Source organism: Diceros bicornis, chromosome 7 (assembly GCF_020826845.1).
Source record: "Diceros bicornis minor isolate mBicDic1 chromosome 7, mDicBic1.mat.cur, whole genome shotgun sequence".
Lineage (NCBI taxonomy): Eukaryota > Metazoa > Chordata > Mammalia > Perissodactyla > Rhinocerotidae > Diceros > Diceros bicornis.
The window spans coordinates 25,736,562-25,858,457 of record NC_080746.1 but is presented as its reverse complement, the minus strand read 5'-3'; the positions used below and the strand labels follow the sequence as shown (position 1 = coordinate 25,858,457).

Genomic DNA, 121,896 nt, shown 5'->3' with positions numbered 1-121,896 from the left:
CCACTGCTCAGTAGGGCAATTCCTCGAGAAAGTGGAAAGTAATGCCCCAGGCTGATGTTAGAATATATTTATTGCTACAATTATATACAATTATACAAACAGCCCTGACAGGAAAGGGAATGTTGCATCAGTTTCTGCAGATTCCACAGATGTGCACAAGTAAACAGAGCAGTACACCACTGAGTTCGCTCTCAGTTCGAAGCCAAAACTAAGTCACATACATTTTTTGAAAAAGTGGAAAATTCCTGTAAATTCTCTCCATATAGCCCTCCTTACAAGCTAGTCATGCAGAAAACAAGTGGGTTCTCAGAAGCTGATGCTTGCAGGCATCTGTTTGGGGATGGTGCCATGAAGACGGGATGCAGAGGGTGCTGGCCTGGGACTGCAGGGCGCAATGTAGAATTCCCAAGTCCTGGCCCGTCTTTCTAAGGTCTGTCCTGAGGAAAGGCAATCAAGAGGGGTTTGGTGAGAGAGAATAGCAAGAAAGGGAAACCCAACAGTAAACTCAGATGTGGAGAAAACCGTCAGCAAGAGCCCTGGTGGAAGGAACGCTCGTCCATCCGGTTCAGCTGAGATTCTGGACTTGGGGGGATCTACACATTCAGAACATCAGGTGTGTCTTGATACGTTTTTATCCTAAAGCTCGCCATATGTCAGATGCCAGGGACCTGAATGAAGACACAGAGAGTGAACAGGAAAGTTAGGCAAGAAAGAAGAAAACTAAACTTAAATATTACTGTAATAGGGTTGAAAAGGGTATGACCCTGAACATCTTTCCACATTCTGTAAGTAACATTTAGCTGTGGTTGAGTTTACTCTTGAATTATACATAGATTGCACCAAAACAAAGGTGGTTCCACAGACTACACTCTGACCTCAGCCCAGCTAGAATTATTTTTTGGTCTCAAAGGGAATCTAACATAGTAGATCTTGCAACGTTCAGATCCAGAATTATGATGTGGATATGAGATCCTGGTATAAACACACTCTCTTTCATGTCACAATCATATAAACCTTTGTGTTATGAATCACAAGAGTTGAGCAGCCTGTGGGGCACGTGTGCCCGAGGGATGCGTCACCTTATGGACACCAGTTCCTTCTTACCCACTTCCCACTCTGGGGATCCAGGAGCAAGAGTCTTCAGATCAGGTCTAACACTGCCTCCCAAGCTAAAATTGGTCTGGTGCCTCAGAGAAAGGACAAGACCTGAAGGTTAAGAGCAAAGCCGGGGCTCTGAACACACCAGACTGCCAGAGGCCTTCGGGGCTGATTAGTAATTGGGCTACAGCCTGGTACCTGAGGCTGTAGGGCCTTCTATCCCTGAAGAAACCAACCAGCTACAGCTGGTCCATGGTTGCAGATGTCACCTCTAATTCCTCACCACCATAATCCCATTGGAAGACAGGATGAGAGTTCTGATGTAGAAACCCTAAAGACAGTGGGACAAGGGCCAGAAAACCACTCAGAAGTCCCTGTCCTTTTTCTTGGGTCACTAACACTATAATCAACTGTGGAGGGGCCCAGTAGTTCTTCCAAGGCTGCCAACTATGTGACATTTGAAGCTGAAGGCTGTGATGACTGCCAATTCCCTTGATTCTTTAATAAATGCCTCTCTGGATAATTGAGAATCTCTGTCATTTGCTCCTGACTTTTCCGGTGAGTCATGCAGAAACTTTCTTTTCCTATTTCTGACGACAATAGCACAGAGTCAAACTCACTCAAAGGAATCGCTCTAAAAAGCAGAAACATTAACAGGTAAAAATCAATGCGGAAAAACTGCAAATCAGGCAAATTTTAACTTAGGGGATTTTACCAATCAGCAAATAAAATGGAAAGAGTTACATAAATTCCTGCAGTGGAAAAAATGGTTTAAAGATGAAGAGCTAAGAAGAGTGTTGTTTGTGGCAATCTATGGAACATTGAGAATGGGTTTTAACCAAGGATTTTAGCTCAAATATCAAGAATAAGACTAACTGTGTTCTATGAATTCACAATCAGCTACACCCCTTTCAAAATGAGTGAGAGCAAATGATGATGGATGTGTCACAGCCTTTCAGGTGGATTTTGAAGGAATGAAAAGGTTTTGGTGATGTCAAGGAATGTCAGAGATTCTTGCATGACCTTAAACTCATTTCAGAGCAATCCCAATTCAAGGCCAAAGAAGCAAGTCATTTTTTTTTTTTTCCTGTGAGGAGGATCAGCCCTGAGCTAACATCCAATGCCAATCCTCTTCTTTTTTTTTGCTGAGGAAGATTGGCCCTGGGCTAATATCCGTGCGCATCTTCCTCTACTTTATATGGGACGCCGCCACAGCATGGCTTGACAAGCGGTGTGTTGGTGCGCACCCAGGATCCGAACTTTCGAACCCCAGGCCACCGAAGTGGAGCGTGCACACTTAACCACTTGTGCCACCGGGCTGGCCCCTACAATTTTTAAAAATTCTCCACTCAAAGTGAACATATATGACAATTTTTTTATGTCATAAGAAAAAAAACTCTAAAAAATAATATTGTTATTGGGGCCAGCACAGTGGTGCAAGCGGTTAAGTGCACGTGCTCTGCTGCGGCAGCCCGGGGTTCGCCGGTTCGGATCCCGGGTGCACAGCGATGCACCGCTTGGGAAGCCATGCTGTGGCGGCATCCCATATAAAGTGGAGGAAGATGGGCACGGATGTTAGCCCAGGGCCAGTCTTCCTTGGCAAAAAAAAAAAAAAAAAAAAGGAGGATTGGCAGATGTTAGCACAGGGCTGATCATCTTCACAAAATAATAAGAATAATAATAATATTGTCATAAAGGCCATTTACTCCACACCGAAAGTATTATCTCAAGTATATTCACAGATAGCTAGAGTTAGGTTTACAGGAACTTGGGAGGCTTAATCAGCAAGCTGGGCGAGCTCAAACGTACCATTCAAGATCTACAAGATAAACTGTATTGCTGTGGTTTTATTTAGAAATGGGATGGGTCAAAACGGTCTCTGCCAAAGAAATTAATGAATTCTAAAGCAACCTGTTACCATGGTAATCATGTTGATTAATGATTTTTAAATATTTCCAAATTGAGATCAATGCATAATACTAACCTGGCTTATGAACCAATTCTGGAATTCTTCTACTGAATATGTATTATGGAACTCCATTTTGAAGTATATCTGAATATTTTTTTTAAATAGGAAAAAATCTTCCCCAGCACATGAGTGTCAGATGTGTGAGCTTGCACCATAACACTCACTCCACATCAAGAGGGTTCTTTCACAAAGGTAAGAGAACAGTCTAAAGTAGCATGTCCAATCGGTTCACCAAGATTACAGGTCAAATCTCCTTTTAATAAACTCTATCTTACCTCAAAATTATTAAATTGGAGGAAGATATTCTTGATCTGCAAAGAGCCCAAGAGATGCAAACAATTGAGAAAGAACCTGGAGGGGATGGAATTAGAAGCAGCAATGGTAGCAGTTGCTCTGGGTCAGCTCCTTTGACTGGGAATTCACTAGACTAAAGGCTCTGGGCTGTGGATGAACAGATTCAGGTCTTAGGGGGTCCCGCCGGCATCCGGGCAGTGGAGAGGTGTGGCAGGTCTAATGGGAAGGTGGGTTGGCCCTGGCCGCGTCTGCCAGTTGTACTTACCTAGTGAGGGAGGGAGCCTTCTTCCTAACTGTTACATTTGCTTTATACTGCTTTGGCAAGAACGCATCTGGAACAATGCATACAGTTTGGGTCCCCACCTTTCAAAAGAGATATCAAGAGGTTAGAGCATTTAGCAAAAGAACACAGAAGGCAGCTAAACAGTACGGAATGCCAGGAGCGCCCTTGTCACCCTGGGTTATGTAGAGCCTTCTGGGTAACCAAAGTAATCTTCTTAATCTTTAACCTCTTTTTATTTTTAGTCCACTTTTGAATCCCCACTATTGCAATGTGGAAATAAGAATAACTTTAAATCTTCCTTTTAAATAGATGCTAGAATTCTAAGAGTTGCAGCAACTCTACACAAACTAATCAGTTTTACCAGAATAATGGACCTCAAAGCCACACACATCACAGCTTTGTAGATATCAGAGTAATGCTGAAGATCAGATTTTATATTTTATTTGAAGTTCTTTCTTGATTAATCTAGGCGCTGTTAAAATGTCTTTCAGGCATCAGCCACACATATGGACCCAAAATACTTTGTGGTGCCTACTTTGAAATCAATACTTGCTATCTTTGAATAAGCAGACTCTCAATGTACTGTACCTGCCGACTAAAAGACTGGGGTGGGTTAAGACAGACAAACAAACAATAAAAACTACTTCCCATGCAGCCATGTTGGCAGTGCAGTGGTTAAAGAGATCAGTTTCAGCCCTACTTTCTCAGGTCTGTCTTCTTCAGCTGACTCACCTGCCATTCTCAGATACAGCCCTTAGAGACACCAAAAACAAAGTCACCATTAACTCTAAAAAGAAACTGCTAAACCAACCAAGCTTATCCATGTGTCAGTTCTCTGGGGAAAATATTGCTTACAGTATTTCTATGCTTAAGGGTTATGCAATTAGCAATGCAATTACTGGCAATCGCTATCTTATAAATGGGTTGTACACCAAAAGGGCATCTGTGGTGTGCTGTTTCCCATGGAAACTACGTTATAGATGGTTAGTTCGGTTTCCATGCAGTTTAACCCGTAATGAAAAAGGCTTTGCAGTAAAATATGTAGAAACCTCAAATTTGTCAAGGCCAGTAATAAAGGAACACAGAAACAATGAAACTTACAACAGTCTTTAATACCTGAGCTTGATGTTAAACTGGGCAGAATTAATTAGAAGGTGATTAAGTAGTACTTGAAATTTAAGAACATTTTAAAGGGAATGTTAAGAATTTTCAAGGACTCTGAAGGTTAGCAGAGCTGGCACTTTACTGTATCAAATGTCATTTAAAAATGTATTGCTCTCTTTTCCTTAGTCACCAGCAGTACTCTCACCATGATTAAGCATAATTGAGGTAGATTATACTCATGAAGGAACAAAGGGGGAGACAAAGAGAGAAGGAAAAGAGAATGATTTGCATAAGCACACTGAGAAAATTTGGAAGACCAAAAGAAAAGGGGATGGAGGAGCAAAGTGGATAAATATAAGGTGCAAGAAAGAAAACAGAATTAAACGAGAGGTTACATTTCTCTTAGAAAGGAAGTACAGATATCGTCAGACATTTCCAAAAATTTGCCACCAGGTGGCACCATGAGATTAAAATACCTTTGTTGAGGACAGCAATCTTCGAAGAGGAATGAGGGGGAGATGCATACAAATCAGAGGGCAGGACATTCACAATGAAGGTGACTCAGTATTCGTGGAGCACCAAGGTTAGGACATATATCAAGTTATCCCAGGAATGCAAACTTGGTTTAACATGAGAAAAATCTATCTAATTTAGTATGTTAACAAATAAACAAAAAAAGCACGCACATATTATCTCAACGTACACAGAAATTGCATTTGATAAATTTTAAACATTCTTTTTATTAAAAAAAGTCTTAGCAAAATAGGCTTATGTATATAAAAAAAGTTTCATTAACCTGATAAAGGCATGGACCAAAACCTACAGCAAACATATGTAGTGGCAAATGTCAGAAACGTTAGAAGCATTGCTCTTAAATCAGAAATGAGGTGCCACTTATGTTCAACATTGTAGTGAAAGTTTCAGTCAAATCAACTCAGTAAGATAAAGAAATAAAAGTTATATGGATTGAGAAGACAGACTGAGAACAGTCATTATTTGCAGATGACTATTTATGTAGAAAGCCCAAAAGACCACAAATTATGAGAAACAATAAGAATTAACCAAGGTTCCTGAATATAAGGTCAGCAAACAAAAATCAGTTTCATTTCTATACGCCAGCCACAAATAGTTTTAAAATGTAACTCTTAAAAAAAGATAGTAAAAAATAAGATGCTTAATAATAAATCTAACAAAATAAATATATGATCTTAACGCAAAAATTTAAACAACTTTACTAAAAGTCACTAAGGAAGACATCAATAAAGGGAGACGTAACATATTCATGACAGGAATCCTTAATGTTATACAGATGTAATTTCTTTCCAAATTAATCTATTCATACATTTCCAACCAAAAGGTTTTTTCCCATACAATTTAAACTAATTCTAAAATTTATGTTTATAATCATCTAGCTAACACAAAATAAAATCACTCTGATGATAAAAAAAAATTTATGTAGAAGAACAACGGGTCAAACCTAGTCATGAGTTTATTATTAAAAGAAGGTGAAGAAACTTAAAGAAAACAGGCAAAAAACCAAAACAGCCATTTCAAAACACAAGAAAAATTCTCAACCATATTAGTAATCAAGAAAATGCAAGTTAAAAGCATAGTAAGATACCATTTTAAATCTATCAAATTGGCAGAAATTTAAAAATCTAGTGATGTGAAGACATGGCTGTAGCCTTACTTTGGAAAACAATTTGATGGTCACATAGTCAAGTCGCATACCATGTAACTGAAGAGCTCCCCTCCGAGGTCTCAGCTCCATTCACTAGGAGACATGTACGAGAATATTGTTTGTAAGATAAAATCCAAATGCCCATCATTAGGGGAATGGATAAATGGTAGTGCGTTCATAAAATGAATACACTTACAGCAGCGAAAATGAATGAACCACAGCTTATTCATCAAAATGGATGTGTGTGTGCAAGCATGTGCAGTGAAACTATATAAAGTTCATACGCCTGCAAAACAAGACATTATATTGCTGTGGATACAAACGGTAAAATCAAAGAAAAGAATGACGTGATAGAGGAGGAATACAGAATGCCAAAGTTACTGGCAATGTACTATTGCTAAAACTGATACATGAGTATTTATTTTTATATATATTTACATATATAATATATAATGCATTATAACATATACTATATATAATAATATAAATATTCCTTCATTTATATTTCTCCTAGGCACATTTCTTTCCTGAACACTGTTGTAAAACAATCTTTAGTTTTTAAGTGTTTAAAACAGAAACTGATGGAGGAAAAATACTACAATAGATAGGGAAGTTATGAATTTGGTTCTAATTATCTTTGGTCTTTGAGCTGTTAGAATTTTGAAGGTCTCAAAGACATCATCTAGGTGGAAAAGTCAGTAGTTATTCCAAGGACACTGAGGAAAAGCAGCAACCATGTTATTCCCAGTGTTAGGGCATCCTCATCTCTAAATCGGGGATTCTCAGAGGGTGATCGCAGAACAGCAGCATCAGCCTCACCTGTTAAAAATTCAAGTTCTTGGGCCCCACATAGACTTACTGAATCAGAAACTTTGGGGAGGGGGCCTGCAATCTGCATTTTAACAAACTCTCTAGGTGATTCTGATGTATGCTAGTTTGAGAACCACTGGTGGAAGTTTTTCAATTGTGTAAGGAAACCTCTTCATTACAACAAAATAAGACCCCTCTATGACCAAATCAAAAATCTAGACAGCTAAGAAAGCTACACCACCAGCCCTCAGAAGAACATAACTGTTTTCTAAATCCTTTAATACAGAGGTCAGCAAACTATGGCTCATGGACCAAATCCAGCTCCCTACCTGTTTTTGTGGAGACGAAGATTTAAAAATCAAAAGAAGATTTTACGACACATAAAAATTATATGGAATTCAAGTTTCAATGTCCATAAATAACGTTTTATTGGGAGGCAGCCATGCTCACTCACTCACATATGCCTATAGCTACTTTTGCACTATGACAGGAGAGCTGTGCAGTTGTGACAGACTATTTGGACCACAAAGTTGAAAATATTTAATATGTAGACCTTTACAGAAAAAGTTTGCCAACTCCTGTTTTAATTCAATAATTAGAATCCATTAATCTCAAAGCAAAATATAAGCAGAGATTTTTTCTAAAAAATACAATTTTCATTTTAATTCTATAGGCAAAAATCTAATAGTTTAAAGAATCATAAGGAAAGTTAAATCGGATCCATTTTTATCCACAAAGTAAATCAAATAATCCACATAGAGCATCTGGAAAATGTTATTAATTATGCTACTTTCTCTCTCTCTTCAAATATTCTAAGTGACAAAAAACTGACTGGTAAATTTTAATGAAATACTCTATCACATTTAGTTCTGAAAACTAATTTAGCCATCTCCTCCTAGAGACATTTTCCAGGTGGTTCACTTAAACTGCCAGCCTGTCCCGAAGGCTGCACAATGACTTCATTTCTCAGGCCTCACATTGCGGCCACCTTCCCCTCTGGCTCTTGCCCTGGCTGAAACTCTCTAGGCAAGAATGTTCTTCCCTCTGATCCTCAACCTCTTGAATTTTTTCTAGACCGAGTTCAGTTCACTGCTGATCCAGTTAAGTCCTGCTCACTGAGTTCCTGAAATATTTTATTCAACATCTACTGGTGGCCAAAAAAGCCTATTCCTATCCATATCCATCTCCATATCTCGAGTTTCATTTTCCTGTAGATTTTTGAGACCCCTTGAGCACAGACCCTTCTTTTGATTTCGAAGGCTTTAACATTCAAGAAGAAGAAAAGTATGCTTTCTCACCCCCATAAGAGTAAATCATGTATTTCAACTTTAAATCTTTAAGCTATATTCTCCTTTTCTTGACAATGAGAGCTCTGAACTCTCAGCGGGGTGGTGTTACTAGCCCTCACAGAACAGTTGAATAAGCTGGTCTTCAATTTGATGGGGCTTGATCTTCAGGTCACTCTTACTCTGTATTCAACTTAATATTTAAAGCATTCTTCGTTGGCCTTCTAAACTAATGGATTCATCTACTTTGAGTCATGCAGACAAGAAAATCCTCCAAAGGGCACTGTCATGTAAACATGTCTCAGTTAGAAAGGTAGTTTGTGTTTTGTAGTAAAAAAGATATAGGCTTCCATTTCGAAGTAAACCAAAACCCAAATCTGGACGCTGCCGCTACAGCTGCCTTTGGGCAGGTCACTGAACTGTAAAACGGAATAACACACCTACCTTCAAGGACACCTGCAGGGTTTAGGACATCTTTGTGTGGATCAGGAAAAGATGCCCCTTCTTCCAGGCAGATGCAGCCCTGTGTAGCCCGAGGGCACACGCTTGTCGAGTCCACACTACCTCTGTACTCTTGTCCCTACACTTCTGTGAGCTCCTGGTGATCTGGCTCCTTTCCAACCTCATCTCCCACACACTCTCCTCCGGGTTCACTCAGCCCTGGAGATACTGCCCTCCTTTCTGTTCCTTGAACCACTCAGGCCCTTTCTTGCCTCAAGGTCTTTGCATACGCTCTTCCCTCTACCTGAAATGCTTTAAAGCAAAGATTGTAAATTGGTGTCCAGTGGGCCACTTCTGGCAAGCAGAGACATTGTTTGGCTTGCAAAATATTTTCTAAAATTTTTGAAATAGCTAACATGTAAATTTTGGGAGATTTCATGTAAAAATTACATTTCAACTTAAAGATCTTAAAGCATTCTTCTTTGAATGCTTTTTTAAAAAGCCACTTTCTGGCTTATCTTGGGAAATCAGGTCTAGCCACACGGGTGGCTACTGCTTCTGAGGAGCTGCTACCCTCTTGACAGGGCATGAGACTGTCTAACTGGGAACTTACACCCCAGCAGGGCACTCACTTGATCCCCGTGACACTTGCATTTACCATCTTGATTTTTTTTTTTTTTAAAGATTTTTTATTTATTTATTTTTCCCCCAAAGCCCCAGCAGATAGTTGTCTGTCATAGCTGCACATCCTTCTAGTTGCCGTATGTGGGATGCAGCCCCAGCATGGCCAGAGGAGCGGTGCGTCGGTGCGCACCCGGGATCCTAACCCGGGCCGCCGGCAGCACACTGCGCGCACTTAACCGCCAAGCCACGGGGCCGGCCCTACCATCTTGATTTTAAAAAAAGAAGAGGAGAAGCTAGGCTTCTCTCCTTTCAGGTGGCGACTTCTACACCAACTCCTCACAGAGACTTTTTCTGACCTTCCTATCCCCGATTATCCCCATATTTTCCCCAACTCAATTCCTTGTTTCTTTCATAGCATTAAGTTGATATAAATTTGCTGCTTTTATAGGCCAAAGATGGTTGAATATTGGCAATTTCACATGATTCAATCTATTGCAATTTTCAACTTTTTAATTATTCTGCTTGTGTTTCGTGTCTTTCTATAGAAAGGAAGCCCATTAGGCTAAGGTTCTAGTCTTAGTCGTCATTATATTTTCAATGACTGGTATGTACACAGTGCCTGGCAGGTACCAGGCACTAAAATACTTTGATGAATAAATGTAAGGACTCCTCCCACCAAAAGTTCCTTAGCAGCTCCAGAACATAAACAAAATCCATCTTAACCTATCCTGAGGTCTCTAGAAGTAACCCAAGTTATAAGTGGACTTCTTGACACCCAGCCCAAGGCAGTCCTACCACTACCTAGCACTGCCCCTACTCAGCTCTGAGCTGGCTTTACTCCCAGACTTCCTCAGCCTCTGCTCACACAGCTGATGCCCCTGGTTCTAGCACTGGAAATTACTTACAGTGCGATTTCTCCCGGAACCCCTGTGCAAACCAGCATTGAGACCACCACTGGACAGCCACTGAGCTGTTCCCTCAGCCCTACAAGGAAACCAGGGGGCAATGGTACTTGCTCCTGAGGTAGCTGCTGACAGCTACAATAACCTCTACAGCCCTGGAGATGTTTGCAAGAGGTTGGGTGGCCCCCAGATCCTTGTATGTATCTCATTTACTTGTCTCATTGTCACACTATTTCTTAACTCTTCTGTATCCTCCTCTAGACTATAAAAGTTTTTAACCTTTTAAACTATGAATCCTCAGGACCTAACTTCAGGCACTTAATCAATGTTTAATGAATGAATGAAATTACTTGAATGGATTAAGTGCCACATGGAACATCCCTAGAAGATAAACACAGGAATGGATTTTCACTTACTAGGTATAATCTCATGGACTTGAATAGGGTGCAGGTGAGTCCACACTGGAGTGTTGGCTTCAGACATGTGGAGTTGACACAGGGCACTGCTAGAAAGAGCATTTTCCTGCTCTATGCATAGGTTTGTGGAAAACACTTTCCAGAAGGCACTGTACAGTTAAGCTAAGTGAAAAACTATTCTAATTCCAAGGAAATTGCTCTTTTCTACGATATTCTCGTTGCCAAAACGAGTGTACATTTGAAATACTGTGAAAGACCTCTTTTCCACAGGACGCTAGTGGTCACACCTGCTCTTCAACTCTGTCTTGCGGTGTCGTGCAGGTCTCGCTCCTGGTGGTGCCTGACACGCTGTCTCTCCTTACGCGCTGTCTCTCCTGACGCACTCCCATGGCTGCGGCAGTACTTCCGTGCTGCTGCTCACCAAGCCCCTGTGCTAAGCCCGGTTTCTCTCCTTACTCTTTCCCCTTGGGAAATTTCATCTGACATTCCATCAGCATCCAAACTTAAAGTGTCCAAAAAGAAACATCACAGGTCCATCCACACCAGTTTCCCTTCATATTTTCTAGTGTTCCATGACACCACCTTCTGAAGCCCAAACTTGATACTTTTTCAATACAAACGGGCAGTTCCAGCACACTCCAAGTCTTTTTGTGCCTTGATGTATTTGCCTACATAGTTCCTTCTATCTGGATAGCCTATCTTTGCCCCTGATTAAGAATAACTTGTTCGTAAAGACTTGGCTTACAGATCATCTCCTCCAGGAAGCCCTCCCTGGAATGCTCTAGCAAGATTAGGTACCTTCCGAGCTCCCAGAATTCATCCATCCCATTCATTTAACACGTAATATTGAGCGTCTATCTCGAGCCAGGCATTGCTCTAGGCACTGAGCATATATCACTGCACAAAACAGTAAATTTCCTGCCCTCACAGAGCTAACATCCCAGTGGGAGAAGACAATAAACAATACAAATAAGATCTGCTATAGAGAAAAGTAATGAAAAGTAATGGGTAGGGACTACTGGGGAAGGTACAATTTTAAATAGGGTCATCAAGGAAGGCCACATTGAGGTGACATTTAAGCAAAATCCTAGAGGTTACAAGGAAGAGACTCATAAAAATATCTGGGGAAAAAAGGCATTCCAGGCTGAGGTAATAGGAGCACTGGCTACTTTAAATAACAAGAAAGCCAGCTGATTTCAATTTAATGAGAAGGGGAAATCAGCAGATGAGGTCCAAGAGCGACAAGGGACCAGACTGTGTTGGGCTCTGAATGGCCATTGAGAAGGATATGGCTTTTACTTTGAGATGGGAAAGCTCCGGATGATTTTGAGCAGAGACAGGGTCTGACTTACCTTTTTAAGGCTGCTGTCTTCACAGACTGTAGAATAGCAAGAGAAGAATCGAGAAAACCCATCAGAAGGCTCTAGCACTAATCCGAGCACTCCTGGTATATGGAACAGGATGTATGAAGTGGTCATTTTCTGGACATATTATATCTTTTGACTATTGGGCCAACAGGTTTGTGGTTGGATTGGATGTGGATTATGAGAGAGAAGAGTCATATGCAGTCAAGGTTTTGGCCTGATTCACTGAAAGAATGGACTTGCTACTTATTGACTGAGAAGAGGGAGACTGAGGCAGGAGCAAATCTGAAGGGGGAAGGAAGATCTGGAGTTTGGTTTGACACAATAAGTTTGAGATGCTTATTAGATGTCGAAGTAGAAATGTCAGGTAGATAGTTGGATATATACATCTGAAGATCAGGGGAGATGGTTTTGGCTGGAGATTTGAGTTTTCAGCGTACAGATGGTCTTTAAGGCAGTAACAATGGATAAGGTCTCTAAGAGAGCCAACCGTAGACAGAGAAGGCCTGGGCCTTGGGACACTCCACTATTAAGAAGTTGAGGAGGGAACCTCCCTTATTCATAGCACACAAACACACATAAATTCTCTACTGGGAGTAAACTGTAAACTGTTTACTGCTCAGGACAGAGCACGTCTCTTCTTATCTCCACACACCTAGCACAGGGCCTGGCACACCCTCAATAACCATATGCTCAGCAATACCTTCTAAGACAATCTCAAGTAAAATCCTTAAAAGGCAAACAGAAGACATAAAAAATGGAATCCAAATCCAAAGAACTTGGGTACAAATAATTATACCCACAATACTGACAGATGAACAAAAATATCATGAAAAACAAAATGACAGAAGTTACCATTTATTAACACCTTACATACACCAGGCTGTAAACAAGTATTCCATGTATATTATTACAGTCAGTGCTCACAAGATCAGTAGTGTTACTTCCACTTAACAGATGTGGGAACTGGGGCTCAAAACGGCTGAGAGGCTTCCTAAGGTCAGCCAGCAAGTTGCCGGGCCAGAATTCAAACCCGGATGCAATTAACTGTACATTATGCTGCTTCACATCTGTCCCAAAGTATCCCAAAAGTCTGCAAGCCAGTCAGGCTGGCTATGTATCGAATGTGCTCTGAACTGATAAAACCTAAGCGTCTTCTGTGAAAAAACAAAACATTTGCTGAAGCAGCAGGAGATTCTGGGACAGGATGCCTGCACCCCTAGATTGGGGATAACCATGGCTACAGAGTCTGTAATTTGACTACTGACAGTTTCTGGGCATGCCTGAAACACTATGCAGAAACAGACTCCGGGATCAGAACTCAGCAGCGCTGGGCAGCTGAAAGAGCAATGGAACGCCAGTGATTACTACAGACGAAGGACCTAGCCTTTCTGAGCCTCTCTGCTACATCGGCTTAGAATTTAGTGTGGATCTCAGGGAAGAGGGGGTGAGAGGGAGACCGCAAACCACTAAGACCTGTATTTCTTCTGATTAACATGAAATATCATTAGCACTTTTGAAACAAATCTAGGCTGTACCTTTCAAAATATTTCGGGCCCAAGAAAATCATTTAAGAACTAGGCCAAAGTTTATAGGTGCAAGAGCCACATTTGATCTAAAAAGCAAGCTCTAAAATGAAAGGACATTTTCTTCAGAAAGAAAAATCACATTAATAACATGATGAATTAAGTTGATCTACCTCCTTAAAAATCAAAGAAAACTTGCAGAATCAAATTTCTTTGAAATACTTTTGCTGCTGTTTGGTGTCATGGTTAAGTGCCTTATATCATTAAGTGTTTTGCAAAGATCTGAGCTTGTCAATTTCCATTTTAACAAAAGTAGGCAAATGAAAACTCTAAGCATAGAGGAAATGGTGGCAATCAAAGGAAATCAAAATCCAGAAAGCTACCAAAGTGCATTTAGAAAATCCTACCAACAAAAACATTTTTCATACTTATGATCAACTACTTTTAAAAGATGTTAATATTTCTTGGGAAACATAATTTAATCAACATAAAGGTTCTAAGAAACTAAAATGGGCTACTATCATGTACTACATTTGCAAATATTAATGAAGTAATTTTTAAAAGGTAAACAGACCATTGAATTATGATTTCCTTTTGCATACACTGATTTTGTCTTTTGACAGAAAGTACTTTCAAAAGACACTAATTAAAAAGTTGCAAAATTCTACATTTAATCTACATACCAACATTAAGCCAACATATTTTTTTTTCCTCATCAACTCATAATCTTTTTTTTTTTTTCTTTTTTGTGTGTGTGTGTAAGGAAGATCAGCTCTGAGCTAACATCCATGCCAATCCTCCTCGCTTTTGCTGAGGAAGACTGGCCCTGAGCTAACATCCAAGCCCATCTTCCTCCGTGAGCCAACATCCGTGTCCATCTTCCTCCATTTATGTAGGAGGCCGCCACAGCATGGCCTGACAAGCGGTGCGTCAGTGCGCGCCCAGGATCCGAACTCGCCAGCAGCGGAGCGCGCGCACTTAACCGCTATGCCATGGGGCCAGCCCTAAGCCAACATATTTTATCGTTAGTGGAGAGGGAAAACTATCCAATTGTAATTTAGATTACCAAAAGATTACATTTACCTATATTCAAAAACTTTTATAGCCTAAAAATTGAGAAGTATATTTTATTAGGAAATGTTCGGGGAAAACAAGCAGAAAGAAGAAGGAAAAAACCTAACATATCATTTGGGCCTAAGCATATGAATCAAATCATTATTCTAGCAAAAGCTAAGTGGATGAGCATAATCAAATGTGATTCTCAACTTTAAAAAACCTACATAAATTTCCAAAGTAAGTTGTTCAAAGCTGTCACAGCCAGTGAATAATTGTGTGTGTGTACTAAGATAATCTTCACCGAGTTGTGTTTTGGTGAATATAAACCCTTCATAATGATCTGGAAGAACTACTTTTCTAAACCCTTAAAATCTGTTATTAAAAAATCCCTTCAAGTTTCTTCTAGAAACTACATTATTAGGATCATCTGAGAGCAGAAAGGATATAGACAGAATTGTCCTAAACACACTGTGGTAATAGTTCTTCAACTAGAAACAAGTATTAATAACTCAAAGTACTCGGATATCAACCGTTGGTCCGGCATGACACACTTTTGGGAAGACAATGCATCTGGAATCTAAGTTTCTATATGTGATTCCAGAGAAATACTCTGAAATAGACAATCTAATTCAGAACTATGAAACTGCTTATAAAAACTAGAGTACAAGAGAGAATCAGACCTAGAATTAGAACTCAGAATTGAATCCATTTGTTCTTCGAAATCTCTAATTTCTAGTTCTCTTTTTTGTACCACAAAAGAACACATTCCCAAAAGGTCACGAATAAAAGAACCAAAATGGAGGTCCTAACTGTCCCAAAAGAGGTCATTTGGAAAATAGCCAGAAGAAAAAACATTACTACATGTAGCAAACATGAGAGCAAATTATATCTGGATATTTCCTTTAAATTCTCCGAAGGTAGTAATATAATCCATTCCCACGACCACAGCCTTTCTTCAGGCTAATTACAGTATATGTGGTTCCTCTGTTAAGCTTTCTTGATCCTCTGCATTTTCTAGTATACTTTCCATAGCAGCATGAATTTTCCTTTGGAGCAAAGTTTAGTTATTCCTTTCTGTAACTGCATTTCCAAAGGCACCAGATGTCTTCAAATCAAATTAAATCACCTCAGCACAGGATTCAAGTCTCCAGAAATACCTGGCCCAACCCACTCTAGCTTTACCAACCTACAGTCAATTACAATTTCTATTCCAGTCAAGACAGTCTACTTTCCTTGTCTCTAGACTCTAACCACTGTACGTAATATCTCTTCTGCTCTGCCTCTTTTTAGTAATACCTTCTTCACCAAAAATAATTTTTTCTCTTTAAAAAACATGAAAACTAAAAGCACAGGCAACAAAAGAAAAAACAGATAAACTGGATTTCATCAAAATTAAAAACTTTCGTGCATCCAAGGACACTATCAACAGAGTGAAAAGGCAACCCACAGAATAGAATATTTGCAGCTCATATATCTGATAAGAGATTAATATCGAGAACATACAAAGAACTTCTACAACTCAACAAAAAAACAACTCAAAAAATAGACAAAATGTGAACAACACTTTAGCTAAGAAGATATACAAATAGTCAGTAAGCACATGAAAAAATGTTCAACGTCAGAGAGAAAAATGCATCATAGGGAAATGCAAATCAAAACCAGAATGAGATACCATTTCATCCATTAGGGTGGCTATTATCAAAAACAAGCAAACACAAAATAACGATTGTTGGTCAGGATGTGGAGAAACTGGAACCCTTATGCATTATCGGTGGAAATGTAAAATGGTGCAGCTGCTCAGATAGTATTGGCAGTTCCTCAAAAAATTAAACACAGAATTACCACATGATTCAGTAATTCCATTTCTGGGTATGTACCCAAAAGAACTGAAAGCAGGGTCTCAAACAGATATTTGTACACCAGTGTACATAGCAGCATTGTTCACAATAGTCAAAACGTGGAAACAATCCAAATGTCCATTGACCAATGGATGGACAAAATGTGGTACATACATATAATGGAATATTATTCAGCCTTAAAAAAGAATAAAATTCTGATACATGCTGTAATATGGATGAACTTTGAAAACATTATGCCGAGTGAAATAAGTCAGACACAAAAGGACAAATATTATAGAAGTCCACGTATATGAGGTACCTAAAAATAGTCAATTCAAAGAGACAGAAAGTAGGATAGCGGTTACTAGGGACTGGGAAGAGGAAGGAACGGGGAGTTAGTGTTTAATGGGTACAGAGATTCTACTGAGGATGATAAAGTTCTGGAGATGGACAGTGGCGATGGTTGCACTCAGTGTGAATGTAGTTAATGTCACTGAACTGTACACTTGAAAATGGTTAAAATGGTAAATCTTGTTATGTATATTTTAACACAATAAAAAAATGAAGATTCAAATGAAAACTCCTAACTCCATTAAACTTCTCAATACTTAATATATTAATTACTATACTTAACTGGTTTGTCAGTTGTGTAAAATAAAATGAGTCTTCCTATAAAGTTAGAAAAACTGTTAAAATTAGGCACTTTATTCTTTATATCTTTAAATATTGACCAGTATTTAAAATTTGACCTATAAAATAAAAAATTAAGTAATTTATCAAAGAACAAGCATACTTGAAAAACTATACTGTATATTCTTATTCTCTATCAGTCCCTAATTTTCCTCTATTGATCTTATGTTGTAGTAGTTTCTGTCATCATACAATTGTATCTTTTATCCAAATTAGCTAAAATTTAAAAGTAAATAATTATATAAATGGAATGGTGGCATACAGATTTCAAATGTTAGACTTGAATTACATAGATTTTTCAGTAAAAACAAAAGGAAAGGGAGGGAGGGAGATTTATCCTTATGAGTCTAAGACATACATGCATTTCTAGGTCTAAAACAGAAGATAAAACATCTTAAGTTGCAAAAAAACTGATACAGCATACGTTGTAACACAGTGCAAGAAGAATTTCATATAATAAACCCATGTTTTATCAAAAGGAACCTTCCTAAGGATTGTCACACAAATCTCAGCAATTCTGATCCCACATCACCACTAGGAAGATGCACATTTGGCTATGTAGACTTAGTGAAGATAAACCAAAACCAGTATCACTATTTTTAGGAGCAAACTAGATGACATGCATAAATAACAAAGTGAATCTAAATTTTTCAAATAATCATTAAATAAAAGCGAACAATTAGAACAGAGTAACAAAAATAATAAATTACATGGATGGAAGCAACTGACTAGCTATAAGCATGGAGAAATCTGGGCATACAAATAACATGAATCAACAAAATGGTGTTGCCATCCTAAAAGAAATCTAGCATTGCAACAGATTAATGCAAATGATCTAAGAGCTAACATAAATTAATATTTGAAGTTCCACATTTTAAGGTAAGCCAAAATAAAGAGGTCATGGACATTCTAATCTTGCTGCTATATCCTAGAATATAGCAGGTACTTAATAAAAACATAGTGGCTAAATGAAGGTCATTAAATAAGAACCTGGAACCATTTAGTAGCTAGGGAACTCCAGAGCCAAACAAACCTAAATTTACAGGATGTGCCATGGGGTAATTATCTCAGTCATGAACTTTAACCTTAAAATTTCATGTGAAATGATGGCTACTTCAACTCCTAAAGTAGCATATGTAACCTCAAATCAGAAAACTCCTGAATCACAGAGTTTAAGGGAGGTCAAAATATTGAGGTGACAAAGCAAGGAGTTGTGATCTTTCCGGATGGAAAATGGCAACTCTTAAAATCTTGAAAGATGGACATACTAAGAAGCAGGTCCACTAGGAAAAGGTGGGAGTTAAGATTATTTAATTGGAAAAGCCAAGGATGGGAATGTGATAAGCTCATTTGATATATGACACACTACTGTGAAACAATTTTTCCTCGTTACCAGTGTAGAATGTGAGGAGTCAGATTGCCTTGATGTTTTATGAAGTTATCAAAACATCTGTCGAATCCACTGTGCTTTTGAAACGTACTAGAATACTGTCATTCTACATGATAAACCACATTAGAATATTTGATAGATAATCTTCTAGTTAAAAAATGAATGAGTACAGAATAAGAAAAAGCTAAAGTTCTGTTCATTTAGGACAAACTTAAAGAAGAGAGGAAACTGTTTACCAGCGTAGCTCCATATTTAAACATTTTCCCTTATTCTTAATAAAGATATCTAAGCTTTGGTTTATTAATCAGTTCACTAAATTAATGCTAAAGGCAAAAATTCCTTATGTTCACGCTTTAGATTTTAAAAGACTAAATGTTTTCATCATGTATACACAGAAGGAGATGCTTTCGGACCTAAAAAGTTTTTTATCTTATCTTCACTTCTAAAAATATCACCACAATCAACAAGGTAATCAAAATTGAGAAAGTGGTGGGCATTTTTTATTTTTAATCATAATATTAATATTGAAACTCTTTTCTAATGATAATCAGGAGTGAGTTCCAATACAATCTAAGATAATTTTGTAAGTGGTAATTCTAGTTAAGGAAAAACTTATAGTTAAGGCAAAATCTTATATAAAATTCCCTTTACTTTTTTGACAGGATCAGAGTAAAGAAAATACTACCTGCCTTTGGGAATAGAAATAATGAAGTGATAGTTAAATATTACTATAAACTGAGAGGACACCTGGCTTCTACTATTAGAATAGGTTTATCACTTGGTTGTTTAAATAATCATCATCCTCACGTTAAAAATTAGTAAGAAGCTTTTAAAAAGAGAATGAACTTCTAAAATTAATGGTAACTGCTCTGTAACGTTGCTTTCAAGTAAGAATATGTATTTAAGAAAATGCACTTAGTATACAGTTCTTTAAAGAACACTACCATTTTAACAGCAAGATTAATCAATGACAATGAAACTATCTTCCTTACGAAAAAGAAACTAAACACTATAAAATAAAAGCAATGATTGGAAATCTTAAATGATTTTCTTTATCAAGGGAGTAGATTTAATTTAGTGACTTAATTTTTCCACAGAATTAACAATCACTATTACTTCTATACCAAAAGAGGTATAATTTGGGGGAAAAGAGTAAATCTATAAAGATTTTGACATTTTTCCTATCAACTTCTCATTTTTAAGATGTGATGATTCATGAGTCTAATAGAAATTATAATTTTCAGGAAATATACAAGAAATCCATGTTAAATAACAACAGTGGACTTTGAAGGCATGAGCTTTTCTCACTTTATTGTTAACCAATGAATGTTATCCAAAATTATAGATGTAATTGTAACTTAATCGTACAACACAAAATTATGCTAATGGTAAAAGCCTGTTGGAATTTACCAAATACTCATTAACATATTTTTACATTGCTATATGAACATGTGCTCTCAACTGCTAATAATAAAAGTTATAATTGGTTTAATCACTATGAAAACCTATATTGCAAATAGTTGTTCTTGTTTAGAAAAATTCACACAGCTTTAAAAATGGATTAAATCCATTTTAATCCTAATCTACAAATAGATTATAAACAGCAAATATAACTGGTAATTTTTCAACACTGATATCAAACTGAAGTAAAATGGTAGTGCACACAATTCAAAATGAAGAAAATTAATAAAAATCCAATGAAAGTCCAAGTTTTCACCTTTATGGCAATTGTTTTAATGCTTTGGAAAAGTGAACACATGCTGTAAAGCCTCAACAGCAGAGTTCACCATCTATTCCTCTAATGTGCTGCAAGTAGAAACACTCTCTTCCATAGAGTTTTGAAGCATGTGCACAACCACCATACAACAGTCACTTCAAGGTTAACCAGTTATCTTTTGTCCTACAAAGTCCAAAATATATATTAAATGCAACCTTTCCTTCTCCTAATGTCTGCCCAGATTAATCCTTTTAAAGTCAGCAAAATCAAAAAAGCACAAGAGATATTTTCAGACACAACTTGAATCTACTGTGCATGAAAAATGTTTAACAAAATGGCAATTTTAATAGATAAATGTAAATTTGAGTGCATAATACCAAATGGAAAGTAGCTGAACCACACAGAGAAAACAAGGCTTTTCTTATCTTCAAATCTAGATGTTTTACAATAAAGAAAATGTTAGGACATGTGACTATTAGAACATCTTTCAAACTGGAAAGATTTCTTTGTAAGACATAATTGAACTTAATATAACCTAAAATTATAATTTCTAAAATAGGATTAATGAACCAAATTTAAGTATTCTTAGTTAGAGATTGAAAAAAATAAGCACAATGATTTAGAAACCAAATATGCTAAAATGATTATGTAACAATTACATCAGGAAATGATGGTACAGGCATTCTTCACATGCTACAAGGGCAACATGTCTCTCTCTCTCCCTCTCACACTCACTCACTCACTGACACACACACACACGCACACACTTCCTCAGGCATACAACACCCCTCCAGGAAGATAGTATACCAGCAAGAACTTACAATTTTAATGCGAATCAGAGTCCCACAATTCAGCTCAACAAAAAGGCAGTTAAAAATTTAGCACTGTAAGATATTCTGAAGAAAAAGAGAAATCTCAAAAATATTCCTTCATGATTGCAAGCATCACTATGTATTGTAAAACATACAGCTTACACACTCTATTGTGTTTGAACAACCAGTCATCGCAGGTGTAGTAGTGAGGTAGGATATACCGTCCCCTCTTTGGGACTGATGTTTTCATATGCTGCCCTTCCAGAAAGGTCCAAGTTTTTTTAAATGATTATAATCAATTACCAACAAATGTATATTTTCTTTTATTAAACATCTCTTTGTCTAAATCAAAGTATGAAAGAAGAAAACTTTTAAATCTTTCAGAGATGACTGTTATTTGCAAATAACGTTTCATCAATAAATTTTGCTAGGAAACTACTACCTGTTGTCTACACCTTTGTGAATCAGTAGGCAAAGAAAACCAAAAGATGACAGGAGATGAAACACCAATCAGTTCAGCTGTCAAAGATGACTGTAATTAAGCAAGCAAATATCAAATATCCAATAATGTAATTAAATTGGGATTTAAAAAAATTAACCACCAGCTGCAGACTACACTATTAAACATTCTAATCTTTTTCATGATTCATAGCCATCTTCTACACAATGATCAAACATTGTCCACCATGTCACCTACCCTCATTTTGAACATTGCCAATGATCCGTATGGTGGCAGAATTATGGCTACGGGCGTGGCAAGATACGACAAGGGCACACTGAGAAAATAAGAGTGAGAGAGAATGTGGAAATACATGCATGTAAAATATGGAAGGGGCAAGGAAAAACAGAGCTCTACCTGAACACTCATTAAGTCACCATCATCCTTTAAAATGTACAAAGTGCTTAGATCACACATACACGTTGGTCAGACATGATAATTAGTGTTAATCTTCAACAGAAAAAAAAATGCAAAATGAAAAATGTGAAAGGTGATGGAACACTGTTCTCCATTCCCTGGCCCAAAAGAAAAAGACAACCAAACATGGTATCACACTGCCTTAATGTTGAAGAGCTCCCCTTAGAGATGTCTTTTAGCCACCACAGTCAAACTGGTATAAGTGCTTTGGCAAGGTGGGATGCATTCCATCACATCTGCAAAGGCCTGCTTTTCTCTGTTGGTGGTTCAGCTTATGAAGAACACGTATGCAAAATAACAGCTCTCACATTGCTTCAAACTCATCAATACGCTGCTTTGTATTGCCCTGTCGAATCTGTCGCAGAGTCTTGTACTTATCACGGCCTGCTTTAACATTCTCAGCATGAAGAACATCATTTTGTGTTTTCTTGGTTTCATCTCTGGCTTGGGCTAATTCCGAACTTAATGCCTATGTTGAAAAATAAAAATTATGACCATTATTTTTTTCTTACATTTTAAAAACTTATGAAAAAGGTTTAAAGACAAAAATATACATATAACAAATATGACTTTTTAGCATATTAAGATTTCCATTGTGAAATCTTTTACTTCGAAGTGTCTAAGTCTGTTTTACTTTTAGTAATAGTGGGGGTAGTAGTTAGGAAGGAATACTCATGGCCTTTCATTTCTACACTCATCAACCAGGATGATTTTGTGTATTATTCTAAATTTCCTTCACTTTCTCATACAATACTTGAAATGACTTACAAAAGGTACGTAGCCGTTATAGAATAACGTATAAATAAAAACAATGTATAAATAAAAATCTATACCATGAGAAAAGCTTTCTCCAAAAGTCTTAATATATTTATTACAACTATCATCTCATTTTCTTTTATTAATATTTAAAGATTTCACCAACTAAAAAATTAGAGAACTTATCTGGACAAAAGGTCTAATAATATTAAAATTTCCTATTTTCTTCTAATTATGCACATTTAATAAACTGACCTTTTCCTATTATAAAAGCTGAACAAATAATTCAGATTATATAATGTCATACAGGTAGTCTATTAAATTATGATTGCTTTTTAATGTATACTTTATTGTTTAAAAATTAAATTCATTTGTTTTTAAACACAGCATTAAAATACTATCTACCTTTTAACACAGATCAAGCTATAATTAAGGAATAACTAACCAGTTAAGGCCTGATTACACAAGGCTAATAAGCATGTGCTAACAGGGCCATACAATGGAAGACATGAAATAATGCGACTCTAGGCCAAGCACTCACAAAGCAATCACAAGGCCAGCTAGTGTTCAAGGCTTCCAAAAATCTAATGATCCTTTTTAATAAGTTTATCTTAATTAATGGGGAAAATGTAAACTATACTTTGTGCATACAACTGCAAATTTTAAATACCTGGAGTTGCTTCTTAACACGCTCATTTTTCTGTGTTTCTGTTACACGTTCCTCCTCACTTCTATGGTTCATTACCCCGTCATTGGATAATTCAGCACTAGCCTCAGCATTATTCTCATCATGTTCATCATGTTCATTTTCTGTTGGAGGAATGACCGGTGGTGGCGGAGGTGGAGGAGGGGCAGACATCACAGTTTTTAACTCTTCTTTGGTCTTTTCCAAGTCTTCCTGAGCTGCAAAAGCCTGAAAATTAAAAAATAAGTTTATCAGCAACTTACTTTGAAAATCAGTAATTAAAAGAATCAAATTATCCTTCCTTTCTAATAGAAACTATATTTCAGGGCAATGAAAATAGGCCCTATTGATGAAAGCTCTGTCTTTATAGAAGAATGTCAACAGGTAGGAGTGACAGAATTTAAAAACATCACTTTGCAAACCCTAATAAAACTATTAATTCTGGCAAGGATAATCAATTGTTGCTAAAATTGTTATGCAAATGGTTAATGAGAAATGGATATTAGTATAATGCCAAAGAATGCCACACCTAACAGATTACATTTTAATCACAAGGAGGAAAATGTAACCAGAAAATGGAGGAATCAGTCATTATTCTAATCCAATGATCAATTAAAATTACCAATGTTGGGTGAACTAGATATTTTTTTTTTTTAATAATTTTATTTATTTATTTATTTTTTCCCCCAAAGCCCCAGTAGATAGTTGTATGTCATAGTTGCACATCCTTCTAGTTGCTGTATGTGGGACACGGCCTCAGCATGGCCGGAGAAGCAGTGCGTCAGTGCGCGCCTGGGATCCGAACCCGGACCGCCAGCAGCGGAGTGCGTGCACTTAACGGCTAAGCCATGGCGCCGGCCCGATATTATCTTCTAATAGGATAAAACAGAAGTATCCAGCATCACCAATTATTTGGGCGAGCATATTGTGCTCGTTTGCCTGGAAAAGTCTTGCTTTACACTGTTGTCCTGATGTAATTATTAATAACGCTCCCTTTCACTCTCAAAAATGTTCTAATTTGGATGATAAATTATATGAAGTCTCACCTCTGAGGCATCATAGCCAAAAATTTTTAACTTGAATCCTTCAAAGTTTTAGGTCTATCCTCCAGTTTACAGGAAGTATTAATGATCAAAGGACAAGCTGAATGACATCATGAGGAAGCAACTAGACAAATATAAGAGAAGGGACAATCTGCAGGTCTCTCAATAAATCAGTACCATAAAAAGAACTGCCCTACTTAAAAGAGATTTAGAGCAAACATGTAATGCAAAGTCCTACTTTGGACACTGGCCTGGCAAATTAGCTATAAAAGACTTTTTAAGTCAATTTTGAATATAGTCTACCCAGAAATAAACTCACACATATACAGTCCATTAATTTACGACAAAGCAGCCAAGAACGTACAATGGGAAAGGATAGTCCCTTCAATAAACAGTGTTGGGAAAACTGGACAGCCACATGTAAAAGATTAAAACTGGACCAGTATCTTACACCATATACAAAAATCAACTCAAAATGGATCAAAGATTTGAATATGAGACCTGAAACCATATAACTCCTGGAAGAAAACTTAGTCGCTCCTTGACATTGGTCTTGGCAGATTTTTTGGATTTGACACCAAAAGCAAAGGCAACAAAAGCAAAACTAAACAAGTGGGACTATATCAAATCAAAAAATTTCTGTACAGCAAAGGAAACCAATAAAATGAAAAGGCAACCTACCAAATGGGAGAAAATATCTGCAAATCATATATCTGATAAGGGGTTAATATCCAAAACATACAAAGAACTCATACAACTCAAAAGCAGAAAAACTAACAATTCTATCAAAAAAGGGGCAGAGGATCTGAATAGACTTTTTCCAAAGAAGACATACAAATGGCCAACAGGTACATGAAAAGGTATTCAAAATTACTAATTATCAGGGAAATGCAAATCAAAACCACACTGAGATATCACCTCACACCTGTCAGAATGGTTATTTTCCAAAAGATAAGAGGTAAGTATTGGCAAGGATGTCAAGAAAAGGGAACCCTTGTGCACTGCTGGTGGGAATGTAAACTGGTACAGCCATTATGGAAAACAGTATGGAGGTACCTCAAAAAATTAAAAGAACTACCATATGACCCAGCAACTCCACTTCTGGGAATTTATCCAAAGAAAAGGAAAACATTAACTCAAAAAGATATACGCACCCCCATATTCACTGCAGCATTATTTACAATAGCCAAGATATGGAAGCAACCTTAGCGTCATAAGTGGAGGAACGAATAAAGAAAATGTGGTGTATACATAAACAGTGGAATAGTATTTAGCCATAAAAAGAAGGAAATCTTCCCATTTGCAACAACATGGATGGACCTTGAGGACATTAAAATAAGTGAGGCAGAGAAAAATAAATACCATATGATCTCACTTATATGTGGAATCTTCAAAAAAAACAAAACAAAACAAAACAAAACAAAACAAAAAACAAAAACGGAGCTCATGAACACAGAGAACAGACTGGCGGTTACCAGAGGTGGGGACAGGGGGTGAAATGGGTGAAGGTGGTTAGAAAGTACAAACTCCCTGCTATAAAATAAATAAGTCATGGGGATGTAATGTACGGCATGGGGACTATAGTTAATAATACTGTATTGTATATTTGAAAGTTGCTAAGAGAGTAAATTTTAAGTTTTCATTACAAGAAAAAAAATTTTCGTAACTATGTATGGTGATAGATGTTAACCACACTTACTGTGGTGATCATTTTGCAATATATAAATATATTGAATCATTATGTTGTACACCTGAAGCTGTCATATGCCAATTATATATAATAAAAAACTTTGAATATAGTCTAAAATTAGATGAGATGAAAACTGACTAAAATGGAATAGTATGTACAGTATAACCTCACTCTGAACATATAAATGTGTTTGTATACACATACGCAAACAGGAAAAGATCCTGGAAGGATATGCACTAAGGTGTTAAAATAGTGATTCTAGTTCGTAGGAATGTGATTTTTCTTTTGTGTGCATTTTCTAATTTCTACAAGTCACAGGATTTGCCTATGTGGTATGTTATTTTTAAAAGTTTATGTGTTTCTATAAAATTCTAATAAAGTAGTGTAACAGGTAAGTTAACAGAGTTTTATTCCTTTTGTGGAGGTATCTATACACAAATACATAATTCCCAATATATCAAAAACTTCCTTATGAAATTTAAACAGCACAAAGAAAATTTAAGTTGAGTGAAAGAAAACCATTTCACATTTTATTTTAGAAAAGTCATATAAATATATACCTTTGGGTGTTAAAAATTATTATTATAGTTCCATTTAAGAATTAACATTATTTAAAATTTGAATTAAACTCTTATGATCTTATAATCCCCCCAGGCCTCCAACTAAAGCCTGATTTTTCACTTGTGTGCTATTTCAGACAATAGTGGTTTCATCTACTTAGAAACTCATATTAGAAATTTCAGTATCATCTTCATTGCATCCCTCTAATTCAACTTTATATCCAATCATTTGGTTGCCATGCCCTTTTGAGTTTACCACAAAATGTCTTTCAACAATTCCTGTTCCTCTTTATTCTGTCACATCCTTAGTTTGGTTCTTTATCTCTTAAGTAATCTTACCCACCATTCCAATTCATCCTTCACACTGATTGCTAAGTTATTTTTACAAAACCATACCTCATCATACTACAAGCCTGTTTTGAAATCTTCAGAGCCCAATGTCTACAGATACTCCCCATCCTCTTGCTTAGTGGGGCATTTATTTAAAGCCTTTCACAACTTAATTTCCTCTCTAACATTCCAGCCACATCTCTCAAAATTTCTGAACCTATACTCTAAGCTTTGCTCGCTTACTTGTTCTCCTCCAATCTGTCATGTACTCTCCTACTTCCTATACTCATTCAGTTCCACCTCTCTGGAATGACCACCTTTTTGGTCTCTAACCACTCCCAATCTTTCCTACCCCAAAACTGAATTTATTACTATTCAAGACCCAGCTTAAATTTATAAGAGTTTCCCCAATGCCTGCCTCATCCCCACAGAAATTAATCACCTCTTCTGTGTTCTCAAAGTACTCAGCTTACATCAATAGATTAATATTGACTACAATACACACAGGTATCTCTTCCCCTCTAAATTGAGACAGTCTCTTATACTCATCTCTATAAATTCGACATAATGCTGGGTACAAAATAGGTATTTAATAAATGACAGTGAATGAACAAACAAATGATTACTTTGTGTTGCCACTCAGTAGCTTCCTCTTCCTTTTTCTTCTTGGCTTCTTCTAGAAGTGCAATCTTGGCAGTGAATTCAGCAAGTTCTGCTGCCTAAAATGAACAATATAATTACCAACACTGAAAAACTTAATATATTTTCAATAATTTATATCAAGTCACCAAAGCTTTAATGTATATGCTTGGGCTGTTTTATGTTTTTCTTAGTCTTCCATTCTAAAAATGGTAATATTTTTTTAAGATCACAAATATCTTATTTATAGTAGGTCTAATGAGCTAATAAAAGGAGCTAATAAGGAGACGAAGTGAAAAAAATTTTACTATTCTCTAGACAAGTAGTTATTCCTGTTTCAGTAGTAGGAACTTAAAATGTGCTACTTAGGAGCTACTTTTTAACTTTTATCAATAATGTATTTGCTACCTACAAAAGAAAACAATTGTATTTACATAACGCTTTATAGTTTGTCAAATAATCTCATTTGATTCCCCAACAATTCTACTAGGTGGTATTACTCCTTTTTCAAAAGGAGGGATCTGAGGCTCAGAAAGACCCAAAGACACATATCAAGTAAATGCCTGAACCAATATTTAAATACGGGATCTTCTAAGTGTCATAATACTCCTTATTATTTGCAAGTCCACTAAACAAACAAAAGCCCAATCAATTACAGCCTACAGTTATCTTACAGGAGTTAGAACATATTGTCAATTTATCTAAAGCAAAACACCTCAGTTGCTTACGCAAAGTTTAGGTGAATCAGAATGTTTTGTGAGCAAGGGCTCCATTTATCTTTTGTTTTATGTGTAGGGTTTTTTTTAAGGCAGAAATAAAATGTTTAGGTTTATTTCCACACTTTATTATTAAGTTACTTGTATCTTTGGTTTGCTTTCCAGAAGGTATAATATACTTAGTTTTACAAGTTTCACTCCACGCTTTTGTCTAAATTTCTCTTTTTCTCTAAGACAGAACTAAGACAGGCTCCTTACTAGCTGCTCCTGATTCTTCATCTGGTCGGCAGCTTGTTTTGCTATAGCAGACTTGGCCTCTTCAGCAGCTCGACGCTCCTTTTCAAGCCTTTCAGCTTCTTCTTTTGCTCGTTTTCGTTCCTGGTCCAGTTCTAGAGCTTTTCGAGTCTGTTCTTCTAGTTCTGTCAAACATATGTATATCCCCCCCAAACAATGTTTAAGTCCAATTACTCTCATTATCAAAAGAAGCCAAAATAGTAGCAAGGAATCTAATCTGTACTATTTCTAAAAATTAGCACATCTGCAAACGAACATACACCTTGTTTTTAACTTGGAAAAAGCCTAATAATTTTTAAAAATCGATGACACAATTAAACGCAAAGAAATGAAAATCTTTTGTCATTCAAGTTACGTCATAAAGCTAGAAGCACATCCTTTATCTTTTAAAAAATAATTTCTCCAAAGTTTTGACCTAAACAATTTGCCATCTGTTTCAAAGATCTATAAAATAACACACTTTAAAACTTACATAAGTTTTTACTTATCTAAACTAAGTACTAGATAAGTAAGCCCACGATATTAAGACTGAAAACAATCGTTACTGATTCAAAATACGAATTTTGATGTCAATTATATGAATTACCGAAAATTTTGTGTTACTAGTATACATCTATTCCTCAGGCATGAAGAAAATTAATATTTGGAGATGAATGACACAAATTTTAATCCTAAGTGTACAGATGATAAAGTTTATTCTCTTTTCTTATTCTAATGAGTTGAATGAGAAAGGAAAATATTACTAGCACAAAGCCAAAAACTTTTAAATGAGTTTAAAAGTACTAATTTTAAATATTATTCTGACAAGTCTTGTTTAATAACAAGGATATTTTGTGACAGAAGACATAGTACAATGTCTTACAAAGAATGGCTCTCCCTTTCCATATACTATAGAAAAGAGGAAAAACTGAAAATTTGTATGTCATGAGGTTTAAAAGCTAACACTAATGTACACGCTTCCCCTTACCATCTTAATTTTTTGGTCTTGGTCGGAACTAATTTAAATAACTGCAGTTAAAAGTTGGGAGGTTTTGAGACCAGAAGAAAAATGACTCTGGTTAGGCTTTCAATGCTTGATAAAATAACGTAAAAATTCTATGAGGCTATTTGGCTATAAAGATGAAACGTATATAACACTGGATGTCACCATATCTAAATTCTAGGATTATTCACTTTAGAATCTGCCTTCTAAAACTTGGACATCAAACTAACCTGTTAAACTTTTCTTATGGTCATTCTTTCCATCTGGTTGACTGATACATAAAATAAAGCTCATAACACTCATGGCTTTAGCATTCATCTAAACAAGCAAACAAATAACTAAAGAAAAATTTACAAATAAAAACAATGCTTTATTTTCTCTCATAATAAAAATTTTTTCTGTACTGTAAGACAAGAAAAAAAAATAAGTTTGGGTTACAAAGTTGAATTTTAGAAAAATGATGATTATTGGGGAATCTTTATTTTATCAGGTTTTTTGTAATAAATATCAATTTGAAGAATGGAAGACAAGGCAATGGTTGTTTTGTGGTATATTAAGAATTATGCTAAAAGTCTGAATTTTTTTAAATGTTGAAAATAAACTGAAAACTTCAAATCTACTCTAGTCCCTTCTAGAAAGTAAGGTTTTGAATAGCCATATATCCCATAAATGACCTCTCCTGTTTCTTTTCTCTCCAGTTAACTGAGTTAGAACAGAGATCGGCAAACTATGGCCCAGTGACCAAACTCTACCCTCTGTCTTATTTTTGTAAATAAAGTTTTATCAGAACTCATACCCTCATTCAATGAGGCTATACAATACTCTCATTTGTTTAGGTATTATACATGATGGCTTTCATGGTACAATAGCAGAGGTGATAACTGCAACAGAGATTGTGTGGCCTGCAAAGCCTAAAATATTTACTATCTAGCCCTTTACAGAAAAAGTTCGTGAACTCATGAAATAGAATATTTCTATAAAACAAGGCCCTCTAGACCTTGGATCCAGTTAGAACCACTGCAGAGAAGGATTAGATGAAAAAGGTGAATATCAATTTGTTTTGCCTATCTGGTTCATAAAAATCTAGAACCTACAAGTTTTGAGGTCCGGCATGTGGGAAGAGGGGAGCAAGGAATTGAGCTTCTTTTAGAATATCAGCTCTTTCAGGCCGGCCCCGTGGCTTAGCGGTTAAGTGCACGTGCTCCACTACTGGCGGCCCGCGTTCGGATCCCGGGCACGGGTCCTGGGCGCGCACCGACGCGTGCTGAGGCCGCGTCCCACCAACAGCAACTAGAAGGATGTGCAACTATGACATACAACTATCTACTGGGGCTTTGGGGGGGGCGGGGAGAAAAGGAGGAGGATTGGCAATAGATGTTAGCTCAGAGCCGGTCCTCCTCAGCAAAAAGAGGAGGATTAGCATGGATGTTAGCTCAAGGCTGATCTTCCTCACACACAAAAAAAAGAATATCAGCTCTTTCAGGATGAAGATTAGAGGCTACAAAAGTAAACTGTTTCTCTCGTTAAGAGTATTGTATTAGGGGCCGGCCCGGTGGCTTAGCGGTTAAGTGCGCGCGCTCTGCTGCTGGCGGCCCGGGTTCGGATCCCGGGCGCGCACAGACGCACCGCTTCTCCCGCCATGCTGAGGCCACGTCCCACATACAGCAACTAGAAGGATGTGCAGCTATGACATACAACTATCTACTGGGGCTTTGGTGGAAAAAGAAATAAATAAAATTAAAAAAAAAAAAAAAAGAGTATTGTATTAATGTAGATGGTTATGGTGTTTAACTGGGAGTAGATCAGGGAAGTTATTCTAAGTTCAAGCTAATAAAATTTGTGAAAGCTTCTCTTTCTCAATCAGGCTTGAACCCAAGCATTATTTGATTTTGACAGGTCTAAGATTTTGCAAGCCAAATGATCTCTTATCTTATGTTACCCTGAGGGCAAAGCTTGGAAACTATATGATTGCAACAGTATTAGTAAAAAGTGTATCAACAAACAAAATATTCTGAAAGGATTACAGATTTTTCTTCCTCTTTCCAGTCTAGGGCAATAGTTTATTAAGTACAGTCATCTCTCACTATCCGCAGATGTTCAAGTCTCTTATATAAAATGGCGTAGTATTTGCATATAACATACGCACACCCTCCTGTATACTTTAAATCATCTCCAGATTACTTATAATACCTAATACAGTGTAAATGTTACGCAAATAGCTCTTATACTGTATTATTTAGGTAATAATGACAAGAAACAGAAAGTCTCTACAGATGCAACCAATTGTTGGCCTTTCCATCCGTAGTTGGTTGAATTCGTGGAAGTGGAACCACGGACACGTGGGGCTGATTGTACCACATTTTTTTACCCTGTGAAAAGAACTAATATTATCGTAAAACAAAAGCAAATAGAAGTTTCATAATCAAAATTCTTAGAAATCATAGAATAAAGAATGTGATTACAACTTACCTACTGGACAGCAATTTTAAAATATCTGTACTAGATCTAAGCAAAAGAGTATCATGCTACCATAAAAAAAGTAAGGAAGATCTCTATGAATGCATATGTAGTGACTTTCAAGATTATATTAATTGAAAACAAGGTGCAAAAGGATATATGTAGTATACTATCTTTTGTGTAAGACAGAAGAGGAAATGAATATATCTTTGTGTGTATTATGTATTTGCTTATTTTGTATACAAAAAAACAAATATTTAATACTCCCAGTAGAGTGGAATAGAGGTGGAGAGAATGCAACGGCCTGAGGCCCACGGTATTCTACCAGACTGAGAAGACAGAGATTTAGACTTTGGAGTTGCCGAGGCATATAAGTCTTGAGAGGCCAAGATTCTGAAAAAGAGTGAACAGAAAAGCAAGCCCCAAAATCTGCATGCTATTTCCCTTCAAGATGTTTGCCAACTCCTAAAATGTACACATACGGGGTGAGACACCAGGAAAACAAGGAAAAAGCTGTAAGGAGCTAAAGAGCTGAGAAGAGAGATCAACACTTTCTTGCAGCTGTAGAATCAAAGGCTGGAGTTCAGGGTCCTCTAAGATAAAAGGGCCCTGGTAAACATGCAGTCTTTCAGATGACACCCCCAAAGGGCTCCAGACTGGCAGTGAGGAAAACCATAAAGAGACCAAGCTTAAGAAAGCCTGAAACCCAGCTCACCTTCATCAAGATGATCTGCACATATTCTGCCTGTCAAAAGAAAATTAAATCCTCTCTAAAGAAAAATAACATCATCCTAAGTCTCTATAACTTTTCAAACACAGTATTGAGCATTCAACCAAAATTACCAAGCATACCAGGAGACGGAACCAAATAACTCCCTCCAACTTTCCCTGCCTCTAAAAAAAGAAAAACAGACTGCAGAATAGGTCCATTATCTATACATTGGAGTTGGCAAACAAGGACGTTAAAATAACTATTGATTGATACTGCTTATTTAGGTGAGTTGAAAAAAAAAGTAAAGCATGAGGAAAGAATCTAAGTCCAGAGGAACACTGACAACAATGTAGAAACTGATCTTCATGCATCTTACAAACCCTCTGCAAAGATGCCAAGGGCCAGAGTTCCCTTTATAATTACATAAGTTCAATTTATCAATCTTTTCCTTATGTTTATGAACATATTCTCCTTCACTCTCTTCTGGAAACTTCATTTTACCTTAAACATTTAGGTCCACAACCCACAGCCCCTCCATAGAGAAACATCTGGTAAAAATTCAGTAGATCTGTGACAAGGATCCACATACACTACAGTTTTATTTTAGCAAAACAGTGAACTACTAGAATCATGCATTGAAAAAAAAAGGCTTCCTCCCAAAAAAGATACATTTATAACCACCCAATAACCAGCAAAACTGCAAATGTGAAGAGCATGTGAAGCTCCTCCTGTGGCTGAGAATGAAAGGTTAAGGAAAGAAAATCTAAAAAGGCCAGACTTGGGGAGGTAGGGAGGACACATTAAAAAGCTGGATATAAACGCCAACTTGGAAGATAAATCAGAGTTATCGAGCTTGTCACCACATTCAGAAACTGTTATCAAATCCTCAACCCACAAGCTTATGGCGAAGGCATCCCAATAGCTGATCCTCCTCTCTTAAACTTTCCATCTCCAGAACCTCCTCTCCAGAAGCTCTCTATTCAGTAAAGGGTTATGAATAACTAGAATGAGAGGCTACAGAAGATGGGAGGAAAAGGAGAGTTAATACAGCAAACAAAAAGAGAAAACTACCAACCCAGGAATGATCTGGGAGGTGCATCACCTAGCAATACCATAAGAGCAGAGGTATATGCCATGAAACACGCAGACTATCTGGATTGTTGACTCAAACTACAGAGTCCAATCTTGGTGGATACTGAACTCTCCTGGATAGTCTGTCCTGTTATAAACTAAATGGCTCCCTATAACAACTTTTTCAAGTAATTATTTTCCTTTTCTTAACTTTATGATTATCATTTATTTATTACAGTATGCAATGTGCAACAATTAACAATTAACGCTATAAAAAATTATGTAAACTCTAAGTAATATGGAAGCTCAAGAATTGCCTTGTCTTTGAAATATGCTTCCTACTGTGCACTGATTGCATGTATTTTGTTTTATACCTCTTACTCATTTCTGAGACATGTCAGTTGCAAATCTCTCTAGATAACATGTCTAGAAACAAACCCATACATATACAGTCTTCTGGCTTTGTGAAAAACGTGATGCTATAGTACAATGGGGAAAGGACAGTCTGCAATAAATGAGTTTGAGTCAACTGGAAATACATTTGGGAAAAAATATACTTTGACACTTACAAAAATCAGTTACATATATGGACTGTGGACCTAAATGTGAAAGGTAAAACAAAGTTTCTAGAAGGTAGTAAAGAACAATATATTCACAACCATAAAGAAAACAGTGATAATTGGAACTTAAAATTAAGAACCTCTCTTCATTAAAAGACATCATTAAGAGTAAAAAGGTAAACCATGGAAAGAAGATTTTTTACAATATATGTAAGAACGCCTACAAATCAATAAAAGAAGAAAATCTTATTTTTTTAGTGGGCAAAAGACGTGCAAAGGCAGTTTACACATATAAGCGTTTGCAAAGGTGCTCAAAATCATCAATTATCAAGAAAATGCACTGTATTCACCAGAATGGCTAAGAAAACCAACCAAACAAAACAAAACAGAAACCCTTACAATAACAAGTGGTGGAAGTAATGGTGAAGATGTAGAGCAAATGAACTTGCATTCACTACTGGTAGGAATGAAAAGTGATACAATCACTTTGGAAAAATGGTGGCAGTATCCACTATAGCTGAGCATAGCTGTGACCCAGCAATTCCACTCCTAGGTGTGTACCTCCCAAAAACTAATACATAAGTTCTGTGTTCAAGAATGCTCATAACAACCTTATTTTATAATAGCCCAAAACTGGAAATATCCCAAATGTCCATCACCAGTAGAATGGATAAACTGTGGTATACAGGTGCACAAGAATATAAAAGAACTATAGCTACATGCATAAGTTTGAGCAAAAAGAAGAGTACATGAATTCATTTATACGTAATTCAAAAACAGGCAAGACTATTCTCAGGCATAACACTGAAAGCACAAGCCACAAAAGAAAAAATAAATAAACTGAACTCCATACAAATTTAAAACCACTGGGCTTCAAAGAACACCATCAACAAAGTGAAAAGACAACCTACAGAACAGGAAAAAATATTTGCAAATCATAAATCTGATATTTCATAAGGGACTTGTACCCAGATATATAAAAAAACTCTTACACCTCAAAAATAAAAAAACAAAGCAATTGAAAAATGGGCAGAAAATCTGAAAATACATTTTCCAAAGATATATAAATGGCCAATAAGCATATGGAAAGATGCTCAACATCATTAGTCATTAGGAAAATGCAAACCAAAACCACTTCATATCCATCAGGATGACTATAATCCAAAAGACAAATGTTAACATGTGTGGGTGTGGAGAAATCATACATTGCTGGTGGGAATGTAAAATGGTACAGTCACTTTAGAAACCAGTTTGGCAGTTCCTCAAAAAGTTGAACATTGAGTTACCATATGACCCAGCAATTCCACTCCCAGGTTTATACCCCAAAGAAATGAAAACACATGAATGCACAATAACCAGTACATAAATGTTCATAGCAACATATTCATAACAGCCAAACAGTGGAAACAACCCAAATGTCTAACAAAAGATGAATAAGTAAAATGTAGTATACATCCATAGAATGGAGTATTATTCAGCAATAAAAAAGAATGAAGTGCTTGACACATGCTATAACATGAATGAACCTTGAAAACACTATGCTAAGTGAAAGACAGTCACAAAAGACCACATCTTGCATGATTCCATTCATCTGAAATGTCCAGAGAGGAAAGTCTATAGAGCTAGATACTAGATTAGTAGTTGCCTAGGGCTGGGGGAGGAAGGACTGGGAAGAAATGGGAGTGACTGCTAATGGGTATGGGATTTCTTTTTGGGGTGATGAAACTGTTCTCAAGTTGCAGTGATGGTTGCACAACCCTGTGAATATACTAAAAACCATTAAATTGTACACTTTAAATGGTTAATAGTGTGATATGTGAATTATATCTCAACAAAGCTTTTAAAAAAATAGGTAAGACTAAACTCTATGATGATATAAATCAGAACATAAGTCACATTTGTGGTGAAAAAATGACTGGGAAGGGAGATTCCCTAAATGCAGGTAATGTTCTGTATCCTGTTCTGGGTAGTTACAGGGATAAACTCACTTTGTAAAAATTCATTGAGCCTTATTCCTAAGATGTATGCACATCACTGTATCTATGCTATAGCTGAATGAAAAAAAAATTTTTTTAATATAACTATAAATTTCAAAAAATCTCAGAAAACTAAGTTAGAGATTATTTACTTTCACTTGAGAAACTAGGAACCTAAGAAATCAAGGGGTCAAAATGACGTGCTTATGGTCATATTCTAAATAAATGACAGAATTAAAGCTTGGCTCCTATTTGTAAACAATATATATCTAAAGCAGACAATGCCCTCCTACTCACAACTACTACTTCTATCACATTATTATGCTTACTTCCTTCATAGCTCTTAAAACTACATAAAATGATTTTTATTATCTGTTAAGTTTATTGCTGTCTTTAATAAAGTGCAAGCTATGTGAGAGCAGGGACTTTATCTGTTTGGTACTGTAGCCCAATACCCAGAACAGTGCCTAGTACACACTAGGTGCTCAATAAGTATCCAGAATGAGTGAAATCACTATACCCCAACTCCTTCCTGTGGTTTGTCTTTTTGAAGGTGGGAATTCACTTTGATATTTGTTGAAATAGTAACTGAATGCAATTCTGACTGTATTATATCTCAAATATAGTCACTAACATATCTTACAGATGGTTAAAAAATGATAAAAGATGATAAATAATTTAACAATGATGAATTATGGAAATGTAAAATGGTGGAATGGTTCTATTTAATGATTTGTGACTCATTTCAAATAATAATGACTTCAATAAAAGAATTTTAAAAAATAAAGTAACAATAATGAAGTATAGAAAAGTTTCTTCTCAAACAAAAAATTCTAAGTTCATCTACTAAATATCATGACTTAGATGGCCAGAGTTACTGCATTTGAATAAGAATTTAGCATAAATTACAAGACAATCATGCAGATTTTAGGACAGCCTGGGAAAGCTTTATTAGAGGGAAAAAAGAAACAAAAAACAAATTAGGTGTGCTCTGCCTTAAGATGACTGATTTGAAATTGTCTTGATAGGGATGTTCTATATTCTTTCTTATGTTCTATCTTCCTTATATTCTTTAGCGCTTCTTTACTTGAGTAGTTTTCTGTATGTAAATCATTAATATTTTTATTATACATCCTAAATAAATAAGATTGAAAGATTTAGTAAGTAGCCATTCTCTCAGAAAAGGTATTATGTAAATGAAAGTGCTATCATTCAATCTTTTCTTTAAAATCAGACCAGTATCATAAATTTCTTTAAACTTTCCTTTTTTTAAAACACACTTTAGTACATTCTAGATTTTTTTTAAAGCATTCTGCCATTATAGGAAGGAATACTTTTATAAGTATTGCTTATACTAGTCACATGGCACCAATTCATTACTTCACTTTATTAATATTTATGTATAATATATCTTATTTCTGCCAACCACACGGACTTCCATGAATGCTATCTATTTGTATCCTAAAATGCAACACAAAGGAAGCACTTCATGAATGTCTGCTTTAATTGATGAAAAAGGCACGTAAAGCAGTAGAAAGAGCATCAAGTTGGAATTCAGGAAACAAGTTCTGCCCTTGTGTCGTGGCCTGCAAAAAAGTCTCTTTTACTACCTCTAGGCTTTGAACTAAATAGTTTCTAGGTCTTTTCTAGCTCTGAGAAGTGAGGCTTCTAATGAGAATAAAATCCAGGTTTTTTCTATTTCTTCTCTTAGAAATATTATTTTCAGTCCTCTTAGAATTGGAATGATGAACCAGTTCGTGGATTTACAGCAATCTTTGTGACTCCGATACCCATTTGCAAATTATTCTACCCACTGCTAAAGAACATTGCTCCACCACTAGGCTGGTGTAAGAAATGAAAATAAACCTTAAATAAGGTTATTTTTATACTTTAAATAAGGTTATTATTTAATAACGTTAAATACACTAATAACCTTATTCTATTTCCAGTAGAACTACTGGCTGATTCTACGACTTGTCAGGAAAGCAGGTATTAATTCTAGTTTTATAAATAGTGTAGATTTCACGTTACCCACAAGATCCTACTGCTTAAGAAGGAGGAAAACATCTTATTTTGCCCAATACCTTTTTTCTTTTGTTCTCCCCACTATTAGATGTTTGAAAGTAGAATATCCTAGAGTTACTTAATATACACCACAATCTCTAAATCCAATGTATCCTTTCTATACACCATAGCATTTTGGCTACATACTCTAGAAGATAGGTTCTTCCAACCATGTTACCAAAAACAAACAAAAAACCACAACACTTCTACGTGTTGTATATTTTTTAATATACTGAAATCAAATTTAGAGACTGTTTCAAAAGAGTTTATATAGTCAGAATAACTTAAAATGCTTTAAATTACTTAGATGCCTTAAAGTACTTAAATATCCATAAAGCACTGCATAAATGCTTTTGTTTAAATGCCAGAAAGTATTGAAGATATGTTTTTGTTATGGAACCCTGAACAGTAAGAGGAATAAATTAATATATACGGTCATCTACAATATATAATAAAAGTACACATGCAAATATTTAAGAGCTTAAATGAAAGAGAAAGAACATATGAGCATTGTACAGTTGAATGTGCCTTAATGAAACCTGTTTATGATGTGAGTCCACTAAGTATTAATTTGGCAAATAAATGTAATTATTCTACATAAGACAAATAAGATTTAACAGTAGTAAGGAAATACTATCATCTGACAACAGAGTAACAATTTTGAATCTAATGTCAAAAAGGAACTTTTTTTTACCTTTCTGGGCTTTCAGCGTCTGTTCTTCAATTTGCTTTAGACGTTCCATTAGCTCTTCCTTTTCACGTTCTATTCTTTCCTTTTCTTTTTCTGCTATTTCTCTTTTCTTCTTTTCATTCTCTAATTGTGCCCTTAAAAGGAATTGCAATTGCTTTGTTACAAATTAATAAATAGAAATATTCACATGAAACCTAAGTACTAACTGTGAATCAACTAAGAAACTACAGCATAAATATTTTAACAGTCTTCATTATACTTAGCTGTGTTCAAAAAATCATAGTTAAAAATATAGGACTACTCTGTTACATGTACATATACTGGATTACAATGTATTTCTTATTGTGGGGTCACAATAAATATAGTCAGTGACTTTAAAAAAATATTAAAAACTTAGCCATTTTAGGAAGATTCTCAAAGGACACATTTACAAAACTGGTAACAAAGTAAAACTGTCAAAAACATCCCTTGTGTGCAAAGCATGTTTTTAATGCAGACTTGAGTGGGGGACAAAAATTAGGAGATTTATCACCTGCATACTCAATGAACTTTGACAATAAATTATAGGTCAGCACAAAAGGAGTTAACTGCACAGTTGCCATACCCAAGAAAATGCCTTCTTTAGATTAGCGGGAGTCTTCCATTGGGGGAAATAACAAAGGCTTGAAGGGAGCACACAAGGCTGTTTCACTTTAAAAAGTTAAAATAACCTGGGACAGCAACAATTTTCAATCATTAACAATAAATTAATACAAGTTTAATTTCTAAGGTAGTACCAATTTATGCTTAGCTACAAGATGGCAAATCAGTTTTATCTCCTTTGACAATTCCATTAGAAGGATAGTAGGTATCTAATGCTGTTTCAAAAATTCTCATGAAAGCCCGGCGGGAAAGACTGCCTCCATCATTTAGCTGCACTTCCTATGAGCCTAATGAGACTGTTTCTTTTAAATATAGCCAAATTCATTCATCAAATACCCACCAAGAGCCTACCATGGGTCAGACTCTATGCTGAGGATAGAAATATAAAGATTATAAAGATAAGAGTTAGATGAGACACTATGTTAATTATCAGATAATACTGTCTACTTAATAAGTTTAATCAATATTCAATATTCCCATTACTTTAATAGAAATAATTTTTTTTTAGCTAAAAAAAATTTGATGAGTTCATCTCTGGAACTTATCTGAGCACACCTAAATGTTCCCAAAAAAGACATCACTGCCATCTGCTGTCAATTCTGAATTTTAGGCACAAAGCCATGTAGTTTCTCAACTTCCCATGTCTAATAAACTTTTTGGCAAAGTTTTATCATCAAAGTTTTTTTTCTTACCCTATCAACATAAATTTAAAAACTCCTGCAGCTCCTAGATACCTATCTGCCCTCAACACAGAGAGAGAGTCCAGCTTTGGGGCAAACACGTCGAGTTGTGACAAGTCAGCAAGAGGTAAGATAGATAACTGATGGTGACCTCCTAGTACACCAAGCCAAAATATGAAGTTTAAGGGTCACCACACCTCCGATACTGGTTTTAATGAACCTTCATAGCATCTAAGAATCCAGGACCTGGAGTTCATTCACGCGATGAGATCTCCACCTCTGTTCTGGAGTTCCCTACAGAGTACTTTCTCAACAGCCAGGAGGAAAAGTCAACAACTAACCCCACCCCACCCTGCCACTCCCGGACTTGGGCTCACGCAGCACATTCACCCCTTTCTTCCTATCCTATTTCAATCTACAGAGTATACACAGGCAAAGAGATTTAAGGACTTGGGAGCCCCCACCCCTCTAGAAGACCCGAGTGATAGAGGCTTAAAAGAATGCTTGAGTTTCCTAATTTCCTCAAGCAAAAGAAGGGCCTGGTGGTCCCCACTGAGGCTACTGCCTTTTCTGTATTCTTTAGAAAGCTGAAAAAGCAGGCTGTTCATGAAAGCAAAAACAGTACTTTTCAAGTAATTGCTAGTATGGCCAAGAGCTACTGGTTTCCATGCCAGTCTGCCTGCCACCCTAGAACACTGATTAGCCTACCCAATCACGCCCCAGCCTCCGCTCAACCACATCCAGTGCTGCCACAGTTCCCCAAGACAGTTACCTTCCTGTCTCCCTCCCTGAGGCCCTGAGACACTTCACAAAGACTCACCACAAACCAGATGTGAAGACCTGAAGGCTACAATAACTCAGAACCTTTCAGGTCCAGCTCTGGCACATATATGGCCCCTTCTGGAGATGGGTGCTGGTTTTACTTAGCTTTTCCCTATCGATGTTTCATTTGTTCTTCCTCAAGGACGGAGGAGGTAAGGAGATATGCAAACAGGAAAAAAGACTGAAAGCAACCTGGCCACAAGCAAGTTGTGGGGGGTGGGGGGGACTTAGTCTTTATACTGAAAAATGAAATAAACGTACAACAGATATTTAACTTGATTATAATATTTAAAACATTCTGCAAAATTTACTCTGCTGTACTCTTATGAGGCTTGTGTCTCCCATCTTATAAGAATTCTCCCCTGACTACAGCCATCACCAACTATAACACTCCATTCAATTAATACAAACGCCTTTGGCTCTCCACATCCCTTAGTGACACCTCATCTTTGCAGGCCTTTCTTATCTCCCTTATGAAACTGGAAGAGCTGGCTTCTCCACCAAGCACTGTTCACTTGTGAGGACCAACCTGGTCTACTCACTGTGCCCTGAGAATGCCGTGCATATTCTCACCCCTACACATTTGCTTATGCTGGCTTCCTCTTCTGAAAATATCTTTCCCTCTCTCTAACGCGCAAGCCTATTTCTAACTTTCAAGTCTTGGTAAAGTCCCACTTTCCCCATGAAGCCTCTTGTGATTACTCTAAACCATAGCCATAAATACTTTTATTTAGAGTTTGAGTTTGGAAACACTCATTTGACCAAGCTGTTCTATTTCAAGAACATAAATAACATATTAATAAACTATCAATTCTCTGTACTAACAAGTAAAAAATAAAATATTTTAAAATATCTTACTTTTTAAAGAATATCACATGTACCCAATTATTTTTAAGATTAAAAACTTATATTCAACTTCTATTCAGACTATATTAGTAATATTAAAAATTATTATAATACCTACTCTTTATTATGCACCAGATACTTTGCTAAATGCTTGTACACCACTGTCATTAGATTTCTCACAAAAACCTCTGAAGATAGAACTATTATTTTCCTATCAAGGGTAAGAGAACAGTGGCTCAGAAATTACCTGTTCAAGTGTTAGAAGAGGATTCAAATTCAGACTTATCTAGCTCCAAACCCTGTATTCTGTGTGGTACCAGCTGTAGCCTAGTGATATAGGCAGCCAGCCATGACACAGAATATCTCATAGATTACCTACAACTGGCGCGTGGGTATCTGACTCCAAATAGTAAAGTTGAGGCTCTGAGTTTTTAAATTTGCTAATAATTTTAGCCACACAAAAAACATTTAGGAATTACAGAATGCGTCATCATTCAATCTGGATGCAAATAACTTAAGAGCACAGACTGCACGGACCAACAACCTATGGTATATAATATTTTGATTGCAAAAAATCCAAAGTGATAGGGGAGAGAATATGGCCACATACACCAAGATATTGTAGGAAAAGAGGAGGCTTCCTTGCCCCCCATTCCCAACTACTGTTCTTGCCCAAGAGATTCCAGCAGCACAGGCAGCATAGCTCTGAGCATTCCCCCAAGTATGCCTGCTGGCTACTTTGCCAACGGGCTTGACCAAAACTGTTTCCACATATACAGTTATCATTTCTCTCTCTCTGACCTATATAGCAGAGAATAAATGAAGACTTGGCATGCCATTTCTGAAACACCTGCCAAACCACTATGTGGCTAGACTAACATAAAACATCCTCTAGGCATGCAAATGAATTAAACAGTTACTGAATTCCTACTGTTTACAAGGCAGTCAATAAATGCTTCCTAATGAAAGATTGTAAAATTTATCCAAGACAAGAACCATGGGATTGTTATTGTGTCAAAAAAGAAACAAAGTCTTCCACTTTCATCTAGGCCTTAGAGTAACTCAAATATAGCACCATCACCAAATGGTACTTAGTAATCGTACTACGTATACTAGAAGCCATATAACACTCCTGTCTGTGTGTGAGAAACAAAGGACAAACAGACAAATATATTTAAGTTAAGAATGTAAATAATTTATCAACATTACACACAAGCAGAACAGTTAGGACATATTATGGAGTGATGAGTATGAGAGAGAATTTCTTATTTAACTCACGATGGGAGACCTTAGAGACGGGATGGGAAGGGAAAGGAGAAAGAAGGTGAGGGTGAGGGTGGAAGCAGGGAAAAAAAGTTTTGTCTTTGAGAGAGGTAGATGGAAAGGCTATGATAGATAAGAATATATAAAAAGTAAAGCCAATAAGGAACTCTTTTAAAAAGCATGTTAGGCTCACATTGTGGTTCTAGTCTTAAGCCACATGAGAGCAGTAAAAAACGACAGAGCCTAGCCAAAATAACAATCCAACTTAGTCTCTTTAACGGTGGGGTCAGGAATTACCGGAAAGTTTCATGCCTATATAAAAAATGTTTTGTGATGCAGTAAACTCCTCTAAGGCAGACAACTTGAAGGAAGCAATTTGAATTAAAATACCTGAATCACATAGAACATTTAAGAAAAAAATACATCATTAAACACAAACACTAAAAGTATGGGTAGCAAAATTATATCTAGCAGAGGGCCCATTTAATTATTAGATTCAAACCATGTTATTTTCAATATGTTTGAAATATATGTTTATACATAGGGCTCCTCAATTTTGCTTTCTTTAGGACCTATTCTATTTCTTAGATTACTGTGTTATTCTACAAAGAAGTCCTCATTATTTGGTCTCTAATTTTTTTCAAATAAAGCATAAAGTTTAAATTGATCTAGAATCAGATTTGGGAAGTATGTTGCTGAACCCAGTTATCTGGTTCCAGGGTTGACAAGGATTTTATTCAATATCTTTCCATTTCAAAAACTCTCAATTTAATATATTTAACAGTATCTTTTTTCGAAAATCTAAGTGCACCATGGTTAAAAAGATCAGTGTCCTTGGCAGAGAGTACTAGTGTTATTCTACTCTGTTCAGCAACTTTTCACTTGAGTTCTATGACGTCATTGACACTGTTTCAAAGCCTAATATTCAGCATTCTTACCCTGAAAAATTAAGAAATACAAGTCACTAGGCAAAACAAACTTGAAAATTTCACACTACTACCTCCAAACCAATGACTGTCAGTGAAAAGCAAGCATGATAAAAGAAAAGCAAATCTGTGAAATCATGAAAGCTATTTTCTCGGCAATATCTGTCAAAGATCTCTAACTTGAAAATTATACATAGTCATTTTAAAAGAGAATGGTGATAATACTTCCATTCAATTTTAATACAATGAAAATAATGTAAAAATGTAAATTCAGAGTATGTTAAAGAAACTGAGCATTCTTAAATTTTAAATAGCTTACTCCTATTAATTAAGAATAAAAGGCTATAAATTCCATACCTCTCCAGCTGCTTCTGATGTTTCTCCTCCCTAGCCTGAGCCTTCATCTGTTGTACTTCAATGGTATCAGGCTTCCTTCTTCGCATGTACAGTTCATGGTTTCCCATACATAAGGCCAAAATCCGCTTATTGATTCTCAGACGAGGTGCATAAAAAACAAAATCCTAAACATGAAGTATTCTGAATTTAGTATCTTCCTGAAGGATAGTCTCTCTCACAATAATCTATAATAAATTTCAATATGTGGCAGGAATTCTAATGTCGTATTGCATATAGTTTAGAAATCATAAATTCTCATAACTCCAAGTGAGTATGCCATGCTGTCACATAAATGGTTCCTCACCTTTTCATTCCCTACCAGTTTTGTGGAGAGGCTAATAATCTTAACCCAATACATTAAATGTCATTTATTCTTTTTTCTTCTCCAAAGTAACCATGAGCATCTGTTCCCTTCACCTCAGAGGAAGAATTTCTGGTTGTTTCACCTTTTGCTGTTAATCTCAAAATTTGCCCTTTGTTCAGGGCTGTTAAGTTTTTTAACCTGGAAATGTTCTCCCTATCTTTTTGTCTTTTCAATAACTAAGAGAGTTAGAAAACTAGAGTATACTTGACACTAGAGGAACCAAAGAATCTATTTAAATATGAAGATTTCTTAAGTTTAAGGCTTTGAGTTATAAAAATACTAAGTTCATAATGCAAAACACTATAAACAGAGTTAATTAGAATAGGGCTACCTCTGATACATTTCTAGCCACCAACAAACAAGTTTTTTTTTAATTGCTTCTTGGGAATGGTGATTGTTTTCAACCACCTCCTAATAAATATTACCTACTCTGTAGGTGAATCTCAGTTAAAATAAAACTCTAATATGTTATAAAAAGATTAAAACCTTTCATTACTTCATGACTGGGAAAGTTAAACTATGGAACGAGAATGTTCCTCAGGAGCAACTCAATAAATGAACAATACCATTCTTCAAGTGCTATCACAGCAAAGTGGTAGAAATTTAGAGTTAATGCAAAAAACATAAAAATAATTTTACTTACAGGTGCCTTTTTGTCGATTGGCTTTATAACAAATTTTTTGTCATTAAATGAAATATTTCTGATTTCACTCCAGGGAAAACCAATTTTAGGTGTTAACCTTAAAAAAATGAAAGCATCCCTTTAATTAAAAGCATGAAACAGTAGACAAAATTCATAACAATTTTTGGGGGTGAATTTAACTGAATGACTAGTCTTAAAGACTTCCAGATTTTCAAAACGTACAAACTTACTCATAACATACTTTTGACATTATCTTTTAAGGCGAAATTTGATCAATTAAATCACATAAAACAGAGAGTAACTATCCAAAGATTTCATAAAATGTGTCACAAACCTTGAAAGCACTATACTTATTTTCCTAAAATTACCTAGGGAAAAAAGTAACTAGAGTGTAGACCTGAGCCTCTTGGGGTTTGCACTAGGCTCTGTTTAGACTCAGGCTACTACAACTGTTAGTTTCAACATGTTTAAGAAGAGAGGGGGAAAAAAAAAAGCCTTTATAACTTTTCATGTGAATTATGGACATGTTACTAAATACAAAAAAATTTTATTTCCTTCCTGTGTTTAGTTTTAAAATGTGTGGATATCTGTGAATATACTAAAAACACTAAAATTTCAGCACACTTTAAAAGGATTAATTTTATGGTATGTGAATTAAATCTCAATAAAAACATTTTAAACACTCACAAATGTTTGGATAAATGGTAGAGCTGGAATTTCAATTCTAAGACTATACAGCAGTTGCCCCCTTTTACCACCCTACCCCCAAAGATTTAGGGAATCAGATCGAAACAAGTAATTTTTTCTGCTTTTCATATATTTTACCTTTTCAGACTACCCATCAAATGTGTCACTGTTGTCAAATAACAAGAGTGTGAAATGACTGTGACACCTATGCTGGCCAAAAGATATCTTTTGTCAGTCTTCTGATAATAAAGCATTAACTTCTACCTATTTACAGTCCTTTTAATTCCTAAGCAGATTAGGATCCGAAGCACAGTGAAGAATTTTTCCTACATAAAACATTCTTTATTCTATATGCATGTGTTTTACTGCCCTCTAATGGCCACTGAGATAAGTCAAAGTTACCTGTTAAAAAAGAGACTACTAAAACAGTATTTTTAAGGTAATACTACACTATGTTTATGTGTTACTTTAAAAAATTCTTAAGTAATTTCCTCATATAATTCTCACAACAATTCTGTGAGGTAAGCCTGGCAATTATATGAATTTCAGAGTTAATAATTTGAACAGGGTCACAGAGGTAATTAGTAGCAGAGCTAATAAGAGAGCCTAACTAAGCTTTTAAAGTTGTACTCTACTTTTTAAAAAAATTGTTTGGAAATATAAGTAATAGATAAATACATTCTTATTATAAAAAGAAACAGGTAAGACCAAAGTTTCCTTGGTCCACAATTCCCAATCCCCGTCCCTCCCATCCTGAGCTAATCCCCTCTCTTTCATAGTCCGCATCTTTATCTGTATCCACATCTATAATAGGTACTCTAATAGAATTCAATAATTTTTAAAATAAAGAAAAAGAAGATTTGGGCCACAAAAATTAGCCTTGAAGTCATTTTTGCTTTTCAAAAACTTCAAAATTTTCTTAATGATATAGCATTTTAACTTGCTTTGTAATATAAATGAAAAAATATATCAGAGTAAAATTAGTAAAATGCTCTCTTTTGCAGTCACTGTATAGGCTTACAAATGTGTATTTTATTAGATATCTGTAATAATGAAAGTAAAATTCTGGAGCCAACCCAGAATAAAGAGAAATGCCTTAGGAGAAGACGTTACTGGCACAGACTTGGATGCTTAAGTGATATGGTAAATAAATTAATGTATAAAGCAATTGTGGCTATCATTCCTGAAAAGTGCTATAAGAATCTGATATATTTTAGATTAATACAAAAACTAATACCTGGGCAATTTCAAAATAAAATTACACTGTTCACTATGCTTAACACAGGGATATTCTACTTTATTGATGGCCAAAAATATTCAAAACAATTCCTATTAAATATTCAAAAAAAGGTGTTATAAAATACAATAAATTATACATCTATTAATCACATCGTCTCATTGCTCCTGATTTCTTATATATGTTACTTTCAAATTCAACCTATATGCCAGGCATAACATTTAAAGAATTATTCTTCACCTACTGAGGAACAAATTTTAAATTACTAGATACAAACTCACAAGAGATCAAGAAGCACAGTTTTAAATAAAAGTGAACCATCCCATTTGATAAATACACTGAGAAGTAGAACTCTGAAACTGCAAGATGTTGAGAAGATGGAAATATGGTATCTGAAATCCTATGTGGCATTAACTAATCTTAAATTTGAAAAAAAGAAAAGTAGTAAAAGTAATCAAGCCAAAAAAGAACTTTTACAAACAGAATGTAAGATTAAAGCCACAGAGATCACTGATTAATGACTAGTTCACTATGCAACTAATTTACTTACTTGTCATCATGCTCATAAATATTCAGACCCAAAGCATCAACGCCTAGCCACAATTCAGTTCCCTTTTTGTTTTTTATTTCAAAATAGTTGACTCCATACATTTCTAGATCTTGTGCAATCTTCAAGTATTCCATCATAGAATCTTCTCTGTTGAAATAAAGCTTATTGTAATATATTTAAGGAAAAGTATCTAATACCAAACAAATTACAAAAATACTTTGGATTAAAATTTAATGCTTTATATTTATTCATATAAGTCAAACGACCTTTTGGAGATAATTTGATGTAATAATAAATGTTATGAAATAAAAATAATTTGAGGAAAAACACTAAGAAAATAGCCAAATACCTTAGCATTCCCCTATGTTCTTCATGCCAGTTCTGTATTCTTTCTTCCCACTGTTCTTTTGTCAGTTTGTGTTGTTCCAAAACTCTATAAGGAAAAAAAAATCTTTGAAAATGCCTCTATGATTCAAAATCAATATTCTTTTATAAGTCTCAAATCATTCAGTAGCTTGACTGTGGTGGTTGTCATGCAATATACACGTGCTAAAACTGCACAGAATAAAAACACACACAAATGACTGCATGTGAAACTGATGACATCTGAGTAAGGTTGGTGGATTGTATCAACATCAATGTCTTGGTTGTGATATTGTACTAAAGTTATGCAAGATGTTACCATTAGGGAAGGCGGTGACAAAGATATACAGGATCTATCATTGTTTACAATTTCATGTGAATACACAATTATCTCAAAGTTTCTAGGATCCTGAAATTATTTTAAATACGTTTTTATTTTTTTTTAAATAATTTTATTTATTTATTTATTTTCCCCCCAAAACCCCAGTAGATAGTTGTATGTCATAGCTGCACGTCCTGCTAGTTGCTGTATGTGGGACACGGCCTCAGCATGGCCGGAGAAAGTGAGTTGGTATGCGCCTGGGATCCGAACCCGGGCCGCCAGCAGCGGAGCGCGCGCACTTAACTGCTAAGCCATGGAGCCGGCCCTAAATACATGTTTTTAAAAGTTATTATACAGACAGCTTATGGGAATTCAAATGTTTCAAATGAATAAAATATTGGACAAAATGACTTTCTCAGGGCCAGCCCCGTGGCGTAGCAGTTAAGTCCAGTGTGCTCTGCTTCAATGGCCCAGTTCCGCAGGTTCGGATCCTGGGAATGGACCTACACCTCTCATCAGCCATGCTGTGGCGGCGACCCACATATTAAAAAAGAAAAAAAAATAGAGGCAGATTGGCACAGACGTTAGGTCAGTGCTAATCTTCCTCAATCAAAAAAAACAAAAGAGGAATACCGGCAATAGATGTTAGCTCAGGGAAAATCTTCCTCAGAAAAAAAAAAAAAATGACTTTCTCATTATTAACGGAAAAATTAGAGAAGAGGAGATTGAAAATCAGAATTCATAGGCCTTAATTCTTCTTTTATTTTATGTATTTACTTTGCTGCTAAATTTTGTTATTTTCTATAGGTAATACTTTATATAAAAATATACAAGTGAAAAGTCATACTTTTTTCACCACTCCACGCCCTCCAAAATTTTTTATTAGTTTCTTTTGTATCCTTCCAGTGTCCCTTATGCAAATATAAGCAAACACAAACAAATATTCTTATTTTCTACTACTATTTTAACACCAAATCAGCAAATTCAACATGCATATAATTTACTTGCTATACACTACAGATTATGTATTTCTATTCTCTTTGAGTCTATAATTATCCACCTTTCTTTATTGGTGAATCCTCAGATCCTACTTCACTGATAGCAAAAGCTGTAGTGTTAAAGTATTATTGCTTTACTATGTAAAAATTTTACATGAAACCTAGGGATTTCTTGGCAGTATAAAGGAATCTTAGGGTGGAATCTTCCCTTGGACAAGTTACTGACTGTTTAGAGTGGATTCCTTAATAGGGTCTCAGACCACTATCTTCTTACTACTCACTGCTCCTTTCTCTACGTATTCTCTTTTAAGCTCTTACTTTTTGGGAGAGGAGTTTTGTCTTCCTCCTTAGAGTACATAAGTTTCCACATTTTTCTTATCTTTATACTCTCTTGCTGTCTGGCCTCTGCGCTCACCAAAAGGAATACAATTAGCTTTGAGGGCATAATCAGCATAGCCAACTGGCTGGTATCACAATGTTAACTAAATCTGAAGGTATGGGTTAATTAAACTAAATGCCACTAAGATTTATGTTGTAGCTTTTATATTCTGCATTTCAAATCTCACTTGTTTGCATTTTGCATAATGTACTTGTAATATTAATCTGCATGACTGGTTTGCAGGTAGCCAAAGATTCCCACCTTCTTTTTCTTCTGTCCAGCACAAAGGAGTACTTCTTCACACCCAAGGATAATCTGTTCAACTTGGCTTCAAATCTGTCTACCTGGGCTTTTTTTTTTTTTTTTTTTAATTGATGTTTTAATGGTTTCTAACATTGTGAAATTTTGGGTTGTACATTTTTGTTTGTCCATCACCCCATATATGACTCCCTTCACCCCTTGTGCCCACCCCCTACCCCCACTGCCTGGGTAACCACAGTCCAGTTTTCTCTGTCCATGTGTTGGTTTATATTCCACATATGAGTGAGATCATACAGTGTTTGTCTTTCTCTTTCTGGCTTATTTCACTTAACATAATATGCTCCAGGCCCATCCATGTTGCTGCAAATGGGACGATTTTGTCTTTTTTTATGGCTGAGTAGTATTCCATTGTATATATATACCACATTTTCTTAATCCAATCGTCAGTCGAGGGACACTTAGGTTGCTTCCACTTCTTGGCTATGGTGAATAATGCTGCAATGAACATAGGGGTGCATAAGCCTCTTTGGATTGTTGATTTCAGGTGCATTGGATAGATTCCCAGTAGTGGGATGGCTGGATCATAGGGCATCTCTATTTTTAATTCTTTGAGGAATCTCCATACCGTTTTCCATAGAGGCTGCACCAATTTGCATTCCCACCAGCTGTGTATGAGGGTTCCTGTTTCTCCACATCCTCTCCAACATTTGTTGTTTTTTGTCTTGGTGATTATAGCCATTCTAACGGGCGTGAGGTGGTATCTTAGTGTTGTTTTGATTTGCATTTCCCTGATGATTAGTGATGTTGAGCATCTTTTCATGTGCCTATTGGCCATCTGTATATCTTCCTTGGAGAAGTGTCTGTTCATTTCCTCTGCCCATTTTTTGATCGGGTTGTTTGTTTTTTTGTTGTTCAATTGTGTGAGTTCTTTATATATTATGGAGATCAACCCCTTGTCAGATGTATGTTTTGCAAATATTCTCTCCCAGCTGGTTGGTTGTTTGTTCATCTTGATTCTGGTTTCATTTGTCTTATAAAAGCTCTTTAATCTGATAAAGTCCCACTTGTTTATTTTTTCTTTAGTTTCCCTAGTCTGGGTAGGCATGTCATCCGAAAAGATTCCTTTAAAACCAATGTCAAATAGTGTGTTGCCTATATTTTCTTCTATGAGTTTTATAGTTTCAGGTCTCACCTTCAGGTCTTTGATCCATTTTGAGTTAATTTTTGTGAATGGCGACAGCACATGGTCCACTTTCATTCTTTTGCATGTGGATGTCCAGTTTTCCCAACATCATTTATTGAAGAGACTTTCCTTTCTCCATTGCATGTTCTTAGCACCTTTGTTGAAAATTAGCTGTCCGTATATGTGTGGTTTTATTTCTGGGCTTTCAATTCTGTTCCATTGATCTGTGTGTCTGTTTTTGTACCAGTACCATGCTGTTTTGATTACTATTGCTTTGTAGTATGTTTTGAAGTCAGGAATTGTGATGCCTCCTGCTTTGTTCTTTTTCTTTAGGATTTCTTTAGCTATTCGGGGTCTTTTGTTGCCCCATATAAATTTTAGTATTCTTTTTTCTATTTCTGTGAAGAATGTCATTGGGATTCTGATTGGGATTGCATTGAATCTGTAGATTGCTTTAGGTAATATAGACATTTTAACTATGTTTATTCTTCCAATCCACGTGCATGGGATATCTTTCCATTTCTTTATGTCATCGTGGATTTCCCTCAATAATGTCTTGTAGTTCTCATTGTATAGGTCCTTCACCTCCTTGGTAAGATTTATTCCTAGGTATTTTATTCTTTTTGATGCAATTGTAAATGGTATTATCTTTTTGAGCTCTCTTTCTGTTAGTTCATTATTAGCATATAGAAATGCAACTGATTTTTGTAGATTGATTTTGTACCCTGCAACTTTGCTGTAGTTGTTGATTGTTTCTAACAGTTTTCCAACAGATTCTTTACCTGGGCTTTTAAATGACTTCTCTCTCCACTGTCTTAGGATCTTCACTCCATCATTTATGACATGGAACATATTTACTGTCCCCTGCCTAAATATATTATCATATATATTTGTTTGCGTTACAGAGGGCAAAGACCACATTCATGTTACTTACCACTATATGCCCAGTGCCAGCATTGAAGACGTACTCAAAAATTTGTAGAGTGAATAAATTAAATCAATTCTTTCCCATCTTTTAAAGAATAAGTCTATTAACCCATGCCTCCCTAATCCTAGTTTTTTTTCTTTTTCACAGCCAAACTTCTTTAGAGAACTATCTATATTCACTATCCTTCATTTCCATACCTCACATCCTCTGCCCCCAGTCCACCACAATCTGGCTTCAATCAAAAACACTCTACTGAAACTGCTCTTACTAAGATTAGTACCAATCTCATTGTTAAACCCAACAGATACATTAGCTCGCCTCATACTCGACTTCTCTGTACTATCTGACACTGCTGACCAGTCTCTCCTTGAAGCATTCTTTTACCTTGGCTTCCCATGACGTGCACTCCTCTGGTATTATTCTTGACTCACTGGCCATTTTTTCTCAATATACTTTACAGGAACCTCTTCCTCTGTACTCAAAAGCTAAGTTTCAACAAGGTCTCTCCTAGGCCTTTTCCTCATTCTACATGTACTTTCAGGTCCATCTCTTCCATCCTCATAGGTTCATTATCACCTATTTGCTGATCACTCCCAAAACTGTATCTATAGTTCAGACTGCTCTCAAGATCCGGACTCACATCTATAAATGAAGACTAGCAATCTCTCTTGGTTATACTATAGATATTTCAAACTCAGTAAGTTCAAAATTGAAATCTTCCTCCTCTGAAATGTATTCCTTCCCCCCGTATCTTGGCAAAAAGGTATTACCAACCACCCAGATGCCCAAGTCAGAAACCTGGCATGTAAAAATTTATATATATCTAGCTCTTTTTAAAGGAGAAAGATACCATCTGGTGAAGCTGATTATCCATATCAACAGACAGCTGAATTCTACTGTGAGGGAATAGATTGCTTACCTGGGTTTTTCAATACAAGAATTAAAAGCATCTATTAAAATCATCAAATTATTGTATCTGATTTATGGTCACCAAATAACCTTTTGATTATTAATTCCTCCTACCAGGTACTCACATAGTGAGAAAAGGTGTGCTATACATCATACATGGAATAAGTAAATCACCATGAAGGTATTTTCTCCATTCTAAACCAAAAAATTAGTATTCTGACTTTATAAGTAAGTCTCTTTTAAGCTTAGATAGCTTGAATTAGTCCTCTAGATACTATCAACTTGAAGAACGCTTGATTGTCTAGAACTTCAAAATTAAATACCAAATCTTGAAAAACAGATGCTATCTTCCCTTTTTAAATAGAGATTATAGCACACATGTAATTAAAATAAATTAAATTAATTGTGCTTATGTGTGATCCAGTGTTTAAAAGATTTTTTTTTAATCATATGGACAATTAAATGTAAGCAAATTATTTCATCTAGTGCTCAAACAGCAATGTGATCTAACACTGAAAGAACAACTATGTCATACTTGTTGAGATAAAACATGCCTAATTCTTTTATGAACAATTAAGAAATTTAAGGGTAATTTACCTTAACATAATATTACTTTATGTACTGATTTAAAACCTAATCCGCTATGCATTTTACTATATATACATTATACCTCAATTAAAAATAAAAATTAATCCTTATCTCAAATGGAATTCTACTGTGCCAGTAATCAATTACACTCAATTTAGTCCAAGAGAAAGAATTTTGGGTTGGAATAATAATTAGTCAAAACCAGACAAACATACAGACTAAAAGTATCTCATATTCCTGCTTCTTATGGTGATCAACATGCATTATTTTACCCTCTAAGATAACTATCATTGCACTAATATTAAAGGGCAGAACAGTGTAACATTTAATGATCAAATATTGAAGCTACTGTACTTAATGGTACCTTAAAAGCAGATATCAACAGAATACAATTTATCAGCTAAAAATAAATGTAATGCCTACCACCAAAGGAAATTAACAAAAGTGAACATGAAGTAGAATGTCTTTCTTCATATTTAGTACCTATGAAAAAGAAACTACATCTAAGAGTTTAAATATTATGAGGAAGTGGTGCAGAACTGAAATTTTAGGTTAATAATATACAGTTTTGCATTTAAATAGAAATTCTAAAATTCAAGAATTTGGACTAAGAACAGTAACAACTTCTCTCCAGGTTCTAAAAGAAAGATCTCCATGTACATTCTAGTATCAGGGACATGTGTGCTACTACAATTAAGAACTGAGATATCTAAAAGTAACATTTGATGTTGTAATTTCTAGATTTCCTAAATAATACTACCAACTAACATTTGTATCTCATTTTACAGTTAAAACTGTAAACCATACAGTTCATGACTGTAATCATAAACTGTAAGGTAAGCAGAGCAGAATTATTTTTCCCATTCTGCAGATTCAGATACCAAGGCTCAGAGATTTTAGGCTATGCACCTAAGGTCACATAACTACCAAAGGATAGAATTAGTACTCAAAATCTAGGTCTTCTAATGATTTTTTCCTATCTCATGCTACTTTAAAATAACGGTTATCAAGGCAGCAGTATACTGCCGATAAGAACAGAGCACTAGACTAGGAATCTGAAAACTGAGTTTAAAATGCCTTTCAAAAAGTTAGAAAGTTAATTTTAATTCTATGGAGGAAACATAGCCTGGCACTCATTATTCTCAAAAGCACCTATCTGCTTGTTTAAGAATTTTTACCAAGCAGCAACAGTCACATCCTCCCTCAAGCCTGAATTATCACTACCTCCATTTATTGCTTATCTTGTGGGAATGAGGAGAGAAGAGGCAGAAAGTTCAGGTAATTACAGAGTATATAAATCTATGTAGCTACTGGGTCATGATTTTTTTTTTTTTTGTGAGGAAGATCGGCCCTGAACTAACATCTGCCAATCCTCCTCTTTTTTCTCCTGAGGGAGACTGGCCCTGGGCTAACATCCATGCCCATCTTCCTCCACTTTACATGGGATGCCGCCACAGCATGGCCCGCCAAGCAGTGTATTGGTGCGCACCCGGGATCTAAACTGGCGAACCCTGGGCCGCCGCAGCGGAGTGCGCGCACTTAACTGCTTGCGCCACAGGGCCGGCCCCTGGGTCATGATTTTTAAAAGTATACTCTCTGATCCAGCTAGGAACTTAAAATCTAAAAAAAAAAAAAAATCTATTTACAAACTTCTGAAATATAATTTTCCAAAGGATATTAACATAAAAGCAAGTTTCACTTACCGTTGTGGTAGGAGTCTATCATTAGCCAGGTAGCCTGGTTTATGAATCTCTTTATTATAATCTCCATACTTGGCTTGGACAGCATAGGAAGCCAAAAGCACTGCGGTTTCTGGCGGGCAATATATCTCATCATTTAAGATAGATTCTTTAACTTGCAAGAAGAAAAGTCTCTGGGTTATTTCTTGAATTAATTCCTCAGAAACATCTTCAGGAAAGAATTTAGCTCTAAATTTGAACTGTAAAGGATTCTCTTTTTTAACATCTTGCTGTGTCACCTGGAATAGTAATTTCAAGTATAATCAACAAAAGTCTGAAGTTCACAATAACTGAACTTACTCACATCAAATTCTTTTTGGAAGAAATTCAGATGTGAAACGTAAGTAAGATTCTAAATCTATAAGTAAGATTCTAGTGTGTAAGACTCAAAACCTACAAAAAATACATGTGAGAAAAAAGATTCTATGCTCATGAATGTGATCTGTAACTCACAGATCCTATCTAATAACCACATGGAAACTTCTCTTGAGAAGCTTATCCCACAGATGTTTAAATCAAACTCAAAGTACTAAGTTACACCTGATAATATTTCCTGTGTGTTCAGTTTTCAGATAGGCCAAGTGAACATTTCTATTTTCTAAGACGATAAGTTGATGGTGCCTTACTGAATTAAAAGACATGATACCTTTAATGATTCACAGAGATAACTGCAAAAGAAGGCCTGAAATCAGTAGGACTCTGAGCTTTTCTGGCACAAATTCATGATTAGGATAACTTCAAAGTAACTTAATTATTAGCTAATGTTATCATACATATTTTACCTTTTTATTTAGTTTAAGCCACGTAGAATAACCTTTGCTGTCCACATACTGCAGCCCGAAAAACCAGACCTCACGCAAACCAACTGTTTTCACCACCTTAAAAAAAAAAAGTCAATTTCAGTTCAGCATTCACATTGTATCTAGATGGCACTACACTTCAAAAGAAGAACAAAACTACAGAGGTATGTTCCTTTGCTGTAGATAAGATCTTTCCTAAATTTAACATATTAATTAAAAGAACATTTCTGAAAACTTAAATTTAGGTTTTGTATATTAAATTTTGCAGTGTCCTTTCAATCCTATTTGCTGATCCACTTTTTTATACTTCCTTTCCTTCTCATCTCCCATCATGACCCCAACAGATAAGAAAGGTCTGGGAAATACATACAGAGCTGTCATAGTCTCCGTCCTAGTTCAATTTACCCCCACAGGTAGGCAAGGCAAACAGTTATCATCTTGGTGATAAGAGTCTCTGAGGACATTTACACGCCAGGCCCCAGGCTTTCCAGCTGGTGATTTCACCCCCACGCCAACTTTCCTTCACTTACCACCATACATTCTGTGTTCTTCCCTCACTGAGCAAGAAACCATCCTTGGACATGCCATGAATTTTACCCTTCTACAGCTTTACTCATGCTTTTTCCTCTACCTAGAATGTTTCTTCTGTAATTTTACCACCTGTTGAATAATATATTCCTCAAGGCCCAGCTCAACTAACATGTCTTCTGTGAATGAAGTTCTCCTATCATCTACATAAAATTAATAACTTGTTCCTTGATGTTCCCATAATAATCTATCTATACTGCTATTAGAACATTTACTGTCATAATTAACTGTATTATGAGTAGTGTGTTTATTTACCCTCCTTGACAGAGATTACTGCCTTACCTTAATATCCATTTTATTTCAAAGAATGATTATCCTGTGGTAGGCACTCAAAAGTGTTAGAGTAAATGAAGTGGTGAGCTAGAACCCATACCCAGGATTGCACTAACACTTAACAAAAGTATGTGTGGGGTTTTTTTTCCCCCTATATTTAAAATGAGGGAAACGAACCGGGGAGGTGAGAATTTATCAACATTTTAAAAGCTTCAGAGAAAGAGTCAACATTAGTTCTTAAGTGATAAACATTCTTCATTTACTTCTCTTGCTTTTTTTAAATCTAAAACATGCCAGGCTTTTGGTTTCAAGACAGCAAACCAAACCCTTCAGTTTACCTTCCCTCTCTTGAAAAACTTCACTGTAGTGACACACAAAAAAAATTAAAATAAGAAAAAACATTTAGCTGTGCTAGTAAAGGTTACCATCAAAAAAACAAAAGCCGAGAAATTTCTGGATGATATGGAACACAAAGACTCATACTGATGCAAAAGCAGATCAATGCCAAATAACCAAAATTTTAATGTAGACACAAGAGATCTCCGATAATTTAACTTTGGCAAAAGATAGACTGTCCCAACAGAGCCACAGAAAGCATTCCAGTTCAGAGTGGCATGACTAGAGAATTTACACAGGTCAAGAGCAACGGAGAGCAGTGTGTCAAAGAAGGTGGCCTCAGCTTTTGCCTCCAGGCTTTGTGTGACTCACAATGCTGGCTAAATCAAAGAGGGATTTGCCATGGTAGGCACAAGGGACAGTACCTTAACTTTATCACAACACCAGGAAGAACAAAAGAGCTCAGCTGTGAAATTCCTTAAGAGGCCCCATCTCCTCAGCAGCTCTTTCCCTACTTCTTTTGGAGCTGTTCTTGGAAACTTTCAATCACTTACTTTTATAAGTAAAAAAATGCTTGGGGACATAAAACTACAATATTTATATATTTACTTATAAATTATACACATGCTATCACACTAATCCATTATAAACCATATATTTAAAAAATAATTTGAAAGAGAAAAGACAAAAATATAAACAGACATTTTACCACTTTTTTCTTGCATCCTAACAGAGCATGTTGAGCACTCCTTGGGAGTATGAATACCCTCTACTTTAATCGCCCAGACAGAAGCCGGAAGAGGAGGCTAGCAAAGGAAGAGTCAGCAAGGAGCAAACCAAAGGACCTCAAGCACTCGAGTAGAGCCCCTACACCCGCAGCTGGCCTCACGCTAACATCATAATCAGAAGTGAGGCTGTGCTACAGGTGGACTCATGTAGCTATGCACCTCATTTGAGGACCCTTCCTCTAGCTCTGCTCCTGGCCTGACCCTGAACCTATCTACCTGCCAGCTCCAGGTAGGCATGAGTATCACCCCATATACTCACTACATCCAAGGTAAAGCCTGCTTTTAGATCCTCGAATTCAGGCTCAAGAGAAGTGTCAGGAAACAGAACAGTGACTATGAGAATTAATTGCTGGGGCTGGCCCCACGGCGTAGCGGTTAAGTGCGTGCACTCCGCTGCTGGCAGCCCAGGTTCAGATCCCAGGCGCGCACCGATGCACTGTTTGTCAGGCCATGCTGTGGCAGCGTCCCACATAAAGTGGAGGATGATGGGCATGGATGTTAGCTCAGGGCCACTCTTCTTCGGCAAAAAAAAGAGGACTGGCATGGATGTTAGCTCAGGGCTGATCTTGCTCACACACAAAAAAAGAATTAATTGCTGAGAGAACCCCTAACAAATAACAATACTCCTTAATCTAGACCTTCATTTACAATATGAAATATATATATGTTGTGTGTATGTATATATCAAACACTGTTCTATGTACCTTACATGGATTCTCATTTAATTCACACAACCACCTTCTGAGGAAGTAATGTTATCATCATCCCGACTGTACAAATAAGAAAAAATGAGGCAAAGAGACTAATTTGTCCAAAGTCAAACAGCTACAGCTGGGACTCTACTGCAGGCAGCGTGGCTCCAGAGCCCACACTTCTAAACTATTACACATTACTGCACTATAATAAATGAGGCTCCATTCTCCCTGGTATGCAAACTAAAGCAATTCTACTTAATAAAAAAACAAATACTTCTCGGTATCCAATACCAAAAAGGCCCGCTTGCTGATTAGTTTTTGACTACCACAAACATTTTGCTTACTATAAATAACATTTCAACTTGCTATGAAGTACAATAAATGCTAACTCCATTCACATTTTTATTCAAAAAAGATAAGTCTATATATTTACAAACAGGAGGCCATAGGGAATCAACAGAAGCGGATATTAGTTCACAAGGTAAAATATCTATAATGTAGGGTCATGTAGCTGCTTATGATTTTGCTTTAAAAATTTGCTCACTCACAAAAGAAAGCCTTTCATCTTCCAAAATGACCTTATCAGGGCTTTCAAGATCATTAATTACCTAATCAGGAGATTAAGTATACTACTTTGTCAAAAAAAGAAACAACTTTATTAATTTTTTTATTAATAAAATTTTATTTCATCATATTTTGGATCAGTATATGACAGAATGACAACTAATAAAACCAAGATACCTAATGGGTTATTTACTGCTGTAATGCCAGAAACTCTCTCTTCCATTTTCTAAGGTCAAGTTAGTCTGACCATAGACTATTGCGCTCCTGCTCATACATAAAAGTTCTCTGCCTCTAAGTCTCCTGCCATGCAGGATACATCACCTTTCTCCTCTTTGCAATCATCAGTTTGACCTCTGGGCACCAATCTCTTTCCTCCTTTTCTCCATAAAACTTGATTACTTACAACATTACATACAGCATCACCTGGGGAGCTTAAATTAAAAAATACTAATGGTTTAGAGCAGGCCCCAGACAATTAAATCAGAATCTCTGGAGGTGGTTTCCAAGCATTGCCTTTTTTTCCAAAGCTCCACAGGTGACTCAAATGTGCACTCAAGAGTGAGAAAAGAGATAAGATCAGTAGTCCAAGTTCCTTAACATGACATCCATGTTCTAACCCCAGGCTAGCATGTTATGAGCTTGTGACACCAAACTGCTGTCAGGTGCCTACTTTAGCCTATAACTCCCTGTGCCTTTGCTCCTGCCTTCTCCTCTGTCTAGGATCTCCACCCATTCCACCATATAGAATATCTCTGAATTCCTTTTAGTCCTCATTACAATGATTTGCATAGCAGATGTTAAATAAATACCTACTCATGATTATTTTGTTTGTTTTTTGAGGAAGACTGGCCCTGTACTAACATCTGTTGCCAATCTTCCTCTTTTCCTTTTTTCTCCCCAAAGCCCCAGTACATAGCTGTGTATCACAGTTGCAGAGTTGTAACTCTTCTATGTGGGACACTGCCCCAGCATGGCTTGATGAGCAGTGAGTAGGTCCGTGCCCAGGATCCGAACCGGTGAACCCCAGGCCGCCAAAGCGGAATGCGTGAACTTAACTGCTGTGCCACCAAGCCAGCCCCCACAATTATTTTTTAAAAAGTCCTATTCCTCAAATCTAGGAATGAGAAAGAATAAGAATGTCACTACAGCTGTTCAAGATATCTGAACAGGTACTGTGAAAATCCCAAGTGCTACACTACTGCATTATCAGTACAAGTACAGGCAAACAGAGAAAGAAGTTGCATCCGACTTCTTCCAGCTTCCAAATTACAGCATCAAAAGATGCACACTTCATGTGGCTAAATCATACCTGGTCAAAAAGTTGTTTGCCAGTTGTATTGGGCTGAATGGCAAATTCCAGCTCAGCATCCATGGTGGTTACTCGTACGTTGATCTGTAATAAGAACAAAAGGGATGATCAGTAGGAGACAGAATATACTTATTAAGTGTTAGGAATGAGAAAATACTTTTATCAATATATAAAATAGAGTCATTATGTAGGCAATAAAGAGCAACTTCATAATTGTACCTAATATTTTCTGTATTGGATAAAGTGATCAAGTTTGATTTTAATTGCAGGAAATCTTAAATCTATTTGAAAAACAAAGAGCTTATGAAGTCCTTTTTTAAAAACATTTATTGAATACTTAACATGTACTAGGCACTAGACCACGAGCTTTCCATATTCTCATTTAGCCCCCGCAACACTGCTAGACGATATGTTCCTTTCTCCAGAAACTCCGAGTTCCCATCACTTGCCCAAGGACACATGGTATGAAATGGCAGAGCAGGTATTTAAACTGAGGTATAACTACAAATTCTTCAAATGTCATTCACTATACCATATTTCTTTCAACACAAAAATCAGACGTTTAGTTTTATTCACACTGCAAATGTATTCTTCACTTTATAAAAAGTATTTATCTATTGCCCTTTGTTAGACTATTTTAAATTCTCATCTTTTTGTGTAAATACCTTTCTAGTTAGATATCTCACCAAAATATGGTGAGCTATCTATGCCTTCACCAAAATAATTTTAATTCCAGAGTAGCATCTTCACCTAGAATTCACAATGTGGTACAAATTTACCTTTTTAACTTTTAACTCACACTATTAGAACTCTAAATCAGACTCATTTCCCCTCATATGTTTTACTCATTCTAATAAGCACAACCTCTGCACACACAGCTTTTATCTGAAATACCTTCTCTAATCAAATAAATCTTACAGATCTATCTTTCTTTAAAGTAGTATCTATTAGGAAATATTGATACACACACAAACAATAGATGTAACATATGTAAACAATGAAGCATAATAAAATGAAACCTACAGGGATATAATATATATTTGGTCTTCATCCTGGTTCCTGGCACAGAACTTCTAAAACCCTTGGCATTTCCTAAACCACAGATCTGAGAGGAGCATCTTTTGTTATTCATAATAAGCCCCTTTCAACCATAGTTGAGTTTATGCTAATGAGGTGACTCTAGATAGGCCCCTAGATAACTTCAGGATGGGGGTTGGTAACCAGAGGAACCAACTATGTGATTAGAGCCACCCACCCCAGCTCCAAGGAGAGGACAGAGGACGGGAATTGCATTAATCATCAACGAACAATGATTTAATCAATCACGCCTGCATAATGGAACATTCATAAAAATCCTAAACAAAGGGGTTCAGAGAACTTCTAAGTTGGTGAATGCATCCACATGCAAAGAGGATGGTGTACCTTAAATGTTACAAGGACAGAAGCTCCTGTGCTCAGGACCCTTCTGGACTATCCCTATGCACCTCCTCTTCATCGTATCCTTCATTTGTATCCTTAATAATATCCTTTATATGAACTGGTAATAATAAGTAAAGTGTTTCCTTGAGTTCGGTGATCTGTTATAGCAAAGTATAGAGGAGGGGATCATGAGGAGGGGATCATGAGAACCCCAATTTGTAGCCAAGTAAGACAGAAGTATGGGTAACTTGGGGACCCATTCCTTGTGACCAGCATCTGACGTGGGGGGCAGTCTTGTGGAACTGAGCCCTTAGCCTGTGGGGTCTGCACTAACTCCAGGTGGTTGGTGTCAGAATGAATTAAACTGCAGAACATACAATTGGTTTCTGCACAGAAGTGGAGAATTGCTTGGTGTGATGTCAGAAATTCTGAGTAAAGAAAAAGTTTTCCTTTACCCATAAATCTACTATCCAACTTAGTAATTAGAAATGACAAATAATGTTGCCTATACCAGTGTATTTCTTTTTTGTGATTTCTCTGTCCCTAATCCCCCACAGGTAAGCACTAACCTGAATTTTGTGTTTGTCATTCCCTTGCTTTTTTTAAAAGAATAGTTCTATCACAAATGTAGGTATCTATATGTAAAATATTTTGTTTTTCTTGATTTTTAGCCTATTAAAACTGTACAGTACTTGCTAATAAAGTGTTCTTTCTTGATGTGGGCAATGGTTACATGAGGATATTTACGTTATTAAAAGTCATCAACTACATACTAATGACGTGTTCTTTTGGGTGTGCATATTCTATTTCTGTAAAAAGTTTAAACAGAAATTATACTACACTGTAGTTTGTTTTTTCACAATTATATTTCTAAGATTCACTGATGTTTTTGTGAGTATGGTCATGGGCCACACGACAACACTTCAGTCAACAACAGACCACATATACAACCGTGGTCCCATTAAGATTAGCACCACACAACCTAGGTGTGTTGTAGGCTATACCATCTATGACGTTCACACAAGGATGAAATCGCCTAACACATTTCTCAGACACAGTTAAGCGACGCATGACTGTAGTTGCAATTACTGCTATACAATATCTACACATGACTAGACAATCATGTATTTACCCAATTACCTGTCAATAGACATTAAATTGTTTCCAATTGTTTGGCTATTAACAACACTGCTATAAACATTCTTGTACATGTTTCCTATTGCATGCATCTGAGTTTCTCTAGAAGTATGTACTCAGAAGAATTCCAGCGTGATAAAGTATCATACCTTCAACTTTACCATGTAACAATGAATTGTCTTCCAACATGATTGTATCAACTCACTCTCCCCATCAATAGTGCATAAGAATTCCTGATCTATATTTTCACCCACAGTGGGTATTATTATGGTTTTTAATGTTTGCCAAGCTACTGGGTATAAAACAATATCTCAATATAGTCTTAGTGTTCAGATCCCTGGTTCCTAATGAGCCTGAGAACATTTTCATACGCGTGGTATGCAGAATTCTAAGACAGCCCCCATGATCTCCATCCTCTGGTATTATTCTCATGATTATGTTATGCTACATAACAAAAGGGATTTTGCAGATGTACTTAAGGTTACTAATCAGTTGATCTTAAAATACAAAGATTGTGTGGGTGGGCCTAAGCTAATCATAAGTACTTTAAAATCAAAGCATTTTCAGGGCCGGCCCTGTGGCTTAGCAGTTAAGTGTGCGCACTCCGCTGCTGGTGGCCCGGGATCAGATCCCGGGCACGCACCCGACGCACCACTTCTCCGGCCATGATGAGGCCGCGTCCCACATACAGCAACTAGAAGGATGTGCAACTGTGACGTACAACTATCTACTAGGGCTTTGGGGAAAAAAAAAGGAGGAGGATTGGCAATAGATGTTAGCTCAGAGCCGGTCTTCCTCAGCAAAAAGAGCATTAGCACGGATGTTAGCTCAGGGCTGATCTTCCTCTCACACACACACACAAAAAATCAAAGCATTTTCTCTGACTAGTTGCAGAAGTCAGAGAGATTCAAAGTACGAGAGGAAATTGACACAAAAAAGGTTCCCCACTGCTGAAATGGAGGGGCTATGGGGCAAGGACCTGACATCAGCCTAAAAGAGTTAAGAGTGACCCTTAGCCAAGAGCTAGCAAGAAAATGGGGACTTCGTTCTCCAGTAAGAAGGATGGATCATTTCGCAAGAAAATGAATTCTGAGCTTGAAAATTCAGGAATAAGCTTGAAAGAGAACCCCAAGCACCAGATGAGAATGCAGCTTGGCTAAACCTTGATTTTAGGCTGTTGAGACCCTGAGCAGAGAACCAAGACATCATCTCATATTTCTAACCTATAAAACTGTGAGATAATAGATGGGTGTTGTTTTAAGGTACTAAATTTGTTATGCAGCAACAGAAAACTAGTATGTTTATTGACCATTCAGTCTCCTCGTCTTTGAAATGTCTGTTTACATCTACAGCTTATTTTTCTATTGGGCTTTTTCTTACTCCCATGTAGGAGTATATTCTACATATTAATCCTTTGTCAGTTACTTGTGTTACAAAAAAATCTTTTCCCAGTTTGCAGCCTGTCATTCTACTTTATGAAGTGTCCTTCTTTAAGGTAAACATATTCTTAATTTTAATGTTGAACTTATCAATGTTTTACATACAGGTATCAATTTTTTTTTTTGCCATACTTAAGAAATCCTTTCCTACTCTGGAGTGATAGAGATATTCTTCTATTTCCTAAAAAGTTTTATTTTTCATAATTTTTCTTCAATGATTTTTGCTTATGATTTGAGGTAGAGGTCCAATTTCATTTTTTAATCCCCGTAAGAATAATGATATGGAGATTTAAAATATCCAAATGAAGTATATTATTAGTTAACTCACTCTCCAAAGACTACTCTGTCACAAATGATATGTCAATAGGTATGAGTCTGATTTTGTGCTCTCTATTCTGTTGCATTGGTCAATTTAACTCTTCTGTCAATACCATACTGTCTTAATTACTCTATCTTTAAATAAGTCTTGATATGTGGTAGGGCAAGTCTCCCCTCATTATCTTCGGAACTGTTTTGACTATTCTTGGCTCTTTGTTCTTGCTCTTGGCTTCACATAAAATTGCACACTTATCAAATTACCACATTATGATTTAAATTGGAACTACACTAAATTTATCAGTCTCTTGGGGTGAGAAGTGACAACTTTTCCACATTGACTCTTCCTATCTATGACTATGGTTCTCTCTGTGCATTAACTCAGGTCTCCCTTAAGATCTTTCAAAAAAGTGTTTGTAACGTTCCCCATAAAAATCATATTAATCGTTTGTTATATATCTTTCCCCTAGATCATTATGGTTTTGTAGCTATTATAAATACAGGTCCACAACCCCTTAACATTCTAAAAGCACTGAAAATTGAAGTTTATTAGCTAATTTCTAGCAAAAATTTAACATTAAGTGATGTGAGACTATTTGGTGAATTAATTTATCCCACTTCAAATGAATATTCATTCACATTTATCTATAGAAATGTTTCTGAGGTGATGCAACAGACCTTGACAAAATTTTCATGATATAATGACATATGCACATAATATACAGTATATTTATCTTTCTAAAATCCAAAATATTCAAAATACTGAAACTTATCTAGCCTAAAGGGTTTCAAATATAGGACTGTGAACCTAATAAAATAACTTTCCAAAATTTTTCCTGGTTTTGCACCTGGTAGAAATGCGGTTGATTTTTATATTGATCCTTTTATCAGTTCCCTTGCCAACTGTTATAATGAGTCTTCAACTCTTTGTGTTTATATAAACCAGGGATTAGAAAACTTTCTCCGTAAAGGGCCAAAGAGTAAATATTTTAGGCTTTGCAGACCTTACAGTCTGTTGCATCTACTCAACTATGATACTACAGCAACAAAGCAGTTACAGATAAGGAAAAATGAGCATACTGTGCTCCAATAAAACTTTATGGGCACTGAAATTTGAATTTCATATGTGAAATATTATTCCTTTCAATTTTTTTCAAACATTGAAAATGTAAAACCCATTCTTAGCTTATAGTCTGTACAAAAACAGGTGGCAGGCTGGATTTGGTCTATGGGCCATAATTTGCCAACCCTTGATATAAACAAAGAATCTTAACATCTTCAAACAGTGTTTCTTCCCTTCCAGTCCTTGAGCTTTTGATTTCTTTTTCTGTGCAGGTTCCCCTGTTCAATATTGAACAGCAGCAGTGATTGTTATCTTTTTTCTTGTTCCTGATTTTTTTTTTTTTTAATTTTATTTATTTATTTTTTCCCCCAAAGCCCCAGTAGATAGTTGTATGCCATAGCTGCACATCCTTCCAGTCGCTGTACATGGGACGTGGCCTCAGCATGGCGGTAGAAGCGGTGCGTCGGTGCGCGCCCGGGTTCCGAACCCGGGCCGCCAGCAGCGGAATGTGCGCACTTAACTGCTAAGCCACGGGGCCGGCCCTTTGTTCCTGATTTTTAACAGCAATGTTTCCACCATTAACATACTAAGAACAGCTTTCGCTGTAGACTTTCTTTTATACCTAGCTTAAGGTATAAGCTTAAGCTTATTTTTTGTTTTTTAAATCATTAATAGTTTGTTCAATTTTAGCAACTGCTCTTTCTGAATTTACCACAACTTTTCTCCTTTTAAACTAACCATATGATTGTGGCAGATATTGCTTATTGTTTGATGACCAAAATCTAATAGAATTATAGTTGGACATATGGCTACTGAGCCACAGAACATTTCTCAATGTCTTTTGCAATTAGGTAGGGCTATGTGACTAAGCTCTCATCAACAGAACACAAGCAAAAGAGTCATAAGCCACTTCAGCACCTAGGCATAAAACAGTGAGCCTGCTTCTCTATGCTATTTCCTCCCTTCCTGCTGGCTGGAACCCAGACATCGCAATAATTCGCCTTTATGAAGACAATAATAATGCTCTAGGCCAGAAGTGCTCAAACTTCTTGGTCTCAGCATCTCTCTACACTCAAAAATTATTAAGCATCCCAAAAAGCTCTTGTTTATCTGGGTTGTCTGTCAACGTTAGCACATTAGAAATTAAAACTGAGAAAATTTTAAGATAGTTAATTCATTTAAATATAACAAGAACAAATCTATTAGATGTTAACATAAATTACATTATGAAAAATAAATATTACTTATAAGTATACTTAACAAAAAAGCACTATAAGGCAACTTTTAACGCCTTTTCATTTGATCCTAACAGTAATTCTCTGAGGTAAGGTAATCAAAGCACTTATTATTAAATCAACTTTATTTTACAAGTAAAAAAAAATATGTCTATAGAAGTTGTGACTTGATCAAGATAAGTATAAAATGTGACCAACAGAATCAGCGTAAAACATGGAGATCAAATTAAATTTCTCTAAGCTTTGTGTTTTGAAAAATTAGACTTTCTTTTCTTCTTTATTTTGCAGGGGGTTGGAGGGCAGGGGGTGGGGTGGCTAATTATAGTCTAACCTTAAAAGTTTAAAGGAAAAAAATACATCACTATTACTATTTTAAAATATTTTCTTCCAGGGGCCGGCCCCGTGGCTTAGCAGTTAAGTGCGTGCGCTCCACTACTGGCAGCCCGAGTTCGGATCCCGGGCGCACACCGCTTCTCCAGCCATGCTAAGATGGTGTCCCACATACAGCAACTAGAAGGATGTGCAACTATGACATACAACTATCTACTGGGGCTTTGGGGAGAAAAAAAAAAAAAAAGGACTGGCAACAGATGTTAGCTCAGAGCCAGTCTTCCTCAGCAAAAAGAGGAGGATTAGCATGGATGTTAGCTCAGGGCTGATCTTCCTCACAAAAAAAAAAAAAATTTTCTTCCATAATTTGTATGCATTAACAACACATAGTTTATATCCAACTGTATATACAATTTTGAATCCTTAACTCTAAGGAATAATAAATATTCTCCACTCAATTATACTGACAGTTTGCAAAGTAGTTGTAAACTTTCACATTCCTACCAGAAATACATTAGAGTTACAGCTGATCCACATGCTTACCAGCAGTATCAGTCTTTATTTTAAGCCCTTCTAGTGAGTATAAAGTGGTGTCTCACTGTAGTTTTTATTCATTTCCCTGAGAACTAAAGACACTGAGGATCTTTTCATGTGTTTCTTGGCTACTAATGTATGTTCTTTTGTGAAGCATCTGTTCCAAGTTTTTGCCCATTTTTTAAAACCTGGATTGTCTTACTAAGTTCTTAAAGAACTTTATATTGCAATTATTTTCTCCCATTCTGTCTTGCCTTTTCATTTTCTTACTGCTGTCTTTCAAAGAGCAAGTTTTTAATTTCGATGAAATCCAACTTTTTTAATAGTTCAAACTTTTGGTGTATAATCTAAGAAACTTGGCCTACCCCAAGGTCCCAAAAATGTTTTATCTTTTCTTCTAGCAGTTTTATAGTTTGAAGCTTTTGATTTTGGTCTATGATCCATTTAGAGTTATTTTTGTGCGTGTAAATCGTGAGGTAAGGGTCACTGTTCATGTTTTTCTGTATGGATAACTGTTTGTTCTAACACCATTTGTTGGAAAGAATTTAATTTCCCCATTGAATTGTATGACACTCTTGTCAAAATTCTAATGAATATATGTGTGTAGGTGAATTTTTGTTCCACTGATCCTATTATCTTTTCACCAATACCACACTGTCTTATTTTTGTAGCTTGTGAATAAGTCTTAAAATCCAGGAATGTAAGTTTTCCAACGTTGTTCTTTTTAAAAATTGCTTTAGCTACTCCATATAAATTTTAGCAGTTCCATATACATTTTACAATCAGCTAGTCAATTTTAACCAAAGAAGCCTGCTGGGATTTAATGGATCGGAATTGCATTCAATCTACCATTACAGTTGGGGAGAACTGACATCTTAATAATATTTCCTAGACATATCTATGAAGAATGTATATTTTCCTGTATATTTAGGTCTCTAATTTCTCACAAGTTTTGGATGTAGAGATCTTGAACAGCTTCTGTAAATTTATTCCTAAGTATTTTATATCGTCAATGTTGTTAGAAACAGAAATTTTTTTACTTCCTTTTTCAAATATTGCTGCTAGTATATAAAAAAGACAACTGATTTTTAAAAATACAATCTTACGTCCAACAATTTTGCTAAATTCATTTATTAGTCCTAGTAGTTGTTTTGTAGATTCCTGAGGATTTTCTACATAAACAATCACGTCATCTGCAAATAGAAAAATTTACTTCTTCCTTTTTGATGTTTGTGCCTTTCATTTTCTTTTACTCTTCCCTCCCTCCAACAAAGTACAGTTTGTTAATTGTTGCATCTTTAAAGCAATTCCAAAGCGATATCCATACTAGAAAATTCCAGTAACTACAACCAATGATTTTCTTAAAAAGATAATTGGCCAAAAGAAACATCACTGAAAAAACACCCTAATTTTGTTAGATGAAGTAAGAACATTTATCCTAAGACAAAAGGAATAAACTTTTGTCAAGAACTATATAATTATAAAACTAAGTAAAATGATCACACATGTACCCTTAAATAAAAAATCTAAGACTATATAACATGAGCATTGGTATCACTAACATCAAAGATAGAATTATGAGAAAATTAATAATGCACGGATCCTTCCAACTTCTAGTCACTCCTTCCTAATGAACAATAAGTTGCTGTTTACTGAGCACTGAATGTGTACCAAGTTCTTCTAATTCTCACCCTACTCCCTTGAGTAAGTAACTAATTACATCTCCATTTTATATATGAGGAAATTAAGAATTGGAGAGACAGAACTAATCTAACAAAAGTCACTCAAATTAAGTGGCAGGGCCAGGATAAGAAATAACAGTCTGATCCCAGAACACATGAATTTTAATCCTAACCAGAGTGTTACCTATACCTGTTCTTCACTGGCCCACATAACACTGTGCTCTAGCCACATTAATCTAAACCAAATAACAGTAATATCAGTGTCTTTTTATTCCCAACAGGTCTACCGTGATTCTTTGCCTTGTTCCAAAAGGAACTCAATAGTGTTGATATTTCAGCAAGTAAGTAGTGACAAAAGTAAAATACACTTACTGGTTTCGGCATTTTCCTTCTCTTTTTGTCACCTTCTTTAAAAATTCTTCACTTTTATGAATCCTGTTGTCACTTTATGCTAAAGAAAAAGAAAGCAAAATTGATCTATTATCTTTTTATATAATGCTTTTATTTTAACCATTTATATAGAATAAAATATTAAAACATTTAAAAATGAGTTTAAAGTAACAGAGCTCTCTTATTTTATTCTAATTTTCAATGTCTTCTATCATTTCACATTCTCTAAAAATATTTATAGCTGTGATTTAAAATAGCACACATCTCAAGTCACACAATATAAACATACTGATCACCAACTAAAAGTTTTAATTTAATTAGAGACAACACAAAGCAAGGAAACAAGATTGCTGAGGGCTCAAATGCTGTCTCTGTCTGAGTGAGGCTCACGCTTACATTCAGCCTGGTGTAGAGAGAGGGACAGTAACACTGAGGATAAAGGATTCAGATTCTAAAGAGATGAACTCAAGAACACTTTTCAACCTTTTTTATGAACTGCCAAAGACAAAAGGAAACTCTGATTAATGTAAACTATAAAAAGATAACTTTTTAAAGAAAATTACTTTTTCTTCTTGAGAGTTTAAAAATCTGAGAAGAGAAAAATATGTAGTTTATTCACCTACCGTGTATAAAACAGCCATAGTCTGCACGCTAGGAAGCTGCATGCTTCTTAGCAGCAAGCTAGATGCCTTCACTGAAATTGAGAATTGCCCTTAAGACCGAGGTTAAATTGTATCTCCCCCCGCAAAGCAACAGAAGTGAATCCTCATCTAGGAAAACCACCATGCTGTCTTAGGGTAAACGTTCTTACAAGCATCTAACAAAGTTGGTTTTTCCCCTTCCGAATCTACCGAAAGATCTAACATTCTTAATCATTATTAGTTGTCCAGAAAAAATGATTATCGTTCCAATTTGAAAATCTATAGTGAGAAGCATATTAGATTATTACTTGAAAATCAGCTTATATTGATAATATCTCTGCCAAGAAACTTTATTCGTTATACTAGCATCAACTAAATTAATACACAATTAGTTTTGTGTTTAATACTATATTATTAATTGCTTTTTAAGATGCTATAATTAACAAAACTGAAAGTTCTCCAAATTGAAATAAAAATGAAACATTGAAGTAAGGTCATTTCTCTGAATTTTACTCAATCACATGCCAATAAACCTTTCTATGGAGAAAACTTGCTCCTGAGATATTTTTTATCTAATATACTGGGCTATGCAAGTCAGTTGGTAAGGATTAAACTCCTCATTTCCTAACTCTTCTTATTTCCTTAACCCTCAGCTAGGCAATGATAAGCCAGACAGTCCCTTCCTGCAGTCACTTACTTTAATGAACCTTTAATGAACTTTAATGTACTTCCATCATATCTAATTCTATATTCTCTTTTCATCCCACTACCATTGTCATAGTTCAGACCATTATCATCTCAGGTCTTAAAACACCCTCCAAATTGACCTGCTTTTCACATCATTTATAAGCCAGTAACTCCCAAATCCATATCTCCAGAACTTGCTTGGCTAACTCGGCTTGCCCAAGATCTAAAGATTATCTCAAACATAACATGGCCAAAACACTTAAATCTCTACTCCACAGCAAAATCTGCTTTTCTACACGTCTTGGTGACATATTTCTAGAAAGTTATTCATAGTATTCTCTCATTTTTTTATATCTCTACTACATCTGCAGTTATGATCCTCTTTTCATTCCTAATAATGTTAATTTTTGCCTTTGCTTTTGCTTGATTAATCCTGCCAGAAGTTGCTTAGCTTATTGGTCTAAAAGCCAGCTTTCAGTTACATTGATCTTCTGTTTCTTTTATTTTTCTCTTTTATTAATTTCTGTCCTTTTCCTCATCATTTTTCTTTCTTACTAGTTGGCTTTACTCTGTGGCTCATTTTCTAATCCTTAAAATTGAAAGTTCACCTAAGTAATTTCCAATCTTGTTTCTTTTTCTTACTTTCTTAAACACTAAAAACACATGATCTATAAAATATTGATTCAGAATATTGTTTGCTTTATCTCATATTTCAGAGAACAATTTTCTTCCAACTCCTCATACATATGAGACATGAGGGTTTTATATCAGAACTTTTTGAATCACAGTAAATTTCCCAGATTACACAAGCACTTTTTGAATTAGTGTATTTCACTCTAAAATTTTTATCCCAAGCCACAACTACCCATTTATATAAAACATTAGGACTTTTTTTTTCCTATTTGTATTCTTGGAATATATTTTAATACCTATAGTGTAACCACTATACTCTATTTTAAGTGATTTTTTTATTTTTTAACCAGATCTGCTCTAGATTTCTTTGCCTCTCTATGTTTAAATCACTTATCAGATGAGGTCTGTGAGCTTTCTGAACTCACATGTACAAAAAGCATTTCAGATCAACATGCCTGCCCCAAACAGTACTTTTACACTCAAGAGACAGAGAGCATCTTGCAATGAGACAGCTCCTAAGAAAACAAATATAAATCTCCTTTTCTGGGCAATATTTTTTGAGAAAACTGTCTTGCCTTCTATTTGAAACTATACCATTTTCCTAAGTATCACTTTAGTAGTTTCCCACACAGGTTTTTATACATAGTTTTTTCATGATGTTTAGCTCTAAATGTTTCATTTTCCAATTATGATTTTTAATCACCACTAAGAAAAATTTTCTTTAAGTTTTCAAATGGAATGGTTAGAGGCCTGGGGGCAGAGTGCCATCTTTTTATTATTTATTTCTAAGTTTATTACACTGTAGTCAAAGAATTCATTAAAACTTCCTTTATAAGGGCTGGCCCCATGGCATAGTGATTAAGTCCAGCGCACTCCACTTCGGTGGCCCAGGTTCGTGGGTTCAGATCCCAGGCACAGACGTACACCACCTGTCAAGCTATGCTGTGGCAGCATCCCACATACAAAATAGAGGAAGAATGGCACAGATGTTAGCTCAGGGGTACTCTTCCTCAAGAAAACAAACAGGAAGATTGGCAAGAGATGTTAGCTCAGAGCTAATCTTTCTCACCAAAAAAAAAAAACTCCTTTATATTTAGTACTTGGAAAGTTTAGTTTCTTTTTTGACTGTTCCAGGTATAAATGAAAATAATGTATTTTCTGCATTTTGATCATTAGATCAAAGCTTGATCATTAGTTCAAGCTAGACCAAATACTTAACGTTTTGTTTATAGTCTCTCCAGTATCACTCATTTTAGTCTACTTAATCAATTTGAGAAAAAATGTATTAAATTTTCCCAAGTATGATTGTGGATGTTAACTTCTTCTTGTAAATTGCTGGTTTTTTATTTATAGGCTTTTAGGCTATGTTATTAAGTGAGCATAAGTTTAAAATTGTTATATCTTTCCAGTGAATACTTTTTTTTTTCATTAAGTAATAATTTAGTTGTACACAGAATTCTAAATTGATCGTATTCCCTCAGCACTGGAAAGATATTAATTTTTTCCTGGCATCTGTTACTGCTGTTGACAAGTCTGTTGTCAATCTAACTCATTCCTCTGAAGTAATCTGCCTTTTCTCTCTGCTTTCCTTTTAAGAATCTTTTTCTTTTTTTTTTGGTGTTTTTCAGATTTTCTTTTATTTATCTTGTTCAGGATTTGGTAAACTTCCTTATTCTGAAGACTCATGCTTTTCTTAAACTCTGGAAAATTATTAGCCATTGACTCTTTCCCAGTCTCTCTTTTCACTCAGCAATTCTTATTAGATACATACTGGATATCTTATTCTCTAATCCATGCCTACTTTTTTATATTTTCCATCTCTTTAGTTCTCTGTGCAAGATTCCTTTACTCATTAATTCTCTCCAGTTGTTTTTAATGTTTTACCTCTCCAGTAGTTTAAAATTTCAACGATTATATATTTTTATTTCTAGAAATTCCTTTTTGGATTTTTAAAAAATGTTTTTTAATAATGCTATGCTATTTTATAATTTGTTTTGAATTCTTCTTTTATCCCTATAAGGTTTATTTTATATCACTATGAAATTATTCTACTATTTTCAGTTCATTATGGCTTATTTCTTTATGAAGTTTGTAATTCTGGACAGAAAGCTCGTGTCCCTAACCCACTCCCCAATGTGGGAATCCTGCAAGGCCTGAGTTGTATATGTATCCCTACAGAGCTATTTCAGGTTTGCTCCTACCAGAGTACCAGAAATTTTAATTATCCTAGACCAATTTTTATATTAAGTCCATAATTTAGCATCCAACACTACACCAGACCCCATGGCCACACCCTAGAGAAGTTAGCAGATACTCAAGAGAGCTTCCTCATGTACTCATCATGCTACTTCTTAAACCATATGGTTGGTGTGCCCTTCCCATGCAACCTCTCACCAGTAAGGAAGAACAAAGGAAAGAAAGTGAGCATTAAATATATGCCAGACTATAAACTAAGTTAGAGCACTCAAATTATAGAAAAAGTATTTATCAAACACAAGGCCAGTTAGGCAGGTAAACAAATATCAAGTACGCAGGTTTGTAGAATTTCTGAAGTTATGTATTAATCAAATATTGGAACTAAATGAAGGCAGAGTTTTTTCTTTTCCTTTAAGAAATAATTTATCCAAATTTTCAACTACTAGAGTTACTTCAAGTCATACTCTACAAAAAAGGACCTTTCAAGCAAAATAATCCATATTAAAGTTTTAGGTTTAATAAGAGAGCTCTGCTGACATAAAATAATAAATATATCATAGGCCAACATACAGAAAACTAGGTTTTTAAACAAGCTAATTAAGCTTTTAAAATCTCCACCAAGCCTAACTGACCTATATGAACTGTGGGGAAGGGGGGCCTAACAAAAGCCTTCGCAAGTAAGGACAGGTTGACTTCTAAAAGAAGCTCTAAAAATGTATTCTCAGACCAGCGTTCTCTCTTAAAAATTAAACTAGTCTTCACCCTGTTTTATCTCAGTTAATTACAAATTATTTGAGAATAATAATAAGGCTCTACCTCCTTATTTACCAGTTGAAAGTAAAGTGATTACTTAATAACAATGCCTTGTATTTATAGAATACTTCATATCTGTACATTCTTATACATTATTTTTCTTCTAACAAAAAACTGAGACAAACAAGACAGGTGTCATTATGGCTACTTCATAGTTGAGGAAACAAGGTCCGCCGCATAAAAGTGACTTGTCCTGAGACACATGGGCAATAAATGGCTGAAAGACCTTTTGACACTTACACTCCAGTGTTCCACCATACACTAACCTATTTTTGATATTAAAAAAGTGCTAAATAATTTCATTTGTGGAAATTTACCCAAAGAAAATAATAACCAAGTGTACAATGTTATAAGTACAAAGATCCTCGTTATAGTGCTATTTATAAAAGTATATGTAATATTGAGAAGTTAGTTAAGTGAATCATGTACACCTGTAGGCTCTGCCAGACCACAATGCAGCCAGTCAAAATGTTATAGAAAAATATTAAATGACATGGCAAAATATTCACAAACTACTAAGTAAAAAGGCAAGTTATAAAGCCATAATACAGTATCACATTTCTTTTTAAAAAGTATGAACAAAGAGAAGAGACTGGAATGATTATATTCCAAAATATTGAGCTGCTAGGAATTAGAATGAATCTGTAAATTTCTAAAATGAAAATGTAGAGCTTTTGTAATAAGAAAAACGAATTTCTTAAAGTGAAAGAACAAAATTATTCTAAGTAAATAAACTGAAGTTGGACCCATAACTTCACCAACATTTAATAAAATCTAAATAGGTTAATCTTTTTTCAAAAAGAGAGACTTAAAAAAAAAAACAATTCTAGTTTTGGAGGAAAAATATGACTAAGGAAGCTATATAGGTTATGATGAAAACACGTTACTATATTTTATTTAAAATTCCTACATAGGTAGAATAAAATAAATATCAAAAGAAAAGTAATAGACTAGAAAAACATGCAACAGCTCTAATAAAAAGTTACTATGGAAAGTAAAGAAATAATTAAATATATAAAGATATCACTCATATTCCACTCAGTAAATGGTTAAATGAGAAACTCTTTACAAACAAATCTTACATTAAAAAAAAATGCATGCTACTGATTAAAACTACAAATCAAAATGGCTTTAAGGTATTACTGATTATATACTCATTAAACCAGCAAAATAATTATTAATTATACATGCCAGTACTAATGAGACTGTGTGGGTAAACAAATAGATAAATATTGCTGCTAGCACCATAAACTGGTTCCGTAATTCTAGAAAGTAAGTTGTCAATATATAACAAAAGCTACAAGCTTTTCTGAACAGCAAATTCTGCTTCCAGAATATACCCCAAAGAAATAAAAAATACAAAATAAAGTAATCTGATAAGATATTCTCAGCACTTGTTATAACAGCCAACAATTAAAATTTCAAGTAATGTTGAAACTATGTGATAACATGATGGACCACTACAGGGTTTTTTGTATATTATGACAAACTATGTAAACATTTACAGAAGGATAAGTGAAAAATGCAGAATGTGTAGACACCCATTATAACTAGGCAAAAACACAGGTATCCTTACAAATGGTATCTGGATATAAATAACTGTGCGCTTAATACTAATCAGGGTCTTATTTTTGTTAAGTTCCTAATTTAAAAAATCAGATGAGAACTTCAAAAACATATTTTACTAAATTGTTTATGTATCAGTTTACTAGTTTATATAATATGATACATGTAAGAATTCTAGCTTAAATTTTTTAGGATTAAGCTGTGTATAAAAATAATTAGAACCTAAGTTTTCAACCAAGTTAATAATTATTGAAAAATATTTATATCATGATAATATTATTTAACCTCAATAGTACATTTCTAGTCCTTCTACGACTGTATTAGTATGTTTTTTCTTAAAACTGGCATCTGTTAGTAGCAGAATGGACAATTTAATAAAATGTCACATGAAAAGCCAAGACACCTAGATATATGTCCAGGAATTCCACCTCTAACTGATACATCTTGAAAACTAACTTTGACTTTCAGTGTGTTTCTTTCTGTCTTCTCTAAAAAAAAAAAAAAAAAAATGATAATATATAATCATCTAAACCATTGTATACCAAAAAATATATAATAAAAATCAACTCTTCTCCCATCTACCCTCATAATACACAATCATTCAGAAAACATTTACTCCCTTCTCTCCACTCTTTCTAAATTTCTTACAGTGGTCTTACCCTACCTCTTTTCCATACTGACTCCCCCAGAAGCAATAAAGTGCAATCATGACAGCAACATACCCAATAAAAAGTGTTAAGAGATGCTGCCAGCATACACATCTCCCATTCCAGAAAATTAAGTGTATGAATACATAGTCAAACACGGCGCTACACTTTAGAGACGAAACATTCATATAAAATATTTTCTTTGTCTTTGAATTCTGAAAGTGACCAAACCAGCCTCCTCTCTAGCTCATACAATGGAAAAAAACAGCCTCATGCTTAAAACTTTGAGCTCTATTAAGTCAGTGGCACAACAACAGACTCTTCCCACCTGTTAGGTGGTAAAACAGGTGTTAAGACTAGTCCATACTGGGCCTACACTGAAGCTTCAATAATTTATACCAGGCTGCCTAATTTCACACTCAAAATATTCTTTTCCCTAAGCCTACTTGTAACTTTTTTCCTCTCTTTTTGAGACAGAAGCAATCTCTGAACACAACTGTGGTCTCTCCACAAACCAAAAAATTACAAAAGAATTCCTCTGCCAATTTGCTGGAGGATTGGGAAACAGTGTAACAAAGAGAAGTATAAACTGAATTAATAAGGTAATTCTAGCAGTCAAACCAATATAACAACAGCAATCTACAAAAAAGGTCTTAATCATTTTTTTCCCTGCACAAGCTCTTCTGGTGAAGCTATGAATCCCTTCCTAGAAAAGTATTAAATGCACAAAATAAAGCACATAAAATTACATTAAAAAACAATTATATTGGAATACAATTATAAAAATATAAAAAGCACAAATTTATGATATAATATATGTACTTCTTTATTAATCTTTAAATAAAAATACCTACCAGTGGATCTAATAATTAAACTTCTAAGCAATGATGAGCATAAACGCTATTTTGAGATATCTGCAACAACAGTAATGGATTATGAAAATATCTGCAATTTCTATGGGAAACAGTCTCTGCTACTGCTACTGTTGCCCACCTTCATAATGGAAGAAAATGTGTAAACAAAAATGTAACTTTTTTCCCTATCCAAGTTCACAGATCCACAGGGTTAAAACATCCATTATACATAGAACTATGCTTATTACATTTTTAGATCAGTGTTAATATTTAATTTAATAGCAATAATAATGCACTTTTACCTATACATATAATGCCATGTGATTCCCCAAGTGAAGCAAAGAAGGCAAGAATTTTTAGCTCCATTTTGCAAATAAAGCCACAAGCAAGGACAAGGGTAGTGACTGGAGGGAGGATCTGTAGGACTCACTCTTCAGCCACTTCACCTCCATTATCTAATCTTCATAACACCTGCCCTTCCTCCCCCTGCCCTAGACAGGTGTCACAATCCCTCATTCTTATAATAAGGAAATTAAGGTTCAGATAAGCGACTTGCCCAAAGTAATAAGGCTAGTTAACAAAGTCAGAAGGCCTTCTAAATTCTAGTCCTGTGCTCTTTTGGCTATCCAAGTCTGCCTTTTTCTGACATCATTCTAGACAAGCTCATCCCAAACAATTACTAAAGCTCTTCAAGTTAAAGTTCTCTCCTCTGTTGTTTTCAGATCAAAAGACTACCTCCATGTGCAACCATGACATACAACTATCTACTGGGGCTTTAGGGAAAAAAAGGAGGATTGGCAATAGATGTTAGCTCAGAGTCAGTCTTCCTCAGCAAAAAAAGGAGGATTAGCATGGATGTTAGCTCAGGGCTGATCTTCCTCACAAAATAAAAAAAAGACTACCTCTAAAGATACAAGTGTACATTAATACTGGTATAACACGTCTGTAAGTGGATTTCCTGTAAGGGTGATACACAGTTCTATTTAAGACATTAACTACTCGCCTATGTAAAAACTGATTTTTGTTCACGGATATTTTCAAGGAAATGAAATATTGAACATTTCTGAGCAATATATACACGTTACTGAAAACGAAAATTTCTAGAACTTAAAACAAATATAAAGCAGAATTGCAATATTACAAAGTTTTACATTGAATTTATATTCTCTTCTAAAAGAATTCTGTAAATTTAAAAGAAACACCATATCTGTATTGTTCCCAAAGTGGGTAGAAAAACAAATAATACACTACCATTTGCAATGATCAATTTTAAATGCTAAAAGGTAAGAAAGCTAAATCCAGTCCAATTTCTTCATTTTATACACTTATGGAAACATCAAAAATTCATATAATAGATCTTTAAAAATGGAAAAATAAAGATAGGTTCATGTAAATCTCCTCTGTAGTAGGAAAGAAGCCGTCTCAAACTGACCTGAAGAATCCTCACAAACAATTCTACACTTTGTATGTTTTGAAACACCAGGTATTACAGTAGCTTATTTTCAAAATAGAATAAATTCAGTATGTTTCTTAAATATCTTTATAATTAGACAATACTCTCTCATGCAGTCTATCATTAAGCTTCTAATTTTCAAGATAGTCAGTCCCCGTTTTGAGAAACTGAAATGGTGCCTGGCTCACAGTAGCGCTTTAGATGTTTGTTAATTTTGTTGGTGAATTAAGTTTACATATAACATTCACTTGAATTTTTCTGTTGATTATTGTCAAGGGCAATATTTTCCTCTCATTTTTATGTTGTAAAAATGACCGAGCTAATGAGCAACATGCTACAAGAGACAGCACACGTGAATGTGTAAAAAAAAACTCCCCCCAACTAGGTCTTCCAAATTCAGGCCTTTATCATCTCTCTTCAATACTCTTTCAATAATCTCATTTAATTTCACAATCAAATTAAATTTAAAGGCCGGATAATTTGACACATTTAATAACTATAATTATCATGCTGCTTGTTGGTTAGACGAAAGTAGTAAGCTCTGCAGGTACATATACCAACTTTACTTAATAACCAAACTAAGTTTTTACAGTTTAAGTCTAGATTCTAGGAACAACTTAAATATCAAGAGTCCGCATGGTGGCTAACAAAGTTAATCCATCCCACACACTCAATAAAAGCCAAAGGGTTCTAGATTCAATTAACTATGGCTGAGATTTCCTATGTCCCCATTCTCCCTTTCATTAAGGGTTCTTCTGTTGCACTCATGTGCCCACATCAACCCATGTACTAACCAGGATTTTGGGTTCCAAACACCACCTACTCTGGTTAACTTACTGAAAGGTTACTAGTTCATTCACAGAAACAACAGGAAAATCTTAACAAAAAAAAAAAAAGTAGGAAACAAGAAACACCCAGAACTCACATCACAGAAGACTCTGCTTAGAACACTGCTGCACCGAATATTAAGTCCAGTTTATACACACAAGAGCACTTAAGCACTTAACAAACATGGTATACAATATGGCAGATCTATATTCCTATTAGAGGGTGACCTCAGTATCTTACTCATCAAATGCAGAGTATTTGGCATATGATTATACACGTCTGAATGTATGAACGATATATTTTTCTGTAAAGGGCCAGGTGAGTAAACTTTTTAGGTTTTGCAGGCCATACGGTCTCTGTTGCAACTACTCTGCTATTGTAGCATGAAAGCAGCCATAAATAGTATGTAAACAAATGAGCTATCCTATGTTCAAATAAAACTTTTTACAAAAACAGACAGTAGGCTGGATTTAGCTCATGGGCCATAGTTTGTCAACCCCTGCCCAAAAGTATTTTAATCAATGCTTTTCATTCCATAATTTAAATAAATCTGGTACCCAAGAAGATATGACTTCACATATTCATGCCAGACTATATATGACAGACAAACCTGGACCTGATTTTGGGTGGGAGTAAGAAAGAACCCAAGACATTCAATACATAAATAAGGAAAATAATGGGAACAGGGTTAGAAGAAAGGGCAATTCCATTACCCTTGCCAGTGACTGGTTAGGTACGGAATGTGCTCCAATCCTGGCCAATGAGGCTGAGAAGATATCTGATGGGGGACTTCTGGAAAAGAAATAGGTCTTCTCATTCTTTTGGATATTGTTGTGTCTAGATGGGATGCTAGTTCTGCTGCAGCCAAACTGGGACAAAGGGAAAGCAGTCTTACTAGGAAACCACAGTGCAGAGAATTGGAAAGAGGAGGAGTCCTCAATGTCATTACTGAGCCATTTTTGAGCCTCTGCACTTTATTATGGAAGATAATAAATTTCCTCATTATTGAAGCTAGTTTGAGAACCTTATATTATTGCAGCCAAAGCACCTTAAATGATACAAGGGCCTGAAACTGAAGACTGCTCACTTCACAATTTCACCTGCAGCCAGTCTTATTTAACTTCAACTTTTCACAACTAAATTAAAAGAAACATTTAAGATCCCAAAATCCCATAAAGATTAACCATAACTCAGGGAAAACTATATCAATTACTGATACTGAAAGTCATAACTTTATCAATTCTATAATAGTGGAGGAAAAAAAACATGCAGTACCTCCTTCTCTGATACTGAATCTAAAACACTCCTTCAGTAGGATTTTTTCCCTCTAAAATCAGGGGTTGGCAAACTTTTTCTGTAAAGAGCCAGACAGTAAATACTTAAAGTTTTGCAAAAAATATGGACTCAGTAAAATACTTTAGGTTTTGCAAAAAATATGGACTCTTGAGCCATTTTGGCACAAAAGCAGCCATACAAAATATGTAAATGAATTTTCTCTGTTCCAATAAAACTTTATTTACAAAAACAGGCAAGAGGGCCTGACTTGGCCTACAAACCAGTTTGCTGACCTCTCCTCTAAATGGTTAACAGTAAAGAAAATATCTTTCTCAAACAAATCAACTTTACTTGAAATCAAAAATAGTTTCTTATTTCAAATGTATATAAATTATGTAAAAAAGTAACCAGTATTTCTTGAGCATTCTATTCATATACATTAGATCACCTAACGTAAAAAAAAGTTTACTTATTTATATATATAACTAACCTCTATGAAAAGTAATTTCGAATTCTACTGTTAAAAGGTAACTGAGATTACAATAGGAAAAAAATACAAAACTTATTCATATGCAAATTTATAATATGTACCTATTAAGTAAAACTAAATATTTTAAATTAGTGAATTTGCAAAGATTTCTATATATACTGGCTATTCAAAGAAAGAAAAAACATCTTATATAACTCCTAACCTGAATGAAGCCCTCTCTTCTAGGAAGCTGAAGCTTGAGTTCATTGTTAAATGGAATGAAGAAATGAAGCCAATCACATGGACCGCATTTCCTTTCCAAACAGTTCCCAAGTACAAAGAAACATATTATTATATGGACACTTCACTACCCAAAACCATAAACCGTTTTTTAAAGGACATCATTTTTCACTGTCAATTATATACCATACTCTAAGAAAAATAAAAAATGAACTTCACCTTCAATCACTAATCAAGAAGATTTGCACATGTACATAAACACACTTTTGAAAATTATTATAGGAAATTCCATTGTATGATTTCACTCAAACGATGAAAATCTGAAAAACAATAATTACTCAACGTTTAATACAGTAATAAAACAAATACCCTTTCAATGTTTGTTACAAAATAACCTTATTTTGATAGGCTTTAAAATCACAAATAAGGTATACAAAGTATATGTTTATCCTTGCATAAGACTGGCATTTTCTATATACAAGGAATAGCTAATAGCAATTACTTATAAAAACCAGGACTGGGAAAGAAGTGGGGAGTTCTGGGGAGTGAGGGCTTTTACTTTTCCCTTTACATCCTTCTGGGTTTTTTAACTTTGTCATAAAATGTATTACTTTTACAGTCTTTAAAAATGGCTTAAAATATATGCTCAATATAAATTAATACTGAGAAATATACCAGGAACTAAAATGAATAGGAAAGGCAGGATTTCCCTGCAAGAGGCTAGAAATTTGAGGAACTCGCTGGGGTCAGACTGGACACTTCTACCACCGAAGAGGTGAGCAGATACTGGCTGCAGAAGTTAGGGAAGTTCCCCCAATGGCCTTTAGCCATCAGGAACACCATGATGCTTAAAATAACCCATTAAGGGTGGAGGCTAGAGCAACCCAATCCAGTTCCACTGAATCCAGTACCCCAGAGGTAATATCAGGGTAGTTAAGCAGTGCCCACTACCTCTTGGTTTGCAGGAGGTCCAGACCATCCAAAAAAGGGTGACTTCCTTGACCTCCCAGATTTACAGCAGTAGCATGAAATTATATTACCTATACCCTATCAGGTATGCGTCACCAACATAGTTCAGTCTTCACAACCTTCATAGAACACATTTTTTCTTAGGCTTTGGTCTTTCGGAAATATTGGTTAAAATTTGCCATTTTTAAATTGCGTAAGTTAAAATGCATTAAGTTAAAAATGGATGAAAAAGAAGACTCCCACCATCACTCAACATTTCAGACTACTAGACTATACATAGATTATATTAAAGGATTGAGAATTGAAATTAAGATAAAAATACATAAAGACTTTCATTTCAACAGCATGCCAAAGATAAACATGAATAATAAAATCCAATTCTGCTCTTGGGAATGGTGAAGCAATAAAGAAACAACCCTTGTTCCCCTCCCAGAGTTAGCAAGAGAGAGAAAGAACGGCAAAGTCTGTCATTTCTTACCACCACAGGAAAAAGAAGAATCAATTTAATTTCCAGTTAAGCAGTAACAATGTTCAAAACAAAGGACAGACTCAACCTACTTTCCCCACCCCAAAATTATTTACATTTAATTTCTGAACCTCTCTTACATGCCCTTCCATGCGTGGGGATATAGGAGTCAACAAAACAATGTATAATCCACAAGGGCAAGAATTTAACATTTCTAAATGCCATAATCAAATTCTGTCTCATTTAAATAAAACTCTAAAGAATGCCAATGCATATCTATTCATTCCTTACTAATAATATATTAACTGTTTACTAAATTCCATCCTATAAAAAAGTGATTAAGCAAGGAAACAATGTCAAAGTGAAATCCTTTTTACAGCATACTATTAACTTCAAAGGGAGTGGTCTACATTTTGTCACATTTGTGCTAAATTATCATTAGTTGCTGGAAGATAAAGCACAATGGTGAGAGAAACGGAATCCTGAAAATAATAAAAAGTGCAATCCTGAATATTAGTCTCTCTTCTCAAATCTAATAACGCTGCTTTGGCAAATGGCTTAAGCCATTATTTATCCAGCAAAATGAATGGGGTAATTGTTCATTCAGAGCTCCCTTCGAAATATAAGAGTATTTAGTGTTCTAAAAAATGTATGCTCCCTAAACAATAGATTGCAATGTCTGCGTCCAAGTACTCGTTTATCAAATAAACTCTTATTATCTTACGCTTTTACATTTACATCAGGCCAGTCTTAGCGCCACAGGACTCATTAAAATGTCTTCTATAAAATCTCAACTGTATTTAAAATCTACCTTTCATGAAGTGGACTTTTAACACATTTCTAACCTCATTAATAACCACTCCTTAAGGGGAAAAAAATACCAAATATTAGAAATAGTCCAAGAACCATGACATATCTGGATAGGAAGTCAGGTGCTCTATTTAAACTGAAACACTAATGTAGTAACCCCCTTTCCAAGTTAGCCCGGGAATTAAGTTTAGAACCCTTTAAAGGAAGGGGGGACTGTAATGTACTCATCTTGTCTATTGGGGTCTCAGATACTAATCGGGCCGCCTCGAGGGCCCGAGAAAGTTACAAGGCTCCGAGGCCGCCTGCAGCAGCAGCAGGTAGCGCCGCGGCCCTCGGCTCGCGGGTGCGGGTGGCCGGCACCCCAAACCCCGTCCTGCAACATCCGTTTTGCCACTAGGGCGGAACGCACGCTCTCTAGTAATTCAACACCCTTACTTTCAAACTGGAGGCCGGGGAGAAGTTCTAATCAATTCCTTCCCTACACTGCAAAATGTAATTCTTCCTACGCTTAATAACTGCCTTTTCAAACTACCCAGAAAGGACGCGCCAGGCCGAGCCCGGGGCCGCGCCCAGGCGGCGGGAACCCGGTCGTCGCCCAGGGCGCAGGGGGGTCCGAGGCCGACGCCGAAGGCGGACCCCACGCCCGGGGGGAGGAGAGACACGCGGCGGCATGTTCCGGCCACGACTCGGGCCGGGCCCCGGGGCTCCCTCCGGCCCCGGGAGCGGCCTGGCCGGCCGGGCCGTTTCGGCAGCAGCGCCGCGGCCCGCGGGGCGGGAGCTGAGGCGCGCGAGGCCCTCGCGGCGCCGCCACCGGGCAGCACGGCCCCCGCCACTTCTCGCCGCCACCTCAGCGTCTCCGGCGGAGCCTGCGAGCGGGGCGTGGGGGAAGGGAGGGCGCCGGCGGCTTACCCCGAGAGCGAGCGGCTCCTTCCCGCGCGGAGGGTGGCTGGGGCGCTGCGCGGTGGCGCCAGGCGTCGCGGCTGCGGCACGGAGGGAGAGGCGGTGGTGGGAGCGCTGGGCCGCCGGAGAAGAGAGGCGCCGCCGCCACCGCAGACAGCTCCGCAATATGGCCGCCCGGCGGCTCTTCGGGGGAAAGGCGGGGCTGCCCCGCGCCCCCCGCCCCCTCCCCCTGCCGGCCGGCCGGCCTCGCGCCGCGGCCTGAGCGCCAACGCTGCCGCCGCGTGGGCCGCCCGCGCCCCGCCCCTGGCCGCCCCGCCCCTCGGCTTGCAGCCGCCCGCCGCGCGGGGCGTAGCCGAGGGTCGCCGTCCGGGGCGGGGACGCGCGAGGGCCGGGCTGCGGGCCCGGGAGCCCCGAGGGAGCTGGGCGAGCGCAGAGGCAGGGGGACTCCTTCCAGGGAGGACTGGGCTTGAGCGAAGCCGCTGGAAAAGGAAGCGGCGCCACCCAAGCCAAAGCTCGGAGTGGGCCCGCCGCCTACCACCGCGACTGGAAACTTGAAACTCCCGCTGGTGCTGGGAAACTCACCGAGGGCGTTTCCATCGCCCCCAAGGAGGCATTCTTCCCAGAGGGAATCCAGAACCGAATCGAGCGTGTTTCTTGGCTGTTCAGCTTGAAAATCCTGGACCAGGAGAGAGAAACGGGCCTACCTTAGAGGAATTCATATATGCAACAAAGAACGTTTACGTTATTTTATCAGGTTTTACTCCACTAGAAAAACTTGCTTTTTCAGGGGCAATTTTTAAACTCCACCAAAACCTCGATGGATATGGGCCCAATCGAGAGTGCAGATTTTTGTCCTGACAAGGATATTTGATAATTTTTTATGACCACTGCATTCTTTGGCAGTTGGAGTCGGTTAAGAAGAAAATGTTGGAAGTGGAGTCCCAAACAGCAGCCAAACCTAAATTATCCTGGACTTACAGAAAGTTAGACATTTTATCATAGCCTAACTCTTGCCCACTCACTTTAGTTAGTGGCTGGGAGTGGATAAACTTGTGGTCACTGTTGTATTGTCTACGCCACGCTCCCTCTCCTGGGTATTTCCTGCTAGGATTCAAAGAGCAAGACTGCCTATAAGAATACAAACAGCAAGTGCACAAAATCAGATTAGCCTAGCTTGTCCTGTTTGCAGTGCTTTATATAGTTTACCTTTTATGAACAAACTTTAGATTCAAATAACACGACTGTGCTTAACTTTTATAGAACAAATAATTCATATCTTTCCTGCGTTAGCATTTTGCCTTCCCCGAGACAGTAGCTTTTCCAGGAACGCTCCCCAGATCATTTTCACTAAACGTACTCTTCAGTAAGTTTCCACCATTGCCCTTTGAGACCTCTCTAAACAATTAAAAGCCCCAAGAGTTCAACTCAAAGGCGTTTAGATTGCAAATTCCTCAAGGATGGGAACCAGGTGTGTGTGTGTGTGTGTGTGTGTGTGTGTGTTTGGCTAAAAGATTGCTCCCTACCTTCTCCCTGGGATGCAAGAATTTTCCAGGTTCAGCCTTCCACAACAAGCTGCATGCATAAAGATAGTCAAAATATTATGTAAATTCCTAGATAGTACACTAATCAAACAAAAGTATATAGCATACTTTTGCAACAGAAAATGAAGCATTCGCTGTTGTTTGTCATGTGCCAGGCACTGGTGTAAAATGCTTTTACATGACTAATTCTGTTAATAATTACAGCAACCTTGTGTTTGGGGCAAATATTATTACTGACCTTTTTTTAAAAGTGATGAATAAAGAGAGCCTCAAAGTAGATAAGTAATTTGCTCAATGTAACACAGCTAGGAAGTGGCAGAGCTATGAACAAACTTGGTAATATTTGACTTCAAAGCCTTGATTTTATCCTGTACTCTGCAAGAGCAAACAGACCAGAAATTGTAACATTTCAATTGGCTATCATATTAGTAAATATTTAAATAAAAGATAATATGCAAGGCTGGTGAGATAACAAAGGTACTCTCAGACATTGTGAGTGGGAGTGTAAACTGAAGCAACTTGTTTAGAAAGCAGTTTGGCACTGTGATTCAACCTATAAAAATGTTCATAATCTTGGAACCCTTAATCCCATATCTGGGATTCTTTCTGAATGAAATAATCTGAAATAGAGCAAAAGCTTTCTTCATAAACTCTACATCACAATATTATTCATAAGATGCAAAAATAAAAATTATGGAAACTATCTTAAAAGTAACTATGTAACTGCTCTGTAGCATTTTAGGTAACAATTTTAAATGTGTAATGTATATAACATCATGGAAGTGTTTTTTTATAGTATTAAGTGGGGAAAAAAAAAAACAAGTTTTGAAACTATCCATGCAATATAATCACATCTATGTTTAAAAAAAAAAAAACTATGAGGTGTTAGAAAAAAAGAAAGATTGAAACCCAGAGTTGTCTCTGGATAGTATTTCTATGGGCATTTTTTTTTTCCTTTATTCTTTTCTTCAGTATTTTCTATACTACTTTTGCAGTGTATAAAAAACCAATTTATTTGAGTTTTACTACAATATGGGTCATCAATTACACAAAAGCAGCAAAGCCACTGTTTCCTAAGTGTGAGGCTCTTCTGTGAAGAATTATGATGAGGGCCGGCCCCGTGGCTTAGCAGTTAAGCGCACGCGCTCTGCTCCTGGCGGCTGGGGCCCAGATCCCAGGCGAGCACCGACGCACGGCTTCTCCCGCCATGCTGAGGCCGAGTCCCACATACAGCAACTAGAAGGGTGTGCAACTATGACATACAACTATCTACTGGGGCTTTGGGGAAAAAAAGAGGAGGATTGGCAATAGTTGTTAGCTCAGAGCCGGTCTTCCTCAGCAAAAAGGGAGGAGGATTAGCACGAATGTTAGCTCAGGGCTGATCTTCCTCACTAAAAAAAAAAAAAAAAGAATCGTGATGAACTGAGTTGACAATTTTATAGTCAGAAGTCAGGTTTCCTGTTGATTGTAAATGTAATCTACACATGCCATTATTTTATTTTGTTCCTTACATCAAATATATGCACCTTTAAATGAAACATTAGAGATTTTGTTGATAATTTTCTTTTTCAGTTTATTCCAACATTTCAGATTTCAAGGGAAAAAAATCATACACATTTGCTGAAACTATTTTTTTCTGAAAAAAAAATCTGATATCAGTAGTTACAAAAAAAATTTTTATATGTAGCACATAACATGCATAAAAAAAGAAAGACTAAAACAAATCTATTATAATCTATTACTAAGTCTTCTATGCTACAATCCTAATCTACTCCACCACAATATATTTGATAATTCTGATTTCTGGAATTCCAGTAATCGTGCATAGCATTTTTCTCACTAGCACATGTAAAAGTCCTTCTTGAAAATGAATACAATTCATTTTTGCAAGTATGGTTTATAAATGGAAGTTTTTCAATCTAGAATAAACATTGAGTTCCAGCCCTTTGCTAGTTTGAATAAGACTTGGTCCCTGCCCTCCAGTTTCAGTAATGGGTAAGGCAAACAAACAATGCTGTGCTATCTGAGCTATAATAAAGATAGACATGTAGTGTTAAGGGAAACAGAAAAAAGGGCATTTCACTCTGCCTAGAGAAGAAAAAGTCACACAGAGGAGGGGAGAGTCAAGGAATAAGTAGAAGTTCCCTAAGAGAAAGAGTGGGGAAAGGCAATCAGCTTTGGAGACTGAGTAGAAAGATGGGTTGATGTTTAGACATAAGGGTGTTTGTCACCAGAAGGTTCAGAAAGGTAAGTTGAGATCCCTTTGGGAAGTTCAGAATTAGTCCTTCATCCCTGAGGTAATAAGAAGCCGTAAGAGGTATTAAGGGGAGGAATAATGCGACCTGATTTACATTAGTGAAGTAACTGGCAGCCACCTGGATTACTGGAGAGAGAAGTTCAGTGACAGAGCGGACAGTGAGATCATCAGGGATGCCTTAGATAGACAGATTTGCCATAAAGGTTCATGCAAGAGGATGAAGGACTGAATTTCGGAGATTGTGAGGATGAGGAAGAAGAAATAGAATCTTTTAAAAGATTTGGAGATAGACTTTGAGGAGTAAGAGAAAAGAAGATGTGAAAATAATTTCAGGGTTTCCAATGGGTACCATTAAGATAAATGGGGAGTATAAAAGAAGTAGAACTAAGAGATCAAGATAATCATGCGTGTTAGGAAGATGCTGACTTTTAAGTGTCTATGGGCAATCTAGGAACAAATGTATATTCAGTAACTGGAAATATATGAACTATAATAACTATGGCAAATGAGACATCCAATAAATACCTGTTAAATAAATGAACATAGATATGCTAAGACAGGCCTTTCATTTCCAACTATGTCTTTGGAAAATATAATTTTGTTCAAGCCAAGGACTTTGCTACAGTATTAGATATTAATTTGAAGCATCGTAATATACTAAAATGTTTTTCCATTAAAAATTTTATTCACTATTTTTAAAAAGCTATAAAAATGTAAAATCACTATTTTTAAAATTTATACGTAGAAAGAAATGCAAAAGAAAATTTCCTATTATAAACCATGATATTTCATACTAGTCACACTATCTTGCATATTTAAGTATGTACTCACAATGTGTTCACCAACATAATGGCCCTCAGTAAAAATAGACAAAGTAAACGAAACTATCTTATCATCTGCTTTGTATACTTAGTAAGCTATACAAATTTAACTGCTGATATAAGCTATAAAATTTCAGTACAGTCAATAGAGGTTTGATGGCTAATGTACCTAAACTGAGAGTCAGGAAACCACAAGTCTATTCCTACCTTTATTCTCTCCCTATCTAAGATCAAATTACATAAGTACATAATTCATAATGTGTTCACAGATATGAGCATATTAGTCTTAACAAAGACAAGGTAAAATTTATTACTTAATCCCCTCTGCTTATATAATAAAGCCAATTTAGTTTGTGATAAACGGCAATAAAATTTCAGAGGTAAGTAATAAACCGAGTGGAAAGAGTCTAAATGAGGGAATCTATAACCTTGGCTTCATTCCCAATTCCTACTAACAAGTTGCTAACTGACCTTGAAAGATCCAGTGGACTATTCTGTAACTTACTTGCAAACTATGTTAAAAGAGGGAGAATGTTACACCTATTGTGCCTTTCCCAGAGATTGTTTTAAGACATCATAGATTTTCAGGACTGGAAGAGGACCTCAAAGAGTCTTGAATACCCCTCCAATGTTATTGTGAAATGGCGGCCCATCAAAAGTGGCCTCTTGCCGCTGTGGGAGAGCTGTAGCAAAATGTTTTTTTCTTTCTTTTTTTTTTTTTTGTGGACTCCCAGTTTTCTCCCTGGATTAAACAGACCATCTGTAAGTTTTCTTCAAGCTCTAAAATTCTTCAACTCTGACTCTGATTCACATATAAAATATTTGATTCTCATACATAATACTGTGTAGTTTCTAGAATTAATTATGTATTTTCCAAAATATGTAGAAAACATTTATGTACAGAGAATGACCTACCATAATATTTCATAATTTTTGACCCAAATGTCCATTAGTTTATGATTCAAAAGCTTTATACATTGTTAGACTGTCCTTGCCTCATTGCAGAGATAAATAAATAAATGCATAAATATTTGCCCTGAACTTTAACACTGAGTATTCTAGGCAGCTGTTTTCTAGTTTATAACACTTTTATTTTATTTTAATTTAGTTGAATCTATACAACAGTGTTATTTACTATCAAGGAAAGGTGCCCAGCACTTTTCGAAGTGTCAGGTGTATAAGATTTAAACTTTACTGTGGTAGTTTTAAAATATATCCACAAATTATTTGATACTCCTCCCTTCAAGAGATGGTGCCTAATTCCCCTCCCCAGGAGTATGGGCTGGGTTTAGTGATTTGTTTCTAACAAATAGAATAAAGTGGAATTGACAGTATATGACTTCTAAGACTAGATCATAAAAGGCACTGCAGCTTCTTCCTCATTGGCTCTCTCTGGATCACTTGCTTTGGGGTAAGATGCCATGTTATGAGGCCACTCAAGCAGTCTATGGAGATGGCCATGTGGTAAGAAATGGAGGCCTCCTGTCAAGAGCCAGTGAGGCCCTGAGACCTTCTGCTAACAGCTGTGTGAGGGAGCCACTGTGGAAGCAGTGAATCTTCCAGCCCCAGTCAAGCCCTCAGATGACTGCAGCCTGCATCCTGAATGCTACCCCCTGAGAGACCCTGAGCCAGAACCACTCAGCCAAGCTGCTCCTGAATCCCTGGCCCACAGAAATTGTGAGATGACAAATGTCTGTTGTTTTAAGTCACTAAGGTTCAGGGTAATTTTTTGTGTGTGTGAGGAAGATCAGCCCTGAGCTAACATCTGCCAATCCTCCTCTTTTCGCTGAGGAAGACTGGCCATGGGCTAACATCCATGCCCATCTTCCTCCACTTTATATGGGACACTGCCACAGCATGGCTTGCCCAGCGGTGCATCGGTGCGTGCCCAGGATCCGAACCAGTGAACCCCGGGCCCCCGCAGTGGAGCACTTAACCACTTGTGCCACAGACCGGCCCCCAGGGTAATTGTTTATGTAACAATAGGTAACTAAATCATTTACCTATAGGGAATGTTTTACTGCAATTAGGACACATTTTCAAAAAATGATTTAATTACATAATACAATCATACAATTTTAGAACTGGACAGCACTTTAAAGAAAAGTTTGCCTCTTATTTTGCAGAAACAGAAACTAAGCGGAGTTTGTCTTGTTCAAATCTAGTATGCTTCCGTTGTTCCCTATCTCGGGTAGGAATTTAGGAGCCGTCCCTCACACATCGCTCTCCTTCATCTCCTTCATAGCCAACTTATTCCTTAATCCTATTGCTTTTACCTCCTCTTGCCTCTGTCCACTTTTTCATATCCATACCACTCCCACCTAGGTCATATAACACTTATCTCTTCTGGGCTCCAGCAATAGCCTCCGACCTAGTCTTCTCATGTCAACTTGTGCCTCCTGCAATTAGTTCTCAATACTGAACCCACAGTTAATTAGTTGAACTACAAATACATCTCATTTTCATCTCCTGCACACCCCACCCTCAGACCCATTTGTTGACTTCCCATTGCTGGTCACTGGTTTACACTTATTCTCCAAGCTCAAGCCATTGTGGCCTGCTAAAATTCCTAAAATACGCCTGCTATCCCATCTAGACTACTGGGACTTTGCATATGCAGTTCTCTCTGCCTCATTCACCTAGCTGACACCTAATCATCCTTCGTGTCTCAATCATAATCAAGCCTGGACTGACCACTCTGCCACCCTGGTACAATTTCTCTGTAACTTTTTGTTGTAGTACTTAATAGCAGTTGTATTATTAATGCATAGATTTTTTTAAAAAATTGATGTCTGTCCTATTAGACAATGAGTCTATAAATGTGGAGACAATGTCAACTTCTTTTCACTCCTGTGCCCTAGCACTTAGCACAGTGTCCAGAACATTATAAGATGTTCAATAAATGTTTGTTGAATGGATGAATGAAATCACCCAAGAAGTTAGCGTGGGACTAAAATCTAGGTTTCCTGACTCCAAATTTAATGTTATTTACAACACACCTGCTGCTCTTAATTTGGTGTACTCAACTCTGAGTATCAATACAAAGCATTTATTAAGTGCAAAGAAAATCATTGATATTCCTCAAATGTTGTTTTTGGCAACACTAGTGGTATACAATATCTAGGCATGGTTCCGTATTAAAATGACTAATTTGTCATCTGGGCTAATTTACTTTGTGACTTTGCCAGTTATTTCCTGAAATACAACTGTGATAGGTTTTATGTGTCAACTTGACTGGTTTATGGGATGCCCAGATAGCTACTAAAAAATGGTTTCTGGGTGTGTCTTTGAGGGTGTTTCTCGAAGAGGTTAGCATTTGATCTACTAGACTGAGGGAAGATATCTGACTTCACCAGTGTGGGTGAATCACCCAATCCCTTGGGGGCCCAAATGGAACAAAAAGGTGAGAAGAAGGGTCCATCTTTTCCTGTGCTCAAACATTGAAGCTCCTGGTTCTCAGGCCTGCAGACTCCGGGACTTAAACCAGCAGTCCCTGGGTTCTCAGGCCTTTGACCTCAGACTGGGAGTTACACCATCAGCTCCCCTGGTTCTTGGGCCTTCGGACTCAGCCTGAATTATACCACTGGATTTCCTGGGTCTCTAGCTTGCAGAAGGCAGATTGTGGGACTTCTTGACCTCCATAACTGTGCAAGCCAATTCCCATAATAAAAGTCTTATATATGTCTCTATATATCCTATTGGTTCTGTTTCTCTGGAGAACCCTGGCTGATATAACAGCCATTACTTGAAACAATTCAAAAGCCACCTGCACTATAGATTGCTTTACGTAATATGAAATTTAATAAGTTAGTAAGTGAATGTATGAATGCTTATTTACTCAAATTAATATATAAGTGTAATGATTACAGAAAAGTAGAAGGGACTGTCTGAATCAGAGTTGGCTGCTACTGATAAATGTCTAGCTGTTGCTGATAATGTGTAAAAAAAGGGGATGACTCTAGGCCCTCTTCAAATCCAGTAGCATCCTTGATCTAGTCCAATCAAGAGTCTCTGGAGTCCTTTTCAAGGCACTGGGCTGTGCCTCTGTTCCCTTCCTTAAGACTCCTTCGTTGGACATTGTGGTGACCTTATTTCAAAGGAGAGTGACTAGAGTGGCACTGAAGCATTGAGGTAGTGACCTCCCAATGCTCTGACCTACTCGGAGATGTGTGGTAGACCTGATGGCTTCCAGGATGCACGTCCAGGGCATTAGAGTCAATTCTTCAGGGGAAACGTAAAAGAGTGACATCCCCAACTAGTGAAGGACCTTTTGGTTCAAAGGCATGGTGTGAACTACTTTGGAATTTGAAAGCTGTTTTTCTTGTGGAAAGATGTTTTTCTTTCTCCTGTGGAAATGATCTTGAAGGGTGGTTCAATTCTGAGGCTAGCCTGCAGAAGCTTATTAAAACGTAATGTAGCTGGACCAATGGTACTGTGCAACCAACTGAGGTTTGTAATCGTGTTTCCATTGGAATATATATTGGGATTTCAATTTGAGAGGACAAAATGTGTTCCTTTTTTGACTGATTGAAATTCATTTATTCATTTATTTAATCTGTCACTTAATCACTGAGCAAACATTTATTGAGCATTGTCTATGTTGTAGGCTCTGTTCTAGGTGCTGGGAACACAGGATTAGCAAGACTACTTCTCCCCCAAGAAACTCAGTCTCCTGGGAGGAGCGATGTCACAAGCAGAAAATTACAAAATAATTTGAAAAGTGCTCTAGCTAAGCCCTCTTCCCTGAGTTCCAGCTCATATATTAATTTCCTGCTTGGCATCTCTCCTTGGTGCCCAGGAATATCTCAAACTCAACATGCCCAGGACTGCATCCATCATCTCCACTGAGCCTCCTCCTTCCCCTCCTCTTCTCCCTCCTCCTTTGCTTCCTTCTATATATGTTCATCTCAATTTGTGAAACCATATTCTAACCAGACATCCATCATAGAAACCTGAGAATAATCCTGAGCTCATTCAACCCCCACATTCCATCAGTCACCAAGTCCTACTAATATTATCTCTTAAAGAGTCTTCTAGACCACCCCTCCTCTCTAACTTTGCTGCCTACCACTGTCTTAATCCAGGATGCTGGTAAGCCTCCTAAGTGGAATCCAGAGCCTGATCCACAGTAAATATTACTATTGTAATTAACACCATGTATTAATGCAGATGAGAAGCACTGACAGGCTAGGTTTCTGAATGGGAAGCATTTGTGTGTTTTATGCTAGTCTGGAATGTCAATATTCTGTTAACTCGAAGGTGATCAGGTCACTGGACATTTGGCTTGTATAATCTAAATTTACAAGAGATGGTATAACGTAATGGTAAAAACATTGGCCTTTGGATCCAGTGCTGCCATGTAATGCATATAAAATGATACTTGATGCTATTTTTTCTTCCTTTCCCTTCATTTTATTCATATAGAAAGTCAATGTTTCACTTGACCAGTTAGAATTAAGCTCAGCAGAGAGTGACAGAGAGCCCAAATTAATAGTGGCTTTAAAAAGACAGAAATTCATTTCTCTGTCAAAATGATATCCAGGTAGGCAGTCTAGAGCTGGTGTGGTGCCTGCTCAGTCGTCAGGAGCCCCAGCTCCTGTTGTCTTCATGCTCTGCCATTTTCAACGTGTGACTTCCACCTCGTAGCCAAAGGTGGCTGCCCCAGTTCTAGCCATTGTGTTCACATTAAAGCCAGGAGGAAGGAGTAAAGAAAAGGAGAAGGGCACTCCCATTTTTTAAGGACACTTCCCAGATTGCATACATGTGTATATACACACACACACACACACACACACATAAAATACATTTATATTAGATGTTATATATAATTATACATTATATATATTATGTATTATTATAATTATTGTAATGTAATATACATTATTATTATAATATTATATATATAAATAATATTATTCATTGGTCAGAACTTAGTCGTATGACCAAGTGTAGCTGCGAGAGAGGTTGCCAACCATAGTGTTTACTCTGGGTAGCCATATGCTTAGCCAAAAAATTAAAAGTACTATCTGATATAGAAGAAGTAGTGATAGATGTGATAAATGTCTTAGCCTGGGTTCCCCGGAAAGCAGATCCTGAGGCAGAAGTTTCTGTGCTTCTATTTACCAGGGAGGATAAAGCCAGGGAAGAAGTGAGAAGAGGGAGAATGAGGCAGAGAAAGGGGGGGAGCCAATATCAGGGTCTTTACTGAGCTGGCCATCACTTGGTTTCAAGCACAACTGACTGCTTGATTTTATAGGGCAGTCCTCAGAGAGGAGTGTGAATGACCGCATCTCAGAACAGTCTGTCTAGGTGAGGAAGGAGGAGAAATTCGACCACTGGTTCCTATCTCCTATCAGTTGAGATTAACCCCAAGAGGCATTAACTTCCTTTCAATTCCAGCTCTTTGCATGGGCACTGAACAGGTCCCATCACGTCTCATGCCTTGGCGTCTATAGGGAAGCCTCAGTGAGGGAGTCAGTCCGCATGTGACATGAGCACAAGGGGAGTCACCATCACATGGCATCTGCATGAAGTCAGAGTACATGCACAGGTGATACTGCAGCAGCAGCTCGGCCCAAACAAGAGGCCGAAGCCCTGGAGATACAGGAGGCTGAAAGAACTCAAGCAGCACCTAAGAGATGTCTGATGCAATGAACATCCAGCAGGCTCTGCCACTCTACTCTAAGTTTGAGTTAACCTCTCACTGACAAAGCCAGTGAGCCCCTGGGGACTCTACGGCCAATACTGAGATACTTGTACAACTGGATTAGTAACAACAATAGCATTTAGCAACCACCTGCTCTAGGCCAGGTAGCCTGCTAAGAGCTTTATAGGTACTATTTCACTGAATCCTCACAGCAAACCCAGATAGAAGGTGCTATTATTTTTCTTTTTTTTGCTCTTAATTTTATATATGAGGAAACAAATAGACATGTTAACTTATCTGGTAATAGGTGGGGACAGGATTTGCGCTCAGGAAATCACCCACGGCTTGCATGCTGCTCTGTTGCAGGGCGTTAGTAATGAGAAAGTTGCAAAATCAGTGTGGAATAATAAGAAGGTATTTTTGGGAAAGGAAAGTTCATGGTCTTAGAGAACATATCAGTATCTGATGGAAAAAACTAATAATTTTTTCTTTTCCGCTGTAACGTACGCTTATCTATTCCTACCCAGAAGCTAGCAGTGCCTTTGGTGGCAAGGTTCTCCTGCTAATGCAAACTTCTGAGGACATGTCTCCTAGCCAGGCTGGCCCCTTCATTCATCCTTTCTCCCAGAGGAGCCAAGTCTGATCCTAGCTTTCTTCTGGCATCACCTCTCATTTGCCAGCCTGAGTTTTCTTCCTTCTTTGATCCTGAAAACAGTGTCATTGTTTTCTCCCTCCCTTCCTTGTCTCAGTGCCGGAAAATGACTCTGAGTGTTTGTGACAAATTTTACAGCTTTCAAAAGAAAAAAGGCATATGGGGAGTTAAAATAGCATCATAGAAAAATTTCAAACTTACAAGCAGCCTTAAAAGCTTGACAGTTATACTACTCGCTCATTTTTCCTTGAAATGGAAACCTAACTAGGTCAGACTTTCTGAGGTTCCTTTTTTTCTCTGGCCCCTGATTTTGGTAAAAATTGGATCTAGACAATCCAATTCCTTGATCTCTTATTTACTCGCAGGGCTGGAGCGTCTGAGACCTCCTTCCTTTGATAAGCAAGGCATCATTATTCCCCCTCTACCCAATCTCCTCTGTAAGTCTATATGAGAAAGGACGGAAATACTGAGAGGAAGAGGTTTGACAAAGGCTCAAATATGATTTATTAAAATTTCAAGGAAAACTCGGACTGCTCATCTTCACTGCTCATCTCTTCATTCTTTACACAGAAAATCATCTAAGGCTATTCTGAGAGTAACACCCAAATCCAAGGTATCTCTCCTTTGTTGTTGTTTTATTCTCCGTCTTTTTTCTGAACTCCAAGATAACAACCATTTGTTCATTCAGCAAACATGTATTAAGCACCTGCAAAGTGACAAGCACCGTGAAAGACACCAGGGATAAGATATTTGCACTTGTCCCTTCAATACTACTCTTCATCATTTCAACAGATTTTTATAACATATACTGCAATGTCTGATGAATATGCACATTATTTACTTTTAAATCACATTTTAGATAACTTCTCTGAGCAGGTTCCTGTGGACCTCATTCATAGCATATTTGTTCACCCTTTGACCTCAAATAGTATAAATTTTTGTCCTCTTCTTTACCATTTTTCTTTCCAAATATCCCACTGAAAGCTGATCTAACGCTGGACCTATGGACCTTGGCCCTGTCTGAATTCTTTTGAGGGCCTGCCTCACAGACTGTCTGAGGCTAGACCATTCATTGGTGCTGGACCAGCAGGGACACATCAGTCACTTGGGTAAAGGTCTGAATTATCAAATAAAGACCCAGAAGACTCAGCATTCTATAGAGTGCACAAAAATGAAAAGGCCTTAGCACTTGACCTGTGTCTTAGTTTTGTCCCTGACATAACACAGTTAAAAAACAGGAAATCTAGAGTGACGTCAGCATCATGGCGGAGTGAGCTTTCCCGTGAATTCTTCCCCCACAAAATACAACAAAAGTAACAGCCACAGACCAACAACGGAATCCCAGACAGTCAAAAGCTGGAGCGGAGGGATCCACACTGCCGCACATCTGAGAGCGGAACGTGCTGGGCCCCCGGAGGAAGTGGGGAGAGGTAAGGAGAACTCCGCTCCCTCCCCATCAGATCAGCGATCTGGTCCGCGCGGCTCCCAGAGAGGGGGGAGGGGCGGCCCTCTGCGGGAAACTGTAGCTCTTCGGGCTCTCTCAGCCAGTGGGAAACTCCCGCACAGAGGGCTCAGAGGAGCCACAGGGCTACCATCAACATCTGAGCAACCCAGAGAGCCGATAAAGAGGGGCAAATGAGAAGCCTCCCACGTCAGGGACCCAGAGGGCAAAAGAGAGAGCTCCCCCCTCCCCGCAACCCGGAGTCTGCAGCTCGACCAGATCTAGCGGTCCGAGGCAGACCTGAATAAACTGGACTGGACCCGTGGATCGCAGTGGGGAAAAGAAACAAAACAAAACAAAACAAAACTGCGGATCGCAGCAGAAAAACTGGGGCAGAGTGCAGGGGGCTTAGACTACACAGCCCTTTATCACCACACAGTGGCGGCAGGTGGAAATTGCAACCAGAGACTTCCAGGATGAGGAAAATCAAAACCAACACAGGAACCACAATGCAAAAATATATGAAATCACCAGACCAGAAACAAAATGACAAGCACCCAGAAATCAACCCCGAAGACACAGAAATCCATAAACTAAATGACAGAGATTTCAAAATAGCTATCATAAAAACACTCAACGAAATACGAGACAACACAGACAAACAATTAAATGAGATTAGGAGTTTCTTCACAAAAGAGATTGAAATCATAAAGAAAAACCTATCAGGGCTGATGGAGATGAAGAACACAATGGAGGAGATAAAGGAGAATCTGGAATCTTTAAAGAACAGAGCTGACAATATGGAGGAAAGAATTAGTACTTTAGAGGATAGGAATACAGATATACTCCAGATGGAAGAAGAGAGAGAACTAAGACTAAAAAGAAATGAAGAAAGACTCCGAGAAATATCGGACTCTATTAGAAAATGTAACATAAGAATTATAGGTATTCCTGAGGGAGAGGAGAGGGAAAGAGGAACAGAGAGCCTATTCAAGGAAATAATAGCTGAAAATTTCCCAAATCTGGGGAAGGAGCAGGAAATACCAGTAAGCGAAGCCAACAGGACTCCTATATATATTAACAGACAAAGGCCTTCACCACGACACCTAGTGGTAAGGCTAGCCAGGGTCAACGACAAAGAAACAATATTAAGGGCAGCTAGACAAAAACAAAAAATAACGTACAAAGGAACTCCCATCAGGCTCTCAGCGGATTTCTCAACAGAAACTTTTCAGGCTAGAAGAGACTGGAATGATATATTCAAAATACTAAAAGACAAAAACTTTCAGCCAAGAATACTCTATCCAGCAAAAATATCCTTCAAATATGATGGAGAAATAGTAACTCTCCCAGATAAACAAAAGCTAAGGGAGTTCATGGCCACGAGACCGCCACTACAAGAAATACTCAAGAAGGCCCTCAGGCCTGAAAACAAGAAGAGAAAAGGAACACAAAGCTTGGAGTAAGGAGAAAAGTAGGTAGACAAAATCAGAGAAATAGTAGATCTTTACCGGAATAGGTTAGCAACCACTTAAATACTAAACTCAAAGATCAAAAGAAGAAATTCACCAAAAATAAATTTAACCTCATCACTGTAAACACACAGCCACAACACAAGATAGAATAAGGTATAACAAGAGCAACTTAGAAGGGGAAGAGGAAAGTGACTGAATTGACTTAGTATAAGGAAATAGGAGGCTATCAGATAATGGACTATCTCATACAGAAGATTTTTTGCCCAAACCTCAAGGTAACCACTAAACAAATAATCAAATTAAGACCACATATGATAAACAAAGAGAAAACTAGAAGAATCATAAGACAGAACAACCAAACTGAATTGGCAGTCCAAAACAAATGGGACAAGAAACAAAGGAAATGCAAAAGAACCAGAAAATAAGTGACAAAACAGCAACATTCAACCCTCATATTTCAATAATTACCCTAAATGTAAATGGATTGAACTCTCCAATCAAAAGATACAGAGTGGCAGGATGGATTAAAAAGCAAGACCCAACAATATGCTGCCTTCAGGAAACACATCTTAGCACTAAAGACAAGCACAGGCTCAGAGTGAAAGGATGGAAGACAATACTCCAAGCTAATGGCAAACAAAAGAAAGCAGGTGTTGCCATACTCATATCAGACAAAGTAGACTTCAAGATAAAACAGGTTAAGAAAGACAAAGAAGGGAAATATATAATGATAAAAGGGACACTCCATCAAGAAGACATATCACTTATAAATATATATGCACCCAACATAGGAGCACCAATGTACATAAAACAACTATTAATAAACCTAAAAGGAGAAATCAACAACAACACAATAATAGTAGGGGATCTTAACACCCCACTTACAGCAATGGATAGATCATCCAGACAAAAAGTTAATAAAGAAATATTAGACTTAAATGAAAAACTGGACGAGATGGACCTAGTAGACATATACAGAGCACTCCACCCAAAAACAGCTGACTACACATTCTTCTCAAGCGCGCATGGAACATTCTCTAGGATAGACCATATGTTGGGAAACAAAGCAAGCCTCAATAAATTTAAGAAGATTGAAATCATAACAAGCATCTTTTCAGACCATAAGGCTATGAAACTGGAAATGAACCAGGAAAAAAAAACTGGGAAAGTGACAAAAATGTGGAGATTAAACAACATGCTACTGAACAACCAATGGATCATTGATGAAATTAAAGGAGAAATCAAAAACTATCTGGAAACAAACGAAAATGATAACATGCCATATCAAACCATATGGGATGCAGCAAAAGCTGTCCTGAGAGGGAAACTCATAGCGATACAAGCCCACCTTAACAAACAAGAAAAAGCCCTAATAGGCAACCTTAAATTACACCTAACAGAACTAGAAAAAGAAGAACAAACAAAGCCCAAAGCCAGCAGAAGGAGAGAAATAATAAAAATCAGAGCAGAAATAAATGATATTGAGACCAAAAAAACAGTAGAAAGGATTAATGAAACAAAGAGTTGGTTCTTCGAGAAGATAAACAAAATAGACAAACCCTTAGCCAGGCTAACTAAGAAAAAAAGAGAAAAGGCTCAAGTAAATAAAATTAGAAATGAAAGAGGAGAAATTACAACGGATACCATGGAAATACAGAGGATTATAAGAGAATACTATGAGAAATTATATGCCAACAAATTGGACAATCTAGAAGAAATGGATAAATTCTTAGACTTATACAACCTCCCAAAATTGAACCAAGAAGAAATGGAGAATCTGAATAGACCAATCACAAGTAGAGAGATTGAAATAGTAATCAAAAACCTCCCAAAAAATAAAAATCCAGGACCAGATGGCTTCTCCAGTGAATTTTACCAAACATTCAAAGAAGATTTAATACCCATCCTCCTCAAACTATTCCAAAAAATAGAGGAAGATGGAACACTTCCTGAATCATTCTATGAGGCCAACATCACCCTGATACCAAAACCAGACAAAGACAATACAAAGAAAGAAAATTACAGGCCAATATCGCTGATGAACATTGATGCAAAAATCCTCAACAAAATATTGGCAAACCGAATACAACAATATATTAAAAAGATCATACACCATGATCAAGTGGGATTTATACCAGAGACGCAGGGATGGTTCAACATCCGCAAATCAATCAACGTGATACATCACATCAACAAAACAAAGAATAAAAACCACATGATCATCTCAATAGACGCAGAGAAGGCATTTGACAAGATACAACATCCATTTATGATAAAAACTCTCAATAAAATGGGAATAGAAGGAAAGTACCTCAACATAATAAAGGCCATATATGACAAACCCACAGCTAACATCATACTCAACGGGGAAAGACTGAAAGCCATTCCTCTGAGAACAGGAACGAGGCAGGGCTGCCCACTCTCACCACTCCTGTTCAACATAGTACTGGAGGTTTTGGCCAGAGCAATTAGGCAAGAAAAAGGAATAAAAGGAATCCAAATAGGTAACGAAGAAGTGAACCTCTCACTATTTGCAGATGACATGATTATATATGTAGAAAACCCTAAAGAATCTGTTGGAAAACTGTTAGAAACAATCAACGACTACAGCAAAGTTGCAGGGTACAAAATCAATCTACAAAAATCAGTTGCATTTCTATATGCTAATAATGAACTAACAGAAAGAGAGCTCAAAAAGATAATACCATTTACAATTGCATCAAAAAGAATAAAATACCTAGGAATAAATCTTACCAAGGAGGTGAAGGACCTATACAATGAGAACTACAAGACATTATTGAGGGAAATCTACGATGACATAAAGAAATGGAAAGATATCCCATGCACGTGGATTGGAAGAATAAACATAGTTAAAATGTCTATATTACCTAAAGCAATCTACAGATTCAATGCAATCCCAATCAGAATCCCAATGACATTCTTCACAGAAATAGAAAAAAGAATACTAAAATTTATATGGGGCAACAAAAGACCCCGAATAGCTAAAGAAATCCTAAAGAAAAAGAACAGAGCAGGAGGCATCACAATTCCTGACTTCAAAACATACTACAAAGCAATAGTAATCAAAACAGCATGGTACTGGTACAAAAACAGACACACAGATCAATGGAACAGAATTGAAAGCCCAGAAATAAAACCACACATATACGGACAGCTAATTTTCGACAAAGGTGCTAAGGACATGCAATGGAGAAAGGAAAGTCTCTTCAATAAATGGTGTTGGGAAAACTGGACATCCACATGCAAAAGAATGAAAGTGGACCATGTGCTATCGCCATTCACAAAAATTAACTCAAAATGGATCAAAGACCTGAAGGTGAGACCTGAAACTATAAAACTCATAGAAGAAAATATAGGCAACACACTATTTGACATTGGGTTTAAAGGAATCTTTTCGGATGACATGCCTACCCAGACTAGGGAAACTAAAGAAAAAATAAACAAGTGGGACTTTATCAGACTAAAGAGCTTTTATAAGACAAATGAAATCAGAATCAAGATGAACAAACAACCAACCAGCTGGGAGAGAATATTTGCAAAACATACATCTGACAAGGGGTTGATCTCCGTAATATATAAAGAACTCACACAATTGAACAACAAAAAAACAAACAACCCGATCAAAAAATGGGCAGAGGAAATGAACAGACACTTCTCCAAGGAAGATATACAGATGGCCAATAGGCACATGAAAAGATGCTCAACATCACTAATCATCAGGGAAATGCAAATCAAAACAACACTAAGATACCACCTCACGCCCGTTAGAATGGCTATAATCACCAAGACAAAAAACAACAAATGTTGGAGAGGATGTGGAGAAACAGGAACCCTCATACACAGCTGGTGGGAATGCAAATTGGTGCAGCCTCTATGGAAAACGGTATGGAGATTCCTCAAAGAATTAAAAATAGAGATGCCCTATGATCCAGCCATCCCACTACTGGGAATCTATCCAACGCACCTGAAATCAACAATCCAAAGAGGCTTATGCACCCCTATGTTCATTGCAGCATTATTCACCATAGCCAAGAAGTGGAAGCAACCTAAGTGTCCCTCGACTGACGATTGGATTAAGAAAATGTGGTATATATATACAATGGAATACTACTCAGCCATAAAAAAAGACAAAATCGTCCCATTTGCAACAACATGGATGGGCCTGGAGCATATTATGTTAAGTGAAATAAGCCAGAAAGAGAAAGACAAACACTGTATGATCTCACTCATATGTGGAATATAAACCAACACATGGACAGAGAAAACTGGACTGTGGTTACCCGGGAAGTGGGGGTGGGGGGTGGGCACAAGGGGTGAAGGGAGTCATATATGGGGTGATGGACAAACAAAAATGTACAACCCAAAATTTCACAATGTTAGAAACCATTAAAATATCAATAAAAATCAAAAAAAAAAAAAACAAAAAAAAAACAGGAAATCTATCTGGACTGCGGATCCTAGAATGACTCTTCGTGGTTTTAACTAACCGTAGTCTATAAAATTATACTTGATGTTTGTGGCTAAGTAATTGTCACTTCTCACCAGATGACAATTTCTGCTGGAAACCTTTAATAAAACATTAAGCAAAAAAGAAAAATGAATTTCACAACATTTCACAAGCTATGCCTTAAAAATCTTACAAAAGTTTTACTCATTTGTCTACCAGAATCACAGACTATTTATGGCAGATAATTTGTATATTAGCAAAAGGAAAATTGTGAGATTAACAAAGAAATATATGAATTACAGTGTAATGCAAAGTTAATGAATATGACACTACTCGTCTTATAAAAGTGATAGTTTCATTGTTACTTTTCTGCACAGCTGACTCATACATTTTAAGTAGGATGTCATGTCAAAATAATAATTTCCTTCAAGGAATTTCCTTGTTTTCTTAAACAGTGAGGGGAAAAAATGCTGTTTAAAATTTAAAAGCTCTATAAGATTCAATACTTTGGAAATATAGTAAGATAGGCTCTCTCATATACTTTTAAAGATTTTATTTATTTATTTTTTCCCCCCAAAGCCCCAGTAGATAGTTGTATGTCATAGCTGCACATCCTTCTAGTTGCTGTATGCGGGACTCGGCCTCAGGATGGACGGAGAAGTGGTGCCTCGGTGAGCGCCCGGGATCCGAACCCGGGCCACCAGCATCGGAGCGCGCGCACTTAACCACCAAGCCACGGGGCTGGCCCATCTCTCATATACTTTTATATACTTCCAATGGGATGTAAGTTGGTACAATATTCCTGAAAAATAGTTTGGCACCATGCATCAGGAATCCTAAATATATTCATATTCTATAATCATTAATCCACTTTTAAGAATCTATACTAAAAAATATGGACATGGTTTAACACACACACATACAAAGATATTCAATACAGCATTATATATATTAGTGCAAACTTGAGAACAAGCTAAATGTCCCCAAACAGGAAAAGCTAAATAAATTATGGTATATCCATACAGAGTAATATTTATCACACAAACGAAAAATTGCATTTTTGAAAATTATGTAATTACATATAAAAAATGTTTGTAATGTAACGTAAAATTAAAATCAAGATACAAAACATTACATGTAATATAATCCCAATGTTTAAAAACTATTATTTTTACATATACATGAAAAAGTCTGAAAACGAAAATAGCAGCTGTTGTTCCTGAGTGGTCAGAAATATATTTAATATTTTAAAATATTTTTCACATTTTCTAAAGTAACTTTTAATGGTAAAATATTATTAAACCACATTTAGACACTTTAAATATAACTTTAACTTTATATAACTATATCAAACACTTTAAGTATAAAATTTTGAAATGTTGGATCAAGCATATGCAAACTTGGATTGCTAACCTTATATAATTTGTGAACAAAGAGGGAAGAATAAAAACAGCAATGACTGACAACGCATTATTTTTTTCCAGCTTTACTGAGCCATACTTTCCATACAATAAATTGCACATATTCAAAGCATAAAATCTGATGAGTTTTGACATATTTATACATATTATACCATTATCATCACTACAATCTAGATAATGAATACATATACCATCACAAAAACTTTTCTTGTGCTCTTTCATAATCCATTCTTCTCTTCTCCCAACTCAGACTCAGGCAACCACTGAATCTGAGTTTTGTTGCTATAGATTAGTTTGCATTTCCTAGAATTTTATATAAATGGAATCATTCAGCATATACTTTTCTTTGGTCATGCTTCTTTCACCTTACAATAATAATTATGAGATTCATTCATGCCATTGCGTGTATCAATAGCTTGTTCCTTTTCATTGTTGAATAGTATTTCATCATGTGGATATCATAATTTGTTTATCCATTCAATTGTTGATGGACATTTGAGTTGTTTCCAGTTTTTGGCTATTACAAATAAAGCTGCCATGAATGTTCATGTATAAATCTTTGTATAGAATATATTTTCATTTCTCTTGAGTAAATATCCAGCAGTGGAATGGTTCGATCAGATTGTAGGTATATGTACAACTTTTTAAGAAACTTCCAAACTGGTTTTCAAAGTGGTTGTACCATTTTACATTTCCACCAGCAGCATATGAGAATTTCAGTTGCTTTATATTCTCACCAACACTTGATATTGTCAGTCTTTTTGATTTTAACCATTGTAGTGGGTGTGTAGTGATATCTCATTGTGATTTTAATTTGTATTTCTCTAATGATGAGCTCTCTCATGATGAGCTTTTCAAGTGCTCGTCATCCATATAGCTTTTTTGTTAAAGTGTTTATTCAATTATTTTGACTATTTTTTTTCTTTTCTTTTTTGTGAAATTTTTGTTGTACATTATCATTTGTCAGTCACCTTATAAAAGAATCCCTCCACTCCTTGGGCCCACCCCCCTTGCCCCTGGTAACCACCAAGCAGTTCTATCTGTCTGTGTGTTGGTTCATCTTGCACATATGAGTGAAATCACGCAGTGTTTGTCTTTGTCTTTCTGGCTTATTTTGCTTAACATAATACCCTCCAGGTCCATCCATGTTGTTGCAAATGGGACGATTTGTCTTTTTTTATGGCTGACTAGTATTCCATGGTATATATATACCGCATCTTCTTTATCCAATCATCAGTTGAGGGACACTTGGGTTGCTTCCATGCCTTGGCTATAGCAAATAATGCTGTGATGAACATAGGGGTGCATAAGCCTCTTTGGATTGTTGATTTCAGGTTCATTGGGTAGATACCCAGTAGTGGGATAGCTGGATCATAGGTATTTCTATTTTTAATTTTTTGAGCAATCTCCATACTGTTTTCCATAGAGGCTGCCCCAGTTTGCATTCCCACCAGCAGTGATTTAGGGTTCCCATTTCTCCACAGCCTCTCCAATATTTGTTGTTTTTTGTCTTGGTGATTAAAGCCATTCTAACGGGTGTAAGAGGATATCTTAGTGTGGTTTTGATTTGCATTTCCCTGATGTTTAGTGATGTTGAGCATCTTTTCATGTGCCCATTGGCCATCTGTATATCTTCTTTGGAGAAGTGTCTGTTCATTTCCTCTGCCCATTTTTTCATTGGGTTGATTTTTTGTTGTTCAGTTGTGTGTGTTCTTTATATATTATGGAGATTAATCCCTTGTCGGATATACGGTTTGCAAATATTTTTTTCCAGCTGGTGGGTTGCCTATTCATTTTGACCCTGGTTTCATTTGCCTTTTAGAAGCTCTTTAATCTGATGAAATCCCACTTGTTTATTTTTTCTTTTGTTTCCCTTGTCTGAGTAGACATGGAATTCGAAAAGATCCCTTTATGGCCGATGATGAACAGTGTACTACCTATATTTTCCTCCAAGAGTTTCATAGTTTCAGGTCTCACCTTCAGGTCTTTGATCCATTTTGAGTTAATTTTTGCGTATGACGAAAGAAGATGGTCTACTTTCATTCTTTTGCAAGTGGCTGTCCAGTTTTCCCAGTACCATTTATTGAAGACACTTTCCTTTCTCCACTGTATGTTCTTAGCTCCTTTGTCAAAGATTAGCTGCCCGTAGATGTGAGGTTTTATTTCTGGGCTTTCAATTCTGTTCCACTGATCTGTGTGGCTGTTTTTGTACCAGTACCACGCTGTTTTAATTACTATCGATTTGTAGTATGTTTTAAAGTCAGGGATTGTGATGCCTCCAGCTTTCTTCTTTTTTCTCAGGATTGCTTTAGTTATTTGGAGTCTTTTGTTGCTCCATGTGAATGTTAGTATTCTTTGTTCTATTTCTGTGAAGAATGTCCTTGGGATTCTGATTGGGATTGCATTGAATCTGTAGATTGCTTTAGGTAGTATGGACATTTTAACTATGTTTATTCTTCCAATCCAAGTGCACAGAGTATTTTTCCATTTCTTTATGTCATCATTGATTTCACTCAATAATGTCTTATAGTTTTCATTGTATAGGTCTTTCACTTCCTTGGTTAAATTTATTCCTAGATATTTTATTCTTTTTGTTGCAATTCTAAATGGAATTTTCTTCTTGAGTTCTCATTCTGTTAGTTCATTGTTGGTATATAGAAACGCAACTGATTTCTGTGAGTTGATTTTGTACCATGCAACTTTGCTGTAGTTGTTGATTATTTCTAATAGTTTTCCAATGGATTCTTTAGGGTTTTCTATATATAAGATCATGTCATCTGCAAACAGCGAGAGTTTCACTTCTTCGTTGCCTATTAGGATTCCTTTTATTCCTTTTTTTTGCCTAATTGCTCTGGCCAGAACCTCCTGTGTACTGTGTTGAATAAGAGTGGCGAGAGTGGGCACCCTTGTCTTGTTCCTGTTTTCAGAGGGATGGCTTTCAGTTTTTCCTCCTTGAGTGTGATGTTGGCTGTGGGTTTGTCGTATATGGCCTTTATTATGTTAAAGTATTTTCCTTCTATACCCATTTTGTTGAGAGTTTTTATCATAAATGGACACTGGATCTTGTCAAATGCATTCTCTGCACCTACTGAGATGATCATATGGTTTTTATTCCTTGTTTTTTAATGTGGTGTATCACACTGATTGATTTGTAGATGTTGAACCATCCCTGTGTCCCTGGTATAAATCCCACTTGGTCACGGTGTATGATCTTTTTAATGTATTGCTGTATTTGGTTTGCCAATATTTTGTTGAGGATTTTTGCATCTATGTTCATCAGGGATGTTGGTCTGTAGTTTTCCTTCTTAGTATTGTCTTTGTATTTTGACTATTTTTAATGAGTTTTCTTTTGATTGGTTTATAAGAGATATTTTAATATTCTAAATAAAGTCCTTTGGGTGATGAAAATTTTGCAAAGATTTTCTCCCAGTTTGTGGCTTGCTGTTTCATTTTCATAGCAGTGTCTTTTAAAGAGCAAAAGTTTTTTATTTTGATGAAGTCCAGTTTACTAAATTTTTTCTTTTTCACTTCATACTTTTTGTGTCATATTTAAGAACTCTTTAACAAACCAAAGACCATAAGATTTTCTCCTGTGTTTTCTTCTAGAACTATTATAGTTTTAACTTTTACATTTGGGTCTATAATACATTTCAAGTTAATTTTTGCATACTATGTGGAGTAACTTTTGAGGTTCATTTTTGGGGGTATTTTTCCAGTACTATTTATTGAAAACATTTTCCCTTCCTCATTGAATTGTCTTGGTACCTTTGTAGAAAACCAATTGAATCTATTTCTGGACTCTTTTTTCCATTCCACTGATATAAATGGCTTTTTTGGGCCAATTCCACATGACTTTGATTACTGTAGGTTTGCAGAAATTTTAAAACCAGGTAGTATATGTCTATCAACTTTATTTTTTGTTTTCAAAATTGTTTTGACTATTTCAGGTACTTTATATATTCAGATGAATTTTAGAATCAGTTTATGAATCAATACAAAAAAAGAATGCTAAAATTTTGATTGAGATTTCACTGAATCTACAGATCAATTTGAGAAGAATTGATATTTTAACGATACTGAGTCTTCTAATTTATGAACGCACTGCATGTCTCAATTTTTTTGTCTTTTCCAATTTCTTTCAACAATATTTTATAGTTTTCAAGGTATAGTTCTTAACATGTTTGGTCACATTTGTCTTTAAATATTGTATATTTTTTGATGCTATTATAAATGCGAGTGCTTTTTAAAATTTCAAGTTGAGATTGTTGTTCACGAGATTGTTGTTCACTAGTATGTAGAAATATAATTGATTTTTATATATTAATCTTGTATCCTGCAACATTGCTACACTCAATTATTAGTTCTAGTAGCTCTTTTGTAATTCTATAAGACTTTCTATAGGTGATCATGTTGCCTGCAAATAAAGACAGCTTTACCTCTTCCTTTCCAATCTGTGTGGCTTTTATTTCTTTTTCTTGCTTTATTGCACAGCCTAAGACCTCCAGTACAATCTTGAATAGAAGTAGTAAAAACAGACATCCTTGCCTCATTCACAATGTTAAGGGAAAAGCATTCAGTCTTTACCATTATGTATGATGTTAGCTGTAGGTTTTTCATAGTTGCCCTTTATGAGACTGAGGAAGTTCCTTCCCATTCATATTTTGCTGAGTGTTTTGTTAATGGAGGTTGGATTTTTAAACACTTTGAGCATTATTTAAGTTGAGCAATTACTTTAATATAATTTTAAAATGTGCACCAAATACATACAAGAGTAAGTCACATTTTAATTTTATTTGTAAATTTTTCAATGGATTTATAATATCTCCAATTAATAAAAATGAAGAATTTTCTCATTAATATTAAAAACAAAATTTTTGACTTCTTTATGGCAACTTCAATAATAAATACAACCTTAAGTGATTTGAGGTTGATGACCAACCTCAAATTTTCACAACCAATAATTTAAAATTTTAGTTTTGGTATACTGTGACAATGAGGGAGGTTAGTTAGCAGCAATTGCTGCAATGTGCTAATATATACAGATATTGGGTTTCAAAGACATGTGTGTGACCCTCAAGTTATACCTGCATTGTAGGTGGTGTTTGAGTAGTAGTGCTGTCTCTGCTCTGTGCTCCTATTTGAATGAGTGGAGGCCAGGCTGCTGAATAGACAACGTGGCTCTCCTTATTTATTGTAATGGGGCATCATCAACCATATATTTTAAGAGATTTGGACTAATGTAAAGTCAGCCTTGATCCAGACTAACAAAGTCAAAAGAGAACCATTGAAAATAAAATTCCCCAAACACCCAGAATCAAAAAGCTGATACCAAAGACCCATTGTTTGTTATCATAGGTGCATAATGTACCATTTTATGAAAATATACAAAGATATTATCACAACTTCTAGACAGATTGTCAGGAAATCCTTTTTTAAAAAAAGAAAGAAAAGAGCCACACCTAATTTACCATTATTTGGAAAAATCCATTGGTTTGTGTGATAAACACTAAAATAGACTGATTATACATCTGGCTGGGTGCCAAGCCATTCTTCTGTGAACTCTAAGATAACGGACCTTCATTGTTTTGTTTGTTATTGTTGCCAGTTCCTGTTAGACTGGTCCTCAGCAGTTACATGGGCTTCTGCCATTTATCAAAAGTCTGAGCCTAAAAATCTCTCTACTTGTCTAAAACAACAATTCATTTGTTTAATAAACAAACATTTGATAAAATTTGCAAGGTTCACATGTAATTGGTAAGTTTCCACTGCTTGTACATAGAGGAAATGTGTAAAACCTTATTGCCTTAGGAAAAATTATAAAATCAGCTACATTTATCTTTGGTGGAGACACCTCCATTCTTTGATTTGACAATGAATCATTTTAGATTTCACTAAAATAAGAATTTTCTATTATTTAAAGGAAGTCATATTTAGTAAAACATAAGATAACAACCTGCAGCACACAGAGTTAGTGATACTGTTGTAAAATTTTGTAAACTTAAAACAAAAAGGAAACTGATTTCATTTAGGAATAAACTCTCATACAATTCCTATGCTAGCTTCGATCTTCCGGAGATGAAGATTTCTCTGGGTCCTTTGGTCTTCTTTCTACCGTTTAACTTCTATACTACTAGGGTCATATAGTTCTTTTGCCGAAATTTCTTTTTGCATTTTAATCACAAAATCCTCCAGTTCTGTGATAAGAAATAGGAACTATTCTGTCAGTTAGACTCTAAACCTGTTAAACTACATTTTTACAAATCTCTAATTGTGGGTTTATAGAAAATGATAACATCAGCTCAGAAATTATGTTATATAAATTTATGTGTGTTTTCTTTTGGTTTGGGTGTGAGTATATTATAGACTAGACTACAAAGGAGAACAATAAAAATAGGAAGACAAAGACATTCAGTTTCTAAATTCACTTTGGAAACCTATTTTGAAAAGAGAGTATCAAAAATAGAAAGTAAAGAGACAGACAGGAAGTAGTATTGTAAATTATTTACATATTAGTCACAAAACATAATGATGAAGTTTTGTTAAATCGTACTTTATTTGCTCACATTCTACAAAAGAGATTAAGGAAAGACGATGTATAAAATCTTAACATAAAGGAGGAAAATGAATTTTTTTAAAAAGCAGGAATTAACTTTTTTAAAGTCCCTCAATGTCTGGGCAATTTCAAAGTTGTGAAAGCAGCTGTGTGCCCCCAAAGGATATCTAGGTACTCTGTCAGCAAGACAGGGTGAGCTGGCAGGCAAGCTGGGTTGCATCTACCTTCCCTGGCTTTCTCAAAGCTCTTAAACATACGGTCCACACTTGGTATCCACAGGTTCCGCATCCTCGGATTCAACCAGCTGTAGATCGAAAGGCCTACGATGGTTGTATCTGTACTGAACACGTACAGACTTTTTGTTCTTGTCATTATTTCCTAAACAATACAGTATAACAACTATTTACATAGCATCTATTGTATTAGGTATTATAAGTAATCTAGAGATGATTTAAAGTATATGGAAGGATACGTGTAGGTTATATGCAAATACCACACCATCTTATATAACAGACTTGAGCAACCTCAGATTTTGGTATCCGTTGGGGTCCTGGAACCAATCCCCTGCAGATACCGAGGGACTGTAATAGGAGTTCACACCAATGTTTGTCAACGTGTTCCATTTCTCATCTCTGGGGTTGAGCCCTGATGCTGTATTCAGGGCTGTCGCCTCCAAGATCCCACTCTCGGGAAAGGTAAGAGGAGGAAAAGACAGGGCAGGAACCAGGGTTGGGATCAGGTAAGAAGAGGGTTTGGTTTCATGGTCATTTAAGGGTCTGAATAGATGTGAGTGTTGCTTTTGAACTTAGCCACTGCCCCTGGATGGGTGCCCACAGACAGGTCACCAAACCTTCCTGTGCTTCTTGTTTTCCCTTACATTAAAGGCACTAACCTTAATGTGGTAATCATTTCGCAATATATATGTATATCACATCATCATGCTGTACACCTTAAACTTACACAACGTCATGTCAATTATATCTCAATAAAGCTGGAAAAAAATAGATAAAGGCATTGAAGACTACTTACTTCAGGGCCGTTCTAAGGTAAGGTGATAGGATTTCCCTGTGAGAGAAGACAAATGCTTTTCTTTAGGATAATAAACATTCCACAACTCCATGGAGACAATCCTTTATTTGTTCCTCCTGCCCTGACAATGAGAAGTCACAAAGCCTCTTTCACCTCACGCCCAAGGCTGCTGTGCAAGCACAGACTTCAAGGAAAAGCATAAAGATAAGGTAAAAATCCCCAGGAAGGAAAGTATTAGTGTGCCCCGCTGTTCAGAACTCTTCCCCATCCTACTGCCTCACTTTTCTCTCCGCCTCAGATCCCCTGACTCTACAGCCACCATATCTGCCTCTGGAACATTTCCATTATTTATCCCGATTTAGGTGTGGGAAATCAGTTTTTCTCTTGGTTCAGCTGGGACTTAGTTAGAACTTAAAAACAAAACAAAACAAAGGAAAAACTGAAGGGAAAGAAAGCAAATATGAGAGCAGTGAAATGGATAGGTTTACAAAATCCAGATTTTTTATCCTAATCTCACCAAAGTCCAGCTATAGCCTGGTTAGACTGGCACAGTTTGCGGAACTCAGCTCCAGTTCTTTGTCCTGGCTTCCACCCTGTCTGGCCTGATAGGGTGGAGGCTAGACTGAGCTCCTCGGATTTCTGGCACAAAAACGTTACTCTGGAACAAGTGATCTCTGGTGGAATCTCAGGAAGGATTTTTGGTTGCTTCTGGAACTTGCTTTCGTGTCTCTTCTCTGGGATCAGCTCTCTGATTGTCAGTTCCATGTTGGGGCTCAACTGATTTCCCTTCACACAGCCCCCTGACTCTTGGCTCAGCTTTGTTTCTCTGTCTTTCTAAGTAGAAAAGCATTTCCCTCCCTGATCTACAAGGGTTCTGCCCCTGAGCTTCAGGCATCTGTATTCAGCACAAGTGCTCCCGTTCGTCTTCAGGCCTCCGGCCCTTGGAAATCCTACTTTTGCTCTTCCTTTCTGCTTGGGTTTGTCTCAAGTGGGTGGTTAGGGCTGGGTTTACCTTCTGGGTGTAACATAGCACAGTTTCCTCATTTTACTGAAGCCAACATCTGGGCTTGTCTCATGTAGCTTGGGCGGCGACTGTCCCCTAGATTTTGTCTCCCTCAAATGATGAGGAGCTGACACCTTCTCTATTTCTCTTTGAAAACATACATCCTCTTTTGGACAATCCAATTTCCTATTTGAGGATGGCCTCCTGTTCTCAGCTAAGCCACTGAGCAGAGAGAGAACAGTGACATATTCTGAGCCCAAATACTTTACAATTCAGTTACCATTTCCACTAGGTTCTCTCAGACAACTCATCACTCAGGGCGGGACCTCCCCACTTCATGGGAGTACACTGACTGGATCTGACCGTTTTAGTTGTACCATTTAAAAACAAACACACATACAAACAGTCCTGCTCACCAACAAGAAAAGAGGAGCAATGTTTTACCATAGTTTCTACGTTTCCCACTCCAAGCTTCTTTTCTGAAAAGGGTTAAAACCCCTGAACAAAGAATTCTGGAGCCCTGGCTATAGTTTTTATACCAAACAACTGAGCTTCTAGAGGCCGGATTGCATGGAAGTCAAGCACATAGTCTCTGGAGGCAGGCTGTTGGATTCAAATCCTAGCTCTGCTGCTTACTAGCTAGTTAACTATTGGCAAATTACCTATCCACTTTGTCCCTTAGTTTCCCCATATGGAATATGGGAAGAAATAATGGTAACTACTTCTATGGCTATTGTAATAGTTTAATTAATTAATACCTGTAAAGCACATAGAACAGGGCCTGGTACATTGTAAGTACTCAGTAAATGTTAGCTACCATTATTACCACTGTACAGGTCTCTTGAATAGATATTATTTGAAAAAGTAATGATTGGTGTACTGGGTTTTTTTTGGACGTGATGAATATGTTTATTACCTTGATTATGGTGATGATATCATGGGTGTATTCATATGTCCAAACTCACCAAATTGTATACATTAAACACCTGCAGGCTTTTTTATATGTCAATTACACCTTAATAAAACTGTTAATGGGGCTGGCCTGGTGGCGCAAGCGGTTAAGTGCGCGCACTCTGCTGCGGCGGCCTGGGGTTCGCCGGTTCGGATCCCGGACGTGCACCGACGAACAACTTGTCAAGCCATGCTGTGGCGGCGTCCCATATAAAGTGCAGGAAGATGGGCATGGATGTTAGCCCAGGGCCAGTCTTCCTCAGCAAAAAGAGGAGGATTGGCAGATGTTAGCTCAGGGCCAATCCTCCTCACACACACACACACACACTCACACACACAAATAAATAAATAAATATGACTGTTAAAAAATATTAAAAAAAAACAAACCCTCTCTATGTGGGTGTAAGGCTTCGTCGCATTAAAAGCTCTTGCAAGAGGCTCTCATCATGTCAATGTTTACACTAAACCAGCTCCAGGTGTTTACCTGCTTCACATGGTGGATGGGAGTAAATGAAAAAAGGAAGGAGTAGCTTTAGGACTCTGGTGTAGTGGTTTTAACAGTAGTGCTGGAACTAAAATTTCGAGATTAGTTAAGAGTAATTCCAACACTCCCTGCAACAATAGTTGAGTTAGGCTGATGAACAAGATGGACTGTGAGAGAGGATACTGACTTGAACTGTTGAACTGTGTTTCTGTACAGGAACCACCCAACGCTTCTGCCACGTTTTGTATTTGTGCTAGTATTCACCTCTCCAGGAAAGTATCCACCACATTATTTCCCTTTATGACTAGTTCTCCAATTCAACGAGCTCGTTATGAACTCAGATTCCATCTAACGTAGCGTTGGCCTAGTCTGCTGCTTAGTGTCAGCTGGGCATGTAAATTGCTGGGCTGTTTTATCACCCAGGACCCTGATTAAAATGTTGATTTGAGAGATTCCAAGAATACCTGTTATAAAAGATCTACTAACCCTTCTCATGGTATGTATCAGGTGGTCTTACCCTCTTCCAAAAAAAATACATCCTTCATCAAAAAAGAGTATTCCTAAGCCAAAACTCAGATGAGAAGGTTCACTTGCTTACCATGAGTAGGTTCAAATGCAGTATCATCAATAACAGTGCTGAGCATGTTCCAGTACAAAATGTGATGTAAGACGACACTTGTTAGCACAGAATTGGTGTAATTTCTCCTTGTAACAGCTACCGTAAAGATGAAAACATACATAGAGTCTGGCTTCCACATGGAAAAGGACAAATGTGCACATGAAAATTTCTTTGAGTCATTTACCCATCACTTCCCTCCCCACTTTCCCCTTCATATCTACCATGCTGTCTTTCCCAGTGTCAGGACAGAACTTTTGGTTACAAAGGTTATGGCTGTTTCTCTCTCTCAAACGACCTTATCCATCACTATTTCAAGGAATTGTATCAGTCTAAAAAGACTTCTTTCTATTTCTGGCCTTTCTTACTCTTTCTATCTTCCTTTTCCTTTCTTTTTATCCTTCCTTCCTTCCAATAAACCTATGGATTTTAGGGGGAAAGCATTCAGTCTTTCACCAGTAAGTTTCACGTTAGCTGTAGGTATTTTATAAATGCCATTCATCAAATTAAGGATGTTCACTTCTAGTCCTAATTTGCTGGAGTTTTTATCATGAAAGGGTGTTGGATTTTGCCAATTGCTTTTTCTGTGTCTATTGAAATGATTACATGAATTTTGTCCTTTATTCTATTAACATAATGTGTTTCATTAATTGGTTTTTGAATGTTAAAGAATTTTCCTTTCCTGGGATAAATTCTTCTTGGTTGTGATGTATAATCTCATTTAGATGTTGCTGGATTCTATTTGCTAATATTCTATTAAGGAGTTTTGTGTTTATGTTCATGAGGGATATTAGTCTGTAGTTTTCTTATGATGTAGCTTTGGAATCAGGATAATGCTGGCTTCATAAAATGGTTTGGGGAAATGTTCCTTCCTCCTCTACTTTCTGAAAGAGTTCTTGTAGGACTGATAATATTTCTACTGTAATGTTTAATAGAATTCAACAGTGGAGCCTTCTGGGTCTGGGATTTTCCTTGTGGAAAAGTTCTTAATTAAAATTCCATTTCTTTACTTGATATAGATCTCTTTAAATTTTCTGTTTCTTCTTGAGACAATTTTGTTGGCATGAAGTTGTTTATAATATTCCTTTTAATTTCTGTCAGGTCTTTCTCACTCCTGGTTAGGTAATTTGTGTCTTCTCTTTTTTTCCCTTGGTCAGTCTAGCTGAAAGTTTATCAATTTTGTTGATCTTATCAAAGAACCTAGTTTTGGTTTTATTGATTTTTTTCCTACCGTTTCTCTGTTTTCTATTTTATTTATTTCTTCTCTGATCTTTATTATTTCCTTCCTTCTATTTACTATAGGTTTGATTTTCTCTTCTTTTTCTAGCTTCTTAAGGTGAAAATTTACATTATAGATTTTAGATCTTTTTAATAGAAGCATATAAAGCCATAAATTTCCCTCTAAGCTCTAACTTAACTGTATCCCATAAATTTTGACATATTGTATTTTCATATTTATTCAGTTCCATATATATTCTAATTTTCTTCATGATTTCTTCTTTGACTTATGGTTATTTAAAAGTGTGTTGCTTAATTTCCAAATATTGGAGATTCTCTAAACATCTTTCTCTTGTTAATTTATAATTTGATTCCATTGAGGTCAGAGAATATAGGTTGTATGATTTCAATCATTTTCAATTTATTGAGATTTGTCTTATATCCTAGCATATGGACTCTACTAGAGAATGTTCCATGTGTGTTTGAAAACATGTATTCTGCTCTTTGAAAATAAAATATTCAATATACACCAATAAGACCAAGTTGGCTGATGGTTCTGTTCATGTCTTCTATATCTTTACTAATTTTCTGTCTAGTTGCTCTATCAATTACTATGAGAGGAGTACTGAAATCTCCAAGTACAATTGTTGAATTGTCTCGTACTCCTTTCAATTCTGTCAGTTTTTGCTTCATGTATTTTGGGGCTGTTTTTAGGTGTCATCCATTTACAATTGTTAAATCTTCCTGGTGTATTGACCCTTTTTATCACTATGAAATGCCTCTCTTGGTCTTGAAAAATATTTTTCCTAAAGTATATTTTGACTGATATGTCTAGTCCAGCTACCATATAGTTTGTATTATGTATCTTTTTCCATCTTTTTACTTTCAATCTATTTGAATCTTTGAATCTAAAGTGTGTCACAAAATATTCACACCTAGACAAAGACAAAGAGAAAATCTTATCTATTTCTTCTTCCTTCTTTCAAGATTTTCTCTTGTCTAGGTGTGGATATCTTTGCGTTTATCTCACTTAGGATTATTTAAACTTCTTAGTTCTGTAGATTTAGGTTTTTTTAATCAAATTTGAGAAGTTTTTGGCCATTATTTCTTTGAATGTGTTTTTCTGCCCCATTTTATCTCTCATCTCTTTCTAGGATTCCTATTATATGTTTGATGTCTCAGAGGTCTTCGAGATTCTGTTCATTTTCCCTCAGTCTTTTTTTCACTCTGTTGTTAGACTGAAAAATTTCTATTGCTCTATTTCAAGTTCACTGATGCCTCCTTCTGACATCTCAAATCTGCTATTGAGTGCATCTAGTGATTTTTAAAAAATTTCAGTGTGATATTTTTCAACTCTAAAATCTCCTTTTTTTATCATTTATATTTCTCCATTGACATCCTCAGTTTGTTGAATCATTGTCATAATATTTTCCTTTAATTATTTGAACTTATTTAAAATGGCTACTTTGAAGTCTTTTCCTGATAAATCAAATATCTGGGCTCACTAAAAGTCAGTTTCTACTGAATGCATTTTTTTCCCAAAGTATGGGTCATACTTTCATGTTTCTTTGCATATCTCACAATTTTTTGTAGAAAATTGGACATTTTAGCTAACATGTTGTAGCAACCATGAATTTTGAGGGTGTTTTTTTCTTTTTTTGGTAGCTTTCCTGTACTTGAACTGCAGAATTTGTCTTCCCCACAGTATGCAGCTGCTGATATATCTGCTGAGATTTTAGTTGTAATTTTTATTTCTTTCACTGTAAATTCCTAAGGTCTACTTTTGTATCTGCACAGCCTAGTAGTCAGCCAGTGATTTGGGCAGAGGTTGTTTTCAAACACCCTAAGCCTATATGGCTTCCATTCCCTGCTGATCCATTTGTGTGGTGGTTGGGTAGTCCATTTGAAGCATAGCCACCTATCAAGAGTCCCTTGGCTTGTGCTTCCTACTGAACTCTCTTGGATCTCCTTTGTGTACACGTGTAGTTTCCCAGTCACCCAGGGATGTGTGAAGAGCTTATTTAGCATATGTGACATGAGTAACTCTTCAGTAGTGAATTATTCATATTCAAAAAGAAGTAAAAACCATAGAGGCATAAGGCATTGATGGAATCATAAAGAAATGTGCTTGGAAGAGTAAAAGCTGAAGAAATTACTTGTCAAATATATGAAAAGGGGACCACCATGAGGCCACTTAAACAATTGGTAATGAGATGGTTTCTGTGTATCTCTTAAAATGTTAGACTTAGCTTATTGTATTATGACATGGTGGTCCTATACATAAAGTTCAATTTTTTTTATTTGGCATAAAATGCCCTTTAAGATCTGGCCCAATGTCTTCTTATCAGCCTCATTTTTCACTTCTCATCTATTTTCATATCTCCATGCAGTCCCACACATCATTTCCTATGCCTCAATAACTTCCCTCCACACATCTCTACTTACCTGATCATTGAAGACCCATAGAAAATGTTATAAATTTTGTGGTACCATTTCTGATTTCTAAAGGCAGAGTATACTCTACTCCCTTGTGTGTCACAAACGGGAGGGAAGGAAAGGATATTGAATAAATGATGGATCTTTGGCTAGCTCTGGTACAGAGTGAAATTCAGCTTATATCCTCATCTCCCTTCACACATCAAAATAAATATTTGATAGACTAAAAATGAAAATTTAAAAAGTGAAGTACAGAAAAAGATAAGAGAGATTTTGGTTAAGTATGATGGAACAAAAAAAACACTTCTCTCTTTTCTCCTCAAAACTCACTAAAATCACCTAAGTGCCTACAGGGAGAAGGTAACAAAAAG

The 121,896-nt window shown here is 36.5% G+C and overlaps 1 protein-coding gene across 2 annotated transcripts; it reads right to left on the bottom strand.

The window, feature by feature from the left end:
* Positions 1–20,066: 20,066 nt before the first annotated feature.
* RDX (radixin) lies at positions 20,067–86,658 on the bottom strand. Of its 2 annotated transcripts, XM_058545263.1 has the most exons (14): positions 86,523–86,658; positions 71,049–71,127; positions 61,523–61,606; positions 56,952–57,047; positions 56,134–56,408; positions 48,849–48,932; positions 48,500–48,646; positions 46,026–46,122; positions 44,980–45,143; positions 39,447–39,577; positions 28,895–29,055; positions 27,908–28,000; positions 23,644–23,886; positions 20,067–22,686 (listed from the first exon to the last, which is right to left on the bottom strand). In XM_058545263.1, the coding sequence occupies exons 2-14, from the start codon at positions 71,058–71,060 to the stop codon at positions 22,522–22,524; spliced, it is 1,752 nt and encodes a 583-aa protein (XP_058401246.1). In that variant the 5' UTR covers positions 71,061–71,127; positions 86,523–86,658; the 3' UTR covers positions 20,067–22,521. The 2 variants fall into 2 exon arrangements, with proteins under 2 accessions (XP_058401246.1, XP_058401247.1); XM_058545264.1 differs by lacking the exons at positions 56,134–56,408; positions 56,952–57,047; positions 71,049–71,127; positions 86,523–86,658 and having other exon boundaries at positions 61,523–61,581.
* Positions 86,659–121,896: the final 35,238 nt, after the last annotated feature.

Excerpts from the sequence above, each read along its gene's own strand:
- RDX (XM_058545263.1), bottom strand. Across the intron at positions 29,056-39,446 it reads GACGCTGAAAGCCCAGAAAG|AACTAGAAGAACAGACTCGA; the intron begins GTAAAAAAAAGT and ends TATGTTTGACAG. Across the intron at positions 23,887-27,907 it reads CTACTGAGTGGCAACACAAA|GCTTTTGCAGCTCAGGAAGA; the intron begins GTAATCATTTGT and ends TTTAATTTTCAG.